This window comes from Glossina fuscipes, unplaced genomic scaffold, assembly GCF_014805625.2.
Source record: "Glossina fuscipes isolate IAEA_lab_2018 unplaced genomic scaffold, Yale_Gfus_2 188, whole genome shotgun sequence".
NCBI lineage: Eukaryota > Metazoa > Arthropoda > Insecta > Diptera > Glossinidae > Glossina > Glossina fuscipes.
Genome location: NW_023998531.1, coordinates 863016 through 985575, shown reverse-complemented (window position 1 = coordinate 985575; position 122560 = coordinate 863016). Strand labels below are relative to the sequence as shown.

The following is a 122560-nucleotide window of genomic DNA, read 5'->3' as shown; positions in this document are numbered from 1 at the left end:
TATTTTACAATTATTTTTTCGAAATATATTTCGAATGACGAAAAATAACTTTCACACAAATTCAACTGGCATGCTTTCTCTCTTTATATTTTACTAGTGTTTTTTATACAAATTCAACTGGCATGCTTTCTCTCTTTATATTTTACTAGTGTTTTTCATACGAATTCAACTGGCATGCTTTCTCTCTTTATATATTACTAATGTTTTTCATACAAATTCAACTGGCATGCAAATTTCGCTTGTTTTTTTTTTTTACTTTAAAATTCGTTCGAGTTGAAACTATTAATGAAACAGCTTCTGGTTTATCATGATTCTATTGCAGTTACGTTCAGCTTAAAGTTCATGCTTTCATTTCAGCATTTTCTTACATGCCGATCTTTTCTGAGTTCTTATCATACATATAATAGAGTTCCTTCTGTTTTCGATTCCTTAATATAACTTTGTTAGCGCGCCACTAGTTTCTTATAAATATTCTTGTAATTTTACTTTTAAATATTAATCTCATAAGTTTCATTTTTGATATGTTACAATATAAAATTTGTTTTATGGTTTCGTTTTTTTCATTTTTTTTTTTTTTTTGTTATATAAATTTTAGTTTAATATTGAAAATCTTCATTACCCTGGAGACTTTACAGTGTTATATTCGTTTTTGAAAGTTACTTTGATTCTAAAAGGAGTCGAATTTAAGTTTTTACATTTCATTATACTGGTTAGAGCGCTATTATTTTAAAATAGGATTTCAAATAAAAGGATGTCAAGATGTCAAAATAAAATCGAATTTTATGAACAAAGAACAGCGTCAATAGAGCTTGTCGTAATGCCGTAACTAGTCCTGTTAAGTAGTGGTTAGTATAAAGTTATGCTTGGATTTGGAAGTTTGCTACTCCGTTCAAATTAGGAGATGTAAAATAATTTTTGTCGAAAATTCATGAATCTTTCCATAACGGTTCTCAAGGTACGCCGTTCAAATGAGAGCTAGTCAACTAAAAGATACACAATTTTTTTATGTTTAATTTAAAATCTTGTAAAATGAATTAATTATTTTTGATGTAAACAAAAATTTAATTTTGTTTTATACTACGCAAGTAAATCAAGTAATTAAAATTTATTGTTAAAAAGTATATCGAAACTCTCGTTAAGGAACGCGTTTAACGCGAAAATTTTCAAATTTTATAACAAATTGTTCGTAAAGGTCACCATACGCTTGAGGCTCCACCTCAAATCTCAGCAAACGCTTCTCGTTAGGTTCAAGATCAAAGATGTACCTCAGCTAACATTACGTATGAAAGCTCCCATGCGACGGCTTATCACTCGAATCGACACATTCTACGATAACCATATACATGTCGTTATTTCGGCTGATGTACCGCTAGATAAACTATTAATGGCCTTTACACAACATTTTGTCTCCTTCTCTTCCTCGGGACCATCGTCGTCTGATTTAGGCAAAAATGCTGTATCTTCTTGCATCCCTGCATTTTTGGCCTCATCGACATTTAATACGGTATTGAGTTTCTCCTGAAGCAAAATGGGACAAATGCGCACAGCTACTTGCACAGGTATTTCCATTGTGAAGAGACCTAATTCTAATTTATTGATTAAGGAGGTACAAAAATATTGCCATTTTCAAGAATAAAAAAAAATTTATTTTTTAAATAGATTTTATCGCAAGAGTTTTCACCAAAGAAAAATTATAAGAATTTCTCAATTTTCTACGGTTTCCAATTAATTATGTTGCTGCTGAAATGAGTACCCTGTTATCGCAAGAGATGTAAATCAAAGTGGTAAAAACAGGGAAAGTGATTTCTGTACTACAATGGCCTTGCCTTTTTAATTTTGTGAAATTGGTTGCGCCTGCAATTGGCAAGAAATTGAAAATCTATTCCATTTTCTGCGAAACAATAAAAAGTAGTAATTTAGATGCACTATAGATTCATATTTTATTACGAGAGATTTGTATTTGACAGATGATCAACGCGTACTAATGGATGATTTAAAAATCTCGTTGGGCTCGGTAAGTAATATACAATTCAAAAGAGTTGAGTTGCTTTAATTTTTCTTATATTTAATTTAACATTAGCTTACGTCTGTAGGTCTAAAATAGTGATAGCCGCATGAAAGAGCAAATGCGGCAGCGAAAGGAGTTGAAACTGATACGAATAATAAATATACTCGGGAACATTTCTCCACTTGGAGGAATATTGTGTGCCAGGTTGATACGTATATTCGTTAACAATGAGTTAAATGAAATTAACTACGGCATGGTCCTGGCAAATGATTATAGTTAAACGTCATCTTTACGGGAATGTCATTGACGGCTTAGTAAATCCAGTAGCAGTAAAATATTGCGGGTATGATGTCAATCAATTAATTCGAGCAATCGGAAACAACTACATAGACATGTTATTTTACCAGACGAAGAAGAAATAAAGCACTATAGTCGCAGTCGTTCGGCAAAACTTAGAGCCGCGGTTAAACTTAAGTAATGGGAATAAAATTTAAATGTGTTAAGGCTTCTCTCACAAAAATATGCTTTAATTGCATTAAGTTTATTGTGCCAGATATATTTGGTAATAATATTTGGCGAAATTTTTGTTTTGGTATTTGAGTAACATGTACTTATCAATTTTTTTGTGCATTCCTTCCACTATAATTAACCCCAACGGTTCTTGTCGCCTTGCTTCTCAAAGTAAAATAGTAGATTTCCCTTGAGTACAAAGTAACGCCTTTGAAATGACTTATTGACCTCGCCACGTTTATTGAGAAAACGCTCTTTGTCATAGGGAACACGTTGTTTTATATTCAGGAATATCGCCGCGAAAACGCAAATGAACTTCCCGCTACCTAAAACACTCAAAGATCTACGACCATTCCTTGGAATGGCAGGCTAGCCATCTTACCTGATGCAACATTTTAGAGGAGGAATTATCTGATTGGGAAAATAGTATTGAGACTATTGATTTAGATAGTACTGACGATAGTTGCCTCGAAAATGATTTGGAGGTATTTCTTCTAAATATTAGGTTAACATTTTTACACCTTTTACTACTGCAATTAAGGTAATTAATAAATAATTTATCACTATAATTGTGATAAAATTTGTAGGATAATTATATAATTTATTAACAGTTAATCAATTTTCTAATATATATGAAGATATATTGTTAATTAATTTATTTTTTAAATTTATTAGTTGAAATATATTAGAATCAGTTATTCAGTTAGCAACTAATGTTATTAATAGTAATAATAAAGAAAATAGTAAAAGTTTAATTGAAAATGAAAATATTTCATTAGAATCTGAGGAAGTAACTTAAATAAATAATACTAATATACCTCCTAGAAATACTAAAAATAAAATGTATGAAAATCAAAAAGTTTTGGAAACTAATCCTGCAGCTAAACAGATCATTGTTGTTTGAATTAATAAAATTAATCCAATTGCTAAAGGATGTTTTATATTTATAAAAATAAAGTTGAATATAAATAAAAGAGAATAGATAGTTCATAGAATAATTTCAAGAAGTATTTTAATTAAAATATTAATTTTGGAGATTAATAATAAAGAAGTTCTTTTTTCTTATTATTTTTTATTTCATTTTATTTTTACTTATGCTTCGAAATTTTCGACAAATCGGGAGTAATTCAAAAAAAATTTCAAACATCTGAGAGTAATTCAAAAAAATTTTAAACATCTTTACATTTTATATACTTTCGATCCGGATTTTCGCAATTTTTACAAAGTGTTTACAACTGTTTACAACTGTTTAAGACTGTATAAGACTGCTTAACACTGTTTAATGACATTTTATATACTTTCGATCCGGAATTTCGCTATTTTTTCATACACTTATATATATAAGATTGCAAATTCATTCAAACCACTTACACGAATATATGTAACAGGAAATATTCAAAAAAAAAAAAAACGAATGTTGTTATATTTGTTTTGATAATGCGTTGATGTTTCAAAATCGAAAAGCGTGTTTGACCATTCCTTACTTATTACATCTTATCATACTATGGCTGAAAGATAGTTTTCATTTAATTATTCAATTCTCTTTAGTAGATGCGGCATATGAAAACTTACATTATTAACAGTTAAAATGGACATTTATACGTGCGAACACTTTCGCCATCAAATCAGCTAGCTCACTTTTTAATCCAATCATGCGCTTTTCAGTTTTATGATTTTATGACAATTATCTTTCCCAATGTTGAGAGAATTCATCACGTCTTTCACGTCTTCCATTAAGTACATTCTTAAGACTTAATAAAGCCTCAAATGTCAATTATTGATTCGACATCTCAGGGACACCATGCGCAAACCTATTTAAGTAAAACGGTGTGAAGAGGAGTGTTCTTTTACACGAATTATTGATCTTTTCGTGCTTTTCACTTTCTTTTACATTAGCTTGCTAATTTTTTAGCTTTGAGTTTTCATTTCCTTTTTTATATGTCACAGTTCTCAATAATGTACGAAGAACTTGTTCATCGGTTTTTTTTTTTTTAATTAAAACACTTCTTATTGTTTCCTTTCTTAACATTATTCGCTAACTTTTCTTTATTTTCAATGTGTTCGCTTTTTTTTTTCTTCAAATGTCTCTCGCACAACATCCGCGGGCGACCAACGATTTAGCTAAATCAATTTGCACCTCTTTGAAGTTTTCTTTTTAATTTCCTTTTCTTTTGCATAAAAAGGTTTCTGTCATTTTTCCTAATTTTAAAACACGTGTTTGCGATAATTATCCGAACAGGCTTCTTTCACTTTTTATGGTCGCAACCTAGCGATCGTTAACTCCTGCACTCTGTAGTGTACGTTATCACATTCCACATTTTCCATTATTTTCTTCGTTAAAATTCAATTCAAAGGGATTTCCAACTTTTTCACCAAAAAAACTTAAATTTCGTTCCCAAAAAAAAACTGTTTTTTTCGTTCTCACTCAATAGAAAAACAATCAATTCCTCCCCTTTTTTCTTTTTCATATTTATTTTTTTTTTTTATATACTACAGTTTCTGTTACAAGTTTTTGCCACATTATTTATATTTACTTACTTTTCCGAATATCATTAATCAACAATCTTCTAGTTTCAATCAACACAGACAAATTATTTATATTTCCAGAATGTATATAAATGAACGCATTGAACTTTACGTTATTAAAATAAAAATTTTGAAATGTTTAAATTTGTTTATCCAACCTTGAGGCAACTTTAAGATAACCACTTCGATTCACAGTCATCTGAGAATAATGAAATAATAAAATAAATGAAAGGTGAGAGACGATGGGCAAATTTTGGGAGGAAAATGTAATTGTTTTGGGACGTTCTTTACAATGTGGAAACCTTTAAATTTGCTTCCAAAAGATTGAAGTCAACGCTCCGTGGCGCTCCATTTCAGTATAATAAACGATAAGACTTTCTACGGAAGTTGTATATATGCATCCCAAATACGGTAATAGACCCTCCACCACGTTTTACAATTAGTAATAAATTTTCGATCATCATGGCTGTATTCGGTTTCCTCCATGCTCTTTATATACCGTCATATCCGAATAATTTTAGGCTCGTTAATAAAGCTTACGTTTTTCCCAAAATTTATATCATAATTTTTGGTCGGCTTTTGCAAACTCGAGGCGTTTTATGATATTAATTTTACTTATAAATAATTTTTTTCTTGGAAAGCGGCTATGAAAAACTGGCGAACGGTTTTGGGATGAATTCGATGGGATGATACGCTTATGTTTTTCAGGTTCGTAATTAAAGATTATTTTATTCGATCCTTCTGATGTGTGATGTGTTTTCGCTGTATATGAAGACTCTGTACGTATGAAGACTCAACTCGTTTGAATGTAGTTGAACTTCGAATTTGACTTGTAACTTGAGAGAGTAACTAAATGAGCGAACTTCGAAACAGATGCAATTGAATATTGTCGGGAATAAGTATACGACAATTGAACACTAGCAATCCATTGGCTTCATTTTTGAAAAAAAGGTGCCATATAATTTTCCTTTCTTTTACGTATCTTTTCTTACCGGCTAGAAAACAGAAAGGAATTGTTTATACGTGCAATTTGGAATATCGCATTTTAATAGTATTGCGCTGTTTCGTTAAGTAACATACAAGTGTTGTCAAACCTGCATTCGCGCCAAAGAGCACAGATATATTTCGAAGAAAAGTGCTAAAGATGGCGGACATTACATTCATTTGGTCCATCCGTTTGCAACATGTGAACATGTGTGTGTTTAAAGTACATATGGGGGATATATTAAAACGTTTACAATACCCAAAAGGAAGCTTCAGTGATCGGACAAGCTATATGCGTTCCTGATCAACATCAATTCTTGAATCGATTTAAACATGTCCGTCTGCTTAATGGCGGTTATAAACGTTCTCTTGACCGTAAAAATTAAACTATTGACTTCAAATTTGGCAGAACTGCACGCAGGCTGGTATTAAAAGTGGGACAAGTCGGTACCACGTAAACTGTGTTTTTCAATGGGACGAAAAAATTGTTATTTTTTCTTAGCGCTCATAAATTATAATAGATAAATGTACAAAAATTTGAACGGATTTTCTGGGAGCGATGCTGTAGTATCTACACAAAAATGGAACGCCTACCCAATATTATAGTGTATCAAAATATTTTTTGTTTTTCAATACCTTTATAACGCGCACAAATATGCTTACAAAAGTATATAAATTCTTGAGCAGTTCGAAATTTTGAATGTATCTAAGAATGTCCGTCTGTTCGTGCACCCATCTATCTGTCTAACCAACTGTGTAATATCCGTGGTAAATATTCTCCCGTTGGCAAAAATGAAGATGTCGCCTACAGATTTGCAAAATAATTTGAAAGTAACCTAAAATTTTCAAAAGATACGGCGACCACGCTCACGTGTCCATGCGACAAAAACTTTCATTTTGAAAATAAAAAAAAAATCACCCTCGCCCACTCCATATAATAAAGCATGAATATTGAATTCTTTTGCTTTTCTGTCTTTTTCAGGATAACGGTAATAGGTATAATAGGTATATGCCCCTAATTTCAATTTTATAAAATAAGGACTATTTTCCAGTTAACGTTTTTACTTATTCGATCTTAGATCATATTAGATTCTCAGACTCCAAAAATAAAGTGTTGAGAGAGTTCCCCTCCTAAACCAAATTTTTTTTGTGGACTCTGAAAAAAGACTTCAAAGATTCTCTTACACCGACGCTAAGCACATATATGTAATGTAACGTCGACAATTCCTGAAAGATCGTTACTAACCTGCTTTTTTCCTACTTACACGTACACTACAAAAATTAAGAAGAATCTCCAATCAGAAATTGAGAAATTCAAGAAGGAAGAAAAATAAGATCATAATGGTGTTGGTGCACAAATATTAATTTGTACAAATGAATTATATGGCAATCACCGTTTTTGCTTTAACTATAGACCCGCCATTCTAGTACAGTTTTATAGAAAATGTTCATTTCTCCATCTTCATTGTTAGGATGACCACACTCGCTTTAAGTAATCAAAATTTAGCTAACATCTTGTTAACAATGGAACATAGGTATAATATGGCGCATCTGGAAATTGCCTGTCGACAAAGCGTACAATGATTTCCTTCTCTTTTCGGCTTTTTACCCAAACTTGTATCGTTGGCATTCGCGTTCATAGGCTTTAGCGTTTAATAGAGCTTGTTTTTTTTGGACGCTTTACAATTTTTCGCAACATTAAATAGATCTCTGTCACCATTTGTCGCGTCACGCAATTTCATACGATGATCTAAGGAACTGCCACTGGGGTCACAATGCCGCCACCATTTTCACCTAAGCCTGTCCCGAAAACGTAACCCATTTTAGCCATTAACTTTGAACCTATACCCTGCAAAAGTGACGAAATCCCAGTAAGAATCTGGGTCAGGAAAAGTTGAATAAATGCAATAATACCTTTGTGTGTTTTTCCCATTCGCCTAGAGATTGTAAATGGTAACTGAAGAGAAAGTTAAGTGTCCTGGATGCAGTCCAGGCGTAATTAGAGTTGGCATCTGAATCACTGGAATAATCATTTGAAAGATCGTCATCTTTAATTTATTATTGTAATTAATTTCGCCAGAGAAATAAATTCTAAGACTAAACTCTTAAAGCACTAGCATCTAAGGCTATCGGCTTTATCTTTAATTTAAATAAAGTTGGATAAATTCGTTCCATTTTTTCTATATTAGCAAATTACCTCGAAAATAGGCAAATAATCTTCGAAAAGAAAATCTTTTTCCTTTTTATTTTTTCTTTCCCATGTAATCGAACGAGGCACGTTTTTTCAATAAAGTTAGCGCACAAGACGCGACCACGATGCCAAATCCGGTCCGGTAGTCTAGCTAGAACAAAGCTAGAACAAAATTTCTTGCTAAACGCTTAAAATATGGTGCGATGTGTGTGAGTAGGTGATTATCAGCTCGTTTCTGTTGGACATTAAGTTGGATTGCTTTAAATCGAACCTCACCAAACCCAATTGCGCAAAATTAATCAAAAATTCCGAAATGCAGTTTAACTCTTCAAAGGTTTATTTCCTTATAAAATAATTTATTGCTCTCTTCTTATTTACTTTAAGGAATTCTTAAGAAATAAAATTTCAAAAATAGAATAGAAATAATTATGAGTTGGTTAGCGATACATTACACCTGTGCTTAGAATTTCGTCAAGGTATTTTACAGACGCTTTATGCGATATTGGTCAGGAACATTGTAAACTTAGAATTCAGGACTTTGGGAGAGCAGTAAAGTAAAGTATCTCTTTTTCGCTTGACTATGCCACACCGTTCTACTGCACATTAACAGCTTGATAACTTCAACTTTATTATTATTATTATTATTATTATTATTATTATTATAAATTTAGCCAGAGAATAAATTCTAAGACTAAAGTCTTAAAACACTAGCATCTAGGGCTATCGGCTTTTTATTAAAAACTCTACCGCACTTGAGGTTTGAACCCACGACTATTGAGTTGCTCGTCGAGACTCTTGCCTACTCGGCCACTCAGGCGGATATCTTCAACTTTAAAAGGCAACTTACAACCCCAAAGGCATTTGACAAAACGAAATTACGGGATTATGCAGATGTGCTCTTATAAGGGATTGAAATAGGTGCAATTCACTATAAAACTAGTGAAAATCGAAAATGCTTCGCAAAATTCGTTGTGGTTTCCAACGCAATAATCGAGACATGAATTCGATCATGAAATTTAAAGGTGGTACTCGTTCGGCCGTTTATTGGAAAATGTGGCCTCTTTAGTTGAGAATGTAAGTAAGCAAAATTGTCGCATATGTGGCTCCGAAAAGCTAAGAGAAAGAGTCGAGCATACTCCATAAATGCAACAAGTTACAGGTTGAGGTAGACGTTCGATTCTTCGAAATTAGTGCTTCAGAAGGCCGCTTAGAGCGTACGACTTAACACTCTTAGTTTAGGTTTACGTTAAAAATAAAGCTAACATCAATGCTGCATCCATGTTTCAAGCAATCGCGATGAACCATTTCAATAAAGAAACGACGATTTATGAGAAAAGCAGACGCACCCATTTGGCAGATATTGTGGTTCATTACTGTTACTCAGGATTTTCAACGTACTTTGGATTAAAATAAAAATATTAACAATTGTCATGACAACGTTGCGTACTTCTGTTGATATTTAAAAATTGATACTTTGTGAAGCTATTTGTAGTCCATGTTTGCTGATTACAGGCAGACAAAACCTTGAATATGAATTTAAAAAAACAAAATATCAATTTTTCAATTTAATACTAAACTATTCGATAATTCTCTTTTTGATTTACTATTCGGTAAGTCCCATTAATATTGGGTTTTTTAGCTCGACAAAATATAAATGCCTGTCCATAGTTCAAACAAAAAAATTTATTTTACTGTTTTGTACTGCTAGGGAATAAACATTATATTTTTGCAATCTTCGCCCTTAGCCACTGGTGCAAGAACGGAATAGGAAGACTAGAATTTGCCAGGGAAAACGGCCAATTCTTAGTGAAACGGCTCTCTGCTGCAAATAAGACGAAAAAGATGAACTTAGAAACGTGTTTTCTCACAGTTTCTTCCGTCTGTTCCGCCGTCTGTTTTTAGGCTTTTTTTCAGTTTCTCTAACTCCGATAAAAAACCTTTATCCATTACGTTCGTGTAGTCTTTCAATAATATTCTTCAGATATGACCAAATTCAGACGCTTTTTCTCAGATATGACGAAATTATTTTTGAATTACCAAATTTATAGTCGTCAATGCAACAGCTGTTAACGAATATAGACTAACTCTTTGAATTATTTTCATTTGTAAACAAATACAGACGCTTACTCTCAGAGATGACTAAATTATTTTTGAATTACTCTCATATATGACCAAATTAGTCGTTTTTTCAATGCAACAGCTGTTAACAAGTATAGACTAACTTTTTGAATTATTTTCAATTGTAAACAAATACAGACGCTTACTCTCAGATATGACCAAATTCTCAGATAAGACAGATTGGTGGACAAGTAAGCAAAACACTTTCCGATGGTAAACGAGTAGGACTAGGCGTTAACATGAACACTTGCATGCAAATTTAAATTCTCCTCTCCCAACGACGTCGCTTGTTTGTATGTGAGAGTTACGATCAAAATGGCGGAAATAATAGGGCTTATAAAAAAGTTTTCTAAAATTTATTGGAAAATTAAAGAACTGTTTTTACTGTCTTCCTAATGGTTTCTTGATTTTCAATTTTTTCAACTATAACGCAATGATTCCTCTAATCACAATATCTACTCAACATAATCACTCCCTCGATTTGTTTGACTAAATTTTCCAGCTCCTCTTTTTCGAAAAGATAATGGTAACGTAAGAAAATATCTGTATTATTTTGAGTTTCTTTGGATTTTAGCTTCCAGGGCACTAGGACGTCTTAAGTCTTAAACCCTCATAAACGCTTCTAAATACTTGGAAAAAATAGCGGAATTCATCAACAGCAAAACCACACCCTCCATACAAAATCAAAGCCGAAAATTTAAAGACTGAAATGTGGAAAAATCGATATATAAGCTAAGACGACAGCGTTTATTTGATCTCAGGAAAACTAGCCTGTCTTTTCATGTATAGATTTCGATGCGTATGATTTATAATTTAAACAAAGTCGACCAACAATTATCTAAAAAAATTGTCTCTTATTTCTAGAATAATCAATAACATCTTTGCCTTTGTTGCGTGTATCAAAAAGAAATCGAATAATTTCGAATATTTAAGATTGCATTGACTGTATTTGTTTACTAAATTATGTTTATTATAAATATCAAATAATAGCAATGCATTACAATTAGTTTTTTCAATAATAATATTGCGGCGGTGAAAAGCCCTTAATGCTCCAAGGCTCACAAAGATCCTGATTATACTTCTACTTTTATTATCAAATTCCTTACATTTATAGAACTTATTAAATGGTACATATCCTAATAAACTTTTTTTTAATAAAATACTTGTCGTTCTTGTGTTTTTGTAGTTGAACGCATTATTCAATGGGAAATGAAAGAAGGGAAAATTAAACATTCCTGTATATAAATTTAAACTTAAAATTTATTTGCAACTATTTATAAACATTCACACAATTCTCAGGTTAAGTTGCTTTTATAATTCGTTATGCTTCTCTCTTTCATTTGAGTTTCTCCTTACGAACTGAACCACCACGCATTCTCTCTGTGCGTTATACAGCTGTTTCTCTTTTCTCAATGCATTCTTATAAATTTGCGCGGAACACTTTCTCTCCATGATTTCTGACTACTCTTTGCACATAGAAGGCTCTCAGTCAATAATTTAACATATTTTAGATGAACATTTTGTAATCTTTCAATTTTTTTCATTTAATTATTGATTCTATGCAAAGTTAAACTCGCAATTATTAACGTAATTTCGCATAATTGCAGGAAAATAATAAAAATTTGTTAATTTTCTTTCTACGTTCTGATAATTCTTGTACACAAACAGACGTGACTGCGCGGAACATTGCCTCTCAATCCATTCTACAAGTGGTTTTTCTTATAAATTTGCGCGGAACACTGCCTCTCAATGATTTCTGACTACTCTTTGGACATACTTGTACTTGACGTGACTGCGCGGAACACTGCCTCTTAATGCATTCTACAAGTGGTTGTTCTTATAAATTTGCACTTGTGAAATGCAAGAAAAAAAAACACTCGTAAAATGTAAAGAGAATTCAACTGGCACGCTTTCTGAAAAGGTTTTGATTTCTCGCTGAAAGCCGTTAGCTGGTTTTTTCCTTTACGCCGTTTATAAAAAAGTTATTATGAGCGGTGAATAGAGGGAGCGCAGAGTTGCTTTTAATAAATAAAAAAAACTGATGAATAAAATATCTCTCTCATCTGTTAAATGAGCAAAAGTAACAAAGCAGACGCGCGCATCTCTGTTAAATGTTCTTACGTTTTATGTCGTCGGCAACACGTACGCTTTCAGCATTTAATGACTTTACCGAATGGTCTTGAAAAGATTCATTCTATTTAGATGAAGGCTTCTCATCGGCTTTGGCGCCTGTAAGAACACTGCCGTTAAGAAAGGAAAATACATACAAGTTGTAGGTTGTGATTTAGAACGATAACCGTAGCTCATCATCAGCGGTATTATTTAATTATTTTGGTTATTATTATTATTATTCTTATTTTGGGTATAAATTTATAGCTGGGAACAATAATTGGTTCTTCAGTACCGACACAGTTTTGCACACAGTTTCGTGTGATCCATGAACTATTTTGTGATAATTTGCACAACATCCTCGATGAAAATTTTTAAATATATTCAAATTTTTCAATGTTTTAAAATTGCATTTTGTAGCATTTTTATTAGATTATCATAATTTAATGTTTGCTGTGTATATGAATAGAATTTGATTACTATTGATATCTTAATTAATGTCTTTAATCTATTAATCGTAGTAACCATAATGCTGCTTAGTCTTTTTTCTTAGCATTGATTAATATTTCTCTTTAAGTTATTATTAATAAAATTTATCATCATTTCTTAGATAAAAGTGCTTTTCCTTTGATTTTGTGCAAATCTTACATGATATAAACTTATTTAAATTCTTTAATTTGTATAGAATTATTTTGTGCTTTTCTTAATTATTTTTCATTTGAATTCTACGCCCTCTTTAAAGTTCATCTTATTATTTATATAACATAAACATTTTTAAGTATTTCTAATCAATTTCTATATATATATATATATATATATATATATGTATATATATTGTTATTGTATTTTTTTAAATTATTTTTACGCCAATTTTAATCACATAATACATAGAAAACAATTTCTAAAGCAAAAATCATGCATATAACGTCTACAGTTGATGGAAAGAGTGGAAGAACAAGAGAATGTAGTAGACAGTGAATTTTATAAATTGTTAGTTTCAAATTTCTTTTTGTAATTTTATTAAGCTTTAGAAAAATTCTGTTTCCAACTTTTCACTCATTTACTTAATCGTCTTCATCTCCGTCTTCTTCGTCATCCTCAATATCATCATCGTCGTCCGCATCCAGATTGGCTTCATCTTCTTTTCCATCAGTTTCTTCTTCCACCTCTTCTTCATCATCGTCATCATCATCATCGTCGTCTTCATCGTCCGCATCTTTAGAAACAAACTTCCGTTGTTCTAGCGACTTATTACAAGTGTTCGTTGTCGTATGCCTTTTCTCTAAACTATTAGTTTCTTTTCGATCTTTATTCATTTTTTCAGGAGATTTTTTAGTTTTAGATCCTTCGGCATCGCTAAGATCTTCACTGTTGAATTCTTCATAATCAGGGCCGGGCTTCTCGCCCTTTTCTTTGCGTCTAGCCAGAACATCTGCAGCTTCTTTGGAGAGCTTTCCCAACTCTGAAGCATCTGTGATCTTAACACGTCTATTATTTACATCCAGGGACTTAACTTGTATATCTAGGAAATCACTAACACGCTTATCATCCCAACTTGAATACTGAAAAAAGGGAAACAATTAAAGAATCTAGAATAAACTGTCATAATTCGCACATTTCACTTACCACTGAACTGGATGTAAATAGGAATTCTTCAGGTGTTGTTTTTACTCTTATATACTTTTGTAATAAATTTGTATCGTCCTTACGCCATAAACATAAACGTTGATTTTTCGTACAATCTCCCACTAGATCTTTTGCGTAAACCAGTAAACTTAACATACTATCAGTCGTAACTGAATTGCTGCCTTCCATAGTCGTTGCTGTTGTTGAACTCTTATCGGCAAATTGTTTCTTAGGCGGTAGATTAGTAGATGGTTTCTTCTGCGAAGGTCCGGCTGTCTCTTCTTCTTCATCAAAAGAATTGAATTCCTCATCACTTGGCGGTTCTTCATCTTCTTCTTCATCGTCACTCTCTTCATAGGTCGCTTTACGTTTCACGGACGATTTATTTGTGGTAACTGGATTTAAACTTGCCTTACGTTTGCGGCCCCTTTTGCTAGCCGTAGCACTAGCTCCTCGTAGTTGTTTTTGTTTTTTACCGTTTTTATTCGAAGCAGAAGGACGCCAATCCTCTTCAGAATCATCGTCCTCACTGTAATCCTCCTCAGAGTCTACAAAAGTTGTGGTAACTAGTTCAGTGCGGCTACGCATTCTGTTGCTTAAAACACGGAATGGGAATAAGTTTTCTACTAAACTAACGATATATATACTATACTATAGTATGAGGGCACAGCTTCCTTTTTCTCGCAATTTCTTGTTTACTTTTATTTAATATATTTTAAGTGTAGTTGGCTTTTATTACATATATTTCGTTATTGTTTCTTAAAAACTCGAGTTTTCTTTATTTTATGTATATATTTCTTTTTTGGTATCTATAATATTTTCCCGTTTTTTTTTTATTATTTCTTAATCTCTGCCCCGTTTTCTTGTCTTTGATTTGCAACTCAAAAAATCACTTATTCACTCACACTGTCAGGCTTACATACCGTTACAAAATCAGAGCTGTTTTCTTATAGAATAATTGCAATATATTTTTGAACATTATTTAAGTATTTTTTATATTATTTGGATGGCACTGAAGAAGACTGATAGAAAATTTCACAAAAATTTTTGTTTATTTGTGTCTGTATCTCCTAAGATTTGTTGCTGTTGTACTTTATTGCTACTTTTGGGGATGATGATGATGATGGTAAAAACTGCAATAGGACTGAAGCAGTAGAAGTAAAGTATAAACTGTGATTAGTAGTCATTTTGTAGATGGTATTTTGATCATAATTCATGCAAGTGTGGTTGGTAGTCATTTTGTAGATGGTATTTTTTCATGCTCTTGTAATAAAAGCTATCGAAAGCTTTTAAGCAAAAGTTTCCTTTCTGCTGAGAGTACATTTTATGATTAAGGCAAACAGAATTTCTCAGTAGTAAAGATTATTTTTAAGGAACAAACGAATTTGATTTTCTTCCCGAAACGTTGAAAAGCTTAGAAGAAATATTTTCACATATATTTAAAGAAAACTTCATAATAATTATGCAAAAATTAACTTTGAAAAAGCTTTTAAAATTTGTTTTGAATTCTATTCTTCTATTAAATTCGATTTGGCAGGGAGTACTTCTCATTTTGCTGAATCATCCTGAGCAATGCTGAATTATATTGATGCTACTTGTTGATTTATAAAAGCACAAGATTTTTTGTGCAAATTTAAGCTAAGATTTCAAAAATGATTTCTTTTCTCGTCTCTGAACAATGAGATGATTTTTTTTAAAAGTTCTATGCCTTCATGAAATTCTTTCCAGAATTTCTGGTAAAATTAACGCTACGATTTGCAAAGTAATGGTAAATTTTCATCAAGTGAAGATTATAGCTCTCTCATGAAAACGTTTAGAAGATAAGTTTATATCCACGTTGGTATTCCTTCGTAGTCCTAATTATCACGATGAATTTCTTTAACACTAAAGTAATAAAACTTTATAGATTTACTTTTAAATTAATCTTCCATATCAAACTAGAAATTGTGTATAGATCTCTAAGCAAAACGATAGTTGTATTCTGAATGCTTATTTAGTTCGCGTGTAGTAACTATCCATATAAGTAAGTTTGGCATAAATCTTTAGCAGTGATATATCGAATGTTACTTATGCCCATAACGATAAAACTACATTTGTTTACGGTTTCATGGGTGTTCATAACTTGGTCTAAGCGGTGTAGATATTTCGTAACATGGAAAGAAAAAGGTTTACAAGATAATTAATGTGATTAGCTTTTCCAGATCGATATAAATAGCCTTATTATATATGAAAAACGTATTGGAGCTATCACCACAGCATGATACTGTTAAAAAGCGGAAGACCAAATCATAAATCATCGTCTACCACTTATTCTCGTTATCGGACTCGCTAAAGTTCATTAAAGCAACATTGTTTAATACGCGCGATTTACCTATGTCGTATTTAAACTAACTTTTATCCTTAAAAAGTCGTTACGTTTCGAAAGTGAATTATTGTCAATTTATTATCGGTTGCCAGGCTTACCCATGTTTGCGATGGCTTAGGGGTTCATTTGCAATTTGGTCCTGTACCGGTTGTAAGTGTGCTCCTATGCTGACAGTGTACAAGCTTTTTTTTCTTTTTTTTTTTCTTCTTATTTGTTTTATTATGCTTATACTCAATTTTATTGTTAATTAATATAAGTTTTGCATTAAGAGCCAATTGAACTCGACTGTTATTTGTTTAGCTGAGTTTCTAGTATAAGTGGAATAAATAAAATAAATAAATAAATAAATAAATTAACTTAAATCCAAAGGAACTAGAGAAGAAGAGAATTAAGAGTAAGAGAATTATAGTGGGGCAGGGCGCACATTTTGTTTAGTTTGTTCCACTAAACGCTCTTCATGCGATGCAAAAGCCGGAAATGATAAGGTAAGTAGTAAAGAGGAGTCTACACCCTGAAAATTTACAAAATATTAAAAAAAGGGTTCTTTTTCGCTTTCATTTGTGTTTTTTAGAAGTTGGCCTAGTAGTAGTAGTAGAGAAATATAATTTTTATTATCAAATTAAAAAAAATGAGAAGCAGTCTCTGTTCAAAAGGCAAAGCAGTAGTGAAATAATCTGTTAAATTGCAAAATCGTCGGCATTTATAATGAAAGAATCTGTTAAATTGCAAAGCCGCCAGCTTTTATAACGAAAGAATCTGTTAAATCGCAAAGCCGCCTGCTTTTATAATGAAAGAATCTGTTAAATTGCAAAGCCGCCAGCACATAAAGTCAAGTTGACTTTTGCTAATTTGGATTTACTTTGGTAGACTTTTTGTTATAATAATGAAGTGTCTGGAGACGTCTAATGGTGTAAATTTATACTGGGGTTTGGTTATTACCCAATAGAGCAGTGGATTCATTATCGGTACAATGTATACTGCCATCTGGTTGTAAGCTATTTTTAAATTGTTCACTAAACCATTCAATACATTTGGCCGTCGTTTTAGTGCCCATATTACGATCGAATATCGAGTCGAAATCTTCACAATCGTCAAATCAGACTCGGTTCTTCAATTATTCTCAATTGTCAACAAATGCAGACTAACTTTCTCAATATTTTCTCAAGCGTTACCAAATTTGGTCTCGCTCATTTAATTATATAATTATATCTTATATTGCATGAATGCACGTTTTTACAAAATTCACAATTTTTAAGAAAAAACTTATTTACTAAAACTTTTGCAAAATTTAAATTTTTTTAAAGTAAAGTCCTATATATATACAAGTACGTGTTGTTTGTTTTGAGCCTAGCAGAAGTGCACTAGTGCAATGAACCAGAATTGAGAACAACAACTCAAAAAAATTGATGCATTTGCAGTATTCTTAGTGAAGTGAGAGAGAGAAAAAGAGAGGGAGTGGTGAGTTCAAACAGGGATAACTTAATTACAATATTCAAATTCAAACTAGCAGGTTATTGCGGATTTTTTGTGTTGCTGTTACGAATGACATTATTAGTGTTAATAAGCAGTAATTTGACAGCTTGTTCTTTCATCCTCATTATTTGTGTAGCAAATCTAATTTGCTTTCTTTTTATCGTTCATTGAACAATTCTAAATTTTATTTGTGCCAAATGCTTTGGTAAATTTTAATGAAAATTTTTATATCAAGAAATTTGGAAATTTTTTATTATTAAAAACGATGTTGCAGGAATAATTTATCTTTACATAGCTTGTTTATTATTTCTATATTTGTCAATTTTAGTTGCTTACACCCACATTTGACATATTTTATCCAATTTTCCACATCAGACGTGTCACACGTGACCTATGCAAATATCGAGAATAAGAGAGCAAGCAGTCAAATTGTTTGTAACTAACAGCGTTACTACTGAAACTGAAACACAAAAAGTCGGTGAGTTAGAAATCTTGGACTATTTTGTCCGGTAGTTGTGTCTGATATTACACGTATTTTATATCTCTATATGAAGATAGACTTAGAAGAAAAAAAAAAAAAACAGAGAAGGAATGTGTTGCACTTCGTTGTTTTAACCTAGCACTGCAGCAATTACAAATAAACGGTGGAAGAAGAATTTATTATACTATCAATCAATTTCTTCAATTTATACAATTAATACGGGCATGGTTTGCGTTAGCTTTTATCGAGAATATTAGTCTTCCAACAAAATGTAAATGAAAACTCGCGCCTCTTGCAAAGATGTACAAAAATAAACATATTCAAATGTGTTTAATTCATTTTATTAATTTATTTGTGCTTTGTATGTTTTTTAATTCGTCCATCTAATAATATATTTTATTAATCATTTCACAAATAATCTCCTTTTTTAGAAGTATGAATTTATTTTATGCTAATACCACAAGACGTTATACTAATGTATCAAAACTAAATATATAATTGAATTAAATATTTATATTTAAAATTTGCTTAATAGTTGCTGCGTTATCTCTCTAGGACAACTTTAAACATATAGTATTTTGCTGAAAATATGAAATGAAAAACATTACTTTTTACTTCAATAAAATGAGACAAATAGAGTGCTGGTAAAAATATTCTCTCCTTTAACAATGTAACAGGTCCTTTGATATTTAACATAATTTTCTAAGCACAACCAGCCGAAGTACTTAATAATTATTTTTTGCGCTATAAAAATGAAAAAAAGCTTATAAGACCGAATGGACTCTGCAGCGGCGTAGGATATGAGGAAATAAAAATTTGATTCGTAGTTTTTTAAACACAATAGTTTTAAAGCTAAATTTTATTTAGTTGTGTTTTTTTTATATTTTTGTAAATTATTATTTTTGTACATTTAATGTATTTTTTTTTTTTTTGAATATTGGTAAATTATACTAATTGTATTAAAGGTTTATCTTTGACTCTTTAAATTATGTTATGTTTTTTTTTAAATATGTTTCATATATGCATTTTCTAGCTTATTATTATTGTTGCGCGAAGCTATGAAAATGAAAAGCAACCGTTTTAATGCTTTTGTAAGAATTCACTACGTTTTTTGTTTCTGCTCTGTCCTTTATTAATACATATTTTATTAGAATAAGATTTTATTTACTGTATTTGTTATTTTAATACGTACACATTTTAATGAACGCTGTTTACGATTTAGCCGAAGAAGATGCAGTTTTAGGGAATATAAGTACGCGTGCATAATAAGCATTGAAAGCTAACTACAAGTTTTTCTACTACATATCCACGTATCTTAAGTAGTAATGATAGAAACTTTCTCAATCGGTTATGACGTTAATTAATTGATTTAATAGTTGAACATAGTGTTTGACGTTCGTAGTTTACTTTCTCTACATATACGGCCAGCTATTTATTGTATTATTCTAGATTTTGGTAATTAGAGTGACAAGAACAGGAAGAACTAGTTGTAAATGTAGAAATCTTTGAAATTTATAGTTGTCGAAAAAGTGGCGCGATCCTAACCATTTCCAATAACGCTCGAACTTGGATCGAAACGTGCCGGTGCGCCAATTCTTACCAAGATATCTCAAAAATTGCGGCTTGCAGGTTGAATACACGAAAACAAGACAGGCTTACGCTCAGCTAGACAGACAAGCTAAAAGTTGAGTCTATATCAAATCTTTCTGAGTATTGCATACACATGATATGTGATGTAAAAATTCAAGAGTTAAAGCTTTGCAAAGCTATTAAATTAATTGCGCGAAAGCAATATAATAAATAAAAAAATTAAAAATTAAAATACTGTAAAAGATTGCAAAAAATTTTTATATTGAACTGGAATGCATTTCCAATTTCTGCTGGACTATACTCTTATCAAGTTTCGCATTACTATCTGCTGTACGTTGACACCTGGAGGTATTTATCGGTCGTTAGGAGATAACGTCTTTTATGAAATTGCATTCATGGAAGTGAATAAACGACATATAATCAAATTTTTGTTTTCTTTCTTTATTTCGAAAATTTTAACCGCTTCAAAACGAAGACAGCAAGCAAGCGAACATAAAGGTAGACCTAAGTCAACTAATACAGATTATTAAGCCGAGCAAGATCTGACATCTATTCTATATCTGATAAGTATATCTGGGGATTGCAAATGAATATATAGCTATCTTCTTTGAGATCGCGTTGAACATTAAGTAAACAATTTTTTTCACCCGCTTTCCATTTCTTGAGGAAGAATTATAACTTTTAGAAGCGGTCAGATGTTTTTTTTTACGTTTTTTTCTTCACCATTCAAAAACGTACGTAGTCTTCCCCGCTGAGTATTACAAACAATTGCAAACAACCTAGCCGTCATGAAATGTATAAAAAATTTAAATGCAATGAAATAATTTAATAAAATTCTGAAAAGATGATAGATTTCGTTAATAAGCTTAAATTTTTAAAAGTTATAACAACGAAATAATTTTCAATACATAAATTTTTTTAAGCACTTGTATTTATTAGATGCGCTTTAGAAAGCCCGTACCATTATTCATAATCTTTAAGACATAATAATATTTCCTTTTACACTTCTAATATAATTCTATTATTGTTTTGTGTAAATTAAACCTGTTTTATTCCCCAAACTTATATTAATTCTTGTCTTTATTTAATTTATCATGAAATATCGCTTCTTTTTAGATTTTTAACCGCTATACCCGTGTTGGTGTTCCATAGATAGGATTAATATGATTGCGTCGGGTAGTTAGTGGGGAAGGATTGTTGTTAACACTTCGTCTGGTTGGCACTTGCTGGCAATCGGAAAAGGAGCGATCTATGCAAGAAAAACAAGAAGAAATAATTTAGTTTCATACATTCATAAAAGTAAGAGATAACTTTAAGTACATAACTTTACTAATATGCAGGCTTAAGCTTGCTCCTGAGAACAACTTTTTGCTTTCTAAGCTCAAGGGGTTTTTTTCCTTTTTGCCGGCTTTTACTCCAAAATAATTTAGTTTTCATTCTTCCCATATCGTATAAATTATTTATTATTATTATACATTATTCATTATTTAAACATATTCAATAACCTTAAAGGCGGAAAATTGTAATACGTATCCAAGTGGCCACTATACTTTGCGTAACTTCGTAAAACAGAAATACATATGACCTCTGTGGCCGATTCGCATCACAAAAATGTAAAATTATACCTTGACGAAATTTCTCCCCCAATAACGCCAAAACGAGACGTGTTCTGCGGGCTGTGGCATCGTCTTGTTGAGCGCGTCAATTTCACGCTAGAAAAAAAATTGATAATCATACGGCTGCAGCGATTAGAATCGACTGTTTGTATAACATCCTTATGACTTTCAAAAAGCTACGGGTCTGCCATATCTCACAGAGTGTTTTGCGCTGCTACAGATACGGCAATTTTGCATAAAATCCCAAATATTACATTAGAATGATGCCCTTGATAGAAATTCTGTTTTACATATTTTACTGAAATAGGGTTGCTAAAACCAACCTATATTTATAATGTTATATGTAAATCTCAATATATCTTAGTTTTACTATGTGTCGCCAGATTTTGAAAAGATGTAAAAAAAACATAGTGCAATTTTACTGTGCTTTACTGCAAACTTTTTTACTGGTTTTCATCTTTTCTATGACTGAAAACACACACCAGAAAATGCTATGTCATTCAGAAACCTCTCTTAAAGCCCAAAATGTTCCCGACTTGGCAAACAATAAGCGAAGATTTGCCAGTTTCTGTGATTCGACTTACTGCATAAATTTCTTTGTCGTAAAATACACTTAGAATTCTCACCATAGTCTTTTAGCGAATTTTGCCTTCATTTTATTATTTACATTCCTTTTGTTTTGAGGAGTTGCGCGAAGCATAGAGTTTATGAGAACAATCCTTAAACTCTTGATGCTTTGAAAACTAACTTTCGTCAAGTTATGGCCGAGCTTAATACCCACTATGTGTAGGCAAGTCATCGAACATTATCTCAAAAGGATTCGGTCCTTCAAGATGTCTCGTGGACGAATGGATGACGTTACAGTTGGCAAGGCCAAAACAGTATATTAAAAAAAAATGTTGATCCATATTTCAATAAGGGTAATCATATAAGCAGGAGACAATGAAGTAGGTAAGTTTGACGGCGATCGTCGCCAAATGCACTCGCTTGGTTAAGTGAAATGTGGCAACAATAAAACTGTTAGTAGAATTTGTGAGTAGAAATTTGCATTAGTAAAGCAAAATTACTATAAATTCCTCTTTTATAATTACATTTGCAAAAATGCAGCTGCAAAAGAAAGATATGAATAGCTCTTAGAAAATGAATCAATAATTCAAAAATTTAAAAAAAATAAAATTTGTCTGAATTTATATTTGTGTAAGTACAATGACCGAAGTTCGACGGATCACCTAAAAAAAATATACAGTGAACTCCCTTGCAGGGCGAGTAACATTGTGGGAAGATATATTGCTGTATATCAAAGTTAGTATTACAGTATTTAGTATTTCGAAAATCTAACCATAGCTTTTGAACATTTTTTGTAGCTCGCTGGCGTATGCTGCAGGAGGGCGAAAGAGCTGCTGCAGCCTAAAGAAGTTGGAAAGAATCGCCAACGTCCACTAGAAATTGGGAGAAAGTCTACAAATATTCAAGTATACAATAAAAGACTCTCAAAATCTGTAAAAGTAAAGAAAAGAAAAATTGAAGTATGTTGTATTCCTTTTTCCTTTTTGACTTTCTTTTCGTGAAATCAGCTTATCTTTTATTTGTTTGCCGCTGCTTTGGTAGCAAAAAGAAGTTTATTGCACGTTTAATTGATTTGAAATTCATAATTTGGTAACATCTGAGAATATATTGAAAAAGTTATTTTGCATTTGTTTACAATTGAGAATAATTGAAAAATTCAGTCTGCATTTATTGCATTGAAAAATCGAGTCTGAATTTGGTAACATTAATGAAATAATTCATTAATGTATAGTTTGGTTGCTTCGAAAAATAAAGTATCAATTTGACGATTGTTCATTTTTCGCGCAGTATTTCAAACATTTTTTGTGAAATTTTATTAAATTTTTTATTTTAAACATTTTTTGGTCGGATGAAATTATCAAATATAAAAATTGTTTATTATATATCATAGCGTCCATTAGGGCTTTATTCTTTAAGATTTCAGGAAAAGCAAAACGCATTATTATTCGAGTTGATGTAGCACGAGCAAAGAAGATCATTATTCACGATGTTTCAATCAAGAAAATAAAAGAAATTCATGCAAAATGTGGTGAGATTTTATTTTCACCATTATTCATATTTATTGAAAGCAACTCTGCGATCTCTCCATCCCCCATAGCAGATAAATTTTTTGTAAACCATGCAAAGGATTTCGTATAAAAGTAGCCAACGGCTTTCAATTGCCAAGCACAAGAAGCACACACAAAATTGGCCGAAATTAAAAAAAAAAATCGAAGAAAATTTAATTTTCTTACATATTCATTAATTCAACTTTAAAAAAAAAAAAAGATACTTTAAAATTTTTTTAATGCATTAAAATAGTGTAATTAAATTATAGTGTAAAGTTTCTTGTTCAAAATGATTACCTAGGTAGCACAAGTATTAAAAACAAAAATGGAAAGTAACTTTCGAGTATAAAATGTTACAACTGTGGTTGAAAAGACACTGTACAGCGCAATGGAGGCACAAAGACGGACACGGAAGAGAAACTGTGAAAATTGGTCGTTTGCAGCAATAAATGGGGAAGATGAGAATGAGAGAGTAATATTGTCAAAGGGAAGGCCACTACACACGAAGGAGCTTAATGGGAGATTTGTCGATGTACCGTGTTTGCAATGCACTTTTTGTCGGTAGCCATGGCAATGTGTCATAGGTACATTGTTCGTTTCATAAAATGTGGTGGAGTCTTCGAAGACACGCATGTAGGAACAATTTTAAATCACTGATTTGTTTTTCTTTAGTGCCAATGTAAACAATAAACTTTTTGTAAGCGCATAAGTTGACGAAGCGATAAAATGGCACAATCGTTATGGACACCTACACTTTGTTTATCTAAAGGAACTCTCAGAGAAGCAGTTGGTTCAAGTGTTGATATTTATCTGTCAACAGATATTTCTTATGCCATTTGCAGAGGAAGCAAATGCCTTCAGAAAACATTTACCAGTCCAGCAAGCTAAGCAAACGAATCACCAGAGATATAGTTCATAAGGACGTATGTGGACCTAAAACGTCGATTGTTGATACATAACATATATACTTTCACCAGAGATATAGTTCATAAGGACGTATGTGGACCTAAAACGTCGATTGTTGATACATAACATATATACTTTTATTGATAATAAATCTACATGCGTTTGCTTTTTGCGAAGTAAAGACGATACCTTTGACACATTCAAACGATCTAACATGACAAACCGGAAAAAAGGAGGAAAATCCTCAGAGGGATCAAGAATTAACGGTGCCATATACCCCACACTAGAATGGCATGGCGTCAGTTGCACGTTAATTGAGATGGCCATATGTAGGTGGTTTCTTGAATTATTTCCAACCGGAATTCATACACAAAGTTTACACTAAGACTGAAGTGAAATATCGTCGCATTTTTTTTTTTTGGTGTGATCAGGTTCACATTGGGTATTGCTATCTTCCTATTGCGTTATTTTACCTAACTCTTCTTCCAAATACGTAAAACGTAATACCAGCATATCGGATTCTATTAAACCTTATTTCAACAGTACTGAACGGCCAACAAAATGGTACTTCACAAATGAATCCTTCATCCGCTCATAACGCTAACAATCAATGTGGTTTTGTTTTTCGTGCAGCATTTCTGCCTTTGGTGGCATCATTTGCTCCTGGCTTAGCAAAAGCCTATAAAAAGTAATTTGGTTGTTATATTTATATTATTAATGACAAATAATGGTGATGATTACTTTTATAAATAATTTACTCAAGTTATTTATAAATATACATATGCTGTGAGAAATGTATATGGGTAGTACATGAAGATATTCATAAAACATGACAACAAAACTTTATATAATAAAATAAAAAAAAATAAATGAAAAAAGGGTAACTTAATTAACTATTGAATTAAAATTTAATTTTTTTTATTAAGTATTGAATTTGTTTTTGAAGGGTATATTTAACTTATGAGTCTCACTTTTGTCGGGTTATTTAAGTACTATTATATACCTTTTGCAATTTTTAGGAGACTGAAAGTATTCAATTGTGTAAGCTATCGGAAGGGCATTTTGGAAATCGAAATGAGAAAATTAAAAGAAAGGGTGCAAGAAGGGAAGATGAAACAAAGACGTTCTCTAAAGTGAAGGAAGGAAAGTCAGAGGAAGGTAGATTTAGCGGTGTCTTCGAACCCATCTTGGGGTTTCCCATAAAAATCAAGGATCGAAGGGAACCAATAGGCAGGGCGGTTATTAAAGGCGCAGGACTTACAGGATGCCCTCGTCCTCCTGTTCGTTAAAGGGTAAGCACGTGCTAGTCTTTTAGGTGCAAACGTCTGAGAAGTGTCCGAAAGGCAAATTATAAAACTGCCTATCGTCTCACCAACTAGCTAGCTTAGCAAAGACAGATATCGCGCCGTTCTACAAACGATCGGCGGTTCAATGGCTTTGCTGGGAGTCCTGAGTAAAATTCGAAAGACAGAGGTGCAATTTGCAATGTGGCATGGGAAAATGGGTACGTAAATATAATTTTAATTTGCTTTACATTGTAGTTTTTTTTTTTTATTTAAAAATGACTTAACATTTAAGTTTATCAGCTACGTTTATGTGTTTTACCAGTCTGTTGTTGCACGCATAAATGAGTCATTATGAGTTGAAGTCTCCACGGATTATTTACGTAATATCGCGTCAACTACGGCCCTAGAAGAGGTAACACCTCATGAAATATGATATGACAGAAAACTTGCAGGGATGCATTTAAAAACATTTGACTCTATATCAAATCACTTAGGTAAAAGTTGGCGAAATAAATTAAACAACGAGGCTAAGAATACATTAAGGTTGATTATTCTAACAAATCAAAAGCGAACCGATTTTTCTACAAATATGTTAACGAGTTAAAAGTACGTGGAAATTTATATTTTATTAAAGCCAAAGAATATGTATATTTTGTTATATCACTTAAAAGAGACGCCCAACACTGAGAAAACGTTCATACCAATGGTGAAACTGGAAACGGAGATAAGAGCTCAATGAAACAGATAGTAGTTTTGAATCAACGATTGTGAGAAGCTTTATCTAGTGAATATGTAAATCAGTCGTACTTTACTTTTTACCTGCGTCAATATTAACTCGCTATAATGTACACATTCAATTGATCAAAATAGAGAGCCACTTCGATCTTGTTCTTCATTCATTGTAAAATAATGTATGTTTAAATCATAATTTTAAATCATATAATATAAAAAAGATTTAAAATAAGATGAAATTTAAAAAATACTTTTAAATTTTGGATACTATTATCTGCTTATTTGTCCAATTTTATATAATAATATAGTCATAATATGACGTCTCCATGAACTTAAATTCAGGGTAAATTCAAACTTTATCATCTGATCAATAAAGTAAATAAAGTATCGTCACTATGGTCTGTTGTCCATCATCCATGTCACTTGTCCATCTTTCAACTTTACATAAGTGCTCAGATTTCAAAAGGAGGGAGAAATTTTTAAAATTTGTTCAAATGTTAAATCTACAGCGATTGATAACTAATTTCGATTAGCTGGCTTTGTTTGATAATTTTGCAGGCATTTGTTACACGAACAATAATTGTAATTACATGAATGGGACTTGCTTGAAGTCCACCGTTTTGCGCGTAAAGGAAATTAATATTTACATAGAGGACTTCCTACATTGTGCCACATTCGCTTATAATACGAAATTACAGAATGTAGATTACTAGTTGTTTTGGTATAAATAAAGTGTTATACATTTTGTGGTTTCGAAAGTAAACGTATATAAAACACACATCTGATTCACATTTGGATCAACTTTTTTTTAAATCTATTATTTGGATTATACCGTTATTGGTGAAGTACGACGTTATTCAAGTGTTCTCCACACGACTTTTGACGTAATTTTCCATTACTTTTCTATTTATAACGGGCAATAGCTTGGCCGTAACATGACGGTAATTAGTTTTTAAAGTGTTAAGAAATTGGGAATTGTTCGCGTAAACTCTACCACTACCCGGTGTCTGTTTATTTTCGCTTTTCGTTCAGAAATAATGGCTTTAAAAGAGTTGAGCTTGCCTAACACTTTATCTATAGTCCTTCCTAACTCGTACAGTAGACCATTCTTGTGAGCCTAAAAAAATAGACAAAATTATCGAATGCATATATACGGCTCGGATTACAATCATGGAGTTTGACGTAATATCTGAGTGGGCGATCATAAAAAGAATGTTTAGTTAACTGCGGGCGCAAAAAGTGACACAAATAAAGTTATTGCTCAGAAATGGTTTTTGAAGACAATAATGGTTTTGAAGACAAATGGTTTTGAAGACAATTGGTTTAGTAAGACAATTAAATATTACAAGAATAGATAAAACACGCTATTCAAAAAATATTCGAAAAGTGGCTCTGCGCTCGCCTATTTCGCTTACCCGGTGGCGAGGCATAGATTTAACTCCCTCAACCACCATTATTACTGCAGGTACCTTCAGTTCATAAAATCCTCTCTGTTTGCTAACCCTAAGTACTTTTTTAAATTTGTTAACTCTAAAAAAAAAAATTTCCACATACATGTTTGTTTTAATGAGTCTGATTCCTCGGATGATTTTGAAATCTCAAATCTGTTTGCTGAGTATTTCCGACGAAACTTTTCGATTGCTAATTTCAATTTATCAGCAAACTACCCATATCCTATAACTACCTTTGTCTCAATTCCTAACTTGGTAATTTCGGAAGATGATATTTTTAAAGGGTTGAGTTCTCTAAAATATTATTGTGCCCCAGGACCTGATGGAATTCCATCATGTGTACTTAAATCTTGCGCTGTCGAGTTATGTGGTGAGATCTCAAAGTTTTTTAATCTGTCCTTGAATTTAGGTGTTTTCAAAGCATTTGATATGGTTAACCATAACTTACTTATCTTTAAACTCCAAGCCTCTGGCTTCCCTTTTTATTTAGTGAAATGGATAAACTCTTATCTGCACAATAGATCCTTCAGGGTTTTGTTTAACTTCATCACCTCGGATGAATTCCCCGTTATATCTGGCGTACCTCAAGGCAGTCACTTAATGATCTTCCATCGGTGGTTAATACCAGCCAGATCTTAATGTATGCGGATAATGTGAAACTGTTTTTCTCCTTCTCTGTTGAATCGCAGTCACATCAGCTTCAAGGTGACTTGGATAATTTTGTTGCATGGTGCTCTTTGAATCTGCTGAAACTAAATCTGAGTAAATGTAAGAAGCTTTCATTCTCAAGAAGAAAGTCATTCATTACTCAGCATTTCATAGATTCGCATAAGTTGGAGGATGTCGATTCAATCATAGATTTAGGCGTTCTATTTGACCATAGGTTACGTTTTAACTTGCATATTGAGCTCTCGATTAGCAAAGCTAGGTCCGCGCTTGGTTTTATAAAAAGGTGGTCCAAAGAGCTTGATGATCCCTACATTACGAAAAGGCTGTACATGTGTTTGGATAGACCCATACTCGAGTATGCTTCGACGTAGATTCAATCGAATCTGTTCAAAAGCAATTCTTGCTGTTTGCCCTTAGAAATTTGGGTTGGGATCCAATTGCCTCTCTTCCGCCTTATGAAAATAGGTTGCTACTGTTGTCCTTACCGTCTCTCGAAAAACGTAGATTTGTTCTTGGCGTTTCCCTCGTAATCAAAGTAATAAATGGTGCTATTGACTCGCCTGCAATATTTGGTGAAATAGGCTTTAATGTCCCTAACCGCTTGTCTAGGCACTTTATCTTGGTTAAGCTTAATCAGTGTAAATTTAATTATGAGCTGTTTAATCCGCTCAGAGTAGTTTGCAAGAACCTAAATGACATCTATCACTTATTCTCGTTATCGGACTCTTTAAAGTCCATTAAAGCAACATTGCTCAATACGCGCGATTTACCTATGTCTTACTTAAACGAGCTTTTATCCTTAAAAATCGTTACGATGGGAAAATGAATTGTTGTTAAGTATTTTCGGTTGCCAGGCTTATGCATGTTTGCGATGGCTTAGGGGTTCATTTGCAATTTGGTCCTGCACCGGTTGTAAGTATGACTCTATGCTGGTTGTGTACACGCTTTTTTTCTTTTTTTTCCTTCTTATTTGTTTTATTGTACTTATACTAAGTTTTATTATTAATTTAATAAAAGTTTTGCTTAAGTGCCAATTGAACTCGACTGTTATTTGTTTAGTTGAGTTTCATGTCTAAGTAGAATTAATATAAATAAATAAATAAATAAAAAAAAATCAAAATACAACAGTTTTACATTTACAGTAGCTTCCGCTTTGATCGGATCGATCTCACGATCCTACAATTGTCTTTTTAAGACTATCTAAACTATCATTTAAGGCAATGAAAGATTTGTTGAAAATATGCCCTATACGAGTAACTACAGTTTTCACCAAAAAATTATTTTATTGCCGTAAATAACATTGGGAAATACACCAGAACTGTTTAAGAAAAAAACCACTGCGAACTTAAGATTTAAGAATCCAGATGTTTTTCTTAAGCCTGTATAATATATTAATTTTACATTTTTATAAATAATAATATATATAAAACGTATTTACATCTACATATACAAACTTGCACACGTCTTCCAGATAAATTTTTCTGTCTGTAGTTTTTGTTCAATTCATTTTTTCACTCTATGTGTTTGTGTCTCTGATTCATGCTTCAGCTGTATTTATTTATTTGTTATTATTATTATTATTATTTTTTTGCGTTATTTCGAGGAGATGTTGGACGTTTTTTCTCTTTGCAGTTGATCATGATGGTGATGATGTATTTAAAGTGCATTTTGTTTCATTTAAAGAATAGGGTGTGGCATGTATGCAAATGTATTGGTTCTTATTATTATGTTATGTATGCATTTGTGTGGTATCATGATGATTAAAACGAAATAAATGTAATTTTTTGTTATTTATAATTTTAATTTATAAAAAAAAAAATTTTTTTTTCATTTTTAAGAGGTACAGGCATGCATGGGATAGTAAGAAATGTTAAAAAAAAAAGAGAAAATGTAAATCTAATTAGTTACAAATATAGGCATCTATAAGTTATATTTTAAAATACATATTTAGATAAAGAATTAGCAATATGTAATTTCAACACTTCGTCGGCATCTATTTACTACGTACTATCTATCATGCGTTGCTTTAAAAGAACAGTTCTTTTATTTTTTAATTTCAATTTACCTCTGAATGTCATGCCTTGTGCTTCATTTATAATGGCTGCTAAGGCGGGATGTTGATAACGGTCACGAAAAATAGCTGAACCATTAGATGGCGACGTCATCGTCATATGATTACCGTTAGTTAACGTCACATTATTATTAGCATTACTGTTATTTATTACCTTCTGTTGATGTTGGGGAGTATGCTGTGGTGTCATCGAAGGCGATTGTTGACAATTTTTGTAATAACGATTTTGATTGGGATCATAAAGTTCATTGTGATTTAAGTGATTATTTGATTTGATAGAAGCACAACAATCTTCCTCATTGTGAATCTTCAAAATTCTTTGCTCCTGAGCGCTGAATCGCGTACCATTCAGTGCTTGAGTTTGTAACGGTTTTGTGAGTTGCTTTTGCAGTTGTTGCTTTGCCCGAAAACTGCCACCAGGTGAATTCAACATGGTCCCTCGGGATGAGCTGACCGAGGTTTCAGTTGAATCACGTGGTGATATCTGATGTGGCTGTTGATGCTTACTTGAGTTTGTGTTCGCATTACTGTGTGCATGCGATGGTAATTCGCGATAACTGGATGGACGATGAGTGGACGGTGGCGTATCCAAACCACTGTCATGGGCGGAATAATCCAAATCGTTGCTTAGCTTGTTACAAGCAACGGCAGTAAAGTTGTTATGAGTGGGTAGCATAGGCTGGACTGCAAAGTTACGCCGATTAAAACGTTGCAAAAATGTCTTCTACACTTACCTGAATGCCTTACATCGGTTGGTCCTTGCGGTTTACGATACAACCAATCGCGATCTAGCTCATTACCATTGTCCGTACTATTATTGCGGAATATGCGTGGGCGTCTTAGCTCTACTTCACCTTCTTCTCCCTCCTCATCGACCACGTAATTTGAACCGAAACTACTATTAATAAAAATACGTCTCGGTGACCCATACATGCCCTGACTAATGGCATTAAAACTGCTATTCTGTGAAGCATACCCGTTCGAATACCGACTGCAATTATTGACGGCTGAGTAGGGTATTTTTTGTGGTGTCGAATGATTCGTAGACAGGCCGTTATTGTGATTGTGATTTTCATTATTTAAAGCGCTCAAATCTGGCACCGAATCAGAAAAGAGAAAGGGATTATTGCCCCCATAACTGCACATGCTATTAGTGACGAGCTTTTGCCGCAAACCGCCATTGCCAAGTCCAGCTAAACCGCTGCCATTAGTCATTAACCAATCGTCTAAAGCGCTAGAAAAAGTGCTACCCAGGCCGAAATGCTGCGATTGCAATGAGGCATGAGTCACAGGGGCTGCTAAGGAGGCTCGCGAGCGAGGACCTTGAGCTATCTTCAATGCACGGCGACGTTCTTTGGAGGTGATGGTGCACTCCTGAAATTATTATGCAAAATGCTTGTCTAAGTTTTTGACAAAGGAATTTGCTAATTCGATTTTAACGGTCTTTCTTTTTCTTTCTCTCTCTCTCTCTCTCCCTCTCTCTTTCTACGCCTCTCTCGCTTTTACTATAACAATTGATTAACATAAGTCCTTTTTTATTTCCTACCGCACTTGCGATAAAGGGATTATCAAGTTTAACGGGCGCCACGCACTAAATGGACTCACTTTATATTGTATCGAGCAATTCTGCATTTGCTTAAAGTCGTCTATGTGTTTGATATCTGTCCATCAATGTTTGTTTTTATCCTACACTTTGCAAATGTTGGTACATTTTGACAGGAGCTGGGGATTCGTTTGGACCACTTTCACCACCATATGAAAAAAATGTTTTGCTTTACGACCCACCAAACAGATTTGAAAAAGTTGGATTGAATGGGTAAGTTCTTTAAACTCCTCCCCATATATTCGAAAGCAAGCGTTTACATAGCAACAAGTAAGAATATTGTAGTCGGGCAAGGTCGACCATTAAATAACCTACACCACATTGTCTAACGCAATTCTTATTTTTATTCTAAAACATAAAAATTATATCTTGTTCCTATATAAAGGCAAATTGTTCAAGTGCTTATTTATGGGAAACCGGGCACAAAATGCAACCTAGTGTAGTACAAGTTTGATCCTTACAAAGGGTAGGATTCAAAAATAGGCGAAGATAGTCCAAATTTTATAGAGTTCATTTTTGTATGAAATTACTATTATGGGTCAATTTTTATCACCACGTAATGAAACTTGAACTTTTCTGCTTTATAAAGGGTCAATTTTCGTGAAAATCCTTTTAGCGTAGGATCCAAAAAATAGGCCGAGAAGGTCCAAATTTGGTACATTTAATTTTTTTATGTTAAATTTCTATTATGATATAACTTTCTTCATGAAGCATTCAAAATTAGACACTGTCGTCCCGTAAACTTCAGTTTTCGTTATATGAGGGGGTTCAAAAATTGCCCCAGCCGGTCTAAACTTTCCATACCAATTTAGAATGCCAAAATTCTACTACTTAGCCAATTTCGGTGAGAAATTTTGAAAATAGATATTTTTTCTATATAACGACTTTTCAGAATAAGGCGCTACATAAAGGATGGTCGGAAAAGTGGACCGACCCGAACCATTGTCAATATCGTCCATCTTTGGACCAAAACACGTCACTGTACCAAATTTCGTCGAAATATCTCAAACATTGCGATTTGTAGCTTGAACACAAATTTACATCGTCAGCTATCAGACGGACAGACAGGCTTAGATCAATTCAGACAATGATTCTGAATCGATCGGTACAATATAAGTTAGGTCCACCTTAAGCCCATCTTCGTGTTACATATGACCACACTAAGTTAATACACCTTTTACCACAAGTGGTGTAGGCTATAAAAAGCACCACGTTTTGTCCTGTAACTTGATCCGTTATAAAAATTTAATGTGCGAAATCCGGATCATGTGGGTCGACTTTTTGGAGCGTTTTCATAAAAAGTGAGCCTTTATATAAAAACCAATGAATTTTTAATACATGTGGAGAATAATAAGAACTTTGGCAAAAAAATTAAATATGGTAAACGTAGACCTCGTCGGTCTACTTTTTAGGCCCTATTCCGTACTTTATAAGAAAAATGAATGGAGGAATGTATTAGGCGAAATGGGCTGGTATTTTGGCCTTACACGACTTTGGTGTTTTTACATGTTTTGTAATCGGCCTGTTATAATGCCTTCAAAACTTTTAAATTAAAATATTTGTGGGCATTTGCATAAGTGGATCACGGATATTTTTCTAGCGAAAAATTAGGTGATATTCGAAATTTTTGCATTTTTCTTATATTGTAGGTGTAGTGAGGAGCATATGAATTTCTAGGTGGTGGTGCAAAAGTGAGGCTACGTATCTCACCAAATTTTAAACTAACTACATTGATAACATGATTTGTCCAATATGCTTTGTTTGTCAAACGTTCCAAATTGTATTGACGTTAGCGTCAGTCTTTATTCATCATCTGTAATCAATTGTTCGTTGACTTTTATGCGTTATCATACTTCAGCTTTAACCATAGGTTCCATTCATTTCATTTTATTCCCTCTGGGATATTCCTTATTCATTATAATTATCAGTTTTACATTTTTCCTATCATATGTCAACCTATGTTTTTGATTTTTTCCCAGTTATGAATTACTCGTTGTTATCAACCACATGTCATTTGGTATGCAATATGAATGCAATTACTTAGAAATTTAATTAACATGCTTATGGAGTCGCAGTACAATGACAGTCTTATAAAATCGTTTTTATTACTTGTTCAGTTTTCATTGATTAACTTTTAATATCGACTATCCGTTTTCTCTTAAGTTAGGGAATTTAAATTCGCCTTTATCCGTTTGAGTGGCCGAGTAGGCAAGAGTCTCGACTAGCAACTCAATGGTCGTGGGTTCAAATCTCAAGTTAATTAAGTCGAAAACCGTAGATGCTAGTGCTTTAAGAGAGTGCTTTTAGTCTATTTAGAGTTTATTCTCTGGCTAAATTTATAATAATAATAAATACGCTTGCATTTGAAGTTCTAAAGGGTCTAAGGTACATATTATTCCAGTTGTGTGTACTACAACCAAATCGCCTTAGTTGTGTTAATTTTTTTGCTCAGCGTTTTCGTCCTTTTCAAATGTATTACCTGCCTGATTGCGCTAGACACCGCGACATGGTGGATTAATTTTTTTCTTAATAATACCAGCGATACGATCTTTGATTTTGTCGAATAATATTCAGTCAAGGAATACCGTGGTAAACTGAAGTTGGAAAAAAAGGGTACAGCTGTTACAAAGACTTTAAAGAAGTTTGCTAGATTGACAATTGGAGATCTTTCTTGATACTGTGGGCATTTGACTTAAATCAATCCGTAAGATGTTTTGAGCCCCAAACGCATCACATCGCGAGTGATTTCAAAAACTAAATTTTTTGTGAAAAAAGCGTCGCTAGGTTAGCTTGAAAAAAGCTATAGTGAAGAGATCAAATTGGCACTTTGTTTATTGCTTATAAGCTACGACGGATACAACGCATATTCTATGGATGATTGTGCAGTATCGGTATAGCAACGGAAGCAAGCAATCAGTTCTTTTTAAGACAAGAGGGTGGGTCGGAAGAACATTATTTTCTTACTACTATACATTAATAGAATTTTGTAATCTTGCAATGTGTGTTTATTGTTTAACGATATGCAAATGAGTGATCTCCGCGAAATAAATCGGTTGATATGCGCTACGGTTTCTTTCATATGGCTTGGTTTAAGAGAGATCACTTAACTTACCTCTAACAGCTCGAACCAATCTTCCAAGCCTTCATCGCATCTCAATAAAACTCGTCCTTCTCGTCCCAGTAATAAACCGATAGCACTGTATGAACGGCGATTTAACCATTCCACCTTTTCAACATCAACTAATTTGACCTAAATTATAAAAAAATAACAGCACAAGTAAAAAATAAAACAAAAACGTTAGTGAGAATAATAGAAAAATTGAAGCTAACATTTCTTATAAGAAAAACAGAAAAAGAAAAACAAAACAGAAATAGAATTAAGTTAATTAAAAAGAAATGAACTTTTACGAAGAGGTTAATAACGAGTCAGCTACTTTTTTTATGAATTAAATTTAATTGAATTTCTATTTTGCTACATAAGCGTTAATATGTACTGGTCGTACAAAAAAAAAAAACTTTTTAAGCGCATTTTCGTTGACTTGAAGCAAGTCTTAATCACTGTCTCTAGTAGAGATACAAAGATTGTATAATTTTTTCTCCGTTAACTTTTCATGTCAGTATTAGTGTCACGTTGGCCGAGAGCAATAAATACATTCACAGTTCTACTTAATAATTTGTTGAATTTCATATCCATGTTATTGTATTAATTAATGTAATTAATAAACAATGTAGTTCCTTTTGCGTTGCAAGCTGCAAACAAAAGAGTCACATCTGTTCAAGTCATTCATTATTATTAGTAACGCCTTTCTGACTTTTGCGATTATTCAAATTTCTTGACTTTTTCGACAATCTGTTAGCTTCCTGGTTACATTAAGCAGAGACGCTTGCAATCGTATTTCCCGATGCTGAATAAAGCGTAATTTATTATTATCTTTTTTCGTGTTATTAGTTGGGGCGTAAGTTCGTACCTTAAAAAGTCCATAGGTCTTCAATATGCTAGGTTGTGAGCTTTTATATCCTAAATCGCCGACGATAAAGTTTGTATAACATTCCCAAAAAGAAATGGACATAATATATTTACATTTTACTATATTGTTACGGAAATCCCAAATCTACTCATTTTCTACAACAAAATGTACATTCGCGAGGCGTGATGCAGCTGCAGACCGATGAAAGCGATTAGCGGAAAAGCAGACAGGTAAAAGCAAAGTGCATATTCGCAGGCGCGTCATGCAGCTGCAGGCCGATGAAAACGGTTACCAATAAAAGCAGGTTAACGAATTAAAAATTAAGTCATAAAATTAGGTGCTAGTAATATGATGGCAAAAATTTATATAAATAGAATATTTGTGAAAGACAGGAGAGTAGAAAAAGTTGCACATTAAAAGAAATATAATTGTAAATAAAAGAACTTTGAAGTGTATTTCTCTTGAACAATATTTCCGCGATCCAGTGATACGGACTGTATCTTGTAAAAAGTGAATTTCATAACAATATCAATCGATTTGGAATCGCTGATCGAGTCAAGCCTGTGTTTCTCGACCGGGACCGATATCTTGCGAGACAAAATGAAATGGACGATAATTTGAATGGAATGAGACCATTTTTTGAACTCTTTTCCATATGAATGTATTAACATTCAATTCAATAAAGAATATTTTATCTGGCAACATGTTTCAGATTTTAATTCTTGGGGAACGAATGACGCCTCACTGCATTCCGGGAGCAACCACAGCTACTACTCTAAAGTAATGAATAAAATAGTGAATTTTCTATCTGAACGTACTGTGTGAAATATTAACGCAACAGTATAAGTTAATCCCGTTTTTTTTGGTATATTTAAATAGCTAGAGTTCGGTGTTTCACTTTTCTGGCTTAAATCGAAGGTGCTGTTGAATCGTTATGGTTGATGAACAATAGAGGCATTATGATATCCAAAGAGCAATAAATCAAATAAATGGTGCAGGCAGGGGGAAGCATGAAGATCAACGGCAAAGCTGCACATTCATTAATGACATCCATTTGTTAGCAGCCGGTTTTTGGCGTAACTAAAGGTAGGGCTCTTCTGTGAATAGACTTGGACACTTCGACTAATCGCCCAATCGATATTAGTCACGATTCTGCAAGGGAATGGGAACTCATCAAGATAGAGCCATTGCATGTCGAAGGGACGTTCGCTAGACGTCTGATGTATACCGTGCTAAGACATCCTCACGCAGCGCCGTACGTTCCTAAGCACTCTACGTCTAACGTCTAACACTTCGGAGATCTTGGTGGAATTGGAACAAGAGAGGCGCAATATGTTAAAACTGATCACGTCGTGAAATTTCAGTCTAACAAAATTGGGCCCTTTAGATAAAACTCACCCAGGAGATGTTTGTAGCGTTAACGTGAAATGCGCTACAATTACCCCCGTTATCGGCAGACATCTCGCTATTTACTTTTAACTAAAGTAATCGATGAGTTACGATCCGTTCGAAGAGGGCTTCCATTCCTATGACGATGCCGAAAAATGGGTCCTTAGATTCACAGTCCCAAAACACCAATTGAAGTTAGGATTCCGCATAAAAGATAGCAGGAGCATTGGCAAACGATGGACAGTGGGTTGAGTCAAATATCTCATATCATTGCTCTTCTAATATACCTTAAATTTTATTACAAAATCAGCAGAAAATTATGCATCTTTCCACTGTTTTTTCTGTTGAAAATTGATCCTGTGAAGAATTTAGAGTGTTATTGCTTTGATTACATTGGTTCATTTTTTGAACCTCTCTATAAAATATTTTCATAAGTTAAATATATTCCTAATTTTCTTAAATGCTATATTTCGGTTGCCGGCAGGCGAAATCGTTTAAGGTATTTAAGGGTCGCTCTCGCCTAGCTGCAACGTTTGATCTTGTTATCCATAGGATATAATATTTATTTCTCGCTATGCGTATTGCATAACAAACCAGTTAAGCAAATTTTGTCGTGTTTGCCACTAATGAGTAATCATTTCTCCCAAACTCTCTACGAAATTTGATTGATAAATATCGATTTTGTTGTTTTCCTTTACATCGTAGGGTAAAATATAAAGTAAAAGCTGCTAATTCGCGCTTCCGTTATTCGTGGTTTCACTATTCACGAATGAAAAAAATGCGACCCAATTCCCATATTCGCGGCTATAAATTTCTTTATTCGCGCATGTTTTTTGACTGGTTCCGGAATTGCTTTGTTTCGGAAGTTAAAACTTATTTAAAAAAACTGAATTTAGACTTTGAAGCACTTCTAGTTTTGGACAATGCACCAGGTCATCCTCGCGCACTTGAAACTATGCATCCAAATATAACCCGACGGCTTTGCTTCAATCTATGGATCAAGGAATAATCCAGGCATTTAAGCTCCATTGCATTAGACGAACCGTAGAAATCATATTGGATAATATGGAATGTAATACTGATATGAATGTTATTGAATGCTGGAAGACATTTGACATAGCAAAGTGCATCGTAAACCTAAAAGAATCATTTGAAGAACTGAAGCCACACACATTGAAGTCATGCTAGAAAAAACTGTGGCCTGTTCTGACTGCGGAAAATGACGAAGAATCTGTGCAAGTTCAAACTTTGATTGCAAACATAGCCGAAATCGCGAATGGAATAGGACGAGTTCGGTTCGAACAGATAGAATCAAGTGACATTCAGGAATTGCTTGAATCGCAAGATGAAGATTTGACTGAAACCGACTTGGAGGAAATGTTAAATTCATCGCCCATTGAAGAAGAGCCTTCAACAAGTGCTGGAAACGTGACATTTAATTGGAAAAGTCTTAGTGAAGGTTTAAGTATGGCAAATGAGCTACGCGCTTTTTTTATGAACATTGATCCGTCTATGGAACGCAGTCTTATTTTTAAGAGGCAAATTGCTAATGCAACTGCTGCGTATCGGTCTAAATTGAAGGAGTTTTTAAAAACTGCCAAGCAAAAGAAACTTACAAAATTCTTCAAACCATTGCCCAAGTCTTAAGATAATTAATCAAAATGTTCAAATATTTAAATTAAATTGATTTTTTTTTTATTTTGTCACCTAAGAACGTATCCCCTATAAACCCATATAAATTGCCATTCCGTATTCACGGTTTCTGTATTCACGGCATTTTTATGAAACGTATACGCCGCGAATAAGGAGTTTTTACTGTATTCATTAAAACAATTTGTCAATTGTGACATGCTTACTTACCATATATGTAACTACAAATATTATCTCTACAAATATATCTGAAACATTAAAAAGTATTGTCATGTTGATTACCCAAGGGACGTACATTGATTTTATTAGTAAACGGGGTTTTGCATTTCTCTAGAGTGAACTTCAGTTTGCAGGTTGAACAGGTTCGTTGTCACACGAGTAAACTTACACGTAGAGACAACTAAAGCGAATTTAAATTTCGCATCATAGGATTTCAAAAATATATTTTTTAGCTTTTATTACTGCGTTTTTTCTTTTGTGTATTACTGGCTAGTAGCCACTATTGTTTGACCTTAACCGCTGGATAAGTCGTAAAAACAGTACACTATAAACATGCAAATAACATTGTTTTAGTTTTAAAACAAAAAAAAAAAAAAATTTCAAAGTTTGATGTAACCTTCGACTCGCACTAATCAATATCTCTTTTAGCTATTGGAGACTAAACGTGTATTAATTTTTAATAGTCAGTAAAACTTCAAAAATTCGAAGAAGTATGTAATTGTTGGGCCTAATTTAACAATTTTTGTCCGCTCTTGAGACATTTAAGCTTTAATTTTAAAACCTGCTAGTTATAAACTTTTAACCCAACTTTTACTACTTTATGTTCATATATCCTTGGACATGTTATAAGAATCAAAACGACCTTATCCTGTCTTCAGTTTATCATAGCGTATAACCCACAGAAGATCGCGATTTGAAATTTGGCGTAAAACTTTCCGCGATCATTTAAAGCAATAAATACGTTCATCTAAATTATCTCATTGATCTGCCTATCGCTTAAAGCAAAACGGCATGATTTTTCGATATCTTCACTAGACAGAAAGTTTTGAGAATTCCCTCTCAAACGACATTCTTGCTCGTTGTAAACTTTTCTTTTTTGTGAGGAAAACTATTTTTTCCTAAGTTTTTTTCATTATGATAGTTTATTTAAAATTTCTTTATTTTCATTTTGGCTTAAAGCCAAATCTAATTGATTTTTCTAAATCGCAAATAATTTTTGTTTCTATTTCTTTACGGCAAGTTTGTTTAACAACGGATCTCTTTGATATATACCTAGAAAAGTTAATAAAGCGAAATACTGTAAATGAAATTATTAAACTTGTGTCAAATGAAAAAAAGTGATTACTTTCGCCTTTGTTCAAATCTTGATCTAAAATATTTATATTTAGTGTGAAACGTGTCCGAGAGCAGATGACTTACAGATGAAGTAAAAATTATATAAGTAGTGTGTGCAAACTATCAGGAATAGTTCAAAAAAAAGAAAATTGGTTATCAATATAATTTAGTAACCGCCGGCTCTACTGTAGTGGTTGGCTCTGCCCTGCATATAATTTTTCCAGGCTGGTTCAAGTATTTCCTTTTCAACACATTTTCTTTCATATGTTTTGTTTTTCAATCGTTTGCCTTCAAGAAATTGTTTTGTTTTACGCAAGCAAAACTTTGTTTGGCTTGAATCAGAACAAAGCAATTCAATTGCCACTTTCCGTGCTTCTTATGCTTCTGTGAATGCTTTAGAGTATCTTTGTGGTATGATATAGAAGACGTTTTTAAGATTTTCAGTTATTAAGTGCAGAAGTAGTAGCATTTAAATATTTTTCGATAATTGTGGAGAGTGCTTTCAACTTATGAAAAAATAAAAGAATTGTATCTCTCATAAACGCATTTTAAAATTGCACACCTCTGGTCCTGTGTACTCTGAGCACAAGAATGTTTTTTCTTATGTAAGGGTGTAATGGATGATAAATACGAATTTAAGTAGCAAAAACACCTATCACCTCTCTTCACAGAGCTCCGGCAACGCCATGACGGCATTCTTTTGTTTTTTTGGTTTGGGTGCATGCGTATTTGGAATTTCATCATTATTTTCCCATTGTCGGTATATGCAAATATCGAAAACTTGGTAAACGTACTTTTGGAATGCCAAATTTAAATTTGTGTAGCTTGCTTGAGAGTAAAAAAAATTTAACAAAGCTCTGGTAGGGCGTTTACAGATCTCTGTGAAGGGAGGTGGCAGGTGTTGTTGTTAGTTACATTATACATAATGAAATATTTGAACCGAGAAGCTTTTTTCTCAAAATCAAGTCACAAAGCAGGAAAGGTTAAAGAAAAATTTGGTTTTATAAAAAAAGTTTTCAGTTTTATGATGACGAAGAATTTGTCTACATTTTTAATTATACTTACATTCCTCGTTTCACATCTATAAAATCTCCTTGGCGTGATAGTTACCACTTTTTTTAAGTGACGTTTCAAGAAATTCGCAGTTATAAACCTATATACGTAAACAGATTCATGACTCATTTTTATGTCAATCCATAACTTACGTCACGTCACGAGTGATTTGTTTAACAAAAATTGTAGAAAGCAATACTTTATCTAACATTTTGAATTTTTATGATTGCAATGTAAGAGAGCGTGAGAGTAAGAGAGTAAGGGAGTGAAAGAATGAGAGAGAGATATTAATCGTATTTAACTAAAAACACAGAGCAGTCTGGCGAAGTGATTAAGAAAACGAAAACCTTGATACGTTTATTAAAGCCTTAATTTTCAGTAAGCGAACACATATGAAGTTGCGTTATAGGTGTTTGTTTACTTATTTCATTGGTTTTCATTTCAATTTTCAAATGACTAAGGTCAGGTCAAATTTTTATTAGACCACAACTTCACGCCACTAATTTTATAATTTTTATATTATAAAAAAAAAATACAAAAATATATAAATTTTTTTTTTTGCACAAAATGAATCTTATAGGCTCTCTAATCGAAGTAAATTATTGGGTTTTTTTTTTTATTGTTCCTTGTTATCTTTCTCGCCTAAAATTCATTGCTATTTGTGCTAAATAGTGAAAGCCTTTATCTTCTGCGCTATCCTGCCATACTAAGTCCTTTTTTAAATTTTTAATTTTCATTATATTTTTCATAATAAAAAAATTATCAATATGAAATCCTTTGGGTATTCTAAGTTAGTTAGGAATACTTTATGGTATTGAATGTACAATATATGTATGCAGCTATAGGTGAGAAGCGGAATAACAAATTTTGATGATATAAATTGTTGGAAATCGTAAAAAAGGTTGCACATACGTAGCTATATAAAAGTAAAGCATCTAAAGAGTGCAGTCTTCCACTAAATGGAATGCATCTTATGCAAACTGTTTGTATGACTTAAAAGACTATTTTCGCGAAATTCTAGAATTGCGTGCTATTAGAAGAAGCAAAAGTAGTGGCCTCATCACTAAATACCTTACCGCACTTCATTTGATACAATTATCCATATAACGTTTTTCCCAAATAATGCTTTGCGAAGGAGGTTCCAATCGTTTTCAATAATATCCGTTCTTAAGCCGAAACCCGTCGAAGTTAAATTTCATCTTCGAATATTTCAAAAATTGCAAATTATAGGTTGAACACAAGAATGTAGGACGAACAGACAAGTTCAGAATCACTTTTTAAATCGACGGAATAATACAAAGTTAATTTATTTCAGTTCCTTCTGGTTATACATAATATTACAAACTTATTGAGAAGTTGTTTACCACAAGTGGTGTAGGATGTAAAAACGTTTTCAAAATTTTCGATTTATTTTAACGTTTGCATTAGTCTCTTTTTTGGCTACTATGTCTGTTTCAGCTGATAAAAATATTTATAAATGATAAATATAAGTTTTCTGAAATTATGCACTTGCTCAACGAGCCTAGTATGTAATGAATGTATGTGTTTGGGACAAATTGTCTTAAAAATTTTAAAATTTGAGTTATAATTGAGTTCGTTTAATTTTTGCAAAGATACTTTACTTTATAGTCCAACAGATGCTCATTTACTGGGCTTTTAAAGCAGGGCAACTGCTTAGAACTACATTACTCCTCCGCAGCTGGTCGTCGGTTATGTCAAGGAATGTTCTATGATTTTCTTGCGAATTCATTAGTTTTATTATATGTTAAAAATTTTAGCATCAATAACAACAATATGTTATCTGAAACTATTATTCTTTATCTTGCATATTCATATTCCATTATTTCTTTACGAAGTAAATACATTAAATATTTTCATTACCACATAGAAGGTAACTGTGGCAGATATATTTTGCACCTGTCTTCTCATTTCTTCTTTTTCTTCTTCTTCTTCTTCTCCGGTAGCAAATACTAAGTGTCCAAAAAGTGCCCTAATGTATATCTTTGTATTATAACCTTCTTCACTACAAAATGAATCGTAGTAAGAAAACAATTCGTTGGGTAAAAAAGAAAAGAGGAGACTTTCTCTGGAAGCGCAATATAAACATTAAGTCACCAAGCTTTTTGTACAAGCATTACTCCGAACTTTTTTCCGTTGTTGATGAGTTATAATAAATGGTCTTCAAAGCGATTAGTTTACATTATGGCTGCAGTTAATTGCTTCTAACTTCCGTTTAAACTTTTAATCTTCAGATGTTTTCAGGCTGACACAGATTTCTTTATGAGTGAGCGAAAATGGTAATAAATGTCAATGATTGTTGATTAATTAAAATATTTGAAAATATTTTTCATAAAAGAAATGGTGTCAAGTTTAAAAGAAAGGCGCCTTTTAAGTTCATTTTATACACTTCTTGAAAAAAAAAAAATTAACTCTCTTTTGCGAAAACAAATAATAAATTTTGATTATAGCTCTGTGAAATAGATATCATAGACTTCGAAAAGATTTATTCACTCTCGAGACGCTTTCGACAAAATGCGTGAATCAATTTAATCACATCATGTGTTTATTTGACTTTCAGGTTCCATGTTTCAAGTGAAAAGGCAAATAGCAAATATTTAATATAAAATTTGCCACAAGCGTCCTAACAAAATTGTTATTTGTAAGAATTTTAAAAGAGGTCTATTTGTATAACGTATGTGTATAGGTTCTTCGTCGTAAATATACTTTCGATCTGTTTCGATCAAAGTCTCTATTTTTTGGATCTTTGAAAATGATTTGCTCACTACATTGCTGTCTACATTAAATATGTATCCGGAATCCTGTAAACGCTACGTCTACTTATTAATATGCTTGAAATATTCTAGAGTCTGTCTATCCAATATATTCTGCTCTAAGTGTTTTATTTCCCTACATTTTGTGCATGGATTTTCTTATGATCCCGTGCATGTCTAATCCTCATATTTCTACATATACTCAAGATTTTCAGATAATAACGCGAGTTTACTATAGTTAAACCTAATACCATTTGTGGTGAAGGACATGTTAAGTTTGCATGTGTATATATAATACCCAGGACGACTTAAGATAAATAAATTTTTAATATATCGATTAATTTGTAGTCGTTTTCTGAATCAATTTAAGTTTGTTTACCTGTCTGTCTCTCTATCCGTCCATCTGTTTGTCTGTCAGCTTTATGCCTGTCCACGTAACTTTCTGTTCAATTTACGGTCACAATTCGGTTCAATGACGAGCCCTACTGAAAACGATTTGGATAAGTCTATTTGCATGTCCACCCTCCATTGAACGCCTTTTTACGGAAAAATTTGGGATTTTCAAAATTTATAGTTAAAAATCGTTGAAAATTAATATTTTAGTATGACAGAAATTTGGATCGCGTAGGCCAATTGTTTAAACTTTCCTCCATACAACCCAAAAATAAGCCTGTATCTTGCAAAAAAATGTAGTCTCTAATATTCTTTAATGAAAACTTGTTTGTTATAGTTATTGGACATAAGAATAGACTTTACCAAATTTCGATTGGATGGGTCTGTCTTTTGGGATGCATCGAATATTTTTCTTTGACATTTATCCTGATAGTAAATGAAGAGTAATTTCGTGCGAAAGAGTGTATGGCATTTAATTGCCCATTTTATCCAACTATATCGGTTTATTTCGTATTTAACTTATCCAACCAAAGAGTTTAATTTCTTTAGGTTAGCAGCCTCCGAACTTGTATCTATGTCAAACTTCAAGGCAACATCTTTCTCTTCAATCAAATCAAAATGATTTCCTTAAGCATTTCATTGAATTTTAGAAAAAACTTATTAACTATTATTGACATGCAATTTAACACAAATGTCAGTTAAAATGCTGTTAACATAAATAAAAAAAAAAAACAAGAAAACTTCTCCTCTGGATAAGCGAGTACGATTTAATAGAGAAGTGTCAGTACATTCTAATTACGCGTTAGCTTATTCAACTCCAGCGACTATCACGCATTTAACGCACTCATTTTTGCCTTTTGTTGCAAAGCTATTAAAAAAACGTATAAAGAATCAAAATCAATTTACACATTTCGAAGTCAAAATCGCCTTCAGATATTCCTGACAGATAGACGAAGTAGATGGCAGAGAGTAGAGGAAAATTGACGAATCTACACAGGAAGTTTAAACTTTCGTGCTTCAGTTCATAGACAAAGCGTTAAAATAAGTTCGCTGATGTACATTTCCTTAAATATCTAAAAATCGGCAATTTCTTTAAAATCTTAACAAACCTTGGTCTAAATTCGGTAATAGACTTGCAAAAATTTTTTACGTAGGGTACAGAAAAGCTGTAAACGGTTTTCTCTTGCTCTTAACAAAGGTTGGATTCTCTTCGAGTACGATCGTCGTATTTTCATAATATATATTTACATTCGTATGCGAGAAGAACTTCACTTTGCTTAAAGTTGATTTTTTCGTTTTCGATCTTCTCAAAAATCTCCAAAAAAAAAATATATATATATTTTAATAATTGTTGAATTGATTATTAAAAAGTAAATTATTATTTATTTGGTAATTTTTGCTTTGATTTCTTAATTATTACTTTAAAATCAAATCAAATGTGAAAATCACAAAAAAATTTGGAAAATAGAAAAAACAACACAACACTTTAACAATTATTGCATAGCATTTTTAAAATACAATTTTGACTTAAATATAATTCATTGTTAGTGTAGGCAATGAATAAGTAATGAAAAAAAATCCGACTCAAACGTTACGTATGATGCAACGTGGAAATGTTCATAAGCCCCAAATAAAGCAAAAATTGCATTGCATTCGTTCGAAAACAAAATAGATATTTTTCGTTATTCGTTTTTCACGTGTTTTCGCTTTCAAAGTCCAAAGGTGAACAAAATATCTTTGGTATGGCTAAAAAATGTGTGAAACAACGTAAAGAACTTGTGCTCTTTTTAAGAATGTACGAGTGTCGATGTTGGTAGTCATAAGTAACTTATAAGAAAAGCTAAATAAAAGTTATATATAAAATATTAGGGAATTGAGAACATAATATAATTATGTCAAATAATATATATAAATGTATATAGAAGTATGTTGTATGTTATAAATGTGAATTCCTTATTATTATATTTATTTATGAATTTTCATTTCATCGTTTTTTTGTGAAAACAATGCATCGCGTTTATTGAATCAAGAATTTTATAAAGAGAATTTTACAATGGAGATCGCCTATTACCTCAGAAGCGCAATGTACCACGTGTATGTGAGTATTTTATTTGCTCTTTCTCTTCTTTTTGCATTTTTTATCCCCTTGCTTTATTTACTTGTTATTGTTTTTATTTAATAAAAGATTCATGTAGGCTTTGTGCAAAAGATCTTTCCATTGCTCACAGCAGCGAATATTTATTTGCATTCAATAAATGCTTACCTTAAATATAAATTGTCCCATGTCAGAAGCACGTTCATTGGCTGAGCCAGAGGCTCGCTTAAAGCAATGCAAATAGTCACGTGTCAAAACGAAATATCTGCAAAATAAATTAAAAATTTTATTAAGTTTTTATAAAATTGAAAAAGACGGTAGAGTGTTATCAGAAGATATGTTGAAAAGAAGACCACTTTAATATATTCTTCCAAAAAGTATTGCTATGTGTCAATTACGAGGTTTCATTGGGACCTATTAGTTCTTAGTACAAGGCGTCCAAAAACATGGCTCATGAAAAAGTGTTACTTGAACGGGATAAAACATTTCACGATAGTTTTGAAATCGAAAAATACGAATTGTTATAGCCGAGATTCTCCTTTTATTGCTCTGCTTGGAATGTTGAAAAGTGGATTTAAATGAAAAATTTTTAGTATATTTTATTAAAACTTGTAGAAGATTTTTTTGTCGATCTACATGGTTCCGGGATTATAAATGCTCGGGAAGTTATTATGCTCCAGTTTTTTTAAGTTACTTTTGGGAAAAGTTAAGGCGTATTTTTTAACTTTTTATGTGAAATGCGTTTACTTTACAACGAAAGCTTTCGCCTTTTAAAAATTCAAATCAAGTCGATGGAAGCCAATTCTATTCATATCCATCACCAAGAGATTAGTGTATTCTCATCTTGTTCAAGACATTTGTAACACCCAGACCGAAGCTTTACAACCTGAACTGATCTGGCATGTCTTTTTATCCATCTAACCGGATGTCCGTCTGTGTGAATAGGTATAGTAAACAGTCCTGGCCGTTAAGACAACAATGCAAATTGACATCTCTTCGCTTCTTTCGCTTATTATTCGCAAATTACGAAAGGGAAACTTTCCATGTACATCTCAGGGACTATTCTACAGTGATTGCACACAAATGTGAAAAATCAACTATGCATATCGAATATTATCGAGAGTCGAAATATGATCATTGTATTCTGCACCACTTATATGCGGCACTCAGACATAAATTTTATGTCGATCACAAAATGATTATAAGCTTGTCTGTCCGTCATGTTTACTTGTTCAATTTACACTGACTTTTTTTAGTTTAAGGACAAACGCTATTGAAAATGGTTGAGATCGTACCACTTTTTTGTTCACCTTCCGTACGACGCAATTATTTCGCAAAATCCTTATATGAACAATTCAAGGATGTTGCAGAATAAAGGATGCTGGGCCGTGGCCCACTATAATATTTTTGCTTATTTTTTGTTTTTTTAAGAAAAATGTGATTTTAATTTTCTTATTTTACTTGGTTTTTAATGTGAAGTGGTTCTTAGAACTCTTTTTAAAACCTGTTTTTGTATTATTGCTTGTGCTATTACTTCTCGAAGCATTTTAACGAAAATTCAGCCGAGAATTTTTATTCAAACTTATATTTTTTTCAATTTCATTTTTCTAATCGCTAAAAAGGCAATATTACCTTTTAAGAACTAAGTTGTGAACTTTTGTTCTGAATTCATTCATGAAAGACCAATTAATTTATTGAATATTGTTTTGCGTTAAACAATTGCTTTAATTTTATGTCTTATTTTCATGAGTAAGAAGAATTATCGGTTTGCGGAACTCTTCATTGATAGCTTTTAAAGAAAAACTACTTCTCTACGAGCGTGTCCCTTGAGTGCGATTTTCTTTCGCAGATACTTTTTATTTCTAATAGGTACGGACTAAAACGTTCATTTCATTCGTATACATTTTTCATTTTCATTAGTATACGTTGTTCAGATATGAATTTTATAGATTCAGTTCATAGTTCTCAAGCTACTCATTTAGACTAGAAATGTTAAAGCAATTTTTCACAATAATAAGACAAATGCCCAGTCTCTACTATAGATTACATTCATTATTTATTACTTTCAAGAATATTTTCATTATGAAAAGCAAACCATATTTTTTATCGCGTAGATATAAGTACCAAAGAATTCATAAAATGTACGCATTCGTACGAAGTCATGAGTCTATAACCTAACATTTTCCTACCTTCCTTTCTTAATTTTCGACTTAATATACGTATCCTGTATATAAACCTACCCTATGTGATAATAATGATTATCATAAATGTATCCCAATATTTCCTTCATGCTTTTCATCTTAACTTCCAAGCTTTTTAATTTACGTAACTTGCTTTCTTTCGTGATTTTTATATATCATATCAACTGACCTCAATTTTTATGATCTTTCAAAGAGTGCATATATGATGCCTATACTGTAAATCCACACTTAAGTGCAAGTGTTGTTTAATAAAGTTTTCTCAATTAGTTTAATTATATATATTAAAAAAAGCATTAAAATAATAACTCTCATACGTCTTAACTTCTTATTGCAAATGTATTTATATAGACTTAAAACAAGCCTACCTTTCTTTCCAACGAGAAAATAAACGATCACGTTGTTGCCACAGCAGGCCACGTTTAATTGGGCCCGTCATCGATGATACTGGTATGCGTCCAGCTAACAATGATTGCTATAATGGGAAACGAAAGTAAAGCAAATTATTAAAAATTAAAAAACATAAACAAAAATACGATAACGTGTAATAAATAACAAAGTAATATTTTAACTAATACGTATAAACAGAATATAAAGAGATTTAATAAATAACACCAGATGCGCACATCAATGTGTGTACAACATATAATTAAAAAAATTTTTACTATACGCAAAAAAGATTTACATCTTGAGCAGACATCAATCAAACAGAGTAAGAGCAAAGTGCCAACACAAAAAGCTCCCGTGGGTTTAATGACAGCTATAGCATAATCACCCGTGCAATAGCATTACATCAGTATAAAATGGCACTTTTGTTACCATAAAGTTCATTGTAGATTATAAACATAAGCCTACATTGTTAGAACCTATTGACTGTATGTTGGACTGAAAAGCGCAGCTTATAATTAAGTTTAATAAATGCGACCAAAATTAAGGAGAAACCATTTCCAAGTTTTATTATTCTATTTTAAGAGAGAACTAAGATTTTTTCATTTAAAAAAAAGAAGTAGAAAACGCAAAAAAAACTTCCGAAGTGAAAGTTAAAAAAAAAAAATGAATTTCATTAAAACAAAATCTTTATATTTTCGTTCATTCTTTTTCTTTATTTTTTATTTTTATTTTATTTTACCCATTTAGACATGAAATTCAACTAAAGAAAATTACAGTCGAATCAAGAGCATCTTAATAGAAAATCTCATACTAATTGTTTTAAAACTGGTATAGAATAAAAAGGAAGAAAAAAAGAAGAAGAATAATAACAAAGTAAGTTTAAAAATAAATTAAAAAGTTGAAAATAATAATTCATGTATAAATATATAAAAAGAGACAAAAAAAGAAGAAAAAACGATTCTTAGATTATAAAAGAAATGCATGACAAATGAGGCCAGACAAAAAGCAAATGTGTTACATTCTAACCATGTTTGACTGATGATCCTTTAGCTTCTGTATGCTACGTACTTTGGTTTATATTTCCCTACAACTTTCAAGATGACAGCCTCTTCTTTTTATGCGATTAATGCCAGATTTAAACTTGATATTGCTGTGTTAATAATAATATAGAAAAATTTGATAGGAAATTTAAAAAGCTCTCTAAATTAAAAATATCAATATCTCGTAGTCGCTGTAGTATAGGAAAGTCATGGCTCACATATAACGTTTTGATTTTTTAAACTAAGGTCATCGGACTGGTAAGGAAAGCTTTGCAAGCTTCAATAAGTCTCCTCTCTGCCGCAAATACGGTATCACTGCTGACAGACTTTTTTAAACGATACAGATGAAAATTCAAGGGGGTGAAGATAAATTTGAATTTAAATTTCAAAAACGCCTACCAATTCCTTTAACAGTGCTCTGTAAACAGCCTAGCAGGGTTCTGTTCAATATTTAGAAATAAAATATGGTTGAATTTGGAAGCCAACTCCGTCAATATCAAAAGGCATAAAATATTTTTGTAGACAACTCAATCTATATGAAAATACCTTTCAAACGAGCTACGAAATTTGAGGCCTTGCTGAAATTAAACGCGGTCGTACAAACATCGATGATGCTAAATAGTCTGGTCGTCATAAGTGTATCCTTCGAAAAGTTTAACTCATTTCGAAATTCTTTTGCAAATTTGTAGGCGATGTCTTTATTTTCCCTAAGAGGAGAATGTTTAGCACTGATGATTAGGGGCATTCCAAATTTGAAACCGGCCAAGAATTCTTTTTTTATGGGGTTTTGAAGCCTGTTTCTGCGCCTTATAAAGGTATTGAGATGCTCTCACTTTACGTATTACTGTAAATGTGTCCTTCGGCTGTTTTGGCCCATTTTCAGTACTAACCTGCGTAAAAGATCTTCCAATATGTGCCAAAATTGAAGAGAATAGCTTCACTTTTGCGGCCAGGAGGATGTTTGGAATAAACATTATACAGACGGACAGACGCATATGCTTAAATCGATTCAGAATTCGGAATATATATTCTGTGGAGTCTGTGAAATGGCCTTCTGGGCGTTGCAAACGTTTTGACATGAATTGAGTGTACCCCCCATCCCTCGGAGATCGGCATAAAAATAAAAACTTTGTTTTATTTCAAAATCCCTTCTATTTTTTCAACCGCAATTCGCGGATATTAACACAAGCATTAAGTTCACATGAGATATTTTTAACTTAATAAGTTTGACAATAGTATAAACAATACTTTAACGTAATTACAATTTGTTGACTGCTTTTAGCAACGCTGTGGTTTATTCCTCTTACGATTTTTCATTTCAGAGAAAAAAAAAAAAATAGTTTTAACAATAATGAACATAAAAAAACTTGCCTTATATATCCTATACAAATATTTTGTCGAAGTGTTTATGTGTATTGCACATGTTTTTATATAATATGGCTTTTTTGCAAAATTTCAACTTTTTAGGCGGAATTTCAATTAATTTATTATTTGCTTTCATTATATTATAGAGCGTATCTATCTATAAAACATATTTTTTCATGTTTTTTTTTATTTTGTTTTTATCTGAGCGTTTTCAATTTTTTTGTTTTTATTTTATCGTGTACTTTGGAATTTTAAAATCACGTGAAAGTTTTGTAAGATTTGAGAATTTTTAGTTTGTTAATTAATTAGTTGAATGAAGCAAAAATGAATTTTAAAAAGGAACCGCTAAATTTAACACGATAATTAGCGCTAATTTAAAATCTTCGTTTATATTGAAGACATTTATGTACGAACATATAGGAGCGATTTTCGATACCCTTTACCTATAGTGAACATTGTACTAGCACCGGCTTAAGAACATTATTAAGAACGTTTTAATAAATATATAGAAGAACATGTATATTTTTCATTTGATTTGAACTTTAATTTCTAAGTACTTGATGAAAATAGCTTAACCATTTCACGCCATTGGTAGCATAGGTTCGGTTTTTTAAATTATAATTGCTGTTATTAATAAAATCAATAAAAATTTAGTAATTCATTATTTACTACAAAATCTCTCAACAGGAAATAGACAAACTTTATGGTTTGCCTCCACTGACGACGGTACTTACCATGTACAATTAGGAGCACGACAATAGCGTAAAGTATTGTTTCGATTGTCAGTATGGTTGGATTATTTGAACAACTCATTAATGTTGAACAAGTAAGGACGGTATCTTCGGCTCGGGCTGAATCTTGTATATCCACTACAATTCATTATATCATGCCGTATGCTTAGGTTTACTTACATAAAGGTGACTGGAATTAATTTTTTTTTCGCCTTTTATTTCACTTAAACTAAAAATAAATATTTTTGTATGATCTGTTGCATATATCCATTGCAAAATCCATACAGTTTTATTTAGAGAAGCAGAGGTTCGTTTAGTTTGCGCTTTATTGTGGGCTTGCGCTTTAATTAATTTGACTCATTTTCACTACCAACCAGTATTGCAGCCAAATTAGAAGCAGATATTTGCGCTCTTGCGACCAGGAGAGTGCCAAGAATATATGCTCTCCACAGACGAACGGACGTAGCTAAATCAGAAGTTTCCTTTTGAGTGTTGCAAACATTATGAAGAATGAATATTCCACCAACCTGCACTTGTGGGTATAATAAAAATAACGCCAGACACAGTAAATAGATTTAATTGTAATAATTTCTAAAAATTTAGTAACCATTTTGAAAGAAATTTACAAAAGTTCCCTGATGTGTGTACATTTGTCGGAGTTCAAAAGCAACAAGACAAAATGTGGTACTTGTTACTTCTTTCTAATGTTTATAATTTTTACATTTTATAGCGTATTGAGCATAGCTATACCCACGTCCGCTTCCATTAAACAAATTCGAACCACTTGCCCGCCATGACTTAACGAAACAGTGAAATACCGTAAAAATAAGAAAAACTTTTCAAAAAATATGTGAAAAGTCATTAAACAACTAATTCGGCTACAAGGTATAAACTTAGCAACCTCAACTAGCAAAGTTATTGCAGATAAAATTTTCACTTCTTACTAATCCTAAAAAATTTTACAAAGATATCAAAAGAACTATCTTTATATATCCCTGATCGATGTCGTTTATTAGCTTTGACTCCTGTGGTGCTCTAGAAAACGTAAATCTCTTTGCCGAATGTTTCCGACCGTACTTTTCTAATGCTGATGACGGACGATGAATCAAATAATTACTCATATCAAATCAATCATTCCGAATTTGATCACTTCGGAAAGTGATATATTGCAAGCTTTAATGTCGTTGAAATATAATTATGTGCCAGGGAAATGATGGCACTCCATCATTTATACTGAAATCATGCGCTGACGAACCATGTGGTGTTAAGGCAAAGATATTTACACTTTCTCTAAAGATAGCAGTTTTGTGTTGGAAGACTAGCTTTCCTATTTCAATTCACAAAAGTGAAAGTAGTCATCTTGTCGAGAACTGTAGAAGCATTGCCAAGTAGAGCGTTTTATTTAAGTAGTTTGAACGAATTGTTATCCGACAACAATTAGATTTTCCTATCAAGTCTTCTATTTCTCCATGTCGGCATGGATTCTTGAAAGGAACTTGTTAGTTTACTTGTCATATATTCAAGCCTTTTTCTAGTGGCTCTCAGACTGATATCATATACACAGATTTCAGTAAAGCTTTTTATTAGTTAGCCATAAATTTTTGATCTTTAAACGCTAGGTCATGGGCTTTCCTTATTATGGAATTGGATGCGTTCTTGTCTTGATAATAGGTCACTCAGAGTTTTTTCCAACTCCGTCACATGTGATGAATTTCCCGGGAAGTCAGGTGTCTTTTGCTACTTATCCTGTACATCGATGACCTCCCCTAGGGTTCGGCTATAATATGAAATTTAATATGACATCGCACTCTCATTTCATTCGAATGGATCACAGCTTCGATATATGGTGCTCGGAAAATTTCATTAATTCATACAAATTGGAAAATATGGAATCATTTATTGATATAGGATTATTGTTTGACCAAAGGTTTATTTTAATCTGCACTTTGAGCCGTCTATAAGTAAAGCTGGATCTGCATTTGGTGTTACTATTACGGTGGTCTAGGGAGAGCTTGGTGTGCACATGGTTTCTTCTTTTTCGCTTGTTTTTCTTTATTTTTTTTACATTTTTATTATATTAGGTGTTTACAAAAATTTTTATCAACGGGTTCTACAGGTAAATATGATAAAGAAATGGGAAATAACAGTGTAAGTAACGGGTGGATCCGACGGTTTAGACCTTCGCCTACATACAATAACAGTTTTCCGTTTAATATTATTGGTTTATTCAGCGTACGGTAATCATGACGCGCTCCAAATTCTTCCTTTTTAAAATTTATTACTTTTGCAGTTCATTTGAAGAAATCTTCTGCCGAAGCACACCAAACACGTTCAGAGGCTAATGGTGACTTTGCCTCATCATATCCCAAACATTGGAGATTTTACTGAGATCAAAATAGTTACAGACAATGAATGAAAGCTCAGACACGGAGAATTTGGATTTTGATTTGGGAAGTCAGTGGGACCATGTCCAAATGGTTTAGGATATTAGAATAGCGGAACTGTTCGGATTCGAATGAAATAGAAGAAAATTGATGTATTATTTGTAAAATTGAAGATGGAAACGATTTCACTTATAAATTACCACTAACTCTCAGCCACCTCAGAATTGGCCTTTATTGCCTTTTGGACATTTTTACTGTTTGTTAAATCTAGTCCAACCATGAAATTTTTTTTACTATTTCATACTACTAGGGAATACATATTAAAATGCAAAAAAACAACAAACGAAAGATTATTCCAGTATACGATAAAGCTAAATCTCTTCCGTCCAAGATCTGAAAAGCAGACTATAAGAGAAATGGAATAAGATCGCTATTTCCTATATAAGCAAAATTATGCAAAATGTGTCAAAATGTTTAAACGTTATTATTACGAATATTAATTTTTAATGATATGCTGTTTTCTTCCTTGTATCCTTGCTCGTATGAATAAAACCTAATATTGCTGACGCCTTGATGCTTTTGAAGTTGTTGAAGTTATTTAATTTTTTGTCTATTGGAAAATTTTTATTTTTTTTTTTTTATATTTGAATATGTATTCCCTAGTAGTACAAATTAAAAAGAAGATTTTGTATGTTTGGACAATGAGCTAGGTTTAACAAGCGTTTACTTTTTGTCGAGCGAAAAAATCCACAACCACTGCCTGCAGATATAATTTCTTACATTCAAAACTATCATCGACATTGAGTGAGTTAATATTATTATATCCCCCACCGAAGGATATAGGATGCAAAATATCCCTTTCAGTACCATGAATTCAAGTTGAATATTATGTAAAATTGTCCATAGTTAACATTCATGTTTACGATTGACCCACACTTCTAATATATTTTCCTCATCTAGGTTATGACTTCAATAGCTTGCTTGGAGTATTAAGAAATTTCAAAGTACTTTGGAAAAGTCCAAAATTCAATCAATCGAGGTTCGTTCATAACTATTAAAACAATTACTGTTATTACTTCTGCACTTTCGTTAAAGTTTCAAGTTTCAAATATCGTATATTAATTGTTTTCTGTTTTCTTTTTCGTTAAAGTACAATCTTAGATCTGTATAGAAATAGTATATCTACAGATATATTTTGTATATTTACAAAAGATCAAAACAAAGGAACATAACGAGCGTAATTTAACGGAAATTTCATTAATTTTCGAAATAGCTTATGGCGCATATAAAGACTTCTTTTCATGCGCAGTATAATTTTCACCTGGTTTTTAATATGTTGAAATGGATTTTTCTCCTCTTATAACGTTACCATAGAGCAGTAATATAGTTAAATTTAAAGCAAAGTTAACGGTTAAAGCTTCCGGGCTAAATATGTAAAGAAAAAAAGGAAAGACAAATTTTTTTTTGTTTATGAAGTTGTTTGTATTCATTGAAAATACGCTGATACAGGTAAATAAATACCTTTCTCATAATAAGCTCTAAGGTAAGCGTTTGTGTAATAAACGTAATATCTACAAATGATATACACATAATACATACTCATAAATATTATAAATTTTTTTTCAAATTATCTATGCATAGAATATTTACCAACACCGACAGAATCGTGACAAAAATGTAATGAGAATTTATGAAGTGTGTTGTAACTTTAGGCGATTTTCTGTCTTTTTTCGTTTATTTATAGATGAATATGCGTACAAGAGTGCCTAAATGCGTGTTTGCGTATGTTTGCACGCATATTAGGTAAACATTTATCTCTAGAAATAGTATTGCTTTATACGGTATAGCCTGCATAAATGTGTAATGTACACATACGTATGCATGTACATTTGCCTGCTGCTGCAAACCTAACTCGATATGTAATTCATTAAAAACATACATATCATCAAGCGAGTGTACTGAGTAAAGTATTCACTTTACCGTTTCCATTGCGTGCTTAACGTATCATTAACATGCATGCTATGTGTGCGGTTTCGGATAGCTATGTCTCTACACAAATATTGCAAGTTGATTAAAAAAATTTTACCAGTTATCAAAGTGTGGGTACACGACGAACATGCCGACGAAGCACAAAGAAGGGCTTTACAATGGCAACTAGTTCTCTTCTTAATATAATAATAATAATTAAAAGTGTGTTCAACTCGTTAAGTAGAGTTATGAAAGTTATAAAAGCGCTTCGAATATTAACTACATTGTGCTAAGTCGCGTTACGACAGTGTAAGTAAGCAAATGCATGTAAAAATTGAAAATTCCTTAAAATTTAATAAAAAACCAGTTATCATGCTTGCTAAACCTACGAAAGTATAAGAATTATGTTATTTTTTTTAAATGTTAATAAAATATTTTAGACAAGTTCTTGTCAACAAAACTGAATAATTTTTCATAATTATACGGTACAAATACTTTTGCCAAGCGTCCAATAAACTTAGAATAAACAATCGTCTATCGCTCACACGTTTTGCCGTTGCTCTACGTGTGAAGGCGAAACAACGTTTATATAAATTACGGATAAAATTGCAAATAGAAGAATACACAGTTACAAGTTTTCCAATGAATGGCAAAATCGAAGTATGTGTAGAGCATGATGATGATTACATACGAAAATGTATGTACATTACTAACTGGCTTTGAGTGTTAATTTATTTTGGTAAAATTGCAAATTGCGTGGTTACAAAAAACGATGGTTTACTTACCCGGTCTATGTGTTTGCGCCTGCGAAAAGGGAAGTAACGAGAGGCGACAGGCTTTAAATTCACTACGAATGGATGAAGTATAAAAATATATTATTGTTCCGCCTACAATCTTTAAAACTCTTCACTAAACATAAATTGGCAGCTAAAATTCAGTAAATTTGGTTACATAATATTTAATGCATTTTCGCTACCATATGTCGAAATAACTATTTCGTCAATGTTCGGATTATGTTGGCCTAGTACTGTCATTAAAAATCGGACGCAGTTGATATCGGCCAGCATGTGGAATGCCACAAATATCACATTTATTTCGTAGTAGTTATTTCACTAATATGTTGGGTTGGTTAACATAGGGAGTGCTAAATAAATCAACAATATTCTTATGTCCTTTTTCTTGTTCACACTTTGGGTGAACTTATCATTTATTTGATACCAATAATCCTCTGCTATAAACCACGAAGGGATAATTAAACCAAGAGTAATTTCCGCTTTATAGGTGATGTGCTTAGTAAGAGATACCACCACCACCAGACGTTTTTAATTATCTTCTATGTCTGCCGTCTTCGTCACAGATTACAGATATATAGCGGAATTGTTGTTTCGCTTTAACAAAACGCGTAAAAATTTCAAGCGTAAGTACTCAGCGTCAGATTCCAAGTTTATTTAGCAATGTTGTACGTGTCCCTGACCGACCTTTGGTCTGCTGCCGGAATGTTCACAATCGCAAAAATTCAAGATATTGCGTTCCTAGGCATATTCCTCCTTTTATGAGCGCAATTCAACATTTAAATTTTGTTTCAATCGCTCGTAATCATTTCCTCAACAACTCAACACCGACCGAGAATATTATATTCATGTGACATAAAAAAATTGACCCATATCACCTCAAAGCAATGCATTGGAATTGCAAACACTTTATTGAAAATGCGCGTGTCAGCACTTTCTTAGATACCACTAACGCTAAAAACATCACCTAGTTTTTGCCTTCAAGTCACTTTTCGCTTACACTGTACGAAACAAATTTAAAATTTTACGCCTTGGTAGCGGCTATTTCCGAGTGTATTCCGAGTACATTCGTTCCCTGGTGACGGATACAAATCATAATTTAATTTATCCAAAATTTGCGACAAATATACACCGGGAAGCTAGAAATTTTACTGTAAAGATGAGTGCCATCAGTTAATAAACACGTCCGCATCTAAAGAAAAGTGAAAATACTTCGCAGAAACGAACGTCTATCTAAACTGGGTATTTAGAGACTGATTGGCTAACACATACGCCCATAATAAGGAGGTATTTAGTAGTTTGCCTGGATTAGTCAGATACACTGAAGACTAGAGATTTTTATTTTCGTTTTATGCCCATCACCGATGGATGGGATGCATTCGTTCCGTCAAGAAGTAAGCTTCCCCCCAATGTACGTGTACCATTGATCATTACCAAATTCTTAGTCGATTTAATTATGTACGTCTGTTCGTCAGTGTAATGCTTGTTGCGTATATTCTTATGGCCGCAACATTGGAGCTATCGACTTCAAAATTGGCAGAAACATTAGAAGTTTTCGCATACAGATGTGTATTGAAAATGGTTCACTGCTACGCAAGCTGAGAATACCTTTGTCCTTCAAAACTACAACAGATAAGCCTACAAAAATTTGAATATATCTTCTATTGGCGATGCCGTAGCACCTATGCAAATATTGAAAGAGTTCACTTGCCTACTCAATATTCATATCAAAATTTAATTTTTTCTCTACTTTGTACTAGCTTAAAGTAAAAAAAATGTTGGAAAAATTTGGAATGCACCTAACCAAATCTGTCTGTTCGCCCGTCTATCTGTCCGTCAGCCCAGCAGTGTAGTATCTGCGATAAATATTCTCTCCTTAGCGAAAATGAACATATCGTTTATAAAGAATTTTAAAATGACGCAAACCGATCAACGGATGCGCGTGCAAGGCTCACAAGCCTATGAAACAGAAACTATGAGCGCTTTTGTTTACCGTATTTTTTGCTTGTTACTCGAAAAGCATAACATTTATAAAGACCCTCTTTTAGTACCTTTTCTTCTTCTTTCTATCTTTTTTAGGGTAAAGTTGATGGGCGTTAAAGATTCGGAATCTAATTTTTTAAGTATGAATAGGGACTAAGACAGCCTTATCGAAAGCCTACAGTTTTTCGTCCATATATGTGTATAATATCACCTTCTTGCTTCTCCTTTTTTCTGGTCAAATACAAAGTAGAACTTTTAGTCGGGAAATTTATTGAAACATAACTTCCATGGATTAAACAACTTTAATAAAAATGTCACAACCAAGGTCTTAGAAGAGGATTCACATTTTGATTTGGTGCAAGAAATGAAAAAAAATTTTGAATACCTAATAGCTACGCGGGGGAAGGAAGTTTCAGGTCGTTTTCCTTGCAGATATCAATATGTCATGCTGTCGAAATTACCATTCTAGCATTATCTAATATCCATTGGAATGCATTTTAGATGTCTTTATATAGACAGATTTCAACAACTTGCGAAATACTTCAAATGATTTGAAAAATTTTTCAATCAATTCATTTAACTTTCGACGCAAGTATATGTATTGATTGGTTGATGTCTTAAGAATCTGGTAGTAATAAACAAAATTAAATATACAATCTCGGAAAGTAAGACAACACACTATCCCATGTAAACAAAAGCGACCGTTGCAGTCTCATACTATCGTCACCAAATGATCTGATAAAGTGTTTGTTGTTTTTAAATGTTTTGTGTTTATAGGAAAATTAAATATTGAATCCGTTTTTGGTGTGACGTTTTTATGTAATATAAGAGTAAGAGAATGTCGTTAAAAAGTTTTTGTTAAATCACTAACTATTAACGGTTAACTTATTAAATTTCGCACTTATGTAGAAAAGCTATAAACAATGCACGCAATTAATCATTTTGTTTAAAAACAATAAACAGCATAAACAACAACGAGACGATTACGAGAAATATAAACAAATACGGACGAAATAAATTTGAATGAAAACTACAACGGCAACAACAAGAACAGAGCAAGTCTTTACATAATTTTTTTGACTGTTTTGCGATTTGTATATAAAACAATTGCGGAAAATTGAGACCTCCGTTGATGCATTCATTTGACTTCGAGAAACCATGTTCATGGAGAGATTATATTATAGCAAATAATTGTAAAAACTTTTTGAAACCGTTCCAAGAATTTATAACTATCAGAGATAAAAGGTGACCTTGATGAATGTTTGAGTACAATTTTAGATCGATATTTTTCCTATAACTTATAATTTATTGTTAAGAATATATATAAAAACCTACTCTCTCTCTAAATTTTCCATTTTCATGTTTAAAAAAGTTCTTCCGTAGCTGTTATCGATGTAAAGTCGGGAAATATATTGAAAAGTTCAATTTTTTTGTTCCAATTTTTCGGAGAAAGCAGATTTGATTTCTTACATTATTGTGTAGTGTGAACTAGCAGTTGCTCATTCATGTTTCTGAACTCTCTGCAACTGGTGCTTTGAACATCTAGGGAAGAGTCTTGTACTTGTAAAATATTTCTGAAATTGCTTTTTGTTCCAGCTTCGATTACACCTGGGCACTAAAAACACCCAGCATAAGTTTTTGTAATGTTCAAAAATCTATAAATTTTATTTTGACTTGATTGGGGTAAATATTGAAGTCAATGCAGTCAAGGTCGTTCGTTTATTTAGTATCTCAATGTAGAAGCGACAGTACGGTTCTCAAGTTCACGTCAAATATTTTTTAGTTTGTTTAGTGTAGTTGCAAAGTTAAGTGAACGTATGTTCTATTGATGTATCACTCATGCGCGGTTTCCACCTTATCGTATAACGTGTGTCAGATACACCCTACTTATACCCCACACCCATTATAAATACAAGATTAATTTGCCTAAATTTGCATCATATGTCAAATTTGTATTTCCTTTGTCCGTTCTGTTATGAACAAAGCAGAGTTATTTAACTATGAAAAGTATGTTTACGATTTTTTGTCTATCTTTTCGACTTAATTTTCTTGTGGTAGAATACTGAAATTCTCTAAGGCCTAACAAAAATGAGGTAGATCGTTATTCTATCGATTTTTTGCTTTTCGTTTATTCTAATAGTTCTTAACGGAAATGCCTTTAAAATGTATATGTGCAGAGGAAATAGACGCATGCTTACAAATCTTTTGTTCCTTATTCAAAGCTTTCAGTGCTTTTGTGTCTAAATGTAAAGCTGATAAAAATACTTTTTGATGGTTTTGCAACCTTCTATTTCATATACTTTTCGTTTTTTAACCTTTCATTCAATCAGACATTTTTCTGCTGCACTGTTCTTTGCTTTATAAGTTCTTATCGTAATTATACTTCTTTTATAACGATCCTGTGTAAGCGCGAAAATATTAACGTCTCTGTTTAATTAAATCTGCGCTAACTTAGTGCAAGCAAATAGAAAATGTTCATAATGAGACCTAAGATTATTAGGGAAATTTTTTTTCTTATAAAAAAACGAAAAATGTGAATGGCAGCGAGAAAATATGATAAGCACTTGATAGTTGAACTATATTGGAAAAATGCTCCAAAATCATAAGTAACACTGGCATATCAACAGTGTCATTTGGAGTGTGGGCTGTATGCAAGTCATGTGTTCTAGATTATCGCAAACAGCAAAGAAAAAAAAATAAAAAAAGGTATTTGTTATTAGTAAAATAACATTCGAAAAAATTGCGTAGTAAATAACTGTTTTTATTGGAAAAGATAATTCTAAGTTTTACTAATGTTCGCTTGCCATAACAAGCAAATCCCACACATTTTGTAACATTTAAAAGCATTCTTTTTGAAAGAATCACTTTAATAGAATAGAAGGTTGTACTGTAAGATAAATGTTTCAAAAGGACGCGATTTCAGTGAAGGATGAGGACTTCTTTCAAATATTGAAGTAGAGATTTCAGTTGATCTCTAATATTCTATTTATATCATGCCGACTAGAGATAACGGCAAATGATAACACCAACGGGGATAAGATATTAATACTATTTTTATACCTCTCGTCGTCGAGTTATATTTTTTGTTTTATTGTATCTTAAAAATTGTTAAGTATTGACATGTCGATGACAACTCCCCCACGGGTACAGTTTGTAGAAATGGAATAAAGTTAGTTGCGTTAGATACGTTAAAAGAAGCAGGAGAAAGTTACGTCCTTTGTTCTAGAGAGAAGTTTCCATTGCGCTATGTCATTTGGGGTTTTTTTGCCATATCTGTGCCTACCTGTCGCTTATGCAGCACATAATCTCAAGAATATTCTATGTTGTCAACCATTACGACGGATCATACTTCAATATAATATTTTTCTTATTACGTAATTTAAAGCAAGAAGCGGCTTATCTTTGCTCGATGTAAACACCGGCTTGTTGTTGTCATTAGCTTACCACTGCATGTAACGTTTAAAAGTAACCTACGAAAACGTGCAATACATTTTTGCTTGAAGTTCTACGTTGAATTTTGAATTTTCAAATTAAAGTACATATTGCTGTCGCCATTAATACTTAGGCATGGAATTGGGCTTTTTGAACTATTTCGTTATGCACGTACGAATTGGTAAATAAAAATTCTTATTTTATACTTGTAGTAAATTCAGGAACTGCACATATCCTTCTCTTCACGACAAATGTACATTAAAAAGCCGCGTTTAGTGTTTTTCGTGTTTATTGCGACACACACGACGCATTCATTCATTACTTCAAAAAAGTTGCTTTTCGAAGGCAAAAAAAATGTTTTTTTAAAATATTTTCTTATGAAGATTAACGATAAACTAATTTCAACAAACAAAAAGCTCTTTTCACGGACTATAATATTGGTGCTCTGGCACGTCTTTAACCGGTGTGGTCATAATACCGGATAACTTGTTGTTTCAAAGTCATATTTTCAAAATAGACAATATGTGGTGTGATTATCAATGTGTAGCGTATGTGTAGGTATCTTCTTTTTGCACTAAGCGACCACACCGCAAGGTTAAATGAGTCTAATAACAGTGAAGTGTGTGTTCTTAGAATAAAGATCTATTGTTTTCTCTACTATGCGATAAAGATGTGAATACATATATGCGAAGTACTGGAGGAGTCATAAAATAAATGCGTTTATTTATGTGGGGGCAGGTTCTTTACGATAAATTAAGCAGACAAAAAATTAAAACAAAAACGTTTAGTTCTTACACAAAATAAGTTAAAGATTGTCCTCGCTCTGTGTCGAATTTAATGTAAATATATGATAACGGTATTCTTATAAATTACAGAAACGTTGTTAAACTTATAGGACTCATTTTTGACATAAGATAATTATGTATAGGTGCTTTAATTATTTGTGGCAAACGCAAAATGGGTATTTTTTTTCAAAGCTGCCGACAAAGATTATCGTCTATTAGATTTGTCATGTCGGTTGTAATATTGAAAAACTAAGTAATCAGGCAGCCCATAATTTGCGTCTGTCCGTTGGGATATTCATCATTTGTGTTGGGATCTCTTAAGGCTTCAAGAATTGAAATAGATTGAATATTGGGACTTGAATACAAATTTCATATCCCCCTAAGTAGATAAAACTAATTTATAATCTTTGAAGCGCGTATATACGAAAATTAGATCGGACTATTGTGCTAGCACAGAGTACAAGTTTATGCTGTTTTTTTTTATCGTATACTCTGCCTTGTTCTTTTTTCTTATAAATCAAATGAAAGTGTAGTGTTGATAACTGAATGCATACTTATATTTGCGTTTTCGATAGGAAACCACAAAGTTAGAATACTTTCTTTGGCTCCGCTTCGTTGAACCGAGTTTTAGTTTTTTTTATGTGATCAACTCCTCGGGGAAAGTTCCCTATATGCGTGACAAAGCGGTTGTCAAAAAGAAATGCGGAGAGTGGTCATAGCCTGGGAGGTGCACGATCAGTAGGTGCTACGCCTTTGGCCGTAAACTATACCTAGGATCACTTACGTAGACAAAATATAATCTATAGCACAAGCAAATTGCACTGCAAGCAAACGGCACTGGTTGTGCCGATCTGAAAGTCTCACTTTTGAAGGGGTTCGCTATATTATATATTATATATTATATACTATATTCGCAGCCCATACAAATTGTGTGCCTACAACTAGCTAAAACATCACCTTTCAATTTGATACGCAGCAGAAGCAAAAAGGTAAAATCAACTTTTAATATTATGTGCAAGAGTTTCGCATAACCAAACAACACTTTTTCAATTTACGTTAACATGTTAGAAGTTTGTGAATGTATTTAGAGCTAACATACATTCAACCAAGTTGAGTGATGTATGAAATTCAATGCTTAGCTACTCAGCGCTTGATGCTGTTCAGTGCAAGCTACTAAGCTGTGACTCTGTTTGTGCATTTCGAAATCGTGTGTTTATTTAGCAGATAAACATTATAAGGTAAACTACTACTACACTATTACTACTGCGATCTAAAGTAAACATTCAGCTAGAACTCACCTCAATGAAAAAACATTTTCTATACGAAACAATTCATAACATAACAAGTTGCATTTTGTGTTGTTTGCATTGTGACTTTGTCTTCCTCTTAAAGTAATAGTTAGGGGGAAAAAAATGACTTCATGAGTAATCTATTCTCTATTCTGCAGTCAGATTGACGCCGATATATGCAATATTAGTTTGGGGAAAAAGAAATCCATTATTTTTATATGAACTTCAGGACTTTAACATGCTTCGGATTGTCCGATTTGGGTCAAATATGCACCGTTTTGTTGTATGATTTGTTGCCATTTTAAAGGTAACTTCAAAATGCCTCTCTCATAGAAGTCCTGGTCTCTATTTGCAAAAAACTCTAGTAGTCGATCCCAATTTTTTATCATTAAAGAAATTTTGCAATGCAAGAAAAAGATGATAATTGCTTGGTGCCAAGTCCGGACTGTATGGCGTATGCATTAAAACTTCCCAACCAAGCTCCCGAAGTTTCCGGCGAGTCAATGTAGATGTGTGTGGCCTAGCGTTGTCCTGGTGGAACATGACACCTCTCCTGTTGGCCAATTCTGGCCGTTTCTGGTCGCTACCTTCAAACGCTCCAGTTGTTGACAGTAGAGATCAGAATTTAGCGTTTGGCCATATGGAAGCAAATCATAATAAATAATCCCCTTCCAGTCCCACCAAATGCATAGCAAAACCTTCCTGGCCGTTAGTCCTGGTTTGACCACCGTTTGAGGTGCTTCACCGCTCTTTGGCCACGATCGCTTTCGCACAGGGTTATCGTATGTGATCCGTTTCTCATCTCCAATCACCATCCGTTTAAGAAATGGGTCTATCTCATTCCGTTTGGCCAAGGCTTCGCCGATGGAAATTCGATCCATCATGTTTTTTTCTGTTAATTGGTGTGGCACCCAAACATCGAGCTTCTTTTTGAATCCAGCTTTGTGTAAATGGTTTAAAACTGTTTTATGGTCCATTTTTAGCTCCTGGGCGATGTTACGACTGCTAACATGCCGGTCAACTTCGATCGATTTTATCGACATTTTCGACGACCGGCCTACCTGTGCGAGGTGCATCTTTAACATCAAAAATTCCTGAACGGAATCTACGAAACCAAAATTGCGCATAATTGGCTGTTACAGTATCGGAACCATAAACACCATTCACAATTTTAGCCGCCTGGCTTGCATTTTCGCCTTTGTCAAAGAAAAACTGTAAAATGTACCGAATTTTCTCTTTGTTCACTTCCATTTTTAACACGCTGTAACTCACAACTGAATGCACCAAACAAAAAACAGCAAAAGAATTTTTTTTACTGCGAAATGTACAGTATGTAAATGTACAGTATCGGAAATTGTTTGATCGATACTTTACGAGAAATCTACCAGTGCAGCCATCTACCGAAAAAATAATGGATTTCTTTTTCCCCAAACTAATATATACTTATTGAGTTAATACCAGTTATTAATATTTGTCGTTTTTTAAAGTCGTTTAATACAAGATATCTTATTTGACTATTTCGTGAAGTGCTGCTCAGCAAGTGTGTGTCGCAGCGATGCAAACAAGTAGTAATCGGATGGAATCAAGTGCCAGTTAAATACATCCAACGTGTAACGAAATGTAAAAAATTAGCTTGTGTTAGTTTGCTGGTCATTTATTTTTAAAGCAAACTATTTCAATCGATTAATTGCGGTTAGCGGCCTTTGTTGTTAACCGTTTCAAAGAGATTTAGCAATTAATAACGGACCGTAGTTATTTGATCCTATCACATAAATACTACCATTGCCTTGTCACAGCGATTTGGTCTTGCGATAGATCTGGATCTACTTGAGAAGTTTTGCACCTGAGATTCTTCAAATAAATTCGTCAGTAATGCAGAGCGCTGTTTGGAGCTCTTCGAGCGAGATAAAAAGCATCGGTATGTGACAATGGATGAGGAAGGTGGGCCAACTTCTACACAGCCGAGTTAAGAAAATAGTCAGTTAAGTGAAAATCAGCCGGCGAAAGCCATTCAAAGTGACATGGATGTTACAAATGAAAGGATAAATTACGTAAATTTAAGCCTTAGCTTGCTGTCGCAATATTTAGTCATACTTGTCAACCAAAATTCGAATCTCATTGAATAGATGTAAACTAGATCCCGAGCCCGTCAGTCATCCAACTATTTTCAAATATTTGTGGGATTACCTCACTAAATTATGAAAAAAGGGATAATTAACTAATATACATATTTATAATTATTTAACTATTTATATAGCGAGAGAGTATCGGGTTAACGACATGAATATATGAATTCCCTATCCAGTGTTCTGTCTACCTAGATTTTGTGTAACTAAAAGCTTGAAAAATGCATTTAGGAACGAGTATTTGTCTATACGGAATCAAGATAAACATATACGGCTGTTCCACGTCAAGCGTTGAATTAATGTTTAAAAAATATGTGTTTCTTTATTTATATACTCCAAAGTAGAACGTACAAACTTACATAAATATGTGCTTGTATAAAGCTTTGTAGCCAATTGTCGCCGTGTATACAAATTGTCACTTTCATAAAATAATCATAAAATAAAGACAAATAAGGATATTGTAGATTATAAAAAAACAAAAAGGAAAAATGCTTATCGTACCGTATAACCAAACATAGCCACGCTACTCTGGCATATATGCTCTCGTGGTCGCATATATAAAAGCACAGATTGTTGTAAAGCCGCCAAACGAAATCATTCATTTCTGCAGAAAGTGTTTTCGAAACTAAGAGTTTCCTCTAGAGACAACAACTTGGAAACTTGTCAGTTGCGACAGAATTGACAACAGGCGAAACAGAAAAAAGACGAAAAACAGCAAAAGCAATGAATATCATGCAAAGAAAAATAAATTTCCCCCAAAAAATGAAAAAGAAGAAAAAAACATTTGTATGTCAGTTTGTCCATTTGAGTGCCAAGTGGTAGGACAACTTGCGCCAAAAGTTTTGTCATGTCTGCGGAGTATAGACATTCATAAGCGTTTTACAATAAGACATATACATGCCTTGAAGATGAAAGCAACGAAGATAGTTGTAATTGCTTGTATGCATTATTGTCTTTGTGTTTATATACGTTTGTGAGTAATTTAAAAAGCATGTTTAATTGAAAAACTCTCTGTCGCGCACGTTGGCAATGCCAGTGACGGCAATCGTATTATCGTTGCTGTGTTATTATTTTTCCTTATAAAGAGTAGAAATATTCAATAAACGTCTTAAGAAGAACACGTTGTTTATCCTGTTATTTTCTCACATAGGTATTAAGTGTGTACATGCGATCGACCATATGAATACCGGTATGTCTAGATTTTCGCCCAGCCTGTTTAAAGTGTGGAATTAACTTTGTTAACCTGTTCGTACTGCTTTATTTACTTTACCTCATAGTACCTATAAGTTTAATAGTATTAATAGTAAACAGATAAACAAACTTCACTTTCTATCGACTTTTGGTCGCATCAACGCAATGAAATATGGTGAGGATAGAGTGACAACACTTGGAATTCATAAATTTTTTTGCAATGAAAACTCTTCTTTATTCTCTTGCTTGGCTACTATCAAATATTAGTGATTTTAATTAACAAGTACTAGCGATTTTCAAGTTATTGTTTTGCTGTTATTAGCGCATCGTTTAACGAGCGATAAAAACGAAAATTTTAAAGCACTTTGCTCTTGATGCAGTTTGATGCAGTTGATGCAGTTCGTTTACACTGCACTCATCGCAAAGCGTACATGCACTTTCGATTTTCTTTTAAACCTGTATATACAGTTGTTAATCCACTACTGCGCAAACACCTCCTTACCCTTTCTTTTATTTTCTTTTGCTTATACGGAAAGGTATTGTTTTGGGAAAAAATAAAATCCAACAATGAAGGGAAACATATGTTCTAATATTTTATATTCTATACTATGTCGTTCATAGCTGTAGGATTTCTCACTGTTTTCTCAGGCTTCACCGACATTTAGTTTAGGTTTTCTAAAAATAATTGATGATGAATTGCTTGTTTGAAAATTCGTAGAAAATAAATTAGAAAAACATTGAAATTTTTGAAAATGCAAGTATGTCTTAATTTGAATCGTGAATTTCGCTCTTCTATACAATGTTACCTTAATATAATGCCAAGTAACGTAGTATTTTATGGCTCTGCAGACCCTGTTGGACATATGAGCTAGTCTCTTTTTCGTAGTGCAAAGACGTGCAAATAAGCTTGCTTCGTCCGTCGGTCTTTCTTGGTAAGGATAAGTCTTCAACTTATTTGTTTAAAAAGGCTGCCACAATGTGTTCTGTACGGTGGAATGTGTGACGAAAGGTCCGCCATGCGTTTTTCTTGGAGTTTCGCTTTTCAAAGCCTAACCGTTTTTTGTATCGTAGTGGCCCGAATTAATTAACTTGGACTATAACCACTATTCCTTTTTGATTTTTCATCCTTTCCCATAATTGATTTATCGCAAGACACTGCTTCAAAGACCCTATGACGAAGGATTTTTCGTCTTATCTTTCTTCTCATTCATTCTTTGACATATCAATCGTTGCTGGAATAGCAACACATGGACCTACAGTGACATATAGCAGTTTTTGATAAGAATGCTGCAAATATCGAGTTATACGCTCCTTTATTATTGAGTAATACGTTTTGACGAACGCAAAGGAAACAAGAGACAAAAGTCGCCTTAACCTTAAAAAGAGCAAAAGGAACTTTAAATATCCGGAACGAAAAGATTCTGTACATCTTTTACTATGCTATGTCGCAATAATATTCTAATCTCTCTTGTGCATACATATACTGGATGTGCTTTAACGAGTCTAAAGCATTTCGGTGCAGTTAAACTAGGAGAACTATTTCTATTGAGTAAGTAATATTGTATAAATTAACAAGTTTGGTTTGCATAAAATAAAATTTGTTTTTTTTAACGTATATAGAAAACAATTTGTATGAGAAAATTTGATAGAGCAACTTGATGCTGGTAGTTTTCGTTGTTAGTTGTGACATGAATTATGATTCTATATTACGTGAATTTCCGAATGTAACCTACCGTTTATGGTATGGATAAACCTCGTAATCTTCTTTATAGAAAAGTCTAAAGTTGCATCTGTTCTTTATTGCCGTCTTTTAAGAAAAAGTTTTTCATATACCTCCTCTGTCGCTTTAGTTTTCGTACAATGTAAAAACGATTTGTATGTGTACCTAAGATGAATTTGTATTATTATTTGCACGTATATGTGTATATATGTATATGTGTATATCTATACATAATTGGTTTTCCACCTTAATCTTTCTAATGGTATTTTTTGGTGTTTCTAGTTTTCAATTTTCTGCTCATTAAATTACCGGCAGTCTTTCGTTTCGTTGCTATGAACTATTCTCGTAATGAGCTCCTGGCGCTATGCCTACGTTAAAGTATTCAACTTTCTTCATCCGTACAGACTAGCACTAAACTAACTGCGTAAGAGGCGTAGTTTTATGTCTGTACATACCTTTTCACATATGCTGGGTTTTTCTCCTCAAGTGCCTTAAACTCTTGTGCCTGCATTTTTTGGTATGTATTATAACGTTTATATACACGTCAGTCATTTATGCCTGTATTCTTTCTTAGTTGCTATCGGTGAATGTAACCAAAACAAGTATGCTACGCAAATATGTTATGTATATGTTTGCTCTTGTTTTTTCTTTGTGTTTTTGTTTTTCTACAACCGATTTGTTAAGTAATTACAAATGTATTGTAGAGACGCGATTTGCGGACGTTTTAAACTAATTTCTAAATACTAGCTTTAACCCGATTCCCAAGCTGTGTAAAAAATTATAATGTATAAACTGGAACTTCAATGACGTAGTTTTGTAAAAAAAACAATTATTTAAGAAAAGAAAACAAAACGCACTTGGAGAAATTTAAAACCATGTTTACAAAAACTCTCTAAAATTAGCATTTTTTTCGTCTATTTCAACTCATACTATGGTAAGCAGTAGAAATGGTTTTCAATTATTATTAGGTTGGGGAAAAAGAAATACATATTTATCTCTGTGTGCGCCCTAAACATTTATGATGAAACATAGATGGAAGTTTTTGGACTTGGTGTTGTTTGGGAATAACGCTGTTGCTTTTGAGTTTGTGCGATTTTTTTAAGTTATTACAACTCTTATTACAAAAGAAGAAGAATTTGATTTGACGCATGAATTGAATTTATTTGCAGTAGTCGCAGTTGAAACTTTTATTGTCTCCATTTATTATTATTATAGTATGGATATATAAATATATTTTAAAAAAGTTTAACAATTTTGTAATTAGAATAAAGTTCAATATCCAGCTTAGAGATAAATGAAAAATATGATGAAATAAATATTGATTGGAATTTTAAATACTTTGTTTACTTTATCCAAACATATTTATAAAACATCTTTGGATGTTATTGCAGCGAAGCTCTTCTATACGATGCTTAACGTCATAATAGAAAATATTGAAAGTACGGGGACTACTCCCGTTAGAAGTGGTTGAAGGTAAGAAAATTTTGTTTAAAAACCATTACTACGGACGAAGGTACGAACGTTACGTGTCCGTACTTAAGTTAAAATTTCAAAACGGTGCGTTGCTATTGTGGGGAACGTAAAGCATATTTTCAGACAAGAAAACGTTAGTTAATATAAAAAAAATCGTATTTTCACGCGGAGGTAATAGTTTATTGCATCCACAACCGGACAATAATAGTTAGAAAGGTTATTTTATCATTCCATAGAAATATATATTGTGTATGTGTATGCACGTATATATAAAATTATCGTTTCGTTAACATTTTGTTGGAGTTTTGGAAAACTGACGTTTTGATTCAAATCTATGGATCAGCTTGAAAAAAGTTACTGACCCATCATATCCATCAATTTGATTGTGGCGTAACGTCTCTAAAAGGTAGAACTGCCAAGGACAAGCCGATTACAATGATTAAAACAGTTCAGCTTAAGGGACAGTACAAATGTAGGGGGAAGTCAGCGGAAAGGACTGTAATTAAGAAGGCGGTAGTTTATATCAGCTCTCATTTTTAATATCGTCCCTATCGTTTCTTAATTTTATCCAAATGACGCATTCTTGTCCGGCTCTTTGAGTTTTCAATGTCAATACTTGCTTGGACAAAAAAAGTAGCTTTCAAACAGCGAGCTTAGCACTTGTTTTTACAATAAGTTCCTCACATGCAGCACATATTGTCATGGATTTTTATTTGAATGCCTTGAAACGATAATAGGTAAAGAAATTGCTTTCGACTCTAATCGAATCTTTTTGCCCATCAGCGTCATTCTAAAAATGACTTCAAAATTAACATTAACTTATTTATATTATAGTTTATGAGTAATGAGGCAAAGCCATAGTAACCGGGGATTATGTTGGTTTTGAGCCATTTCAAATTTTTCCGCCAAATTTGAAGGCGGTATATCATTTTTAAGAAGGATACCATGGATACTACACAGCTGGGCCGACGGACAGAGGGACTGACAGATATGCTTAGGTTTATTTCAAATTTGACACTGTTCAAGAATATATACAATGTACGGTTCAGTTCTATGCACTATAAATGTTTTGACAAAGAAATTACAACATGATACGCTATAAAATGGAGTAGGCCTGGCCGATTTTTCCGTTTTTTCTCAGGCAATATAGAACCTCCCATTGAATATAAGTGTAAATTGTTAAAATTTATCTACTGTACTTTGGAGTAACAAGTACAAAACGATTTTTTCACCGTTGAAAAACAGAGGTTTTCGTGGTGGTGTAAGCCATTCGATTTGGCTCATTTTCAATACCACTCTATATGCAAGAATTTTCAATACCTTTAACAAATTTAAAGTAGGTGAGGTAATTGATGCGGCCAAAAGAATATTTACGAGAAATTATAACACAGGCCGACATATGGGTAGGCGGATATGTTTAAATCAATTTAGATTTGACGCCAATGAAAAATATATGTGCGGTTATGGTGTTTCTAAAGCCTACTTCCGAGCATTGCAAATGTTTTGAAAAACTAAATGTAATCCCATCCTTCGGTAGAGGGAATAAAAGTTGTCAGTATCAAAAGGATTTCTACTAGATTGCTAATACATAATAACAACATAAATAACAACTTTTTGTTGGAAACGTTTGATCTAAAATAAATTTGTGGCTTCTTATCTTACTTTACATTTGCTTAAAGTTCGTCTCCCTCTACTCAGTTTTCTTAGTTATTCATTTTATTGGCATATTATATTTTATACTTTTTTATGATGCCACCGTCAATATTAAGCTATTTTCACTCACGTTTCTCGTTGCCATTTTAATGCAAATCACTTTTGATGATTCAAGCGATCATTCTTTTAAAATTAACCATAAATTATTTCTAAAATGAAGATACGATGATAAACTCAGTTTATAACATAAGAATCTTGAATGCCCTTTTTTGCGTTATAATATGACGAAAAATACGTATAATCATCATTTAGAGAATAGGAGAACTTATACTATTAGATCAGTATATTGGAATTTCCTTAATACTGGTTAATATTTTGAGCTTGAGGTAATTCGGCCGAAGAACAAACTGATTTTGAAATTTAACACCAATAGATGGTTTATCTTGAGTTTGTAAGTGGATGTAGCGTTCCTTGCCTGTCTCTCTGCCCGTTCGTGCTAATCCGTCTACGACAAATATTTATCGAGACGGTCTTAAGGTTTGGTGCAAGTTTCCCCTGATCATATTTAAAGCAAACAAAATCATTAATTTTGCAGATTGCTTAGAGGACACAGAAACATATGTAGAAAGCTGCATACGTTATATATTGTGTCATTGTATTAAACCGTGGCAAAATATTTGTACATATCTTAGAATCCGATATTGAGGTTATGACTAACAAACTTGGGACTTCTCGAATGCACTTTCATAAAAGATAGTTAAGTAGGTCAATTTTTTTTCAAAAAAAAAAAAAAAAAAAAGGAATAGAAAAGAAAAGAACAATTTTAATTGGTTTATGTCTCGTGACAATGATTTAACGCGCCAACAGAGGGCTAACGGGGTGAATTCGGGTATAAACATAATGAGATTAAATTTTGTTGTTCACACTGATTCACTTGGTAAATTCTCAGACTACCCAGCGCTAAATATATAATATTTACTAAAATATATTTGCTTGAAAGAGTGCTGAAAGTTTCCATCAAGACTGAATAATAACTTACGCCTTACTGCTATGTCACTTGACCTGATTTTTGGAAAAATATGCATGGCATAAAATTTTCGTCGGTTTGACCATGCTTCGTAAAAGTAAATATTGTAATAGGAGTTTATTAAAGTTTTTAGTTTAATGAAAAATTCAATTTGGTTTATTGTCTTTAAAAAAAATATTAAATGATTCAACAATGTGACTAAAATTTATAAATATTACCATTTAGCAGTGGGCGTCAGTGAGTAGATCTAAAAAATTTGTTTCTAAGGTCAGCAAGATAAGATTTTTAATATTAAGAATGCAATGTCTACAGCGGTTATGAAACAAAAACAAACAAAAGTATTAAGTGTAAAATATCTGCATAGTAATAATAATAAAATTGAATAAAAAATGTGTTTAAATATCGTAAATGTTTTATATGCATAATAAGTATGTTTCTATGTTTGTTTGCATATATAGTTTAATTTAAATTGATATTCTAAATTAAAATTAATTGTTTTTTTTTTCTGTTTTTGCTCAAGCATTCAATTTACGTATTTTGTAGCTTAAAGCAAGTAAATGCTATGCATCCATCTGTGTCTGGTTTGCTATTCTGGTTATTCCTTTGGCAGATACACTGTAACGAGTAACGCTTATTTACTTATGACTCGTTGACGTTTGTGACGAGCAATTAGCTCATGGCAAGATTAAAAGCATATCATATAAAAATTTAAATTAATATGCCTTTGTTTTAAGTTTTTATCTCGATGAGGAAGCATTTGGTTTATTTGCTATCAGATGATTTACGACTTTTATGAAAATTTATAGCTATTTAGCGGATTTCGTCATATTTGTGCTCGATTTTTCATTGCCCTTTTTCTATTCTTTGCTTACCGATCATTATTATAGAACAGGAGGAGTAATTACAACTTTTATTATTTTTCGAATTTGCTTAAGGCGTAAAAGCTAAAAACATTACAATATTATTGTTGGCAATAATTTTTATTAATAACATTTACTGATATATAAATAAATAATACAAGTGCTAAAGCGGATGTGTCTGGCAAGTTGAAGCAGGTTTTACTGTCAGTACCGATTCACTAACAACTAATGCATTCTCTCTACCTTTTTATCTTCACTAACAGGCCAGATGACAAAAGTCACGGTGTAAAGAGTTTTAATCTCGGTTTACCATATCACGAGGAAAGTTTCTTCACATTGTTTTTAGATCATCCTGCTCATTGTAAATCGATATCCTTTACGGCTTATGAAACATAACCGCTGGAACCTTTTTTTGGACATTTTCATAACCAGACCAAGCAAGTATAGCTTGTGATTCTTAACACTACAAGTGTCTGGTACGCCAATTGGACTTATTTCAAATTTCATGTAAGGTTTGGGAAAGTTTTTAATGGCTTTTATTTATTTGAAAGGATTTTGTTTTGGAGATATCAATAACACATGTCCCTATTCCTACCAAACCAAGCCAAGGAGACCCGCTTCTTTTGTACCCTTTTTATAGTTACGGAGATGAAAATAGAAAGCTGAGGCGTGAGGCATACACTTCCTAATCAAATAATAAGAAAAAGTTAAAAGGGGATAGGATGAGCCTACAAGTACAAACAAAACAAGCAAGAAAGTGAAGCAACCTCGAAAAAAATCTCCTCTTTTTTTCTTCTTACAAATCTGTATAACTTACTATTCCATGGAAGAGCAATAACAAATAATAAATCGAAGATTAAAAATAAAAAAGTAAAAGCTTATGCGAAGTTTTACAGAGAATCGCGCTAAAATTGATTTGAATTTGAATAAATGCTGAATGTACGTGATTTATAAACGCGGAATACGTTAAAACGGTGTGGTTAGAAAAGGCCACATATTAAATAGTATACACAATAGTTGCAATTTCTTTGTAACTCAAAAATTTACGAAATTTGCGATATGGAGATTGAGCTTAAAATTACGCGTCACACGTCACGTGACAGGCGTTATTGAGGAAGAAGGTCAGAAAATGCTTTGCAATCGACTGGTACACTAAACCATGATGTATTCCAAACTTGCTCCGAGTGTTGCACACATTTTCGAAAAGTTTATATACCTTGATTAAAATTGCTGTAAGGTATAAGACAGCTAAGGATTTAATTTATAGTAATTGTAAATGTGTATGTCTTAACTGGGGCTGATAAAAATTTGCCGCTGTAAACATTTATATTAAACTTGAAACTTCAACGTTAGCGTCCTTGATTTAACCTTTTTTTACAACGTGGGCGGGTTTGTGAGCGCGCTTTGATCTGTAGCTATTTGCTAAGAGCACTCATGTTAACTTTAATATTAATGTTTGGGGTTTCCAACGGCAGAAAACAGGCAAAAAGAGGGGCGCAAAGACCAAGTGACGGATAAATAAAAGAAGGATCTTGAAAAACATGGAATTTTACATCGACGAATAGTACTTACTTTACCGTAATGATGAATCTAGTAACATAAATCTATATTTTTTATGATTTTAAAACAAAACAAGCGATGTTTAGAATCGCATAACATACCGTTCAAGTTGAATTCAACTTAGTTTCTGTTTCCAATACGTGAGTCATTCGCGAATATGTATTTAAATTGTAAGAACTTTTTGCGTTTGCTTTAGTTATTTAAATCAAAATGTTTGTACACTAGGAAGAATACTGAATAGATTATATTTGACTACATTTTATATTAAAATTCGTACTTATTCAATGGAATGCTTAGTCATTCGTTTTTTAAGATTAAATCAGCAATTTTTAATGATATCTTATTTGCAGAATTTTCAGCAAATTTAGCCGAAATAAATATTTATAAATTTTATCAAAACATTTACGATACTTACATAAAAATGTTTTATATAAAACAGAGATCTTCTTGTGTACGCTTACCTGTAAAAGAAAACCAGATTTAGAAAATTTTAATAAAAGAGCCTTTCAAGAAATTGTTTACATATCGATATTTTGATACAAATATATGTTAAAAATATTTAGAAAACATATCAAAACAAAAATTTGCAAATGAGTAAACTAGCACCATTGTTACATGCACCCATGGAGTATGCTTAGCGGATCTTAAGATTAAAATTTTCAACTTTTGATTTTCATTAAAATATTTCGAAAACCGTTTGCTTAAGGAGTTAGTTCAGCTCTGATATGCATATATATATATAAAACACTTTACATGATATAAGTGCTGATACGAAAACGTAATAAGAAACTAAGATTAGAAATTGCAAGAAAACTTTGCTAAGTTCATTTCTTTCGTTATATTTGCTGATGAGAGCAAATATAATGTCATTCTACTAAAAATGAGGCGTTTTCCTTGGCAAATTCTAGTCTTAGCTTCCTATTACGTTTTTGTTGTGTTAGCTTCTTCATTTTTTGTCATAAAAATCAAAAGTAAATATTTGTAAAATTGAAAAATTAATTTCAATGACATTTGCTACCATCTGCTGTTGTTTGTCGTGCTGTGTTTGGCATTGTGCATACTCTGTAGAATATGTCTACCTGATGCTGGCAAAATATTGACATTTAGCTTACAATTGCGATACACTGAAGATACATGAAAGTTGACTTATCAAACTGAACGCACAGCCATTGCAAAGGAGACCATATTATGTTTCAAAAAATACCTTAAACAATCTTTAAAATTTTTGGCAGATTATTTCATTTCAGCGTTTTTGTACGCTTACCGTATAAGAAAAGAGCAAAAAATAAAAAAATTAAGAAAATTAAATTCGGTCAAGACCGAATCTTTTATACCCGTAAGCGTTTACTTCAAAAAAAAAACAAAAGAAGTAAGCAAACGAAATTCTTATGCTCTACAATATGGAGTGGGCCCAGTTGATTTCTTCTATTTTTAAAATAAAAGTTCTTGCCGTAGACGCGTGTGGTTGTCGTAGGCGGGTCTTTTGACAAATATAGCTCAATTCCAAATTCTTTGGCAAATCTGTAGGCAATAGCTTCATTTTGGTTAACGGGAGAATGCTTACCACTAGATACTACCACCAGATACTACAAAGTTGCGCAAGCAAACAGATGAACAGGAGAACAGACGGACATGTCTAGGTGTATTCAAGGTTTGAAACTGACCAAGAATTTCTATACATTATTGGGTTTTTGAGGCTTGTTTCTGAACGTTATTGACTGAAAAAATAATTAAATTTTGATATACTATAATATTGGGTAGGCATGGTCAAAATTTTCGATTTCTTTGCGCAAATGTTTGTACGTTGATTTGCTATAGTTTATGAGTAATGAGCAAAAAACCAATTTTCCATTCCCTTTGAAAAGCAAAAATATTGTCAGTTTATGTGGTGCCGTGGGCCTGTCCTTGAACAAATTTCGTCCATTTCCGATACCAATCTGCGTGCAAGACCTTCCACGGTTTCTGCCAAATTTGAAATCGATAGCTTCATTTTTGCGGCTAAGAGAATGTTTACAACAGGCTTTATACAGACGGACTCGATTTAGTGTTTGATGCTGATCAAGAATATTGTACCTTATGAGGTCTCTGATGCTTACTCCCGGGCGTTGCAAACATTTTGACTGAATACCCTTCAGGCGTCTAAAAATGGTAAATTATTGGCAAAAAAAGATGACACTAAAATACGCGATAATTTCAAAATTTTTATATCCACCGTTTAAAAAATAAGATAAAATTGCAAAAATGTGTATTTAACTACTAAACCCAAAAAAATACTTTGCACAGGTTGCTACAGAAAGAGATATGAGCTTTTAAATATACGATGTAGATCTACATCGCTATGCATTTAAGGATTAAGAATAGCACACCAATTCATTTGTGTCCAGAAAAGGGGCTTCAAAGATTTCCTAAGGCGTATTTAATTCTTGAGCAGTGTGAGTGTTTCAGACTACTCAACTGGCTGCTCTCCCTTTCGTCTGTATTAAAGTTGTCAGCTTGTTAGTATACCTACCGATTCTCTTAGATACACGTCATTCTGTTTGCTCGTGAATATTAACAGTTCCACCAAATTGAAACAGAAATCCCTAATTCAATTCTAAGATAGAACTAATGAAAAAAAAAAACAAAATGAAAAAAGGAGATTTAAAAATTGCTATTTAAGCAGAATATTGAGCGAAGTCATGTAATCGCACCCAGGCAAGCGAACACCTTGACTGTGTTCATATATCGCGCGTGAGTGTAATGGATCTCCACGATTTGACACATAAGATAAATACATAAATTTCTTACTCGAATTAAAATCTTCGAAATTTCCCCACGCTTTAAGTACCATATATATCGCCGGAAGATTGCTCCGATCTTTGCTATATTTTACCTTACTTTTGTAACATTTATACGTAAATATATTGTGGGTCAATTCGCTTGTAACCGCTTGCTTGCGAGTCTGCTATGTGCAGTTACAAATTTTGCGATTGTACATGTTGAATTCATCACAGTTAAAAGTTGGCATATATACCCTCAGCTAATGGCTGAACGTTGGATCTGCTCGGGATTACGTCCTGAATTAACAAAAAAGTTATGAGATGCATGGCAGACATTAATCACGGAGCTTGGAAGAACGAAGTGAAGGCGGCGTGCGCCTCCATCGCTTTACCGACACGCCTACAGCCATCGAAATTATATAAGTATGTATGTCCGCTTATAAATTCTGGAAGCCATAAATATTGGAACGAACATTCATATATATGTATGCCACTCTTGCAATTCAGTGGTGAGTATCAAAGTTCATCAAGGCTAATATAAAAATTTTCTTATTTACTTTGCGCTTTTAACTTTCTGTGGTCCACTGTCCAGTGGTATTGGACATTGTATTTCGCTTGAACAAGTCGACTGCCCAGTTCCACTGGATAGGTTTTGTTAACAAAAATATATGTGTTCAATACAATTTCGTTTTTTAAGCTGACCGCCAACACTGGGAAAAGTTAAAGTCTCTACTTTATAATTAAAATGTTTAATTCTTTTATATATATACATATTAGATATTGCAAAAGTCTTAAAATTGATATTTTTTATGTTTGCTGTTGAATAAAGGCCAAAAAAACCCGTTGTCGTTTTGAAAGATGATATCATTTGTTGTGAAGTTAATTCAAGGAAAAATGTTATGATACCATTGAACGTAATTACATGCTTAGCAGTCATATGGTCTTCATATAATTTAAGGTGCGCTTTCATTTCACAGAATATCATACAATTACATTTTGTTTTAAATGCATTTATGACATGAAGGGTTTTTATGATTGTCATGAAGTGATGCCAGTTGAATGCTTTTGACAAAACTAAATAAATTTTTGTATGAAATCGGGTCAAGTAATTGAAGAGCAAAAAACTGATATAAATGTCAGTTTTATCATGTCAACATAAAAAAAACAAAAAACATCACAAAGTTCAATTCAATGAAATAAATTTGAATAAAATTATTTTATATAATAATAAAAAATTAAACTCGTTTTAGAACGAATTATGCATATCCACTACCTAAAAAAATTGCAAGAAAAAAAGTGAGAGAAAAGTAAAAACACTTACATCGGGAATAAAGAAATCTTGATTTATTTCCGTGCGAAAATATCCAAAATTATACCCAGTTTTTATACTCTGCTTCAATGCGCATGAATTTTGGAACTCATGGAGTTCAAAGATTCAAGATAAGATATACTATATGCGTTCCTTCATGTGTGCTTTTGGAATCTGCCAAAGCAATCACACGACTAGCATAGTTTTAATCATAGGCAATGGGTGAAAGCCAAATAAAAAAAAAAAAAACCAAAGAAAATTCCAAAGAATGTAGCATCAAAAAATAAAAATTATAAAATAGATATTTTTTGTTAGTTGTAAATGAACTTGTCGATCGGATTTTTTTTACAATGACCTTTCGGAAGGTTATGGTATATACATATTGTAAGTTTTAACTAAAGGTTTTCTAAAGGCCGCAGTCTTTTTCTTGTTGCAGACAAATTTGCAAGGGGTTCATTAAACAAAATGCTGCGTAAGCGACGAAAATAAAATGAGAAAAGTTGGAAAGCAATTAACCTTCAATTGACCCATGCCGCCCTATAAACAAAATTTTTCTTGCACTACGGCGTTATTTAAGGTGTTAGAGATTACTTTTTGTTACTTTAATTCGAATTTTTAACCGTAGTGTTTAAAGATTAGTTAAAAGCCATTTTTAGTAAAATTTTGAGGACTCGAATGAAAGCCGCGCGAACGAGCAAAAATAAAAATTACATGTGACAAAGTCACGGCGCAGATAGTTTGCAATGTTTGCGTATATTCCTTAAAGTTATGAACAAAATGAACAACGATGAATATAGAAATCATTTTCTTTCTGCTTGAAAGTTACATATGACTGGTATTCATTGCTGCCAAGCAATGTTAATAGTGCCGATGTTTAATTTACTATAAATTTCTTTATTGAAGTGTATGCTGTATATACTGTTGATTAGGAAAGTAAAGTAACATTGAATAAAGGAATTTCTTTTTTGTTTCTTTAATAAGATAAAAAGGGTTGGCGAAATATGTTTGCAACAAATGAATGTCACTATGAATTACGTAATAGTAAAAAGACTATAAGGAAACAGCCACCTAACCATTAACAGATTCGGTTAATAAATTTTTTCATATAACGACTTTTACAAATAAGCTGTTATCGAATATTACTTTCAAAAGCGTTTATACTTTTGCCAAAACGTGCTGATGTACCCCAATTAAATCAACATATCTCAAAAATTGCAAAAACAATACAGACAGATGGACGAACGAGTTTACATCAATTTAGAGAATGATTCTGGAACATGCCGGTATAGCAAAAGGACTGTCTACCTCAAGTGCTTCGGGATGTTGTATACATCTGCACAAATTTAATATACCCATGTACTGCCAGTGATGTAGGATATAAATACTAAAAATAAACCATAATATTAAATATACAAACTTATCTTTGTGCAGGCAAATATTTCAGCGTACCTTATTACGCTCCGTTAGACCAGTCACTCATAGGGTCGACAACATTTTTCAGAAAATCGAGGAACCTCTGCAAAATTTCTTCTTATCACGTCAATACGAAACTAAACAATCAATAATCTGTATAAAATTGAATATAAAAAGCAACGCAACGTTTAGTTAGTACATGAATTGACAATGAAAAATGTAACAGATCGAACTTCCGTTCGCAAGTCGCTATTGAAACGAAATCAAGTCTCTATTTGTACGAAGTTTTTAATGAGCAATCCATCGTCAACGACTAATGCGTATAAAGCTAAACGAAAATATACAGAATAAGCTAATGTTTTTCAATTGCGACAATCCCAGACGACAGACGTCGTTAGTTGCTCGCCAAACTAATAAATGATAAATGTTGATTGGGAAGTTTTGAAGACTAAAGTTTCTTTAATTTTAAAAATCAAAATGTGATTGCGGGTATAACGGGATCTTTCAATTGAATATCGTAAGTTTATAAGCCCATATTACGATGTCATAATTATAATTTGTAAGAATGCACTAACATTTAGATGTATACTCTTTGCGAGAAGCATGGTAAATATAATTTCTTTCTTGTTTTACGTCCGCGCATTTCAAAGCAATTTCTTACCTGTCGGATGTGACTTCAAGAAATACAAAGCAGACTGGCCGAAAGGTGTATATACTTGCACCCGCCTAAAATTATCGGCCAATTTCCGCCCGACAATAAGAGTCTGGTTTCGTTCCTCTGTTTTTTCATTCATTTGCCCGAACGTCTGTCCGTCAGCGTATCCCTTTACCATTTATCTATTGTTACAACTTTCATACTTGGAGGAGTGGCAACAAGTGGTCTGAGATGTGGTATTCAATTAAGAAATAATTTACGTAATTATTTTTAATTTAAGAAATAAAAATGCGCACACGAAGCGTCCCGATTACTAACGTAGGCTCACTTTAAACTCGATATAAACTATTGTTGTCTGTGACTTAGTTATTATTTCGGCGGAATTTAAAGTCAAGAAAAGGTTGTTAATATCTTCAAATCAATAACAGATTACATGACTTAGGCCACTTTCATGATCACTGGCATTCAAGCGAGTGTAAGTGGTAATGTAATGCATCTCATAAAACGCACTCAAGCAAATGAAAGCATGAAATAAAAAAGTAATAAATAAATAAAATAAATAAAACATATGCCAAGTGACCATGATCCCTGGCGATTCATAGAAATAGCGGCGCCGCTGCTTTACACAATGAATATAAATAAATACCACAGCGATAATAATAATGATTGTGTTGTATTTTGGTTTATGCATTTTGTATTTTTTATATTTTTTATACATTTGTTTTTTCCATTTTTCAACCTTACAGGGGTCCACTTGGCTAGCAAAGCTTAAAAATATGTTTTTTTTTGTCTTGTTAATAAAAAAAATGAATGTGATTAATTTCATATAAATCGTATGACCGCTTGCATATATTTCTGCATATTTGTGCACTATGTGCGAGGAGAGAAGTTTTAATCTTTGGATGATAAAAGAAAGTATTTCGCTTTTGTACACTTGTTAATGATCGCTACGTACGGTTGATGTTTAATGTTATTCGTTTTTATTTTTAACGGTTGACCTATTCTAGAAAAGAAGGAGAGCGAGATTATATTTCTGAATTTTATTAAAGTTATACACAGCGGCTTTAGAGTTGTGTAAATACTCGTAGCAAGATTGTAACATAATTATTAGGTATCATCTGAAGAAAGAGTTAACAAATTTTATGGGAGAATGAAAGTCTACAAGAAGTCATTAAAATTGTAATAATCGCAGTAAAACCGCTATAAATGGAATAAAAGAAATTATGCTTTTCATTTCCAGAGCTATTCCAAAGCAGTAAAACATCAAAGTAAGAATGAAACAGAAAAACGAAATGTTTTAATATTTAGTTTACACTGCTATGAGTGGTATGGATTTTTTAATCTATTTTCTGCTTTGATGGTAACCCAACAAAAATGTCAACGCATGGCATTTATTTATTTTACAGCAAGCGGAAACTTAATAGTCAAGCAAAGCTGACTATTACACACCATAAACCACTTCACCTAATAAAATTCTATAAAGCATTTAGTTATAATATACCAGTTAACCAGTTCGTTTCATCAACATGCTGTTCTTGAGGGCTCTTACATGGGAGATAGCCAACCTGAATTACCATGGTCCATGCCTTGCAAAGTTTGTGTTCTTACTACGATCTCATCTTTATTTAGTTTCGTCATAAGTTACTTAAGGTAAGATTTTTCGGCCTTAAACCGGCAGGTTTTAGTTTTTGTTTTCGCGTTTGCTTGATTTCAAACGAAGCTAGTGACCATTGCTCTGTGATATTAACATTAGTGATGAAGCTATGTTTTTTCTGGCGATTAGTGAGATGTCACAACGCCGGGTTTATTTACTTGCATTGGTAATTTATCATTTGAATCAATGTATATATATAGTACACTACGAAAGCATACTAATACATCCTTCGAATTATTGCAATTTTTAGCTCTCACAAGCGCGCGAGTCGAGGTTTTTTGGTTGTGAATGCATATTCTCTCTGTTAGCGAAAGTCCCGATATTGGTTTCTGTTACCAGTTAGTGCAACCTAGAGCGAGGTAAATGATTTAATTGAGACCATATTGTAGCAAAAGATTCTTTTGGTGAAGTGTAATGAGTTAGAAGAGAATTATATTTAGAACTTTATTTGATAAAGACGAGAAATCAAGTATGCCACACTCATTTCATATATGCAAACACTTTGGTTACCCAAAACTTTGACGTTAGCTGTCATCGATAGGCGCGAGCCTTACAATTAAAAAGAAATTTTCATCAGAAAATATTAAAACGTACACTTTTCGTAAGAATGTTTATACAGGAAATTCGCTTCCATTGCCATCAAGCTTTTCAATTTCATTATTGCTAAAATACGATTTCTAACCGGAAAACTTTTTCAAAGTATAAAACGACAATTCAACTAGGCAGTAATAAATGTTACTATAATTAATAATTGATCTGCGAGGTAGGCCTATAAAGTCTCTTTCAGCACAGCCGTAATAACAGTAGAGATGGATATATAGACAAGATCGCACAATAAAAGAAATAAAGCCAAGATAGAGATGTGATTTATCCACCATAAAAAGCCTTTAAAACTACTCGGGCTAACAGCTATCTCAGTTTGGAATGCTAAGGGCGTTCACAATTTGACAGCGTTAACAAAGAATAGCTTTGATACTGTTAAGTACTTGGTCAGATCGTATGTTTCGCGAACTGAATTTTCTTATGTGAATATCTTGCTGTTCGAGAGACAAACCAGTTTGCCAACATTATATGTCGAAAGATGGGAATCCAATAGCAAGTACCGAAAAATCCGACATCCCATCATATCTTCATTTCTTGAAAACGTATTTGACACACTTATTTATGAGAATTGCCAAATTTTTGTTAGAAATAGAAATATACTGGAATGTACCGTATGCTGCATTCGATATGAGTAGAACATTTAATTAACCCTAATTTGGCCAAGTTTGGATAATAAGACGGGGAGGACCACAGTTTTCTCATAATATTATGAGTAAGCATAGTCGTAAAATTGTGCCCGATCAACAGAGAGTTGCGTTTAAAACCGAGGTTCCTTAGTGCATTAACAAACTCAATGTCTACAACGGTCATTTTAACACTTGGTAGGGAGTGACAATCATAACCCATAATTAACTTTTTGTCAGTTTATTGAAAGCGGCCTAGAGAGTGACACGAACTAAATCTTCATTTATTTGCTGACCCAGACCGTTCACAAGCCCAAGAGGGCGCAAAAGGTAATTTTTTACATCATCAATCTAGCTTAACATACCAAATTTCATAGAGTTGTTCTGGAAAGAAAAGTTTGAATTTCTTTAGTGAAATCCGAATTTATAAATATAGAATAGAAAAAATTCGCTCGCTTTTATAACTGATGCGTGACCATTAACTAAATATGAGTAAACTTTATACCTTTTTTTTGATACTTCTGAATGTTTTCGTAAATTTGTAATAGCATTTAAAAGTGATTTAACTAACAAAACTGCCTCTTTTGTGGGGCCAGAACGTACATTTGTTTACTAACTTGAAGAAGAAGATATTCAATATAACGAGCAAGTACCAGGAAAAAGTCCAAGAAAGTAACTAGTTGGCATCCGTAATTTTCTTTTTAATAATACCTTTAACGTTTCTATAATACCTTCACGCATGCCATTATAACACAACCGTTCCTACCTAGTAAGAAAAACGTTGAAACATATAACTTATAACACATATTGATCGATGTAGGAGGTAAATTAAATATTTAGGAGCGCTGCCTTGAATTTTCACACCCGTTTAAAACGCGGAGTTTATACAATACAATAAATAGGCAATCCATAGCTTGTAAGAAATACTGACCCGAAAAGTGCTATTAATATTTGCACAAATAACACTAATTGACACGCCCACATTAAAAATATGTTTTGCATTTCTATAAAGGTTTGGTTTATGGTTTGATGGGTATCAAAGATTTGCTATAGGGAGCATATAATTTGCTTACTTTTTGTTTTTCAGTCAAATATATTTTGCTTTCGTGCTTATACCTGTACATGTCCCTGAGCTAAATATTTTTTTAACCCACTAATTACACCTATACAAATAATATGAATTTATATGAAAAGTTATTATTATTTAAACATATGTATTTGCACATAAAACTTGCGAACATTTTTTTCACTCTTTAAACAAACATTGGCTTTTATTAACCACCACAAGCTTGTCTTAAGATGGTTGTTGCAAGCGCAATATACGAACGCAAGTGTTGTGTATAAAACTGTGCGGTTTCATAGCATGTAGTAAAAATTTTGCACTTACTATACTTGTTGTTTAGCTTATTTTTTCTTTTTATACCCATCACCGAAGGATAAGTGGTATATTCATTTTGTCAAACCATTTGCAGGGCCCAGAAGTAACCATCAGAGACCCCACAAAGTACAAATATTCTTGATCAGCATCAAACCCTAAATCGATTGCAGCATGTCCGTCTGTATAAAGTCTGTTGTAAACATTCTCCTAGCCGCAAAAATGAAGCTATCGATTTCAAATTTGGCAAAAACCGTGAAAGTTCTTGCGCGCAGATTGGTATCGGAAATGGACGAATTTGTTCAAGGGCAGGCCCACGGCACCACAAAGGCAATGAAAAATTGGTTTTTTGCTCATTACTCATAAACTATAGCAAATAAACGTACAAACATTTGCGCAAAGAAATCGAAAAAATTGACCATGCCTACCCAATATTATAGTGTATCAAAATTTAATTATTTTTTCAATATCTCTTTAACGTGCAGAAACAAGCTTCAAAATTACCACAAAGTATACAAATTTTTTGCCCGTTACAAACCTTGAATATGCCTAAACATGCCGCCTGTTCGTCTGTTTGAGCAACTTTGTAGTATTTGTAAACGTTTTCCCGTAAGTGCAAATAAAAATATTGCCTACATATTTACAAAAGAACTTTGAATTGATCTAAATTCTTCGAAGGACACGCCTACAACGCCTGCACGCCTCTATGACAAAAACTTTTATTCTGAAAATAAAAGAGAGCAACTGTGCCCACTCCATATTATGGAACATGAGAATTTTGTTCCTTTACATATTTTTGTCTCTTTTAGAATAACGGTGATGGGTATAAAAGATTCGTTCCCGACCGAATTCAACTTTCTTGCTTTAGCATTAACTGTTCTTTTTATTTTTTTATTTTTTTTATTTATCAGGTTTTTAAGTAAAAGTAAACATTCAGTTAGAAATACTTCGTGTTCACGTGTAAAGCAGTAGAGCTATCTACATATTTGTATTTATTTTTAAATTCATGACCGAATGATGAAAGTAGAATAATTTTGTTAAAACGTTTGCAACGTCTAAAAGATAGATTCAGGGACCCCATAATGTATAAGTATTCTTGGTAAGCATCAAATTCTGAATCGATTTAAAGTTGTCTGTCAGTGCGGATGTCCTTCTGTTCGTCTGTATAATGTTTATGATAAACATTCTTCTGAACGCAAAGATGACCCTAGAGACTTCAAAATTGACAGAAACATTGCAAGATCTTTCGCGCATGTTGGTATTGAAATTGTTCGAAAAACACACCCACAGTATTACGCATACTAAAAAAACCTCAATTTTTCAAAAGGAATAAAAGATTTTTTGATCGTTACTCATAAACTATAGCAGATGAATGTACAAAAATTTGCATAAGCATATTCTATGGACGATGCTGTAATACCTGTATAAAAATGGAAAATATGACAACGATTAAAACAGGTTTTAAAACCCCATCAAGAATATAAATTCTTGGCCAAGCATGTCCGTCTACCTAACGGTACAGTATCTGTGGTAAGTATTCTCTCGTTCGCAAAAATGAAGATATCACTTGCAAATTTGCAAAAGAATTAGAAACTGATTTGAAGCTCGTTAAAGGACAGGCTTACAACGGGCACCCGCCTATGCAACAAAAACTTCTATGTTGAAAACAGAAAAAATCAGCCTCACCCATTTCGTAGTTCTATTACTTTTCTTGTCTTTTTTAGGATAACCGCGTCGGGTATAAAAAATTCGATCGCGACCGAATATAATTTTGTTGCTTGTTTCATTTCACTTCAACCAGGTAACGTACTAATGTTTGGTATACTGTTAGGTTTTTGTATGATTTTTTTCTGCTTGGTTTGCTATTGCTGCTGCTTACATGCTTAAACTACTATTCATCCCTGCGTAATTCATTAGGCAAAGTATCACCAGTTGTTAGTAGAAACATTACGAGCTGTTTACGCTTGCAAAAAATATAATTATCTCTTAACAGAAAGAATACGAGCCAAAACCGTTTTCAAGAGATCATGTAAACAAGAAAAAAACGAAAAAATGTCAAATGCTTAAAGTAAACACAATAGAAACACCGGATGTTATAATCAGTGATTATTATCACACAATCATAGAAAAGATGGCAAACAACATCACATAAAATTACTTTAACGAAATTCTCTACTGCTTATCAGCAGTTAATTGTTATCGAACGTTGCAAGTTCCATAATGATTTCCGCAAGCGTTGTTCATGGGGAATGTAAGTTGCTTATATTATTGATGAAGAAGCCAGTAAATTGCATGGAATTAGAATAGAGTAGATAGACTCACTTAAAAGGTTAAACCCCTTTAAAATCTTGCAGATGTAAGCTTCGCAGCCAACTTATTTCTCATTGACCCATAAAACGGGTGAATTGTTTACATTATATCGATAACAAGTTTTCTTCCAGAATCATGTTCGAAAGCAAATTAATGGTATAAGTAAAATTTTCTCAAGTCTCTTTAATATGAAGTTTATAGTCCCCTTTACCCGAACAAGCATAAGCTTGGTATGAACTGCCACTAACTAAACGCTTGGCATTGCAGGTATTCGAATCGATGTGAAGGTGGTTGGTGGTACTACAAATCAAACGGCTACGAGTAGGTGTGGTTCCAAAATGTAGACTAATGATTGCATGAGCTTAGTGCAGTTATTATAAAATTGCAGACTTGGTCCCACATGAACACAAACCTTTTATTATATATATATTATTGTCATTCTAATATACCTAATTACTCCATCAAAGAAAAGGCCCGTTTTTATTTTCGCCGTGAAGTTTCCTGCGATTTAGATTAACTTTAACCCTAATTTAAAATGTTGTTATTTCTTAAGTGGGGCACCACGGTTAATATGTTTGCAATTGTGGATTTAATGATAAATCGGTTGAACTCATCTTCTCATGCAACTGATATTGACAGAGATCATTTTCTTTACTTCCTTGTTAACTAAAATTAATTTTAATTATGAAATCAAGTTTAAAAAATTTCTCATTAGAAAACCCACCTACATATTTTTAAACTGCTTTTTTTAATCAATCTTTAGCTTCAGTATATCAAAAGAAAAGTTTAAATTTTGCGTATATTAACGAAAAAGTGCTTTTAAAAATATTGATCAAATAAATAAAATATTTCTCATGTATTAATACATTGTCTAAAGATATTGAAGTCGTCTTCTACATAAAAAAAAAATTAATTTTCAATAAACTATTTCACTACACATACAACAGGAAAAGTAAAAATAATAAATAAGGAAAATGTATATAAATTCGCCGTGAAGCGCATCTTCGATACCCTTTACTACAAAAATTTTGCTAATTACAACCCGGCACAATGGCACACGATCGGATTGTTAAACAATTCTAAAAAGTGTTAAGAACCTAACAATAGGTACGATTATTTAAAAATCAATCCCGTCGCTTTCGCTCGTACATAAGCGATGTTATTCTTAAGTATTTTAAGGGCGAAAAAATCACTAGGTGGAAATTATACCTTAATGTTTGCAAATTTTTCGATTTTGTGTCAAATTTGTTTTTACTGTGAGCGCATTTGAACACTTGTCGTCAATATATCAATACATATTATATATAGGAATTTTTCGATATCTTGAGAATTGCAACAATAAACAATAAATGAATAGACGGACGGACGGACGGACGGATGTGCACGGCTGCATCTACAGCCATTTGCTGGCTTTAACAAATTTGATAAAAATATGTACGCTGCGGTGATGGATAAAAAAAAAAAAATTATATAATAAATTTGCGAAATAAAGTACAAAGAGGCGAAATAAAGTAAAAGCTGAAAATGCAACCATTCCCAAAACGATAGTAAAAAGTTAAATTAAAACCGTTCAACCGAAGCCAAAGTGTGTAAGAGATGAAAGAAAGAATGTATATAAAAAAAAAAAAAGAAAAGATATTTGCGTAAATATACAAAAGCAAAAATACCAAAAATGCGTTTATCTTCTGCCTACCATTTCTGGTCTCGAAAATACTTCCTGAGCGCGTAGAGAATCTTCCAAAGATGTCGTCTTTTCTGGTAGAAATATGGAAGATTTGCCGCTTGTTGTTGTTGAACCATTGGTTACCATATCAGATTTTTGTGCTGCTAAAGTGGACGTTGAATTTACTTTGGAAGCATGCGACAGACGTTTCATGTGTGTCCATACCTGATGCCAAGGAATAACGTCTTTCTAGGAGATTTTTGTTTTGTTTTTCAATTTTTTTTTGTGATATTTGCGAAAAAGGAATAAAAAACAAAAGAAACAAATATAAATTATATATATATAAGGATAAAGAAGAAAAGCTAAAAAGGAAATAATAGCCAATTAAATTAAGACAAATATTTATAAATTAATTACTAAGGCGCTTGATAGACTAATGTTATGCTTTTCTTCTTTTTTTGATCTTCTTCTTTACAATAGTAGTTTTATTATTTAGTTTTTTATTTTCTTATTGTTTTTATCCATTAACTCATAAAAAAGATTTAAAAAGAAGCGCCGGTTCCGATAGTTAATGTTTTTGCTTTGCCTACCTTTCTTGAATTTTCTTCTATCGTCATAATCTCCACCATAACTTTGGTAATTTTCTTACTGAAAGATTTTCTCCAATGTTAATAATTTCCAAACCACTCCCTTCTTATTAATGACAATTATATAAAGGCAAACGTATGTATGTATATGTAAACGGCTTTATAGGGGTTCGAAACCCTTTCGGTTGTCAAAAATTCAATCTTTCGAGACAGCAGTTTAAAACTACTACTACTGCGTAGCATTTGGCCTTGTTTGATTTACTTTTGCAGATTACTTCGAAAAGTACAAAAATTTTTAACTAAACTTAACGCTATTGTTTTAGCCGACGTCACTTAGAGCAGGGGGTATATTAAGTATGTATAACTGTAAACGATATCCAGAAGGAGTCGAGAGTTGAGTCCTTTTACTAAACCGCTCGAATCAGAATCACTTTCTACATCGATATAAGCTTCTCTGACCGTCTTATGTTGTTGTGCGCAACCGATGCTCAACAGATCGCAATTTTTGAGATATTTGGTGAAATTTGGCACACCTATCTGTTTTCACCTAAGGACGAACGCTATTGAAAATAGGATAGAACCACATTTTTTATCACTTCCTTTATAAAGCCTTCTTTACGAAGTATTGCTAGGTGAATAACGTCTGTCGCTAGATTAAGCGAAGTGACGTATAGGGTGTTTTCACTTGTTTTTAGTTTAAGTTTTCACTAGTTGTTCGATAAGATTTCAAGAACTTTTTTAGGCCTCTATGGTAGACAAAAACTTGCCGGATGACGTACCATACGTCGGTGACCTTGATCTGTGATTTAGTTTTGCTTGAGTGAACTTGCAAAAATATATAATAGCGACGCCTATGAGAAATCAATTTTAATATTTATTGATAAAAAATTTTTCTACGAAACCAGGTGGAAAAAGCATTTACGCTGAACGTCTGAATTAGTTCACCTTCAGCTTCAATTACTAACCAATAAATGTTTATTTATATCGCACAATCTGAATGCCTTCAGCTTAGACTACTAGGATCAAACCTCCTAATTTCTGTGGTTTGCACTTGGACGGGTGATTCCCTTTTATTTTATTTATTTTTTAGAAGAAAGCAGAGAGAAAAGCAGCTTCAAAAATTAGTGCTTCAAAATTTTGTTATGATTAACAAATAAGAAAACTATAATCGGTCGTGACCTAATCTTGTGTGCCAATCACCTTTATACGAAAAAAGACTAAAAAAAAAAAGTAAAACAATTCAGTTTTCATGCTTTACAATATCGAGCGGGCGATTTCATAATGAAAGTTTTTGTTGCATAGGTATGTGGGCGTTGCAGGCGTGTCGTTTGATCACTTTGGGTCATTTTAAAATTCTTTTGCAAATTGGTAGGAGATATATTCATTTTCGCAAACGGCAGAACGCTTACTACAGATACTACACGGTCGGGTATATCGACGGATGGACAGAAGAACATGCTTAGATATATTTCGAATTTCATACTACCCAAGAACTTATATAGACCATGTGGGGTATAAAAGCATTGAAAAAAAAAATTAAATTTTGATACACTATAATACTGGGCAAACGTGATCAATTTTTTCCATTTTAGTTCAGGTACTACAGTATTGTTCATAGAATAAAGGGTGTGAAGATAAATTCGAATTTAACTAGTAAAGACACCTACCATTTCTGTTAACATACCTCTGTTAACGACTTAATAGAGCTCATGTTAAATAATTACAATTGAGATATAGTTGGTTTGAAAGCCTAATCCGTCCATATTAAAAAAAAGAAAATATTTTTGTGGACATTTCGTGAATCTATATAAAACTACCTTTCAAGCAAACTAAACAAATTCAAATTCTGCTTATGGGAACTATTTTTAACGGTATTTGAAATTTGGTATGTTAGCGAAAAATGCATATGAAAAAACACCCAAATTTGATACTCTAGTGCGGCCAAACTAGAAAATGTCGCCTATATTCACCTATATCACGTGAATCTATATAAAAGTACCTATCGATTGAGCAAAAAAAATTCACACTTTGCTTTTAGGAACTAGCTATGTTATGGCAACATACCAAATTTCAAAAAATCGGCAAAAATGAGTAAAAAACCAATTTATTCTCCTCGAAAAACAGAAGTTTTCTTGGTTTATATGGTATTGTAGGGAGAATTTTTGGCCGATTTGATCGAACCTATGACAAAGACCTTTTAATATTTGTGCCAAATTTAAAGCCGATAGCTTCATTTTTATGGCCAGGAGAATGTTTACAACGGACATTACACATACGGATATGCTTAAATCAATTGAGAATTTGATACTAATAAAGGATATATACACATTTTGGGATCTTTGAAGCTTGCTTGTCGACGTTGTAAACGTTTTCACAAAATGATCATACTCCTCATCCGTCGATGGTGGGTATAAAAATATTGGCAGATGATGTGTGTCACGTCAACTTCAACCGAGACATACAGTTATTACGCGATAATAATTATAGTAAGCTCAGCAGTATTCGAAATGATTGTTACAAGTAACCGAAATAATGGCGTTTCATATTAAAAACGGAATAATAAAGGAAAAAGGCAAATTTGTAATTGGACGAGAGAAAAAAGTTGGATTTAATTTTAATTCAAAACATTAGCCTTAAGTTGTTAATGAAATTGTTTTTTGTGTACATTTGCACAAATTAAATGCTCATTTAAATATTCATTCATGACACAAAGAGAGAAACGAGTACTCGATGTATATGCAAATGTTTTTTTCCGCACTCTGGCTATAACGGTAATGAATGGAAAGACTCAAGTATACGTGAAAAAAGGCGTAGAATGTGCGATGCGTCATACACTTGAGTGCATGTAACCTCCCGAAAAAACGACCATAACAATAAAAACAAAATTTTTTTGCATTTAATTGTCAAGTGCAACACGGACAGCGGAAGCGCACAAAAAAAAAAGGAAAAAAATACAGAAAACGCAATAATACCAAATCGTTTTTTCTTCTCTTTTCTTGTGTAGAAGCTTTAGTGGTTTATTAAATATGACGAACAATACAATGCTGCTGCGATAAATGCAAAAAAGAAGTAAAACTGAGTAAAAGATAATTTAAAAAACATTTCTTTTTTTTTTTTTTGGATGCCAACAATAAGCAAGTGAACAAGTCATTAAAAGGAAATAACAATTAAACATAAATACATATCGAACGATATATGTCAATAGACTTGTTTTATAATTGTTGAATAACTTCTTTAGACCCCCTTGCTATAAGTGTATGTGTCTACTTAAGCAAACATGTGTGCACGGGCGTAAAATACCGTGGTGTGCTCACGTTGTAATATTTGTGTGTTCCAATTTCAATATATTCTAAGAACAGGAAGCAACGAAGGTATTTTATATATATATATATATTTACCGAGTTGAGAAAAAGGTCATATTTGATATGCATTACATAGGCAGCAAAGTACAAATATTTGTGAAATACGAGAGAAAGCAGGTTTTCTATATAGAAGAAAGTGTGTGAATACTTTGTGTCACATATTTTCAACATCTTTTATTTATATTTTATTTTACTTCTTAGACAGTTTAAACGATGTAGTTATAACACGTGTGTTTTACAATGCCTTCCAGTACCTTTCATTTAGAAATGGGCTTAGAGATTTCGGTGTTTTTAACGGAACATCAATAGATACTTGGAGGTGGAAATATACTAATGTTACTTATCTCCAACTATATCCAAAGAGATCCAAACCCAAACAATCATTCGCCTGGCGGTTTTTCTACCCATCCCCAAGCTTAAATCCTTCGTTTTTCCGGAACCTCTTCGCCTATCTCTCTTGTTGACCCTTCCGTTTATCACCCCGTTTTTGTATGCCTGTATGTGCTCGATCTGCCCACTCATTTCCCTCGTCGGCCTGTCTGTTTGACCAAGGCTTCCGAAAGTTGTGGTTAAAGTTTCCAATCTAAATGGAAAAGAAAGGATTTTTGGAACAATTCGAATTTTATTCATCAACATAATTCTCTCCGAACATGATACAATCAATCCTACGGTCTGCTAACATCTCGATACCCCATTTTTATAGAAAAATTTTTCGACATCTTTACGCATTAGTTCCCACTATTTAATTTAATAATTTAGTCATTTTATCCGAATTTTTTTCCGCGTCGGGTCTTTTTGAGTTTCATCGACAGACAGTATTCTGGAGATTGTGTATAGAGAATACCCTGTTGTGGACAGGAAATCGAACTTCTGTTCATGAAGTTTCTCATTGTAGCCATTGAGTCTGTGAGTTTGGTCCACTATGAGCAAACAGGGCACTCAAAGTGTCGTTAGCTTTCTCACATACGTAAATCTTCATTCAATACATGGCAAGTATGTTCTGAGCTGCTACCCACAGCATCTGCTAATTCGCTAACCTGGCTCCCGCGGCCGTGAATTTGATGAGCTTGACCGAAGTTTTCATCACTGGGTACACTTTTTTTAGTCTTCCCGAATATTCATCTTGACCAGTTTCAATTTAGCAATCCAAAGTTTCACTGCGCTAAATGATGGGTACCTCCAATGCGATTTTATATCCATTAATGAAGGAAAAATTCGAACGTATGTTATATCGACAACGTGGTAGGACTTGTTTGAAAATGGAAAAAATTGATCACGGCTATCCAATATGCGTATCAAAGTTTTACTTTTTTTAATATCTTCATAAGTGACAGAAAAAAGCTTCAAAAACTCCATTAAGTATGTAAATTCTTGGCCAGTTTCAAATTTGGAACGCATCCAAACGAGCGCGTCCAAAATGGATGTAATTTTGGCGAGCACTTGTCAATACCAGCACAAACATTGTCATGGGCATAGCTCAGGTCTCGGTAGAGCGTTTGCGAAATATTCGGCCTGCTGTGCCGCACAACAAAAGCAATATATTAAATATAAAAAAGAATGAAAACAATAAAGAAAGGATTTGCACTTAAAATATTGCAAAACAAATAAAAAAAGAAAACGTTCAGTCAAACTTTTCAATAACCTCATACTATATATGTCCGTTTGGGAGGTCTGTTGTTCGTCCCGTACGCCGTTCGTTGGTCCCTTCTTAGGTCTTCAGTAACTGTTCGCAGTCCCTCTACCTTGACTCGTGCGTACACTCACCCATACTCCGTCTCAGCCGGGAAGTATGCCGCCTAGCCACAGATTTTTCCTTTTTTTGTAGCCAAGCAATTCTAATTTCGATTTTCAATAATACCTAACTGTTGAGAGATGAAGCGCCAGCTAAAGCTGTAACGTCTTCGTGAAAGACACCCGATGGTTGCTCCAATTGCTGAGGTTTTGCAAAAGCAGATGTAGGCGCACTATGCACAATATCGCCATCCCTTCTAAACAAGGCAGGCGGCAGGTCAAGCAGGACAATTATTAAGTGGTAATCGATTTGCTCAGCCGCTTTAACAAACACAATCTGTTAGTAGTAAGCCTCCTTGTGCTGGTACGTTTGCCGTTTCAATAACCACATTTTAATGTTTTCCTTTTTACGATAATTAGAGCGCGACTTCAATATTTTGCCACTTTCCTTTTTTTTTATTTTTTTGTTTTATTTCAAAGCTTTTTTGCACATATATTTTGCATTTTTAACAACATCGACATATGCTTTGAATAGTATCAGAATGTACTCGCATATAAATCATAAATTTTTCTTACAGTAAATTATATTTCTTATTAGTAGTTCAACTTGAAATTTTATTTAATAAAAATTTTTCTTTTCGCAAGTCTGTCGCTTCTTTCTGCGGTTCTTCGCTGTGTGCGTATATGTTGTGTTTTTATTGGCTTTATACATTGCACACAGTAGCCAATAACTCATAATTTTTTATTAGAAAATATAAAATTTTCGTGTGACTATTTAAAAGCGAATAATCAAAAAAAAACATCGATATACATTTAGATGCATTAGACAATTTTTTTTTTAATAAGTTATTATAAAGTTGCAAAAAGTCGACTCACAATTTTCTTTCTAAGGTAAGTAAAAGCACTAGTATGCTTGGTAAAATCGCTTAACTTAACAACACATTAAACAAATTTATTTTCCATACATTATCTCGATCAGAAACACACCTTCCAAACAAAACCCATTCATTCGTGTCTATTTTTTTCTTTTTAATCAACTCTTTTTTCTTATTTTTTTTCTTCGCAATTATTCTTTTGTTCTACTACATTTGACGAATTTTTGATCTTTGATTTTTCTTTTCTGCACTTAATTTTCTTTTCCTTTCTTTTCCTTTATTACAAAATACCCCATAAACTGATTTCTTTAATTTCTGGGACGAAGAATTTATCAGCAGGCTTAATTAGAAAATATGTATTACATCCAAGATCTGGAGGTTGAGTGTCTGATGCCAGGATGTTCCTCTTTACTCTAACTTTAATGTAATTTCAATTATTCTAAATTTCGTTTTACGTGTTTTCTCTTTTCTTTTGCATAGCGGCAAGCCGCTATTCTTTCAATCATGCGATATCGAATAACGGCATGCCTCTATTACGACATTTCTGGTCAAAGCAGACCGATAGAACCGCTACCTAAGATTTATACGCGGACGTTACAACATATGTGCACAAGAGAATAATACATGTGGACAAAAGGTGCTAAAGTCGTGTTCAATTTGGAAATTCCTCAGTCTTATCACCTACCCGACTTTAACTTCGGTGGCTCCTGCATGTCGACTTGGTTGCCTGCCCAACTGTTTGTGCCCTCTGTTCTAAGTCTGTTGTTTTATATGTCCCTGTGTTACTTACCCGCCTGCTCGCGGGCCTACTTACACTTCTTTTTCTCGCAGAGGTTTCATGGTATTGAGACGTCAATCGCCCTGTGCATGCAACATTCATTCATTGGAGTCTTGACTTATTTAACATTAGATTTATGGACGTTTTGCGTAAAGTAATTCTTACGAAAGTCCGTCAATTAGAACAAGATGTCATCAAAAACCAAATTATAAGTAACCTTTACTTTACAAATATTTATAAAGGCCTCTTAAATTAACTCACTAAGGCCTTTACGATCAAGAAGAAATTGCCCGGCTTACATTTTGTGAATATAATCTCATTTAAGTCCTGCTTTATCCGTTTTCTTATGTGCAATTTTATAAGAAATGTTCTCAGTGCACTTGTTCACTTACACTGTTCATATTTCTATATCACAGGTACGTCGCCTTCTTTGCTTTTGTTTGTATGTTTTTACTTTTTATATAACATTGTATGGCATCATTATATGGCGGTACATATGTGTATACATATATGAGTATGCATGGATGTGTATACAGATGTAATTCCTTCGTAGTTTTTTCTTGACGTAGACTTACTTCTGTGCTTCCCCCTCTCTCTCTGTTACTATACCACTGACATAGTTTATAATAATTTTACAAGTTTTACTTGTAAATTTGTATATGAAAAAAACAAAAACGTTATAGCCGGGCCAGGCCGTAAATACCCTACACCACATTGTCTAACACAATTCTTTTTTTTATTAAAGAAGACGGAAATTATATCATGTTTTTCAGGCATATTTTTCAAATGCAACCTAATGTCGTAAAAGTTTAATCCTTAAATAGGCCAGGATCCAAAAACAGAAATAGATGGTCCAAATTTGGTAGAGCTTACTTTTGTATGAAGTTAATAATATGGTTCAATTTTGATCACCACATATTAAAGCTTACACTTTTCTGCTCTATAAAGAATCAATTTTCGGGAAAATCCTTATTAACACAGGATAAGTCGAAAAAAATAGGCCGTGATGGCGCAAATTTGGCACAGGTAGTTTTTTATGTTACAATACAATTATGATATAATTTTCTTCGTGAAGCATTGATAGTTATAGCTCATTTTCGGTACATGATAGGGTTTCGAAAATTGCTCGAACCAGTTCAAAGGTTTCGTATCAATGTAGAACGCCGAAATACTACTACTTAGCCACTTTTGCCGAAAAATTTTGAAAATTGTAATTTTTCCCTACATAACGACTTTGTAGAATAAGGCGCTATATGGGGAGTGGTCGAAAAAGTGGACCGATCCGAACACTTTTCAATAACGTGCATTTCCTTGCGTAAAAAGACGTCACTGTACCAAATTTCATCAAAATATCTCAAAAATGTCCACATGTAGCTTGAATACAAATTTACACGGATAGACATCAGACGGACAGACACGCTTAGATCAATTCGGGTTATGATTCTGAATGGATCGTGGTAATGAAAGGTGGGTCTATCCCAAGTCCTCCTGCGTGTTACATACGTCCGCACTAACATAATATGACTTGTACCATAAGTGGCGTAGGGTATAAAAAGCAAACAGTAAGCATAAAGTCCATTATGAATTTTCGAGCTCAATGCCCTTCTTTTATGTTGGAAAAACTGTAACGTTTTTTTCTCTCGTTTGCTACACCAAGAATTGAGCATAAAATATTTGCGGCCAGTGAAAGAATGTGAGTACGTTCGTTTCGTTTACTGTTGTAACGCGCCTAAACCTTCAAAAATTTACTTCAATTGGTTTAATAGACCGAAGATATCAAAGTATATCGAGGGAATATATATTGTAATTTAAAGGCGAAAGAAAGTTCAGCGAAACTTGTTTCTCTCTTTCTCTCAGTGCACCGGCGTGTCTACAAATTCACAGAAAAATTTAGGATTAATACACATAAGCTTGCAGTGACGGACGTGACGAATTCATTTTAAGGAGAGCAAAAATTTCTCCCTCCACTGCTAGACTTTTTTCTTTTCAAGCATAAATATTAAACCGTTCGTTGCATTTTGCCACAACATTTTTAAAGCTGTCTAAAAGCTGGAAAAATACTAATTTTGTCATGCCCACGACAATATAATGCTGTCAAATGACTTTGAAAAGCAAATTAAAGATTTCAGAATGTAACCAAATAACTGCATCATTTACCAGAGCTCAATTCGCTCACTTACATAAGCACCTTCAGATGTACGACTACCCTACTAGTTCGTCATCGTAGTACAAACTATTGATTATACCGTGTGTCTTTTTATGCAACTGTTGTTTCCCCTGTTGTTTTTTAAAGCCCAAGGCGTCATGCAATTTTGCTTCCACCGCAGCATCAAGTTTATTGGACTGTAGTCCAATAAAAAATTGCAAAAACAAATAACATCAACAAATGCATCAACCGCGCCCGTACAGTAAGTCGTATTTCAAAAGATAATAATCGCTCTTCTTCACTTTCTTTTTAGTTTAACCGACTGTTTCTTAATATCATTTTATTTTTGTTTTTTTTTTGCACTTTTTCTACAACGTCTAGTTCATTTGAATTCTACTCATTTGCACTCTTCTCAATTATTTGTGAGCTAAAATTGTGATATATGCATTTTTATTTTTGCTTTAACAAAATGAAAAGACACAAATTTTTACCTAAAGTTTTTAAAAGTAAGTTTCGAGCCGTATAAAGAAAAAACTCTAAGCAAACGAAAGTTCAATCTTCATATTCACATAAAGATAAAAGGTTTAAGTGAACGAAAGTCGGATTTCGCACCGCTGGGGGCAATCTTAAGCTTTACTATAAAGCGGTCGGGGGTCGGTACTTTATTCTTAATAAATTTGAAACCGAGTAATACAGAATGTGAAGCGTATAAACATCGCTCTGTGAATACCGCCTAGTTTTCGAAATTAAGGAGTGGATGCAGTTTAGGGTGTGAAAAGGATCTGTAAAGTTTTACCTTCATCATTGTAAGCATTATCATTTGATCCCTTTTATTAACAATTTAAGATGAGCCCATTGTTGTTTCTGTTTGCAAATGACGATACAGTTTTTTACTTACGGTGAAAATGATCGCAATTAAAGAAATGGCCACTAGGTACATTCGCTAAAAAAATTTTTAATCTTCGGTAATGATTCGAGGTGGGGAAAATTAACAAAGCGCTTTAGATGATTACAACTTTTTAAGAAAAGTTGACTATTTTCTTTCGCCGTTTAAATTGGCATTCAAGCTTAAGTCTACTCTGTCTCCACTTTCTCTGTTCACGGTTATATTAAAACTGCTCAGTATTTTAGTCTCTCGGTAAAAGGCAATTATGGTGTCGAAACAAGTTGCACCGTTATGAATTAGTAAGGCTAATCATTATCTCAAAAATAACCAAGACTTGGGCTTGGCTTGCTCTATGTACACGAAGTTACACTTTTGCTGAGAACACAAAGCACATAGAACAGAATATCGCAAAATATACCAGTCCAAACTTAATGCAAAGAATCGCTATGAATTTTCATTGCAATGTACCTAAAATTTAGTTAAGTACACTAGATAAAGTAATTTTTACCAAAAAACGTTCACTTTGTGTATGGTTGTTCATGAGCAAAAGAGTCCGAAAAATGCCTTTACTCCACCCAAACACCCATATTCACTTACTAAACTAAACCGGTACGTTCCCCAGAATTTTGTTGAAAAATTTTAAGTTTCCGCATAGATAAGTAGATAACATACCACTTACCGAGTGGTTTATTCATTATATTTCAAGTAGACGTTAATAAATATAAAAACTATTCCTTAAATCTGATCAACTCAATATTTTGCATGCATGCCATAAATCCAGGCAAATAAAAATTTAATTGTAAACAGTATATTCGACCAGAGCGGGAAACAGTTAACACCGATTGCCGTCGAAAGAATAACATTTTAGTGAAATATTAAATTTTTGGTGGGCAAAAATTCATGAAATTCGAGCTAACTAACTCTAGGCCTTTTACCGAATTCATCACTTTTTAATCTTCAATACAAAGCGCGTTTGCGTCGAAACAGCTTGACCGCGGTGTCTATGTTATATAAATTTATATAGACAATTTGCAATTGCAATCCATTTACATTTGCAACACACATGCCATCCTCTAAAATATATTCCGCCAGTTCATTTATTCAAAGGAAAGCGAGAAAGCAATATTTTAAATCCCATTGAAAAAAAAACTAATAAATAATAAAACTCTCAGCTTAGGGAATATTAATTCTAATAAACAAATATAAGCAATAAAAAGAGTACGGGGTGAGAGAGAGAGAAGGAAAGAAGAAGAGAATGAGAGAATACTCACTTAAGTACTGTAAGTCTAGATAGATCGCATGTTATATATATAACAAGACGGCGGGTGCCGTCGCTGTGCGTTTCGCATTCTGCTCTCTATTTCTATTGATACCCATACCGCTAGTATTTTTAGGAAAAAAGTAATCGCGGTAGTAATCGCGTACTCATTTCAGAATTAACCGATTTTTAGGCAGATAATATATTTTCATTTGAGGAATGTGCAAAATTCTGTCTTGTTGGCGTTATGATAAAAAAGCATAAAACCTTAAAAAAGTGAAAAAAAAACAATTTAATTACTTGTAACTTTGTGTGGCCAGGGTTGATTTTTTCCATTTTTTCACGTAAAGAGTAGAGTGTTTCGTAAAGTAAATGTGGAAAATTTCATCTTTCTAACTTTTATACCTTCTGCGGGCAAAACCCAACAAATTTTGGTTAAGGAAAATGGAGTTGCGTTCAGTTTATGCTTCACTCAATGCTCTAACCCATTTTCAATATCGACCTACGTGCATTAAGCTTCAATGTTTCTACCAAATTTGAAGTCGATATCTTCGTTTTTGCGTCCAGGAGAGTCCCAACAACAAACACCACACAGGCACACAAGCGGACACACATGGCTAAATGAACTCAGAATTTCACGTTAATCAAGTATATATATACACTTTATAGGGTCTCTGAAGATTCCGTTTAGGTGTTATACACATCATGGAAAAATGCCGCGTTTTCCCATACGCGTTTGCCAAAGTCAGGCTTCGACGCATTCACTTGAGATAAAGAAAAATAAAACCAAAATAACATCAAGCAAAATAAAAAAAAGAAAACGAAAGAATAAATAAAGAAAGAAGCAACAAAACGAACGTGTTTAGATATTTCAGAAAATTTTATAGAGCATAACTAACAGAGAAAGAGTCGATACATGGAACTACAAGCATGGCACAATTTTTACACAAAGTTATCGTAATGCGTACAAAACATTTTTGAACTTCTTCCGCTAAAATTTAATGAAAGAAAAAACAAACAAGCAACAACGTAAGGCATAAGGCTACAAGATTTTTTTGGAGAAAAAAAATTTATGACCAAAAACCCGATTACATAACCTAAATATTTTCTACTTCAATGTCAGCTAAGCGCTCTACATCCATGTGTTGCAACCATTCACATGGTGGCCAAAAAATATTAGTATAAACAATTTTTTTTTTTTTTTACATCATGGTGGTTTCCAATGTTCGTGTGCTTGCATTTTTCGCACAAGGCACATTAACACAGTTGCTGGTGTCATAAACGGAAATTCGCATACATTCATGCACTGACGGAGATAAATGTGTTCTTTTTGCAAACACCCTTGCAGAGGAAATATTGAAAATTGTACAAAGAAAAAGAAAAAACGAGAAATACAATTTGCTATAATTTTACATCTGCAGAATTTTATGGGTTTTTTTTTTTATTTTGTTTTTTTTTTTCTATTACGTTTCATATTTGATGTTTTTTCTTGCTGATGGCGCTATCAGAGCTCAGGTTATTTTGAATCAATTTTTCGTTTGTAATAATTTTTAGTTTTCTTTTCCGAAATTTCCTTGTAAGTTCCAAATCCCATAATTAAATAAGTATTATGCCTCGAAGAAGAGAAATCGTAAACTACTAACGCTAGATGCCAGTACATATGAAGAATATTAGGTAGATGAACGAAATGATTCTATGAATTGTGTAGTCTTTAGGGTGAGTAATTGATATTTTGTTTGGCAATCCGACTCCGTGTTCTTGCGTGTAAAGATTTGATCTATTTGCGTTCGAAATTGTACTTCTTGTCAGCATTATCTTAATGTTATAGATTAAAATAGACTATAAAATTATTTTTTTTATAATTTCCTTTGATTACAAAGTCTAATCCTGATAATAGACTTGCCGTCTGTCTTTGTGTAATATTCAAAATTTCACTAAGAAATTTTAACCTATGAAGGGGGCCTCGTGGGAAAGGGGGCAAAAGACAAAAGAATATGAGGAACAACTGAAGCTGACTAAAGATATGCGTATGCACAGTAGAATTCTTATGATAAAAGTGCTTAACTTTTGTTGATGGATGTCTACAATTCACTTTAAAGGACACATTCATATATATATATATATATATATATGTACATCTATATGCTTTTTAAAGCTTTTTTTCTTTCGGTAATCCCACAATATTATTTTATTTTACTACATTGTACGTGTCATATATGTTTTGTGTTTATAAATCGGTAGCTATATGAATAGAAAAATCTAGTACTCAACCAAATAAAACTTTGACCCATTTCATGCAGCAACTGTTGTTTTCTTTATTTCTTTCGCATTTTTCTTTTGTTTAAACAAAATTTCTCTTTATTGAAGTCATTTATATAACTAAAGTGTTTTAAATATTAGAAAATTTTTAATAAAATTATTTTCAAAAGAGTTTTAGAACATATTTTCAATGTAAAAAAATTCTACGAATTTCTTTAGCAAGCTCGAATCGTTGTTTAGCCAGCGCTCTTTTGATTTTTGTAAGAAGCTCATCGCATTTACACAAAAATTTACACATTTTAAAACAGAGCAAAGACACGTCGAGCGGATTAATATGACCTTTGCAATCATTCGAAAGGAAATATCTTCTAACATAATCTGCTCGCAAAGTGTGGCGGTCTAGAAAAGCAATAAATTAATTTACTAATTTTCAACCAAAACTATTATGCCTTCGAGATGGCAAACCTCGCTATAGAATGTTCAACTATGAATATATTTTAAGTTAACCAAATCTAACTAAAAGGAAAAAGATTTTTGAATACTTCTTACGAAAAACTGTAAAATGAATTGAGAGGGCAGAACATAATTTGGATGGTTTTACCTTTTCAATAGGTTTCACAGATTGATGGAGCAATTTCTGCTAAAGGTTGCATAGCTTGCTATCATTTTAATTGTTATTAATTTGGTTTTCAGATTAGTAACGCTTTTCAGCTTGTACAGGCGCTTTATTAAGTCATGTCTATTTTTAACCTTGGTTTCTAGGCATAGGCATGGTTTATAGAAATATCTGTGTTCATATTAGAGGTTTGGACGATTATAATCATTTTCTTAAAAAGACGTACGGCCAGTTAAATTAAAGACGAATCCCAGATTATTTTCGTGATCAAAAATAAACATACTTTCACTGTTTCACGTGTTTTTGGCTGCCGCAAACTAAATGACAGATTCAATACGCAATTTATCTTCGATAAAATCATTTCCAGTAATGATAACTAGTTGTCTATATTGCGTGATAAATAAAAGAAAAATGAGACAAGGTAAGCTCGTAGGACGGAGATGATGAGAAAGAAAGAAAGGTTTGGTGGGGCACTTTTACTACGAAATGAATTCCTAATAAATATATTTGATTTAGAGTAAAAAAATTAAGCATATAGATTTAGTCTTGTACAAGTAAGACATTTACTTGAAGCCACGATATCTGGTAGACAGTATGAATTAGAATTGCAAAATCTTTTAATTTCAGCTTTTAATTTAGCCAGCCTGCCTAAATGGCCCTAGGAGACCTTTTTATTATTATTTCAATCGATGTCTCTTGTAGGCCGTTTGTCACAGCTTTGTAGATATTTTTCCTCAAATTTTGATTTTCGTAGACATTTGTATCAAAATTAAGAAAAATATCTGATGAGAATTCTCCACTGTGAGGTTTAAGAATTACTTTTCATTTTCAAATTTGATCACTGTGGCAATCAACTAGAGCACACGTACTTATACCAATTTTGATTCCAAGCTATTTTTGACTCGAAATTTACCGCTCAGTAGCGATTTAATTGCTTCGTGATATGTCACAAACTGAACAAACGCAGTTTGATTCGCTCACCAGTCTTGGGGGTACAAAAACAAAGATCTATGGCTTCTACACATGAAAATCTTATTAAGTTACAGCATAAATAATGCGACTTTTTTCGATGGCTGGAATAAAAACGTAAAGATGAAGAGCAGGGGAAGGAATATAGGGAAATTATTTTTATTAAATTGCTGTAAAAGATCGCTTTTGCCATTCTTAGCGCAAGTTTTAAAGCAAGCAGCGTAATTTGCATGACTGTGATATCAAGGTTTTAATAGAAATGACAAACGGCCAACATGTTCAATTTACTTGAATTAAAAGCGATAATACAATGAAAGAAGCAGAATAATCTGCTTTGAGCCTAATAATAAATATAGTGTCATCTGATATATGTAATAGGAATCATAGAAAAGAATGAAGTGACCATCTTAGTTTCATGTACCGTAAATTCAACGATACTAGATATTCATTTAAAATTTTCGGTACCTATAAGAACCTATATGAAATCTTTCGTGGTCGCAACAAACTCATCTTAAGCGGCTAACTGCTAATTTCTGCTTTTAATTTATTATAATTATAATTAAACTTTTTGTCTCGTCTAATAGTATTTTTACAATTAATCCTCTGGGCTAAACTCCAGAGTGGACTATTACAACTTAAATAACTATTAATCAAGAGAGACCAACAGCAATGAATCATCAATGACTCAATAATAATCATCAGGCGACATCATCAATTTTCGCTACTATCACTTTTATTACCGTTATCGAACTTAAGCTTTAAAGAAGAAATACTCGCAGCCTTACTGGATAGGTCCTATCGTTTATAGGCCTGACCCTTTGCCTTTTTATATATATAAAAAAAAATAAAAAAATGTAGCGTTATATGCATTTAAAGTTGGATAAGTATCAATATGCATCGGATGATTGAAATGTGTTAATGGGTTTTGAACGATGAAAATTTCAGTATATATTAAACTGTGAAAATTTCAGTATATGTTAAACTGTTCAAATTTTTAGAACATAAAATTAAGTTTTCACAGTCATGTCGCTTCTCGAAAAACTTGATGAAACAATTGGATTTCAACATATGTATGCCTGAATGTAATCACTGTTTTGGCGCATTAGAGGCTTCCTCCAAATAATATAATGAAATAGCGGAGAGAAAATAAAATCCCTGTACTGGTGACTTGGGTTTGCGTTATGGACAGTATTGTTGATTACTTGGAGAAAAAGGTGAGTCATAATTTTTTGATATCGGTCCACCAACCAAAGAAAGTTACTGCCAACTTTGCAAAAAAACTTCATTATCTTTACGTCGTAGTCAAAACGTATTGTTTTCCTCAGATCAGCATTTGGTCATAAAAAACAAACAGTCACATGATATATTACTTGCTGTTAATCGGCAAGCGTCAAAAAATTTACAAAGCAATCAAATGTTGATATTCACTTTCTTACCTTTGGATCCATTGCAGCACGTTCTAAGCTATTCTCACGATTTAATGTATTTATACTGCTACCGCAACTGCCATTCAAATATTGTTGCTGACTAGAAGCTTCCAAACGTAAACGCGCCCGTTCTACACGTGCTAAAGTTGGACTATCCAGAATGGATGGCGCGCGCGATGGTGGTCGGGAATTTAGCGGTGAATTTGTCATTTGTGAAGGCGGCAAATGGTGATGATTTGAAGAATTGGTTGAAGTATTGCTAGTAGTTGTTGTAGAGCGTGGAAGAGGTTCCAAAGTGTTTGTGGCAGAAGACGTAGAACCGGGCGTCGGCGTTGAAGAAGAGTTGGTGGAATGAACTAACATTTTGAAATTAATTTAATTTTTTTTTCCTTTTGTAAGCACACTGACGCCACGAAAAATTATTATTTTTTATTCTTCTCCTTTTCTCTTTCAATTTTTTCAGCAATTGCTTTACATTGAAAGTATATATCGAAATCTTCTGGATTTTTTTTCTTTACTTTCTTTCGCCCTTTTATTATAGTAACAAAATATTAGAGATTTGTTAATTGATAAGGAAAGGCTTTCCTAAGACTAAATGAACGAAAAAAAAAAATAAACAATAAGAACTCACGATTTTACTTGCTTGGTTTACTTGCTCTTGGCTAAAAGGAGAACTTAATGAAGTATACAAATTTTTGGGCAATGAATATTCCTTCAGTTTGTTGGGAAATTGTTCCAAGTTTTGAATAGTAATAAGCGATTTATAACGCTGCTGTACTTCCAAAGAAAAATGTGAACACCCAAATTTGGTTTCTATCGCAATTTGTACGACTGAAGATTCTTTGAATATCACATGAAACATACATACGGACTGAGTTAAGTCGACTTCGAATATCATGGACACGGGCATGGACATCAAAAATATATATGCTTTGGTGAGACTTTGTAACATATCTAATAGTACAAAGCTGTTATACCCTGATTCTGCGATTATTATTATTAAAAATTTTTATAAAAAGATGGGAATTGATTTTGTAGCAATCGATGCTTTAAATTCATGCTAACCTTAGAAAATCAACACTATTACATGATGTATGCCGGGATTGAAGTACACAATGAGTGGCAGAAACTCAACTCTTGAATATAATTTTTATCTTTTGTTATTTCATTCACTAAGTTTAAAATGGTGGCATACTTGGTTTGCTGTACGTGATCTCAAGAACAATACCGCAGCCAGACTTTTAAGGAAAATTAAAAATTTCCAGCATATTGCTGTGGTTTTTTCCTTTTCTGTATTATTTACTTCTTTAGTAGAAAGAGGCAACAATCTTTTTTCTTTTTTTGCATTAAGGTGCTTTTTCTTTAAACTTTAATATTTTGCTTATCTAAAAGATTACATTTTTCTTAAATGTTGTAAATATTTATTTGTTTTTTTTTAAAGCTTGGTTTGGCAATCATTAATTTAATTCTGTCGTATTTCTATTAAGCTTCGTTTAGTTTAACAATTTTATTCCAAAAATTCATAAACATCCAGCTCTATTAGCAAACGACCACGACCGTTAACGTCATTATTGACGTGCTGTTCACTGTTGACTAAATGAAACCCGAGAAAATTGCAAAAACAGGTTTCTGTCTGGTTCTCTATACATGGTTGTACATGTATGTACATGGTTGTGCATGGTTGCGTAGTCCGGTTACTGATGTCGCTAGTACTGAAATTCACGCTCATGGGCCTCCAACAATAACAAAGTATCGGAATTTTTCTAATTGTTTTTTTTCTTTTCTTGTTTGGTTACTAAAGAGATTTGTATTTATAAATGTCTCTTTTCACCCTCTTTTGAATACAATTCTGCCCTGCTCTCTCGCTATTTGTTTCGCTTTGTAGTCATACATGTTAGCATGCAACTTGTGTGCTACTGGAACACATTAGAAAATTCCCTTTATTTAAGAGAAAAGTTTACTTATTGTTTCATTTGTTGTTAGCTTTTCTTTACGATTAAATGATGTTGTGGTTATATTTATTGTTTAATTTTATATTATTTCTATTCTGTTTTAGATGAATTAAACTGAACGCTAAGGTATATATTACTTTTATCATTTTGTGCTAAGAAGCTATCATCAATTCTTGGTATTTGATGTTACTTCGTAACCAAAATTGCGTTTTCTGAGTTGGCAAAAAATAGCGACGTCATCCAATATTGTATGACTAAACTCATCTATGGCTGCCTTTTCTAAAGTATTTTGTAGAACTTGTTTTAGTTGCTTAGGCCAATTTATTTAAGGTACTAGTTTAAATAGTTTAATTATGAAAACTAGTTTAATTATGAAAAAACTTCAATGTCATGAAATTGTATGTCAAAGTTCATGTGGGATCGCTGCAACTAGCGCAAGTCAAGCTCTCCGCAAGCAAACAATCTGTCTTATAATGTTTGCGTAAAGATAAGACACATAAATTTAATGTGTGCAAGATACTGTCCGAGAAGATATGGTTAAGGAATTGGCCTATCGCCTCCTCTCTGCTCTTAAGAACTGGGCAGAATCAGTTTATGCCATATTTTCGTTTTGGGAAAAATCAATATGTACAACATGTGGGCTCAATAGGATGACCCGATATGCCTTACAGCCGGCAGAGAAATTCATGAACGCATTTATTGAAAACCCCTACAGAATTTTAGATATCTTTATAGCAGGCTATCTTGCGGTTTCCACATAAACTTCGCATGGAACAACTTGCACAAGTGTTAGAATTTTTTAATACTTATATTAACTTAAGTCGTTTAAAATTTGTTTCTCAACTAGCTAAAATACTTTTAAAAAATCGCAGTTGTTTGTGGTACCATTATACTACGTTGAGAAATTTTCACATTCATTCAGTCACAGCCGAATACAAATGTCTTATTTGCGTGCATTTGCAATAATATAGAATTAAGCAAAGATGTAATATTCTTAAATAACTTCTCATCTCCATTTACTCTTTCTACAATGAAATCAAATTTTAAGCTTCAACTAATATGGAAATTATAAATGTCAAAATAGCCATTAAAGGAAAGAATTAAAAAATTTAAATAGACAATAATATGTATTTGATTCAACTTACTAAAATTAATTTAGTATAGTTTCTAATTTTTTCATATATCTCTTTAACGTTAAGATTTTCGTCATAAATCTCCTTTCTTGTTTAGTTGAAGGCGTTGGATAGACCTAAAACGAATGCATTTTATTGTGTGGGGAATATATTAAATGGGAGCGTTATAGAAACTTATTCTCTCTGTGCCAAATAAAAATGGCTACCTGTATCCGTCAACACTCTCCTTTGGATGTTCACATGACTTTCATATGCAGTTGATTCTCTACGCAGACTTATGTGCAGCAATAGAAAAGGTATGGCTGGATTTCTTGGTTTTAGTACGTGAAATTGAACTATTGACCGATATTGAATTGAAACTTTTAAATGTTCGTATTTGCTCCAATTTATATATTATTTATTAAACTTTGTTTTATGATTTTGTTTTGTTTGTTTTTGTCCGTGAATTTTTTTTTTAATTTTATATATCACTTGTTTATTTATTTAGAAGACTTCCCCTACTTCCGTTGTAAATGCAATGAAGAAGAAGCCTAAGTCGATAAGAAAGCAATCAAGTATGATTAACCGAAAAAAAGATTGCATCATTTTTGTCTTTCTTCTCGTTCGATAGTGTGGTAACGAAAGCAGTAACTCACTTAAACAGTTCGGATTTCAGCATAAAAACAAAGTGTTTTGTTGCCAACACAAATGTAAACGTTTCTTTGGAATCTTCTTTGGTATGCTTTCCATTCGATAAAAAATCCAATATTTAATAACCTTTAGTAAAAATTCTTTATTGAATGCAGATATTCATGTATACAATGCAATTATTCTTTAAACAAAAATATAGATTTAAACTTTTTAATAAAAAGCCGACAGCCTTAGATGCTAGTGCTTTTAAGAGTTTAGTCTTAGAATTTATTTCTCTGGCGAAATTAATAATAATAATAATAAACTTTTTTCTATTCTTCGCATTGTTTTGAACTCATATGTTAATACACTGTACAAAACAGAGGCGTTTCGTGGTAAGATATTCTATTGTTATTAATGTATTTTCTTGACTGTTTTAGTTTTTTCTTTCTATAGCTATCAAATACAAAGGAAAAGAGGCTACAGTTATTATATCCTTTGTAACATCTCGTTACGCTCATCATTTCTTTTTTTTTTTAGATTGAAGTGAAATTCTTATGCGATTAATTATATATGCCTTTCTATTTTGTAATTGCGGATTAACCATCATAAAAATGCTATCGTTACCCATTCTTTTACTATATAAGTATACTTTACTATGTATCATTATGTCGAACGTGGACAAATAATCAAAGTCGTCGCCTTTCCGTATATTGAAATTTTAAAGGCAGACATAGGCGTAGAAAGGAAAGTGTTGGTAAGAGTCCATCCAGACACTGTTAGATATTGATTTTACGACAACCATTCTGTCGGAGGGTTTCGTGCAGCATATGCATCAGTTTAATTCTCACAGAGTAAGTTTAAGTAGCCTTCGAGAGTTTGTGCTTCAAATTCTAAACTAATATCTGCTGTCACCTATATGCTTCAAATCAATTTGCAAGCTTTACCTGTAGTCTTAAAAATTTCCATCATTGTGCGCTTCAACTTAATATCTCAACTTTTGTTGATAATAGGCAATGTTAAATTGACGTCAGATGTGTTCTGAGTAGTGCGTGTTTTATTTTTCGTCTGCGATTTTTTAATGGTTTTTGGTGTTTTTCGGTGCTTTTGTGTGTTTAACTCGTGTGTTCTCTGTGCTTTTGCAAAAACTGATTATCGCATATACGATATTTGCTTTCTTTTTCTGCAAATATAATAAAAAATTCAAAAAAACTTAAAAGAAAAGTAAAATATTGAAAACAATTGTCATTATACTCAGCAGTTCCCAAACCTTATCAAGTGAGTGGTTATTTCCCAATTTATTAAATAAGAGATAACCATAAGGCATAATGGCCCCGGGGCCACCTGATATAAACTCAAATAGATTTCATCTATTAGCAGACATACCCCCTTAAAGAAAAAAAATTTTAAATTGCGAATTTCCGGTGTTGCCAGTAGCATCGTTCCCATCGACAAAAAATATGTTGTGATTTCTCCAACTGATCCTTCTATAACAATTTCGCAAATCAGCCCTTTTGCTATTAAAAAAGCACTAGATAGCAACATATATAGAGTGTATGTCGATTCTACGCGATGGGAATTTACTTGTGCTCGCTGGGAACCCGCGCGCAACCGAAAAGCTCATAAAATCGAAATCATTAGCTAATTTATGTGCTATATCCGCTAAACTGCATGACAAACTCAACTCGGTTAAAGGCGTACTTTATGCCACGTGCTTAAAGCATGTGAATGAAATTGTTCGCGAAATGGGCAGTCAACGAGTGACTGAAGTCTACAAATTCACCAAATTAAATGTCGATAGAAAAACCCGCTCTCTACAGGAAGAATTATTTTATCTTTTGACCGCTATCGGCTACCGGCAACGGTTGATGTAGCTTGGTACAAATATAAAGTAGAACTCTACTTTCCAAATCCCATGAGGTGTAAAAACTGCCAACGCCTGGATCATACAGCAAAAAGATGCAGCAGTCCTCCATCCTGTGCTAACTGTGGACTTCCTCCACATCCTGAAAACTGTACGCGTAGCTTCTTCTTAAATTGCAACGATCAACACTCGACGTTAGACAAACAATGCCTACGTTTTATACAAATGCGCGAAATTCCTAAAATAAAAACAGAAAATTACTGCAGCATGGGTGAAGCGCGACGCACGTACCGGGAAAGAAATCCATCTGGGACCCAAAGAATTAACAAATGCAATACCTACGCTGCTGTTGCCTTGCAAATCGAGCCTAATAAGCCTTTAACTCCAACTCCTTCCAATGAAAAACCTGTTCTACCATCAACCAAAAATTACATTGCCACACCAGTTCCATTACCCGCCAAAGATAATATTGAAAAAATCAAAGCAAAAGCAAATATTGAAAAAATTAAAACAACAACATGTATGCCAAAATCTAATAAACTAAATCGCCCGATATCACCAGTTCTCACCATCCCTCAATCAACCTTCAATTTCAAATTATTCACGTGTGCCCACTCATTGCACTTCAAATTTACGCAACTAACTATATAGAGATTATTCTGCTGGTAAGAACAAATTATTTACGCAAATTCTTATAGTGACATTTTCGACGGAAACGCTGACATGTCAACTTAACCTACTTTCCATTCCGTTTCCATGTCACTACAAATAAATAAAATTTTTAAAATTCTACAATGGAACATTAAGGGACTTCTTAACAATTTCGATGAACTCCGTACACTCGCAAGTGATCTCATTCCAACCTTTATATCGCTTCAAGAGACCTATTGTAGAACCTCTTTTAATCCTATTCCACCCAAATCATATACTGGATACTTCACGAATGCTGATCAAAATCTATATTCCAAACAAGGAGTTGGTGTTTTTATAAAATCAAGTATACCTCACAAACGCATAAATTTAAGCTCAAATATACAAGCCGTAGCGATACAAATAATGTTAAATATAAAATTTACAGTGCTTTCGCTCTATATTCCACCTTCGCAATCGTTTTCTCAGCAAAAACTCTACAATTTATTCTCCGTACTTTCCCCCCCCATTAATTATATGCGGCGATTTCAACAGCTGGAATACCATCTGGGGCTCAACAGTGAACAACACTCGCGGTACTGTTTTAGAAAAGGCATTCATTCAACGCAATATGTGCATTTTAAATGCACTTACTTTTCAGCTCATCACATCTCTTCGTGTGATTTAACATGTTGCCCTCCGTCACTTCTTCCTTTAGTTTTCTGGTCTATTTCTGATGATCTACATAATAGTGATCACTTTCCAATCATAGTCGATCTTAACCTTTGAAAATCCTCTGTTAGCCAGTCCTCTGTTCAAAGCCATTTAACGGAAACTGCAACCATGATGCTGCTAGTATGTCTAAAGCATTTCGCACGGCTGCTCATCTCTCTATTCCTCAATCCAATAGTTTTTTAAACGAGTTTCCCGGCACCGCTTGAAAAGATGTCCTGATCAGAATCACTTGTTATTATACAAAAAGGCCAATGCTCTATTCAGGAAGGAATTACGGAAATCAAAAGCACTTAGTTTCAAACTTTTCTCGAGACGAATTCACAGAAATACATCAATGAAAGTTGTCTGGAACAAAATCAACAGACTTAATGGGACTTCAAACCTGAACGAATTTCTGCCATCTGCACTCCCAATGGAACTTTAACTGACGCAGATGAGATTTCTAATTACTTTGGAAAAGTGTGGTGCGATTACTCCTCTGACAGCAACTTCTCCAGTGCTTTCATTGAAAATAAAAGGACTCCAATATCTCTTCCAAATAATATCGATAGATGTGCCATGTCCTGGAAAATTGCGTATCTACCTCAGAACTTGGAAGTTGTCTCTCCAATTTGAAGGGGAAGACACCTGGTCTAGACCGCATCTCCTACCAAATTATCAGCGCTATGTCTAATTCAAGTAAAAAGAAATTGCTGGACCTATATTATACAGTATTTTTGACTGGCCATACACCCTACATGTGGAAACTGGCTACAGTTGTTCCAATTCCAAAGTCTAAAAATGTCTCCATCGCATCGGATTATTGCCCAATCTCTCTTTTATCTTGCCTCTCTAAGGTTTTAGAGATGATTATGGCATCTAGATTATCTTGGTTTCTTGAATCCAAGAACCTGATAACAAAGCAACAAGTTGGTTTCAAGCGGGGTAGAGGATGCATCGACGCTCTGTTACATATTGATTATTTCACAAGCAAAGCAATTTCCGAACGAAATCACGTAACAATTCTCTCAATTGATTTCGAAAAATCATTTGACAGAGTTGGTCTTCATGTTATCTTAAGACTCTTCAAATCATGGAATGTTGGACCCAAATTCTTCAACTACATCAAATCATTCATGTCGCATCGGCGGTTCAAAGTTAGAATCAACAATCATCTTTCTGATTCCTTTCAGCTAAAGAATGGCATTCCGCAAGGCTCTCCTCTCTCTGTCACGCTTTTCCAGATCGCTTTCAACGAAATTAGCGAAATTCTTTGCCGTGTACCAAGAGTGGAACATTGTCTCTACGCGGACGATGTATACATTTTTACAAAAGAAAAAGACAACACGAAAGCAATCAACATCCTCGAATCTATTGCATGTGAGATCTCCACATGGGCAAACTCGTCAGGAGCTATAATCTCTATACAAAAATCAAAAAAAATGCACATTTGTCGAAAACAAATGTGCGATGCAGGAAACCTGCTGATGCATATTAACGGCTTACCAGTACTAAATGTGCAGACGCTCCATATTCTCGGGCTCACTTTTTCCAACAAATATCGTTGGAAAGCACACTGTCTGCGGTTAAAAAACTCTATTTTAACAAGTGTGAATTTCATACAGTACGTTGCTTGGAGAAGCCATGCGCATATTAACACTATCGCTTATCTTAACAAAATGCTTGTGTTTAGCAAGATTGACTATGCTTTGATAATTTATGGCAATAGCTGCAAATCTAATATCAACATCCTTAAACCGATCTATCACCAAGCCATCAGAGCAAGTTGTTATGCTTTTAGGACGACGCCCGTAAATAATATTGTAGTTGAAACTGGTCTCCCAACTTTAGAAAATAGACTGTATGAGTTAAAAGCTAAAATAGTCCCTAAGCTTCTTAATTCAAACAAATCCATTCTCGGTGATGACGTAAGAAAGATTATTATTACGAAGAAAATTCCAAAGTCACCATCTGCAATTGACCATTGTTTGTACGTCGCAAAGGAATTGAATATTCCCTTAAAAAGTTTCCGCTCTTTTGGTGTTAAACCTCCATGGATTTTGGAAGACTGCTCTTTTGACATCTCGCTGTCTATGCACAAAAAAGAAGATACTCCAAATTACGTCTTCAGGAATCTAATAGCTGAAAAAACCCAAATATTGGAAAGACGGCTCAAAATCTCCTGGTCTGCCTCCTGCTTGTGCCGTGGTAGATGCTACAGGGCAGGTTCTTCTCAATCACATATTTCACGAAAGTACTTCAACGTTCACAACCGAAGCCAGATCTATCCTTCACGAACATTGTCGGATCTGCAAAGATACATTGGGAGAAAAGTTAAAGTGAAAATTGCAGAAGGAAATTTACAATACCATCATCAAGACTACTCTTCCATTAACCCTCATTTAATTCCACCTTTATATCCAACAAACGTTGAGAAAAGCAAGATCCAAACATTTTTGAGAATTCGCCTTGGTCATACTATCGCAACTCACCAATGGGTCTTGAAGAAGTCTTCCTCTCCAATCTGCAGTTGTGGACAAACTCTAACTATAAAGCACATTCTCTGCCTTAAATTTTCTTTGGCTAGAAGTATTGCTTTTTGAGCGAGTAACCCTTTGGATATTCTAAAGTCAGCTTCAGAACCGAATATAAATACAATATATTACTTTATTAATACTACTAAGCTCATTATCTAATGTATATTTATTTATATTAGAGCCGATAGCCTGTGCTGCTAGTGCCCAATGTCTTTTTTTAGTCTAAGAATTTATTTCATTAGTCTAAAATTATAATAATAATAATAATAATAATAAATTGACGGAAAACCTTATACTCATTAAAAATATTTCAAAGTTTTTTGAATTTCTTGCGTGTAAGTCCGACTATTACAAATAGAGGGACAAACCTAGCATATCCTTATCGTTCATTGGCGGGCACATAAATACAATGAACACTAACTTATAATGGTTTCCATATTCACTGGCAGGATGACTTCCCCAACTGACAGCGTTTCATTAAGGAGTACGGCGATTTTTGCGGGCAAATTTTACATTTAAACATACATGGTATACATGGAAGTTTTGAGATAAGCTTTGAAGCCCTTATGGAAGGTGTATATTTCTTCTCCATTTTTTCTTCTTTTCTTTTATCTCACTACATATTGATTTCAAGTTTCGCAAACAAAAGCGTTACATTCCAATCGAAGTGATCCCTGCAAAGTATTTAACGAGAACTTTTTGATCAGTTGGAACTGCCATAGTGAGCCTGCGGCAGTCAGGATTTACACAGCAGATGAAACGAAGGTTTCTTGATTGCTGAGATTTAGCCATTTTCGGTCTCGGTTTCATACGGGGCACCGATATAAGATCAGACTTAAAAGGGTTTTCATTATCTTTGACTATGAATTGCTTAACGGAAAAATTGGCAAATCTCTTTGAATCTATTTATACACTGCTTCAATTATGGTTATATTACGTCTGTGCGAATGTATGCAGCACCCAGAAGAAGTAGATAGACGTCCACATTTTCTTATACCGAACAATTCAGACCTATTATCCGCCCGCCTGTCCATCTGTCTGTCTTTTGTTCTTCTACAGGTCGCAATTTTCGAATTCAGTCTAGGCGCAGGAGTTATTAATAAGGATTCCGAAGTTCTTAACATTTCTGATACATATATATATATATATGTGTATAAGAATTATATGTATAACAAATATGTATAAGAAATAATATATATATATATGTATAAGAATTATACGTATAAGAAATATGTATAAGAAATATATATATATATATATATATATTTGTATATATTTTATTATTCAATGTCGAATCTATGTCTACTTAGTCAAACTTTTCATCTTTGTTTCCTTTCCTAGTTTATTTTATAAAAAGTGACAGAAAGAAAACGTAATATGCGTAATAACCAATGATGATAATGCATTTGATGAGGTTGCCAGGGTGATAATGATAACAATTGCATAGCTTTAGGAGTTAAAGTAATCAGCGGCAGATAAAATGGCTTTAAAACAACTTTTCCCATGTTAAGGGTATGAATGAAATAAACTCGATAGTATAAACAGTACAATTATGAAAAACGTTCTATATTTTAAGGTTTGATTAGGTTGAGTTGTACTTCCTTTTTTCCTTAAATTTGAAGGAAAGTGTTGATGAATCATTCATGGTGAAGAACAACCACTACGAAATTTCTGGAGTGAAAAGAGGCATGTCGTTCGACGTGCAGACAAACTATCAGCATTGACCTTAACATCGAATGTAGTGCCTACATTTCGAAAGATCATCTGAACCAGTGTATTATGATTTATCTCATTCTAACAAAGTAATCAGAAAAAATAAATTATGCGATTAAACTAATTACTAGAGAAAAACTTCGTGTAAAGGAGAAGACTTCGATCAATTCCCGTTTCGGCCGATAATTTATTGTTTGTTGGAGCCTCAAAAAGCAAGTTGTAGTTTCCGTATATAATTTATATTCTGCTTGGCGTTGTAGGTGTAACGGTAGGCAATGCTTCAAGTAGGATATATCGTGCAATGTTTTCTCTTTTTGTATCTATGTGTTGTTTTATTTTGTAACGTTAGTTACAAAGACAACCCTGTACAATACCGAGTTGTTAATTTCAATGACAAGAAAAAAATCGACAAACGGAACCATTGGTAGACATGTAAATGTTGGCGCGCCTGAAATAGAAGATCAAAATGGGAAGAAAGGGAAGACGGTTTTGGTTTTTTATTATGGGAACAAAAGTTAAAAGCTTAGTGAGAATATTTCTATTTTGCTTTGGTATTTATGTTGAAATTTATTTCGTTTAAAGAATCAAAGGAAATATGTCAAATTCTTTTTAGAAAATGAGATTTCATTAGAATTGTTCCCCACAAAGTTTGGACTAAAAGGAGTCTCCATGCTTTAAAAAACTCCCAATCTCTCTCGTTTATTTGATAAGGAAATAATACAGTACGCAATTTTGTGATAAAGCTTTTATTTTAAGGCGGTGAGGAATTTCCATCATACGCGAAAATTTTTCAATGCTTACCTCATATCAAAAGTATTTTCAATATATATGGTGTAAATAAAGTATCTTTTTTAGAGCACCTGTATGTGAAATCACGTTTTATAATTCTTCCTCGGCCAAATGCTTCATTACTCTGGTTGGCGCTTTATTCAATGAAACTGTTCTGCGAATAGTGGATGAAGAAGGAAAAGTTTTGTCAAATGATACCACAGTTGATAAATTCAAATTTGTAGTGATACTAAATGCTGTTACGTTGCACAGTTAGGTCAAAATATAAGTCGTCGAAAGCATTCAATTACATTTCGTAATGGAGGCGATCTTGTGCAATGCGATAGTAATGGCTATAGCTATTATTTAGGAAGACTTAACAACACGATTAAACGTTCAGGAGGATTCGTTATCAGAAAATATTGGGAACATATTTCGTAAAAGAAGTATAAGCACAGAGCTGCAAATTCTTGTTAGAGATGAACCGCTAAACCATTGAAAACAACCGATAATACTGAAAAAATATTGTTCAATTTTTGAATCTTAAGAAGATGTCGGGATTAGGAGCCGATCTAAATACGACGTAGACAAAGCGCACGCATTTAGGAGAGTTGATTTGATGGTTTTCAATAAATTCGATATTGAGATTAAACCATAGATTTCAGATTTTTGCAAAGAACTCTGAAGGGATTGAAAGGCGCGTAATTAAATTTACATTGAGTAAACTCTAAAATTGTCAAGCCCCTAGAGAAACGTTTGGGACATTGAAGTTTATCTCTCCAAGTAATGTCGGCGAATCGACTCCCTTGAGAAGAAAGATTGCTGACTTGTCCAAGTCGGATTAAAGGAGATACGAGTGCGATTTCACGGGAAGAGAAGGAAACTGTTTAACATTGTCAGCGCACATTAAGATAGCACTGGACTGAAGCACCGAAGAGAGATTATTGATGTACAAGATAAACAGTAAGCGTTTTAAATGCCTACCTTAGGGAATCAATCAGGAGTAATGACAAAGAAGAGCTATCAGGGCTGGGGGTACAACTATTTTAAGTGACCTTAAGCCTTGTGTGTCTTGATATTGGTAAGACCTCTAATATTTTGACAAATGATAGTTACTGGATCTGAGAAAGATATTTTAGAAGTTAAGGAACTATAGAATTAGTATTGCTGGGCTAATCTTGCGGAGTGAATTTAATTTATTTAGCGCAAGTATATGTACTTTTCAATGGAGCTAAAATCTTGAAGGAAGAAATAGTAGAATAGTAGATCCTAGTTTAAGTTAAAGACAACTTATTATTATTATTATTTTAATTTTAGACTAATGAATTGAATTCTTAGACTAAAAAAAAGACATTGAGCACTAGCAACACAGGCTATCGGCTCTAATTTAAATAAATGGATATTAGATAATAAGCTTAGTAGTATTAATAAAGTAAAATATTGAATTGATATTCTGTTCTGAAGTTGATTGTAGAATGTTCAAAGGGTTAATCGTTCCAAATGCAATACTTCTAGCCAAGGAAAAGTTGAGGCAGTCGCAGAGAATGTGATTTATAGTAAGAGTTTGTCCACAACAGCAGATTGGGGGAGAAGACTTCTTCAGGATCCACTGGTCAGTTGCAATTGTATGACCAAGGCGAATTCTCGAAAATGTTTGGATCTTGGTTTTCTCAACATTTGTTGGATATAGAGGTGGAGTTAATTGAAGGTTAATGCAAGAGTAGTGTTGATGATGGTATTGTAAATTTCCTTCTGCAATTTTCTCTTTAACTTTTCTTCCAATGTATCTTTGAAGATCCAACTTTTCCATGATATCATCCATAATTAGAGGAGCAGAAGCAGCATACTTTGCCGCTCGATCAGCCTGCTCATTTCCCAGTAAACCGATGTGACTTGGTACCCATAACATTTTAATTTTTCCGTCGGGTGTAGTAATTATATTCCTCAATTTGTTGATGGTGCTCCATCTCGAAGTCGAAGGGTTCCGGGTAGCTAGTAATACAGACAAACTGTCAGTAACAATGACGGTTTTGAGTTTGTTTTTATGGGCAAAGTTGGCAGCGTGAAGGATAGCTCTGGGTTCGGTTATGAAAGTTGAAGTGCTTTCGGGAAATATGTGGTTGAGAAGAACCCGTCCTGTAGCATCTACCACCGCACAAGCAGGAGGCAGACCAGGAGATTTTGAGCCGTCTGTGTACAAAAGATTCCAACCAGTATTGTCCAATACTTGGGTTTTCTCAGCTATTAGATTCCTGAAGACGTAATTTGGAGTATCTTCTTTCTTGTGCATAGACAGTGAGATGTCAAAAGAGCTGTCTTTCAAAATCCAGGGA

At 33.0% G+C, this 122560-nt stretch overlaps 2 protein-coding genes across 17 annotated transcripts; both read right to left on the bottom strand.

Annotated features, from left to right (window-relative positions):
* Positions 1 to 12859: 12859 nt before the first annotated feature.
* Positions 12860 to 14836, bottom strand: LOC119641902 (transcription initiation factor TFIID subunit 11). The gene is made up of 2 exons (XM_038040790.1): positions 14073 to 14836; positions 12860 to 14008 (listed from the first exon to the last, which is right to left on the bottom strand). Exons 1-2 carry the CDS (start codon positions 14658 to 14660, stop codon positions 13511 to 13513), a joined length of 1086 nt encoding a protein of 361 aa, XP_037896718.1. The 5' UTR covers positions 14661 to 14836; the 3' UTR covers positions 12860 to 13510.
* A 4002-nt stretch (positions 14837 to 18838) lies between these two features.
* LOC119641906 lies at positions 18839 to 109874 on the bottom strand. Of its 16 annotated transcripts, none has more exons than XM_038040811.1 (9): positions 109705 to 109874; positions 108317 to 108836; positions 91444 to 91662; positions 49650 to 49756; positions 47252 to 47348; positions 35542 to 35679; positions 31561 to 32200; positions 30821 to 31510; positions 18839 to 21230 (listed from the first exon to the last, which is right to left on the bottom strand). In XM_038040811.1, exons 2-9 carry the CDS (start codon positions 108668 to 108670, stop codon positions 21109 to 21111), a joined length of 2367 nt encoding a protein of 788 aa, XP_037896739.1. In that variant the 5' UTR covers positions 108671 to 108836; positions 109705 to 109874; the 3' UTR covers positions 18839 to 21108. The 16 variants fall into 16 exon arrangements, with proteins under 16 accessions (XP_037896739.1, XP_037896735.1, XP_037896737.1 ...); XM_038040807.1 differs by lacking the exon at positions 109705 to 109874 and adding an exon at positions 109373 to 109658 and having other exon boundaries at positions 108317 to 108898; XM_038040809.1 differs by lacking the exon at positions 109705 to 109874 and adding an exon at positions 109373 to 109658.
* Positions 109875 to 122560: the final 12686 nt, after the last annotated feature.

Excerpts from the sequence above, each read along its gene's own strand:
- LOC119641902 (XM_038040790.1), bottom strand. The coding sequence starts at position 14,660 with ATGCGTAGCCGCACTGAACTAGTTACCACAACTTTTGTAGACTCTGAG. Across the intron at positions 14,009-14,072 it reads TATTTACATCCAGTTCAGTG|TATTCAAGTTGGGATGATAA; the intron begins GTAAGTGAAATG and ends CCCTTTTTTCAG.
- LOC119641906 (XM_038040811.1), bottom strand. The coding sequence starts at position 108,670 with ATGTTAGTTCATTCCACCAACTCTTCTTCAACGCCGACGCCCGGTTCT. Across the intron at positions 31,511-31,560 it reads AACCGATGTAAGGCATTCAG|TCCAGCCTATGCTACCCACT; the intron begins GTAAGTGTAGAA and ends GTAACTTTGCAG. Across the intron at positions 21,231-30,820 it reads ACAAGGCATGACATTCAGAG|ATCGCTCCTTTTCCGATTGC; the intron begins GTAAATTGAAAT and ends TTTCTTGCATAG.